At 38.6% G+C, this 144,179-nt stretch overlaps 1 protein-coding gene across 4 annotated transcripts; it reads left to right on the top strand.

Moving 5' to 3' along the window:
- Positions 1-69,674: 69,674 nt before the first annotated feature.
- LOC129730670 (ichor) lies at positions 69,675-124,447 on the top strand. Of its 4 annotated transcripts, none has more exons than XR_008728902.1 (2): positions 69,675-71,706; positions 71,982-72,296. XR_008728902.1 is itself a non-coding variant. In XM_055690191.1 (2 exons), exon 2 carries the CDS (start codon positions 122,869-122,871, stop codon positions 124,441-124,443), a length of 1,575 nt encoding a protein of 524 aa, XP_055546166.1. In that variant the 5' UTR covers positions 69,871-71,706; positions 122,735-122,868; the 3' UTR covers positions 124,444-124,447. The 4 variants fall into 4 exon arrangements, 1 of the variants encoding a protein (XP_055546166.1); XR_008728901.1 differs by having other exon boundaries at positions 71,881-72,296; XR_008728903.1 differs by having other exon boundaries at positions 69,675-71,720.
- Positions 124,448-144,179: the final 19,732 nt, after the last annotated feature.

Below are 144,179 nucleotides of genomic sequence, written 5' to 3'. Positions count from 1 at the left end.
CTGCCTAAAGGCACGACCTTCGTAAATCCGATTGCAAAGGCTAAGTCCATATTTAAGACTTTTACCAGGGACTTGTTGTACATAAGTCAGCAATGAAATATTACTGAATATTACAGCAATGTGAAATACCATTCTGTATAACGAAACTTTGCTGAATATTCGGCCATGTGCAGGAGCGGATTATGGTGAAACGGTATAGGAGCCAGATATGGGCGACTTCGAATTTTCAAAGGCGCAAGACTTGGAAAAAAGGTAATGCTCTCCTGTGAAACATATCTTCATGTTTACAAATACATTTTTTCGACTCTTGTACATTTGAATTTGAAGTCGACCATTTTTGGCTCCTATACCGTTTTAGCTTAACGCGAAGGCGAAGCAGGCGGTAAATTTGGATTTTCGCAATTTTAGTTGACTATCTTTTGTTAGACTCTCAGAGACTTGAATGAGTTTTTTGTAAACATTATGTTGAAGTGACGAACCCGGTAAGCAATTATTATGTGACACTTTGACGTATGTCAACGCATTTCTACACAGGATAGAGGCACCAAATTTTACAGGACTGGTTAAATAGCTATAATCTTTCTAGAGCAACGGTTTTGAACTTTAGGGCAGCATTTTTTCGCTTCTGTCGACCAGTGTTATCGAGTCAATAAAAATAAGACTTGGATTTGGAGGGAAAGAGACGAACTCAGACAAACATTAACGAACAAGAAACAGTTTATTGAAAAACGATCCTAATAATTGCACGTCTAACTGAAAATCTTCTTCATTAGCGCTTGTCAAATTCACAATACCTGCTAAGTAGTATCTACTACGTCACCACCTCTTGATTGTAGAGCCCAACTGATCGTCGTAGATCGTCGAATCATCCAGCAGCTAGTGCCTGAAGATATCTGCCAACTGCTTGTTGGTCCGGATCATCTTGAAGAAGTCTTCACTTCTACCGTATTGAGCTGTATTACCATGATCAACAGGTCGTCGACGTATATAACCATCCCTCTCGTCGATCTGGGTACATAAGCAATGGTCGTTTAACGATCCCTTGAACCCAAGTGTCACTTGGTTCAGCTTCTCGTTTTAATATTTGGTAGCCTGCTTAACCATGCAAAAACTTCTGTAACTGGTAAACTATATGAGGATCCGCTTCGATGCCATCAGGCTCAACCATGAAAATTGTCTCTTGAAGTTCACCATGCAATGTCTGTGTGTGTGTGTTTTTTTTTTTTTTTTTTTTTTTTTAAGGTGGCGGGGAAATCTGCAAACAGACACCTGAGAAGAGAACTCAGGGTGTGGGGATGAGACTAGGGGAGAGATGCTGGGGTAGTTGCACTCGCCCAGACACCTACTGATCCCTGTCCCGACCCACTAAAACCCCTCCAGTCTCCAGCCCTGGTCTTCCCGGAACGACGGTTAAGTATTACGTCGGGGAGTGGCTTTTGTGCGTGATGCACCCTCTTTACTCTTATAACCTCCTAGCTAACTACCTGGAGACTGGTAATTAGCTACCACTGGCGTGTTGGTGGTTGACCCGCCACACACGTTGCAGCTCCAGAACAATCTGAGAGGCGGCCGCACAGACCGCGTTCCAGATGTCCGGGTCGTCGCACATCCTCCGGACTAGATTGTCCGGAGTAGTGCCAGGCCCGCTCACAGCCATCATGTTGCTCCTCGCTCTTGCGAAACGGGGGCATACGAAGAAGACATGCTCAGCAGTCTCCTCCTCCTCCACGCACTCGGGACACATGGGGGACACCGCGTGTCCGAACCTGTGCAGATATTGCCTGAAACAACCATGGCCTGACAGGATTTGTGTCAGGTGGAAGTTCACTTCACCATGTCGTCTCCCAACCCAGCCGGATATCTCCGGTATGAGTCGGTGCGTCCATCTGCCCTTTGTGGAGTTGGACCATTCCCGCTGCCAGCGGAGCATCGAGAATGACCTTCTGGTACCTCGTAAGCCCCTTGTGTCACGTTGGTCGAAACACTCTCTGTCCTCCTTGATGGCGATGCTGATAGGCATCATGCCGGACAAGACACAGATTGCATCGTATGACACCGTACGATACGCACTCGCAACTCTCAGGCACATGAGCCTGTAGGTACTTTCCAGTTTACCACGGTAACTGTTAGTACCTAGCGCTCTGGACCACACTGGCCCACCATACCTAAGTATGGACGAAACCACGCTCGCAAGAAGTCTTCGCTTGCTGCCATAAACCGCTGAGCTATTGGACATCATACGAGATAGTGCTGCAATAGCCGATGAGGCCCTCTTACAGGCATAGTCGACGTGACTCCCGAACGTGAGCTTGTCGTCCACCATAACCCCCAAGAGCTTCAGGGATCGCTTCGAGGTGATGGTGCAGTCTCCGACTCTGACCACCGCCTGTTGCTCCGATTTACGGTTGTTCACAACCGTGACCTCCGTCTTATGATGCGCGAGCTCCAGTTTCCTGAAGCGCATCCAGTCCTCGACCTTGCGTATACAGTGCGCGGCCGTCAACTCGACCTCCTCGATAGACTCGCCGTAAACCTCCAGCGTTATGTCGTCTGCAAAGCCGACGATCACAACCCCTACAGGGAACTTGAGTTTCAACACTCCGTCATACATGACATTCCACAACACCGGGCCCAGGATAGAACCTTGCGGAACTCCTGCGGTAATTGGGACGCACTTCTGACCCTCCTCCGTGTCGTAAACAAGTACTCGATTCTGGAAATAATTTTCCAGAATCTTGTACAGCGACACCGGTACATGGATGCTCCTGAGCGCGAGCGCTATGGAGTCCCAACTGGCACTATTGAACGCATTCTTCACGTCGAGCGTGACGATTGCGCAGTAGCGTATTCCCCTTCTCTTGCGCTGGATTGCTACCTTCGCCGTCTTGATGACGGAAGAGATTGCGTCCAGCGTGGACCTGCCCTTCCGGAAGCCGAACTGGTTACTTGCCAGACCGTGTATACCCTCCGTGTACCTCACCAGTCTGTTGAGGATGATCCTCTCAAGCACCTTGCCCGCGGTGTCCAGCAGGCAGATAGGCCTATATGCCGATGGGTCCCCTGGCGGTTTCCCAGCCTTCGGTAATAAGACCAGTCTCTGCCGCTTCCACCTGTCCGGAAAGAGACAGTCATCCAGGCACCTCTGCATGACTGCCCTGAACAGCCCGGGGGCCGTTTTTATCGCCAGCCTGATCGCCAGGTTAGGGATACCATCCGGTCCCGGTGCCTTGCTCACCTTTAGGGATTTGCCTCCTCCCCTGCCTCGACACGGCTGTCGTCGCTCACGGATTGGATGCTCGGCAGGTTGGCCGACCATCTCTGGTCTATGTCTGAGATACTGGAACGTCGGACGTGAGACTCGACTGCCGGAGGCCAAGGACTTGGCTCGTGGCGTGGAAAGAGTCCCTCGATGATACGCTCCAGCATCGCCTGGTGATCGCTCTGCAGACGCCAGCGCGCCTTTAGTCTTGGCCATTACGATCCTGTAGGCGTCACCCCACGGATTTGTATTGGCACTCGCACATAGCCTATCGAAACAGGCCCTCTTGCTGGCCTTTATCGCACTCTTTAGCATCGATCTTGCCGAACTGAATGCTGCGCCGCGCTTTGTCCTCTCTTCTTCGTTTCGCGCACGCTGCATCCTCCGTCTTGCACGGAGGCACGCACTGCGAAGGTCGGCTATCGCGTCCGTCCACCAGTAAACCGGTGGCTTTCCATTCCTAGGTAGGCGAGTCCTAGGCATGGTGGCGTCGCACGCCCGCGATAGCATAGCAACTAGTTGGTCAGCAGTCGGGCGGAGCCAACTGCCCCCCTCGCGCTCCCTTCTCATTGCCTCTTCGAATACCTCGGCATCAAAGTGCGATGTCTTCCACCCGCGAACGGTCGGAGTGTTGGCTCTACCCGTCGCTTGCCGCCTCTCGTTGTTGTCTACACTATAACAGACCGCCTGGTGGTCGCTATTAGTGTAGCCATCGTCTACCCTCCAGTTCTTGATCAGTCCTGGGCTGGAGAACGTCACGTCGATGATCGACTCCGCACCATTTCTGCTAAATGTACTTTTGTTCCAACGTTGGCCAGATCTAGGTTGAGCTTTGCAAAAGCCCCCAACAGGATCTGGCCCCTCTGGTTCGTGAAGCGACTTCCCGACTCAACAGCCCAAGCGTTGAAGTCGCCCGCCACCACCAACGGCGTTAGGCCCGTTAGCTCCATGGATAGGAGGTCGACCATCTGGATGAACCTTTCGGTAGACCAACGTGGCGGAGCATAGCAACTGCAGTAGAACACTCCGTTTACCTTAGCAACTACGTACCCTTCTTCTGAGGTTGAGACAACCTCCTGAACCGGGAACTTGCTCGTCGTACATATGGCCGCCAAACTGGACTTATCCGCAACCCAATTACCGTTTCCGGGAGGGATGCGGTAGGGATCCGATATGACGGCGATGTCCGACAACGACTCAGTGGCTGCTTGGTGTAGCAGCTGCTGAGCCGCGAAGCAATGGTTCAGGTTCAGTTGCGTCACCCTTACGCCCGTGGTTTCGCAGCCGGCTTACCGGCTGGGCACCTGGGGCCTCCCATAAAGTGTTTGGCGTCCCGTTTCCCGGAACATACCATGCACTTGGGAGACTCCACACAGTCCTTTGCTTTATGGCCTGCACCTCCACATCGCCTGCACAGCTGGCTCCTATCGGGCCCCTTGCAGGTCCAGGACTTATGTCCGCCCTCAAAGCACCGGAAGCAAATGTCTGGTTGCTGTAGTATGCCCAGAGGACATACAGACCAGCCGACCTTCGACTTGCCCTCTTTCAGGGCCAGGTTAGCGTCCGCCGACGGTAGTCGGAAGGTAGCTATCTGGGTCCCCGCCGGACCTTTGCAGAGGCGGATTGACTCCTTAGCCACCTCCACCCCGCACTTCGCTTTTAGGGCTTGTGCAATGTCGCACCCCTCAGTGATTTCGTCCAGGTTTTTAAGCTGGAGAGTCACTTCTGAGGTGAGTGCCCGCACTTGCACCTCCTTCCCTAGGACCTTTTCAGCTACCGTTTTGTAGGTAGCCCCCTTGTTCTTGGCGTCCTTCCGGTGTGTGTGTGTGTGTGTGTGTGTGTGTGTGTGTGTGTGTGTGTGTGTCTGTGTGTTTTTGTGTATTTGTGTGTGTGTGTGTGTGTGTGGGTGTGTGTGTGTGTGTGTGTGTGTGTGTGTGTGTGTGTGTGTGTGTCTATGTGTGTGTTTGTGTGTTTGAGTGTGTGTGTTTGTGTGTGTGTGTTTGTGTGTGTGTGTGTTTGTGTGTGTGTTCGTGTGTGCGTGTGTTTGTGTGTGTGTATGTGCAATAATGTGAAATTAGGCTATGAAAAGAAACATATATCTAAGACTGCTTGCGCTCACCAACTTTTCTCAGAGATGGTTGGACCGATTTTCATGAAATTAGTTGCAAATAAAAGGTCTAGCTGCCTTATAATACCCTATCATATTTTATTGTAATCGCACTGTAACTTTGTCTGTTATGTATTAAAATGTAAAAATTATGAAACTGCATTATCTCAACAACTACACAACCGATTGGAACAAAATTGGTATCAAATCAACGAGCTGTCCTCCAAACCCCTAACAAACGTGGTTTATGATGATCGAACGCGTGGTTTAAAGGTTATGAAAAGAAGCGTGTTCAGAGAACTTTTTAAATTCACTCGTTTCGCCAAAGATTTCAACAATCTTAGTGTCAAATTTAAGTATTAGATGTCTAATTAAAGGATGTTTTCGAGAAACCGGAAGTCGCAAATTCGGATTTCAAAATGAAATATGGAGTTGATTCATGATCTCTGAGAATCATACCGGGTACTGACAAACTCACATTGTGTATAATGTTTGTCCCTTTTAGACTGGTTTCCGGAAACCGGAAGCTAATAAAAATGTGTTCTGTGTCTAGTGTTCAATATTTTTCTAAGAGCATTTCGTGACATCGTTAAATCAATTACTTCACAATATTTATTGAAAAGACTCATCACACTATCAACTGGCCCGCCCATGGCATATTCTTTCTGTTCTATAAGAATTTAATACAAATTTTTTTCGCGTTCTTAATGAGCGTGTAGGAGTATAAAAGTTGAGTTTTCCAAGCAAATTTTCCGAACTTATGCGTTGTGAAACTAAATCGTTGACAAGAGTTACCGTAGCAATTTCTCTTCTTTTTCAAACGTTTCTATATTAATTAGCATGCAACGCGATTCATAACAAGGGAGAGGAAATGAATTCCAACCTAGTTTTCTTAGTGCATATAACAAAAACTGTTTTTGTACGGACTCGATTCTATTGGAATGGACGTCTTGATAAGGTGACCAAACCACAATTAATAAGTAAAACGATTTCTCAGGTTTTGGTACACAAATATCTTGGTGTCTGGTTCGACTCTAAAGGCACCTGGGGTTGTCACGTTAGGTATCTGATGAAAAAATGTCAACAAAGAGTGAATTTTCTTCGTACAATAACCGGACAATGGTGGGGAGCCCACCCAGGAGACCTTATAAGGCTTTACCAAACAACGATATTGTCTGTCATTGAGTACGGGTGTTTCTGCTTCCGCTCCGCAGCAAACACACATTTGATCAAACTGGAGCGAATACAATATCGTTGTTTGCGTATCGCCTTGGGTTGCATGCAGTCGACCCATACGATGAGTTTGGAGGTCTTAGCTGGAGTACTACCATTGAAAAACCGCTTCTGGAGCCTGTCTTCTCGCATTCTTATCAAATGTGAGGTCTTGAACCGTCCTGTGATTGAAAATTTTGAAAGGTTAATCGAACTTAATTCTCAAACCCGTTTTATGACATTGTATTTCAATCACATGTCCCATAATATTAACCCTTCTTCGAATATTCCAAATCGTGTCGACTTATCAAATACTTCTGATTCTACTGTGTTTTTCGATACATCCATGATAGAAGAAACTCATGGAATCCCGGATCATTTACGCGTGCAGCAGATCCCCCAAATTTTTTCCAATAAATATCGAAACATCAACTGCGACAATATGTTCTACACTGACGGATCACTTCTTGATGGGTCCACTGGCTTCGGTATTTTCAATAACAATTTAACCGTCTCCCATAAGCTTGATAGTCCTGCTTCTGTTTACGTCGCAGAATTGGCTGCAATTCAGTACACCCTAGGGATTATCGAAAAAATGCTCACGGACCATTATTTCATCTTTACGGACAGTCTCAGTTCCATTGAGGCTCTCCGATCGATGAAAGATGTTAAGCACTCTCCGTATTTCCTGGGGAAAATACGGGAACATCTGAGTGCTTTATCCGAAAAATCTACTCAGATTACCTTAGCGTGGGTCCCTTCTCACTGCTCGATACCGGGCAATGAGAAAGCGGACTCTTTGGCTAAGGTGGGCGCAACAAACGGTGGAATTTATGACAGACCAATTGCCTTTAATGAATTTTTCTCATTTGTACGTCAGAATACGATCATCAGTTGGCAAAATGCTTGGACCAGAGGGGAACTGGGGAGGTGGTTACATTCCATAATCCCCAAGGTGTCGACGAACCCGTGGTTCAAGGGGTTGGATGTAGGTCGGGATTTCATTTGCGTGATGTCCCGGCTTATGTCCAATCACTATATATTTGACGCGCATCTCCGTCGTGTTGGGCTCGGGGAAAGTGGTATCTGTGCCTGTGGTGAAGGTTATCACGACATAGAGCACGTTGTTTGGTCATGCCTTGTACACCGTGACGCCAGGTCTAAATTAATAGCTTCCCTGCAGGCCGAAGGTAGGCAGTCGGCTGTTCCTGTTCGTGATGTCTTGGCGAGCCGTGACCTATCCTACATGTCCCTTATATACGTTTTCCTGAAATCCATCCACGCCCCAGTTTAGTCCTACCCCCTTCCGCCTGCATCCAGCCTAACGACAAGAACACGTTAAGACCCCGGATCCGGAAACAGCAATCAGACCCGCACGATACTCTCAAGGCCCGAGGGAGACAACCCAATATGCCAGTCCGTAATATCTTGGCCCAGCAGCGGAACATGTGCTTACCTATGGCAATGAAAACCATCAAACAGTAAACCAGAGCTTTTAATGCAAAATATTCTAGCTTTAAGTTACATTTAGTTTCAGCTCGTAGTCGGCAGCGAGGATAAAAAATTTGCTTTTAGTTATTAAGATACTTTAGAAAGTAAGCTACCAGATATAATTGGCGCCGTTAAACATTAAATTGTATTTGTGCCGTGTCAAATAAATTATAGATGAACAAAAAAAAAGGTGACCAAACAACACTACAGTAATCTAAAATAAATCTAACATATGTTACAAAGAAAGTTTTTATAGTGTATGGGTCTACGGAATGATAACTAAACCTTTTTATAAAACTTAGCATACTGGTGGCTTTATTGATGATCGTATCGTAGTGATCAATGAATGTTAACTTAGAATCCATAATTACTCCTAAATCTCTAATTTGATAACACCTTTCTACAACTTGATGTCCAAGAGTGCAACTGGCATGTTCAGGATTTCTTTTTCTTGTGTAGGATATAATACTACATTTTTTTACGTTGAGATCAAGAAGACTTTTTTTACACTAAATGTAGAAAATGTCAATCTCTTGTTGGAATTGTTGGATATCTGATTTGTGTTTTATTTCCATGTACAATTTCATGTCATTGGCATATATCAATACTTTGAGACGATTCAACACAAGGGTAACGTCATTAACAAATAAAATGAAGAGCAAAGGGCCTAAATGGGAGCCTTGTGGAACTCCAGATGTCACTTTTACTGGTACAGAAAGGTGTCCCTTAAACCTGACCGTTTGTATCCTATTTGTCAAATAAGATTCAATCCATCTAAGTAGGCCTGACTCAACTCCCAGTTTTTTAATTTGAACATAAGCATGGAAATATCTACTCTGTCAAAAGCTTTACTAAAATCCGTGTATAGAGTTTCCTCGAAGTTGCCTTTGTCCATAGACGCAAGAGAGAAATCATCAAATTCAAGTAAGTTGGTGGCCGTAGACCTTCCTTCGTAAAAACCATGTTGGTTAACCGTTATGCGGTTCTTTACCTGATTAAATATTTTTTGGTTTACAATAGCTTCAAAAAGTTTGGGGATACATGATATTATTGCAATGCCACGATAATTTTTGATGTCAGATCTCTTACCTGACTTGAAAATCGGTATAAGAAAAGATTTTTTCCAGACTGATGAAATTGTCCGGACGTAAGGGATAAGTTGAAAAGCCAAAACAAGGGTTTTACGAAGGCAGGAGCAAGATTTTTCATAAGTGAGGGTGGAATTCCATCTGGACCTGGACCTTTCGAAGCGTCCAGTTCTTTTAGTGTTGCGAGGATTTCTTAAACAATTATTTGCTTTATTTATTTGTTCATGCAAGTGCGAGAAATACTCAAAGTCCCTGACTTCGTCGCTATTTTTATAAACGGTTTGGAAAAAACTCGCAAACTTGTTGCAGATTTGCTTTGAGTCAGTACTGGCAAAGTCTTCATATTGCATGCCAGATTGGAAGTTATTAGACTTCATTTTATCGTTTGCAAATTTAAAAAACTGTTTTGGGTCTGATTTAATGTTATTTTCCACCCTTGTGTTGTAGTTTTCATACGCAATAGATATTTTAGTATTCAGTTCATCACATATGTTCAAATATTTGTCCAAATTTCCTTGGTCTTTAAGTTTTTGTAAGTTTTATGAGCTTTTTGTTTCCTATTCTTTAAATTTTTGATTTCTCTGGTGAACCAAATGGGATCTTCTGAGCTAACCGTTTTCTTTTTTTGATTTTGGTACATTTGAGTCTAAAACACCATACAGTGATGATAAAAAATTATCAACCGCTTTGTTCATATCTATTTCATTTTTTAGAAGTGATTGCCAGTCGATGTCAGTTAATTTACGATTGATTAGTTCAAAATTTGCTTTAGTGAAGTCATATTTATATTCAGGCTCATGATTAGATTCGTGATCTCTCGGTATCAATCATTAGCAGTATGAAATTGTTGTGTGTCTATGTGTGTGTGTGTGTGTGTGTGTCTATGTGTGTGTTTGTGTGTGTGTGTGTGTGTCTATGTGTGTGTTCGTGTGTGTGTATGTGTAATAATGTGAAATTAGGCTACGAAAAGAAACATATATCTAAGACTGCTTGCGCTCACCAACTTTTCTCAGAGATGGTTGGACCGATTTTCATGAAATTAGTTGCAAATAAAAGATCTAGCTGCCTTATAATACCCTATCATATTTTATTGTAATCGCACTGTAACTTTGTCTGTTATGTATTAAAATATAAAATTATGAGTCTGCATTATCTCAACAACTACACTACCGATTGGAACAAAATTGGTATCGAATCAACGAGCTGTCCTCCAAACCCCTAACAAACATAGTTTATGATGATCGAACGCGTGGTTTAACGGTTATGAAAAGAAGCGTGTTCAGAGAACTTTTTAAATTCACTCGTTTCGCCAAAGATTTCAACAATCTTAGTGTCAAATTTCAGTATTAGATGTCTATGATGTAGATGTCTGTTTCTGGCCTCAGGGTATCGCACCGATTCCGTAAATCCTTTTGGATGACATTTGGTCACTTTATGATGTTAATCGGAAATTTTCACCACCTTCGCCATCGAAATACCCAGATTAGGCAATATTTGACCATTTTATGATGTATCCCGGCAACCAGAAGTGGTCATCTGGATTTAAAATGGGGTTTGAGGCCGGATTCTGGCCTCTGGGTTTTATCCAAGTTTCAAAAACCATTATTGAATGGTATTTGGCCATTCATTGAATGCCCCTCAGAAACGACTGGAATAATATCAGTAATATCAACTGCTTCAAGAAATTTCATGTTCACTGATAAGATCATTCAAATTAATGTATAAGGAATAAAATTTAATGATACATTATTTGAAAGGTACTGACATGAACTGACATGAATTTGAAAGGTACTGACATGAACAATTGAAATATTTATATACGCAGTATATGAGTACAGTGATGTTTCGATTATACCACGATAAAATAAATCGCGTCATATATTTTTTTTATTCTCGCTTATTTTCCGTCGGTCTAGTTCCGCTACTGTTGTGGCCAATCACCGACGCCCAGGGAGGCGACTCCACACCCAGGACCCTAACTCACGACCCGTTTATTAACGGACCGGCGCCAACGGCTTTACTTCCTCATGCGATGGAAGGCGTGATCCCAGAGATTTTTCGCCTCAGAAAATCTCCCGGTGTCGGCTAGGATTGAATCTAGACCAGTTGGGTTGGTTGTGAGTGGATCACGCCACCTCACAACCATCGACACCTATGTCGGCGGTGGGATTCGAACCCAGGCGTCGAGCGTGGTTGGCGGAGACGTTACCAACCACACTAGGCCCCCGCTCGGTTATACCACGATAAAATAAATCGCGTCATATATTTGAAACATATTTATTTCATGTTATTTGCATGTGTATGTGTTAATGTATGTTCATATGTGTGTGAATGTTATGTTTTAAATGTTCAGTATAGTTGTGCTGTCGGCTACCAAAAATTTGTTATTCAGAATGAATAATAAATCCAGCAGAATTTATCAAAGTGTATTTTCTTAAGTGTTCGTGTGATTTTTTTAGCAAATAACAAGTTCGAATGAGAAAGTCTGGGCCTCACCGCTAGGTGGATTAATTCGGGTTCTTATTGTTAAATTTCGGTAAAGATTTGCTTCAGGATTTTGGTGTGAATTCTTCTTTTCAATTTTCTTGGTTTGTAATTGTACTCTTTTTGCCTACTCATATCACTGCCACGCGGCCGTCATTGTTTTTCCCGCGGGAAACAAGGTGTCAAGTATCAAGACTTTTTTGCGGTGAAAGAATGTCGAGAAAATAGACTATTTCACACTACGCAACGGAAGATTGCATTGGAGGTCTGTGGGAAATGGATTTAGAGACTATACCAGCTGCAGTGTTATGAAAATGACTGCAAGACAATGACAGCAAATTTTTAACTGATCCGGCTCTCATTGTATTGCACAGCTCTCTCTGTTCCCCACACGTTCGGTAAACAGTCCGACAGCAACTGACGACAGCACACATGCAACTCCATACGGGCTGTTAGTTTTCATCTCCTTATGTCTGTTGGTTATTCCAAGCTGTCGTAAATGACAGCCTATAATCATCCGACATCCTTCAGCAAGAGTCCGAGCGGGATGTCAGGTGATTATGATACACGACAGTAAGGCCGATGAAAGAATGAAAGAGAGATGGTGCGAAGCACGTTTTTTCTAACGTGGGGAATAATATCAACAATGGAAACGGTTTTCTTTGTATTCGATATGCCACCGGCCTGTGAAAAAGGAGAAACCAAAAAATGCGAGTCGATGACAGCCGCAGCCGATCAGCAGACTGTCACACTGAGCAAACTAGGCTGTCATTAGAGGTGGGCAATCCGCTCACGAACTGATCTAAAGAGCTGGTTCTTCAAAGATAGTGAGTGATCTATCGCTCTTTTTGTGAAAGAGCGGTAACTCACCCCTTACTTCAAGCAAAAAGCTGAAGCTGATTTTGTTGATTAGACACCGCAAGCGAGAGCCATATGAATGTTTTACACCCCAAGCGCAAAGCGGCGTGCGACACTGCAATAGAACTCCCAGAAAATAGCTGCCGCCATCTGCCTGCTCTCCTATGCATAACCATCCACCAGCCGCGGGAATAAAAAATAAAATCTACTTGCCACAGTTCACACACAGCACACGGGCTGGCTAATGCCGGGACGCACACGAAAAGTGGAACGAAAAGAGCGAAAGAACTGGTTCACTGATCTTTTGAATCTATGCATACAATCCGCTCGCGAGCTGATCAGAAAATCAGTTCTTTAAAAGATCGAAATCTTCTGATCGCGAGCGGATTGCCTGCGAGCCGAACAAAAGAGCCAGTGGACGAACCAGTTCTTCTGAGAGCGAAAGATTTCGCTCTTCCAAAGAACTGAGTCTTCTGATCGCAGGCTGAAAAGACTCAGTGAACGGATTGCCAGAATGAATTATGAAGCAATAAAAAGAAGATCAGTGAATCAGTTCTTTCGTTCTTTTCGTTCCACATCCATTCGTGTGCGTACTCGGCGTTAGCCAACCCGTGTACCTGTGTATGGACTGTTGCAAGTTATTTTTCTGCATGCTTTTGCGGCTGGCTGGTGGCTGGGTGATGGGAAATGCAGGTTATGCATATTAGGTTAGGACGTTTGGTGGCAGCTTGTTTCTGGGAGTTCTATTGTAGTTTTGCGCGCGACCTTGCGCTTGGCAAATCGGGTGTAAAGCATTCACATGGCTCTCGCTTGCGGTATCTGATAATTAGCTACACTGATAAAAACTAAAAATTATGTAGGAACGAAAAGAGCGAGTGAGCTGTTAAAAAGAACTAGTTCATTTTAGTGAGCGGAACCGCTCTGATCCGCTCACTATAGTGAACCATTTTTCCCAACTCTAGCTGTCATGTCCGAAAGAACAAAATACATGCGCAAGAATGAGCTGTCGTACGCAACACAAGACAGTTTCTTTGCCTTGTGTAAGCTGTAGCTGTATGTGAGCTCTCATGAACAGCTCATGCATGAGGCTGTTAGAGTGGAAAGAGAGAAAAGTCGTCAGTATAGTGTCGCTCTCCAGTCATTCTCCTAAGCTTGACCAGCTATTAGGAAAGAGGCTGCTGTACGATTAGGCTGGAGTTTTGCTTAAAGTTATGGGATGAAAAACAATTCGAAACAATCCGAATGTTGCTCTGAAACGGACCATTGACTGAACTACGTAATCGTTAATTTGAACAACACGTGCGTTACACCGTAAGCGGTATTGCTAATGATAGCAAGAAAACACTTAATCTTTTACGTTGCTCTCTCTCTCTCTCTTCAATATTGTTTCGCGCTCATATCCATGAAACATATAGAGGGGATCGCATTTCAATCCAATATTTGGAGAGAAGTTTTGGTAAAAATTGCAACTTTATTGTACTTTATTTACTGCTAGAAAATTGAAAAAACTCCTTCTCATTGGCTTTCAATGAATGAGCGATTTAATTCGAAACCTTGATTAAAATAATGCTGCTATAACTCGTAAAGACCCGAGACGGAACTTTTTTTTAAATGGTCGTTCTCAGCACTGGCGCAGTCGATTTGAGAAATTTAGAGTATTAAGGTACCACTTCTCTGGACCCCTCCCCGTTTCTGTAAGACGCGAATATGTCTGTGTTTTTTTCTTCTTTTTCAAACAGATTGAGCAAATGCTGGAAATTTTTATACGTATCAATTGTTTCATGTATCAAATCGTGTCAGATAGATGAAAATGGTATATAAAAATGAATTTTGAAGTTTCCTGAATATTTCAGTACAAAATCACAAAACTACGTATTTTCAAAAAAAAAAAATCAAAAAACATAGTCGTCCTTTAAGTTTTTAGTTCTACATGTTCAGAACAAGCACATATTTGCGTCTCACGGAAACGGGGAGGGGTCCAGAGTGGTGGTATCTTTACCAAAACTTAAAGCAACTATTCTATTTGAATAATATTCCAAGTTTTTTTTTCTTAAAAAGGTAACACAATCCAACTAAGTGACATTATGGAATGGTCTTATAACAACCTTATACCAGTTATTAAAGACGGAATTATAAATGTATTATTTTATTGAATAAACAACATTTCAAGTATGTACTCAATAATGAATGGTAGCCTTGATTCAAAATTTCGGTCCCTATTGCTTTCGGGGGAGATAACGTTGATGGTCTTATAGAAGTTGGACAGAGTGTAGTGCACATTTTCACCGCAATCATCGAAACAGGGTTTGCAGACCATGGAAATCCCGAGCGCATTGGGCCCACCCAACCGCCCGTAGTTCCAAGTCCGTTCGATGATTGTTTTTCTCCTCGTCAAATCAAAATCGATTCAGTTCACTCGACAAAATAGCAATTTCAAATTTCTGGGACACTTTCATGAGCTGTAATTGTTTCATCCGCTCACATCACACCATTATGATTGCGTGTAGTTTTCCCCTAGTTTCGTGGAGCGAAGAAAGAAAACAAAATAGAGCACATTTGAACCCAAACCGAATCTGACGATTGCCTAATGTCTTCCGATGACTCGGCAATGCGCACGGGCTTAATAAAATTACCAAAAAACTAGTTCATTCATAAATCACCCGCGTACAATCTTTTGCGGCAGGTTGAACGTGGATGCCAGGTTCAAACCGACCGACACACAGAGGTAATGTGTTAGTCGTTTTTAGCCTACTGTAAATTAACTCAACTTTGGTCTGCTTTACTTTCCTTCAACTGACAGTATATTGGAAACAGTGGAGAAATTTGCGAAACCATGGTTCGCCACATTATAACACCTCATGACACGGTACATCAATTTTGATTGGCTTCATAATGCATCCTTATGTTTAGATGCGCGAACAAACCCAGGTGGGATGGTATCGTGAGGAATCACCGCGTGCACTGGCAAATTGTTTGACGGAAGTGGAGCGGCCTGATTTGCCGCATTTCATCAATGTGGTGCAAGCTGCGGCTGCAGTGTAGGTTGAAAGCAGTTTTGTTACCTGAGAATTAGCTTTATTTTGCGTTTATTGAATTGTGGCACAAAATAAGGCCTACTAAATTGGTTTTCACTAAAGAACTAACGTTTCGATCATTAGAAACTAAAGCAACATGATAGGAACTGAGTTGAACTGAATGATAATCAGAAAAAGTGGAATAATGTGGATTTTAATGGTGGTTAATAGGGGCTAGTCCATAGCAGTTATCAATGCTGAAAAAACTCATTCATGTGAAAGATATTAGTTTTTAAGAGTTCCAGGTTTTAAATTTTAGAATTTTTGGGTGATTAGTGTCAGCTAAGAGTCTGATTTTGTGAATTTAAGTACTTGGAATTAAGGATTCAAGAACTTAGGATTTTAAGATTTGGAGTTTGTAAGATTTTAGGGTTTTAAGATTTTGTGATCTAAGGATTTTTTTCCATTTTGGAGATTTTGGGATTTCAGAATTTCTGGATTTATGGGTTTTGGAACTTGGGATTTTAGCTAAAATTTCAGGAATTCATGGTTTGAGGATTTAGGATTGAGATTTTACAACATTAGGATTTCAAATTTTTTGGACCTCGGCATTTTGAGATGTTAAGACTATGACATTTTGACAATCTAAGAGTAAGGAATTTTTTAGTTTCGCGTCTTGCGAATTTGGGATTTCCAAAATACAGGGTTCATTGTTGTTAATGTTTTGGGATTCTAAAATTTTATGATTCCTAGGGCCTTAGGATTTTAGTAATTCGATATGTAGGTGTTTTCTCGGGTTTTCGGGATTTGTAGATTTCCTAGATTTTAAGATGTTAGGGTACTATGAGTTTAGAGTGTCTAGATATAGGATCTAAATTTTTTTTATGAAATTTATGGATTATAACATTTTAGGATCTTGGAGTTCTGAGATTTTATAATTAATGATTTTCAACATTTTAGAATGTTACATTTTTATTCCGCTTAAAAAACATTAGCTGAAAATTAGCTCTCATTGTAACATTGCAATCTGCTCATGTACCTCATATAAATGTATTTGTATATATGCTTATTACACCCGATTATTGAAGCATTATACTTATACATCATTATATCGCAAAACTTTAAGCTAAATGTCACGCGATTGGTCAGCTACAGTTTGGAGCCAATTATCAATAATAAGCAGGTAAGCATATCCAGCCTGCTTACTTAAGTTGCTAGCGTGCATCCTTTTTCTCTATTTTTTCGATGCACCAAAACTAGTTGAAATGCCAACGCATACAATTTTTGGAATAGGCCTTCCACGTAACTTTGGCAGATGTATACGAAAAATATAAGTCAAACATTGACTTCGGGAGCTTACTTTGTCTGAATCATCTCAGTTTTTTTGTTGTTGCTCATCCTCGGTTGCGAATGGTAAGCACTCAGTTTCCGTCCTAAAGAGCACAGCAAAACCGGACTGCAACGCTGCCTGATAGCCCCAGGATGTCCCAAAAGCGGACTAACACGTACACGAACGATAACGGATTCGCGCATCCACCCGATTGGTCACTATACAAGAGGGTCCAGCAGGAAAAAAATGGACAATCTTGAAAAAGTGAAACATAATTATAGGTCGCCGCACGTCTTTTTTTTTGTTTTTGGCAGTCGTGTAAAATTCTCAGGGTTGAATTTAAGGCTTGCCTTTGGGGTTTACTAAGTTATTTCATCAAATTTACCAAAACCTTGATTTTAATTTTTACGCATGGATCCGAGACACGAGAAACCACATGTCGGAATGTGACCTCGGTGGAAAATTTGCTCCCGAAATATCCAGTGCAACACGGTTCTGCCTGCCTCGTTATCTTTACTCGCCGGACAACCGTTTTGATTTATTTCTTATTTGCATTTTAATTTCAGCTGTCGAACAAGTTTGACGAGGAACCGGCGTGTAGGACGCGATAATGCGTCCCCCTGGTTCGAAAATGTGGATCAATTGAGACTCCACAAGCCTCAGCACTGCTGGTCGGAATCTATCTTTGCGTGCTTCGTTCGTCCGACCGATCGATCGACCGACCGGCCGACCGTTTGCGATTTCGCCGTGCGTCGTCCGATTTCTGGGTGGGTTTGTCTGGCCCGCTTGAGGTTCAACGGTATTTTTTTCAAGTTTTTGTTTTATTTCTATTCTGTTGATTCATTTGGTGAGATTTCGTCAACGAGGCATCGATCCGTCCGCCCAGCCACACCGTCGCGGTTCCATTTCTCGAGTTGAGCCAACGGCTTTGACTGTGACTTTGAAACAGGTTTAATTGAATTGTGCCGATATTGTTGGTCATTATCATTTTATATTTTGAGAGCTGTAGGTTTTGTGGAAGTGACGAGATTTACAGGTTCGGCTCCAATAGGTTGCCGTTAATGCGCGGCAAAAGGATAAGGTTGATAAAAAGTAGAAGGTAGGTAGCGGAGGTCCCACAAATGAGAATAGTTAACCTGTTTCGCTCGCTAACCCGTTCAGTGGACTGAACTGATCCATCGATCATATTCGTGTGTTCTGGGGTGATGCGGCGATAGAAACATATGCACCCGTTATGTCAGTTCAAACATTAGAAATTAAACATCGTTACGGTTGCGGCGTACGGTCAGTGGTTGGCTAACTTTTGTCTTTTAGTTTACACGGCGTTAAATAATGCGGCACGTGTTGAAAGGATCACCAGATTTAACGGAAACTCATGCTGATTGGGTTATATAAAATCATTCTTTATTTCCTCCTAAGATTTATACTGCCTTGTCTATATTGCTTGTTTACTTCCTATTTCACTATCAGTTGTTGATTTTGGATTATTCTTTAATTCGCCTTTCTTCGATTAATCTACATAATAAATAGTCTTCAAATGTGAGTTAATGATTGTTTTTTATACACTCTCTAAAGGTTTCCACAATTTGTTTTTTTTTTTGTTCTGATCTCTATTTCTTTACTTCTTGTTCCAAAGCTTTAAAATCTTTTCTATCTTTTCTTGATCATGATTCTAGCAAGCAGCTATTTCTATCAAAACACTAACAAGACATTCGGAAATTCGGGTTAATTTTTTTTTACCAGGAATATCTTAAAAGCCAGGACGCGAGAGGCGAAACTATTTTTCTGAGAGACGTTGTTTTGATGTTCTTCGATTGGGCTGAAACTTTCAGCGCTTGTTCGTTTTAGCCGAATGACATCGCTAACCACAGGACCACAAAAATATTGTGATTTTAATGATTTTGACGGTTTTGGACTTTACATGCTCTTTTGAAATCAAAGTTCACGATATCCGGTTTGTAGAAAACAGCCTAAAGTGACCAAATACCAACCAATATGGGTATTTCCGTAAATGCGAAGCCAAAAATCGACTTCAGACACCATTTTTAATCCTAAGGTGACGCCTTTCGGTTTATAAAAATATAGTCAAACATGACCGAACACCACTCAATATGGGTATTTTCGAGTTCGGTATGATGCATAGAAGTCTGAAACCCCAGATATCATTTTGAATTTTAAGATGGTGACTTCCGGTTTCTGGGAAACCAGAACACCACTCAATTTTGATACTTTTGAATCAGAATGATGCATAGAAGCCAAAAATTGTCCCTGGACACAATTTTGAATTTAAAGAACACGACTTTCGGTTTCTGGAAAACAGCTGGACATGACCGAATACCACCCAATATGGGTATTTTCAGAATGGAGGTGATGTACACTACTATTCCAAGCATAACTGTCATAGCGTCCATATAGTTTGCGAAGAACATGGGACAGATATGATTAAAAAGGCAGTACAGAAGCCAAAAGGCGAGGATTTTCTCATTCCGATGAAACCAACCATTTCGAACGATTTGTCTTTTGAGTTTGATCGTATGCAATATGCGATTCGTCATGTATTTGCAGACTATAAGCCAATCGCAAGGAATCAAATAATTTGGAATGTTTGAAATTATTTAGATAAAGAAAAAAATGGGCGAGACAAAGTCTGCCAGGTCAGCCTAGTAGGATAGATAAAATTTCAACGCAACTTTAATATTTGTATGTACCGAATAAGCGGTTTTAAATTAAATTAAATGAACAACATTCATACACTCCCTTCCACTCCTCGTAATTATGCCACTGAGATATGATTAACCCTCAAATGACAGAGCGAGGTCGTAAAAAATCAACAATTTATCATATATGTCAATAAAATTGTATGTAGTCTACCCTGATTGACGAACTAAATAATAAATAAGCACACTGTCGTAAAACCACACTTCATCTTCGAGAATACCTGTAGGTATGCAAATTTTCATGATGAAGTTTTCAATAGTTTGCATCATTATTTGTTTAGCTAGTTGGCCCGTTGGCTGGCCACTTTCAAATGCTTTTCGGGCTTTTCAAAGTAGGTATTTAATCTAAAATGATAAATTATTTTTTTAAATATTGAGTTTGAGATCAAGATGTAACTATGATAATATCGACAATTGGATACAGATGGCCAACGCTAGTTAAAATCTTAATTAATTATCTGAACTGCGATGAATCCTCTGTTCAGTAGATCATGAAAATGCTTGGGTTGACTGCTTACTTGAAAACGAATTCACATCTCGCTTCTTATACGGATGCACTGCACAGATTTTTCTCTTTTTTTTTAATTTCATTTTTTTATATATATGAAGGATTTTTTTGATTATTTTCGAAAACAATTTCTAACGATTCAATTTTTTTTAAATTCATAACTTAAATAATCGTTGATTTTCCTCAATTGTTTGATGTTATACTTCAACTGAACTTACAAAATAATCAAAAGTAAATGTGATTGAAAAAAAAAAACAATTGCTTATGAAAAAATACTGGATTGCTCAAGAAAATATTTACACGTGCAAAAGTTTGTCTCTGAAATTTGTTAATAGTCATAGCAAAACTTGGAATAACTGACCTTTTATAATCATTGATGGGTAGTTCAAATCACTTTCTAATACTTCGATATAACTTCACACATGATAAATGATGGGCATAAAACATCTGTCATCTGCGTTCCATCGCAGAGATCTTTTCTAGTGTTGCGTAACAACATAACAATCCTCATCCCATCACAACTACCTCTGTCTACTTGTCGATATTCCAAAATATCTAAAATCAAAACACTTGATCACATTTCACATAATGTTTAAAAATAATGACCAATAGCTTAACCCAATCCCGGCGGAGAGAAATCAGTTTTACCTGAAAAAATGAACATCGAGCTCTTATTACTCATCAACCATATACACAATTGACACAAACTGTATTGTATATTAAAGATCAATCTGTTCTTTAACCATGAATAGTTTCATCGTCAAAATTTTCAAGTATAATTGTTGATCTTGAATCAAAGTTTTATATTACCCGCCGGGAATGGGTTAATCTTATGCTGTAGATTTTTTAATAACTGCTAAAATTTTCACGTATCGGTATAAGAATTATCGCTTTCTCCGTACAGTTTAAACGTCGTACCTATTTGCTCTATCTTGAAGTACAACTTCTTGAGAACATTTTTGCAAATTTTCATCGAGATTTGAGCCAAAGGAAGAAAGTGCTTAGGTGCGGCTCGTCACGGTGCCATAAGCTAAACTTGAAACTCGATATGGCGTTTTGCATAAAATGGTTTTGCCGAATTACAGCCGGTTTTCTTCAATCTTTTATAGATGTTCGTTATTGACGTCTTCGGTAGTAAATGATATTTTAATAAACAAATAACTGTACTATTAGAAAATCACAATTTCAATGCATAAAAAATTGCTACACACTTTAAAAAATTCAAACTACTTATTTTCTTAAGCAAAAAGGTTTATAATCTCCATCATGTTCTTGACTTTTTCATAGTCTATTCTCAATGAATTACAACGGGTACTGCCTTATATCCATCATTTGATAACCTAATTTTGACAGCAATGCCATGACGTCACAGAACTTATTCTTAATAAACTGACAGTGGTTTGGCTATTTTTAACTTTCATTTACTTGTCTGATATCTTAGATACTATGTTTTTCTTTCATCTCAAAATTGCCTTCCGCCCATTATTAAATTTTTGGCGGTTTTTGCCAATACACCTGCATCAGGACCTTTAGCCATGTGCTGATTGAACACGTGTGCCGATTATAAGTTAAGACGCAGTTAGCTTTGATTTCCTTACGACTGGTTGTATACCAGGCGAGAGGAGGTGAGTGGAGAACTAAAGTCAAAGGTAACTTGTAGTCAGGACGAGAGTGTTTGCGTTGCTACACACAAAAAAAAACAAACTTTAGTCCCACCTCAGGTTCAGAGTTTGTTTGGGAAAAAGACAATTTGAGTAACATTTGTTTGTCGTGCGCGTGACTGAAAGACAAGCAAACTGTTTATTTTGTTTAATATTTAATATACGCTACTAATACCTAACTACGCTACTGAGACACAAACATATTAATGTCATGCAAACATACATGAGAACCTAAGTATACAAATTGGCACGGTAATCCAATCCAATCAGGTGTTTAGGCGTTTACAAATAACAATACAATCTACCTCTCCTTGCCATGCTAATGAGATAGATAAAATTCATAGTCGTTCAGAATTATCAGCTAATACAGGTTCTAAATACCAAATTTGATAACAATCGGTTCGGTTGTTTTCAAATTATTAGAGGTTGATATAGCTCAGCCACCCCTTTCATCCTTGTAACATCATTGAGATACAGAAAAGTCTCAAATGACATGTAACATCAGAAAATACTTAAATACCTTTGTACACAAATTTGTACGGTTGTCGCGGAGGACGCGTCGTTTCAAATTGTTTTAGTATGTCCACCGCTTGTGATCATTGTGCTAAACTGGTAAAGGCGATAAAAAATCCATTAGGGGCCGTTCCTCAACCACGTGGTCATAAAGAGGGGGACTGGGGGGGGGGGGGGGGTTGTCAAAAGACTACGAAAGACCACGCACGGGGGTGGGAGGGTTAACCAAATGACCACGTGGTTTTTTTTCCTGATTTACAATTTATCGTTGCCACCAAGTAAAGAATGAAGCTTTTGCATTTTAGAAATATAGAATGTACTGAAAGTTTAATAATGAAAATGTAAAAAATTAAGCGAATTTTTGACACTTGACCAATGAAAAGACCACGTGGTTAAAGTCACAAGGGGTTGGGGGTGGGGGGCGTTGCCAAAACACCACGAAAGACCACGGGGGGTACGGGGGGTATAAAAAGTGATCAAAATATGACCATGTGGTTTAGAAACAGCCCCTTACATGCATGGCTTTTTGCGGTAGTATGATCTATTTTAAATGCACTAGCACGATGTTTAATAAGTCATTTGAATATGGTTCATGCTAGCTCGAATTTGTTATGAATGTGCAATGACTGTGATAAACTGATATAACGTGGTCAATTCAACATTTCAGCGATAGGAAATCGCACCAACCGAGCGAGTTAGACAAACAAGGTCAGCAGATTGTGCAGCTATCGAAACGAATCACATCATTCCCGGTAAACTTTTGATCTGGAGATTCCAGTCGTCCCCCCCCTCAGAAACCACCTTCTATCAATGTGTCACCTGTTCCGGAGTCTCAAATGTTGTCTACCTCCTTATCCGGAATGTGTTAATGTAGCAAGAATGCACAGCCTGTCGTAGCATGGGACAGCCATGGGATATTCATCAACGAAATAATTTAGTTTCCTGCTATCAGAGTCGTTCCTGCGTTCGAGTTTTAGGAACGAATATTATCCTCAGGCAAGTATACAATTCTTAGCACTCACGTACCTGATCAGCTTCCGTGTTCTAGTCCACCTACCGAATTTTCATCTGATGCTGCACAACCTACCAGCAGGACACTGAGAAACACTAACCCCCCCCTCACCTCGCAGTAGTCGAGCCTTTCCTGTCTGCGTTCGTCCCGGTCTTTCATGCGGAAGTGGGAAATGAGGCTTCCGAAGTGTTATTCACAGCAAGTACATTTTTTTACATCTGTCCCCACCGCTCTGGTCCGTACTGCACTTCTAATCTTCGGCAATCTGACGTCCCGTCGCCAGTGTTTACAAAACAAATCTTTTCGGCTGATCACGACTCACCTGGATTTCAGATATACTACCCAAAATGTACGTGGACTTAGTACCAGAATTGACGACTTTTTCTCGACGGCTACCGAATGTGACTTAGACAATTTTGTAATCCGAGACCAGGCTCGACGATCGTATCGATCCCGCACAACTTTTTAGTAGTTTATTAACTGTCCATTGATGCGATCGCAATCATCGGAACAGATGTAAGACACATGGTAGTGGTTGATTATTTATTTATTTACAAACTACCAACAGGCAGAAATAGCCCTAGTGGTTACTAAAGCATTAATAAACTAATACATCAATACAATGAACTACGGAACATTGAAACAAATTTAGACCTGATGACGCGAGCAGACAGATGAAAATCGAACACTTGTGAAACACGATTGAACGCTTTTTGAAGGCCAATAATGGCACTGTTTGCGCTGTAGTTGGTGCGGCGGGATAGAATGTGAAGCAATGAAACTCTGGGTAATACTCTTGAGGGTGCGTTTAAATTGATCTGACGGAGAATTGTAGGGCAATCAATCCTAGCGGTAAGGGCGTCGGAAACCACCATGGCGCGTGCTGTTTCTCGGCGCAGTTGAAGTGTGTCAATATGAAGGAGCTGACAACGGTCTTCGTACCGAGTATTCCGCATAGGTTGTCTCCAAGAGAGCAAACGGAGGGCATAGCGAATAAACCGATGCTGGATGCTTTCGATGCGATGAATTGCGTTGTTGTAATGAGGGACCCAAACTGGACAGCAGTATTCCAGACAGGACCGAACCAGTGAAATGTAAAGAGAAACCAAGCAGTGAATGTTCCTGAAGTCGCGTGTCATTCGAATAATCAGTCCCAACTGCCTGGAAGCTTTCGCAACGATGAAGGAGACATGTTGCTTAAATGTGATTCTAGCGTCGAGAATAACTCCAAGATCTTTAACATGGTCTACACGCTGTAATGGTGCGCCGTTCAGATTATACTCGAAACTCAGTGGGTTGTTTTTCCTCGTGAAAGTGATTAGTTGGCACTTGGTGGGATTAAGAACCATGCGATTCAGTTCACACCAGTGTGAAGATTCGTTTAACTGTTGTTGCAGAAATAGAGCGTCGCTGTTATTATTGATTTTGAGAAATAACTTCAGATCGTCCGCAAATGCCAGTCGGGGACATTTTAATGATTTTATAATGTCGTTGAAGAAAAGCAGGAACATTAACGGGCCCAAGTGACTTCCTTGTGCAATCCCTGAAGTTGCAGAGAATGATTCAGATAAATCGTCGCCAATTTTCACACTTATCGTCCGTCCTGAGAGATAAGAATCCAGCCAGCTCAACAGGTTGCCAGTGAAACCAAATCGGTCCAGTTTTGCAATGGCAATACGGTGGTTAATCTTGTCTAATGCAGCAGTCGGATCAGTGTAGATCGCGTCGGTTTGAGACCTCTCAACGAAGCTATCGATTACATAACCGGTGAAACAGATAAGGTTCGTCGCACAAGAACGATTAGGGAGGAATCCATGTTGCTCCTCCGCGATGGCGTTCTGACAATGAGCAAATATTGGTTCCATAACGACTAACTCGAACAATTTGGATGTAGCACACAACGCCGATATTCCTCTGTAGTTGTCAATATTGCTACGATCACCTTTTTTATGTACCGGAAACATGTACGCCTCCAAGCATGTACGCCTCCAAGCTAACATGTACGCCTCCAAGCTAAGGGGAATCTTCCAGAGGACATTGATAGGCGATACAAATGCGTAAGGGCAGTTACTAGACCAGGAATGCATTTTTTCAGTAATGTGGCAGGGATCCCATCAGGGCAAGGGCAGTTAGAGTTTTTCAACTTAGTCACAGCGGCAAGAATTGCGCGATCGTCGATATCGATCGAGGCTATGGAGCTACTTGAAAGGGCGACTTTGCTGGCGGCTGCGGATATCTGGGTAGTGGTAAGAGATTCGTCGACAAAAACACTTGCAAATTTAGCAGCAAATAGTCGGCAAATATCGGACGAATTGTCAGCTTTTTCAGTAGCAAGTTCCATGACAGACGGAAGTCCCGTTTCTTTCCGCTGAGCATTCACAAAATTCCAGAACTGTTTTGGGTCGGTTTTTAATTTTCTCTCAATTTTCCGCCTATAATTGGCGTAGCACCGTCTTCTTAGAGTTTTATATTCTTGGTTAACTGACCGGTAGTGATTTCGCAATGATAACGTACCACTTGCAGAATATCTCTTGAATGTGGCATTCTCAATTCGTTTCAAGCGTCTTAGTTCTGTTGACTGCCAGGGAAGATATTTGCGGGGTCGTTCTCTCATTCGTGGGACGAAACGGGCAATCATTCCGGTAACAATGGAAAGAAAATCATCTACAGCCATATCGACATCAGTGGGATTAAGATTATTAGCCCAGTCGAAAATTAGCAGTGCTTCTAGCAATCCGTCGTAATCAGTACGCTTGAAGTCATAACGAGGCTGTTGGACAGGCTCCTGATAGTCTAGGCTATTCTGCTCATCAAAATTAAGAAGAAGAGCCGGATGGTGGGAAACTGTTTTAACCAATGGTGCCGGAGCATAGGTTAGCCTGGGTGCGATGTCTCTAGTGGAGACAAAACAAAGATCAAGGCAGCGTCCGTTCTCGTTCACATTGTTATTAATTTGCTCGAGCATTGCGGCGTTGTATCCATCGAGAAGATTAAGTGCACAAGCATGATAGTTGGAGCGATCCGGATCGGGATAAAGGAACCCGCTTCGTTTAGGGGCCCAGTATGAATTAGGCAAGTTATAATCTCCAATGACTACGATCTCGTCACACCTTTTTACTCTATCGTGGATAGCTAAAACGGACTGGATGTGAGTGTCGATTAGCTGCTTATCGCGTGTTCTGTCCGGTGGAAAGTAAACAACGCAAATGTATAACTTTCGACCGGATAACTGGACCGATACCAAAACTTGTTCGAGGGTGTTCCAGGCCGCGTCGACGATTTTCCGGGGCTTCAAGCTGCAACGGACAGCGATGAGTACACCTCCACCGGTCTTCTTTTGGCTGTTTTGAGGGCCGCGATCGCAACGGAAACCCTCATACTCGGCTCCAAACAGGTGGGAAGATAAGGTGCGATCGTCAATGCCATGTTTCCGTTAATGCGATGAAGTCGTAGTGACTGTCAGAAAAGGCGAGCAGGTAATCATCGATGTTCGAGTTCATGCCGCAAGCGTTTTGGTAGTACAGGTGCAGAGGTGAGTTTGTGGCGTGTGAATACGAAATACTCGGTCCAATAATCGGCTGGGACGACGAGTTGTCAAGTGTTCTAAAATGTAAACACGGATTTTGGGGGTTGTCAGGAGCGTAAAGTGTACGGTATTTATCTTGTGCGAGAGTCGGTTGACTCTCGCTGTCCATAATAAAAGCATTTGTCGGGGCCAATACACTATTGGCGAAATCGGTCAACTCGTGTTTGATCAAAATCAAATTCGCGCACCAAAACTCCGATCGGCCACGTAGACGCACTTAAAGCAGCTTTTTTGAGATCTCTTGGAATTTCCACTCTGAATGAAACGAAATTCAGCTTAGTGAGATCCGCATCTTTTTTCACAAGCAAAATTGTCTTAGGCGTTTCATTGATTCCTAGACACTCCTGGGTCATAGCGGCGATATCATTCACTGTGTGGCATGGATCGAGACGGCTCAGATAGATCCAAAATTGCTGTCGCTCGTCTGCTACAGTTTTGATTTCGCGTTGTATAGTTCTGGTGCCACAAACAGCAGCGGCAGTAGCACGAAATTTGGCATTGTTTTCTCGACTACGTTTAGGCGTTGGTTGTTCGCCCGGCAGACGTTGAGAAAAAAACATCTTTTGGGCTGGAACAGCAGGTCCGCACGGGAAGTGTTTTTCGATGCGAGACGAGAGATCGGTGACGACAGAATTTAATTTTTCGACTGCTTGAAACAGCTGTAATGAATCAGCAGCGGGGGCGGTGGTAACGGGTAGTTGCAGCCAATTGTTGAAGCTGCTGGCACAATCATCGCATAGCCAAAATAGATTGCTGCTGTGTGTTGCAATCACCTCCAAAGTCGATCGTTGCAATTGGGGAATGCATGTACGATGGAACAGTGATCGGCAGTTACCACGACAGACGACTTTGTCAATTCCATTGACGGCGGAGCTGCAAGTTTTGCACGTAGAAGCCATTGTTCTATCACAGATGAGCGAAGCACCACGAAACAGCAGATTTATCGGCGAACAGATTGATCCAGAGATTAGATCCAATATCACTCGTGTAGAATGCAGTTCGAGAAAGCAGACAGGTCGAAAGAAATATCAAAATTGAGAGCTTTTTAACGAAATAAAATCGAAAAATAGAACAGCGCACTAACAACGTAAACAAGCAATAGCAAGGTGCCCTAATAACTGTTTCCGAACGCCTGAATAGCTGCGTAGACCCTGCGATAAATGTGTCCCCGAACGATCTCTCAGATTCAGAACACTATTGAACCTTCCCCTACGCAGTGTACAATATGGTTCATTCGACCCAATACGCTTCATATCGGCCAGCTTTAATACAGTTGCAGTTTTTTTCGATTTTAATAATACTAGTACAATAGGTTGCTTTTCTTCATTACTCAAAAACGGTACAAGATATCGACCTCATTTCAATCACGTTTTCCGTTTTAGGCCACGAGTGATCATATATAAGTTTTCAAAAAAAAATCACAATTTTTGGTGTAAATACTCAAAATTCAAAATATTGCATTTTGGTCTCTAGATTGGCCAGTATCATATTCAAACGAGGTTTAATCTTTTTAGGGCTGTTTTCTTTGTTATATTTGCAACTCAAAAAGTCGTTTTTTACGTGGGCCCATACAAATTTAGAACGCATCCCCCGCGTAAAAAACGACCTTAGTGTACAACGTTTGAAAATAGACTTAGTGTTAGGTAGCCTGTTTGTGATAGTTCTTTGTGTTAGTATCAAGTAGTCCATTGAGACAAGTACCCTGTCAGATGGGTTTTGATAAATTATAACAACCATACCAAAATAATAGTGAAATGTGCTGGTCTCGAGGTACGATGCTGGCCTAACAAGCCAGTCGTCGTATGTTCGAGTTCCGGCTCGGGAGAGACTGTTAGTGTCAGTAGGATCGTAGCGCTAGCTTCGCAATTGTCCTGTACACTTAACAGTTGGCTGCAAAGTCTGTGTATAGTAAAACAGAAGGTCGAATTCCGATACGGAATGTAGCATCAAGGCTTTAAAATAAATTATTCATCACTTTGGTCTTCTGGTTTTGATTATTATTTACTTACTTTGTTGGCTAACGGACCGTTCTCCGGTCTAGAGCCGAACGAATTAGAGATGTCCATCTTCTTCTGTCTTGGGCAGCCGTGCTCCAGTCTACTCGTACACCAGCAGATCGTGCATCTTCTTCCACCGCGCACATCCACCGCATGCGAGGCCTACCACGGAGTCGACGGCCTCTTCCTGGTTCTCTACTGAAGATAGTTTTGGCGGCTCTCTCGTCAGGCATTCTTGCTACATGTCCAGCCCACTGAAGGCTGCCCCGCTGTATTACCTTCACTATATCAGCATGGTTGTATACCTGGTATACTGCCGTTCCAATCATAGTAGTCCCATGTTCTACACAAACCTTATGCACGCTGGGACAACTATGCTTGGAAGGGCAGTATAACTCGTGATTCATGCGTCTGCGCCACACTCCATCTTCCAGTTTACCGCCATGTATCGATCGCAGAACGCTCAAAAACTCCGAGCACTCGTCGATCAGCTTCCTTTAGCGTCCATGCTTTATGTCCGTAAAGGGCCACCGGGAGTATCAGCGTCCTATACAGCGCTAGTTTTTTGCAGTTTAGTTTTGTAAACTACGGAACCCTAGCTGGTTACGTGGTCCTTAGAAGGTCCTGTTCGCAGCTGCAGCTCGTCGTTTCACTTCACGGCTCATAGCGTTGTCACATATCACAAGCGTACTAAGATAAACGAATTTGTCAACCACTTCAAATCGTTCCCCATCTATCTCCACCTCAGCACCAACACCACGGGAACTCCCACGCTCCCTGCCAGCTACCATGTACTTCATTTTGGCAAAGTTAATGACCCATCCCAATATCGCTGCTTCCCTCTTAAAAGGTACGAAGGCCTCCTCCATGGCCCTACGGTTGATACCGATGATATCGATGTCGTCCGCAAAACCAAAAAGCATGTGAGGTTTCGTGATATATATAAATTATAATTATAAATTATACATCACTTTGTTTTCCTTGATTTAATAATTAATGTTGTTAATTGTTTGATCGAAATGTGTTGTTATGGAGTTTTGTTTTTTGTCAATAAAGACTTTTTTCCCTGTGTCGTTTCGAAAAGTTGCTTCCGAAGAATTAATAATTGATCAACGAAACGTTCAATTTTTTATGGCTCTCTGCCATAACCCTTTACTGTTTTTTATTTGATTTATTTGTTTGTGAGACAAATCGCGCGAAATGACCGATGGTCGAATATCGACCATTTTTGATTTGAATGAAACTTTGCACACGGATTTGGCTTAGTAAACTGAGCATTTTTCACAGGTGGAGAGATTTTTTACACCCATGAGTTACATTCTAAAAGAGCGTATGCCTTTTTTTTATTAGAGACGTTTTAACTACTAAGCAGTTATTCACGTCTAAACTCAAATTTACATTTTCAATATTTCAATTTATGTATTACTAACCTATTACCACTGATACCCTGATATTTACTCTTATACTATATTTCATACAAAATATTTATGTCTCTAAGGTAGTCCAACAGTTTAGCTATTTTATATTCATCATCACCTAGTATGTCCTCTATTAAAGGGATCACAAAGTGTTTCTCTCTTTTTTCTTTATGCGTGATACAGTCGATAAGTATGTGTTGTACCGATAATGGAACATTGCATTCCTCACACATTGGGTTGCTAGTACCTCCCATTAAATGACCATGTGTTAACCGTGTATGACCTATTCGGAGACGGGTAACTACAACCTCTTCAAAGCGCTTCAATCGATTGGATGAAATCCATCTGGTTGCGGATGTTTTTATTCTACGTAATTTCTGTTCACTATTCTGCCACTCTGTTGTATGCCTTTTGGCACAGGTTTTATTCGAAGCATTGTAGCCCAGAAACCGTTGGTTGTATAGAAAAACTGTCTGAGAATGAGTTGTAGGGAATTAAAAATGCACCATAAAAAAAATATACACTGTACAAAAAAAAATTTTTTTTACCAAAAAAAATTAAAAATAAACATTAAATTTCAATTTAAAAAAAAAGGGTTGATTTTTTTTAATTTTTTTTTAAAGAAACTTGACGTTAATACGCAACTTTTTAAAAAAAGTCCAGGATGGAGAAATAAAAAATATTTTTTTATGGTAGATACATTTTTTTATAAAAATTCTAATTTAATCATTTTTCAAAATATTTCTATTCTGATGATTTTAAAAGATGCAGAGAGTCATTTTAAATCAAAAAGCTCTTGGTAGTAAACATTCTAAAGGCATCGGTTTTCGAGTTATTTTGAATTTAAGCTCGAAAAATTATTAATATTTCGGAAAAAAATACGTTTTACTCAATTTGTCCATGGTTCTCCAGCAAAAACCATGCGTTCATTGGAATGCTTGATCAAAAATATACAATTCATTCTTTGACAACAAAACGATTGGATAAATAACTCAAGCGCTAAACCTTAGCCTACCTACACGTTCCCCCTTGCCGAATGTTTTATTGTCGTGCAACACTACCTACTTGTTTACTAATAATAACTGTTTGTAAAGTACGCAACCAATAACTACTGGGTTACCTATAATATCTGTTTTCGTATATAAATACGATTGCACTACTCCAGATGTGTTAGTAACAGTTTGCATTTTGTGAAGATGAATAAAGTGAAAATGGAATAAACCAAGCCCAAATGCTGTAAACCCTTTCCTAATCATCGGTGCTCATCAAGCTTACGCAAATTAAACGAAAACGTTATTGCAAAATTAAAAATATTGAACAGTCAAGCTCATTTTAATACGTCTGTATCAATTTGTGATTCGTGTAGTTATTGGAACGATAGTCAAGCCACCGGGTTGAATGGTTCGTTGTTTACTATTCAGAATCTGGAACACTTAAGAATATCAGCTTCATCATAATATCGGATCATGTTGCGGCTCAGGTGTTCATTGCCAAATTAATGAGTTTTTTGAAAACAACAATAGAGTTGAAGAAAGCGATATTAATGTCTGATGGAGCTGCCTCACAATATAAAAATAGAAAAAAACTTTGCAAGTCTTTGCAAGTTCAAAACAAAATATAACGTCGATGCAGAGTGGCATTTTTTTGCGACTTCTCATGGTAAAGGCCCATGCGATGCAATTGGTTGCATATTAAAACGAATGGCAGGAAATGCAAGTTTAGCTAAAGAACATGAACATCCCATTACAAGCGCAAAAGAATTGTATGTGGTCTAATCAGCAAAATAATAAAAATTCATCAAAAATGTCATTTAGTTGGGTACAACTAAACACAGTTGGGTACAACTGAACAAGGAGTAACAGAATGGAGCAATATTTTCAAAAAATCTATAATAATAGCTGCCACACAAAAGTATTACTCTTTTGTTCCGATTTCAGAAAATAAGATACAAACGAAGCTGTTTTCAAAAGATGACGAATCATTTACTTATGATGTATATAAAATATAAGGTGAAACTAGTTCTGTAAAGTACCTATGTCATGAAAAAATATGTTCCTAAGATAATAAAACTCGAAAATAAATATTTGATTCTTATATATATTTATATCACTTAGAACATTTTACTCTTTTCTTGAGAACCGTTCGCCCAATCGTTTTGTTGTCAAAGAATGAATTGTATATTTTTGATCAAGCATTCCAATGAACGTATGGTTTTCGCTGGAGAACCATGGACAAATTAAGAAAAACGTGTATTTTCCTAAATAATTATAATTTTTCGAGCTTAAATTAGAAATAACTCGAAAACCAATGCCTTTAGAATGTTTACTACCAAGAGCTTTTTGATTTAAAATGACTCTCTGCATCTTTTAAAATCATCAGAATAGAAATATTTTGAAAAATGTTTAAATTAGAATTTTTATACAAAAATTTATCTACCATAAAAAAATATTTTTCATTTCTCCATCCTGGACTTTTTTTAAAAAGTTGCGTATTAACGTCAAGTTGCTTTAAAAAAAATTAAAAAAAAATTCAACTCTTATTTTTTTAAATTGAAATTTAATGTTTATTTTTAATTTTTTTTTGGTCAAAAAAAATTTTTTTTGTACAGTGTATATTTTTTTATGGTGCATTTTTAATTCCCTACAACTCATTCTCAGACAGTTTTTCTATACAACCAACGGTTTCTGGGCTACAATGCTTTGAATAAAACCTGTGCCAACAGGCATACGCCCTTTTAGAATGTAACTCATGGGTGTAAAAAATCTCTCCACCTGTGAAAAATTCTTAGTTTGCTAAGCCAAATACGTGTGCAAAGTTTCATTCAAATCAAAAATGGTCGATTAAATTTTCGCGTATTTCCAGGCGATTTGAAATGATTTTGCTCTTGTACCGTTTACAATAATACAGCGTACCGTGTTGGATCGAAATCCGTACACCTAAGCACATGATATTCTCCGACGGTCAATATAAAATCAAGAAATCACATATTGCTTTAAACTTACATGTTTGCTTATAGGTCTACTTATATTTTATCACTATTTTCAAACAAAATGATTCAAGTCACTCAGAAACTCGAAAAAATTATGTTTGAATAGAACTTGTTTTGAATCGAAATCCGTACGCAGTTTTTCGTCTGAATCGAAATCCGTACGCTTTTGAATCGAAATCCGCACGCACGCTATATAGACTGAAAGTTTCCGAAAGTTTCACACGGTTTTATAATTTTTGATATCAGCTGAAATAGTGAAGTTTTCTATGCAAAACATGATTTACATGGGCGAACTGCCATCTAAGACATTTCGATCAGTTTTTTACTCTTTGTTTAAGAATCAAAGAAAAACGATAAAATTTTTGAAAACTACGTTTTGCTCAGAAAATGCGGCTTTTTAAAATGATATATAAAAACTGGTATAGCTTCAGATCCCAAGTGAATGATTTGACCAAAGAAAACATACGATTTTTCTCAACAACCAGCTACATGGCGCCTTCTTCCAGGCCAAGATTTAAGGGGGGGGGGTTAAATATCCCGGGCCCCCGATTGCTATGCCTATGCGTAGTACCCACTTTATGATCCTATCTTCCTCTCCAGGAGTGAAGGTTGGTGGAGCTTTCTTTGATTGAGATTCGTAGCGATTCGTTACGGCATCCCTTATCGTAGTCACCAGAACGCCGGAACCTCTCGAAGCTTCCCGATACGACTTCCCGCACCTTAGTCACAGCTCTTCGAAATTGTTTGTTGTATATTTATGATGGTTTTCTTCCATAATATGCTGAAAACAAGAGTAAAAGTTCAACTATATTATGATACACACACTGTACGGATTTTGATTCAAGCGATTAACAATAATCAAAATCCGTACGGCACAGTTTTTGATGAATGAATACAATTTACACTATACACCAGACAATATGCAACTGGAAAATGACAAAGACTTACCTTTTCAATCGAATTCAAAAAGATTTATGGAGTAAAACAGTTATATCCCACTTGAAAAAGGTTTTATCTGAAGAATGTTTCCTTAGTAAATTCTCTAACAATGCGACGAAATGACAACTGAAACCGATACACGATAGATTTTTTATTTTTAATATTTTTATTTCATGGCCTACTGGCGCATAGTTTAATTTAACAGAAGGCCAACAGTTCAACGGACATGTACATGTAACTATCATATGAATTTTCATTTTTATAATGCCTAAAATTGAAGAAAAACATCAAGGTGTACGGATTTCGATACTGTACGAGTTTCGATCCTGCACGGTACATCATAGCCTCTGAATAAACTTTTTTTCTGGTGATCCAATGCACCTAACGGTTTACATTTTGTGGGTCGCTGTAACTATCATATGAATTTTCATTTTTATAATGCCTAAAATTGAAGAAAAACATCAAGGTGTACGGATTTCGATACTGTACGGGTTTCGATCCAGCACGGTACATCATAGCCTCTGAATAAACTTTTTTTCTGGCGATCCAATGCACCTAACGGTTTACATTTTGTGGGTCGCTGCAAAAAAAAATCTGGATTCTCTATGCTCCAAATATTTATGTTCTTAACACTGCCTTTTGGTTGAATAACATAACATTGAATTTGAAATGATGAATTTGCAACGACCAAGAGTCATAGAAAAATATATATTTCAATTCTTCTACCAACACCGTTATTATAAGTTTTTCTTTCCATTTACTCACTACGGTTATTTACGTGATAATATAAAAAAATCGGTCACAACACAAACTTGAACTCTTTTCAGAACGTTAAAACAAAAAAAAAAACAAAACATAAAAATCCTGAATGACTAAATCAGCCATTTCAAGTGAAAATTAAACAAATCATACTTTTCCCACAGCTGCATATTGTCAGTGTGTATCGTAATATCTGTTTGAGTTATTCACGACAGGAAAAGCTCTTTTTTTATTATTTTCAATACTTTGCCATTCGAACTTCAACGCATTTGCATCAAACGCCAGCCGGCTTGCCAGTGTGTCGTAAAATTGCACTTTTATTGGCTTTCACAACAAACACCTTGCCACCGATCAGCTTTAGAAGTCGTCCGAACGTTGCGTTCTTCTTCAAATGTATAAATGTTTAAGACAAACATTAATGGTTCGATTATTTTTTTTATTATTTGCAGCAATCAACTGTTTGACAGGTTGGGCATAGAACAAGCGAAGATAAAATTAGATACATAGTGGCATATTATAGTGAAGCCATGTTTTCCAAACGTACTGCACGAGTACACTCTGATTAGAAAAGCTGACTATAAAAAATTGAATAAATTATGAACTAGGTATCACTGTAATTCACTATAGTTTCGGTAGCAGTATGAATAATAGTAAATTATGAAAAAAAGGTGCTAGTGAACAGGTAAAAGCAATTAAATCTATATAAAATGTTTTATGTCTACACAGCAGTTAGGTGAATTAAGTTATAAAAGTCGTCGATAGTTGAAAAATCGAAAGTATGGAGTAAACTGAAGTAAGTACGCCGTAAAGTAAATCAAATATCAAAAAGCCACCCGGCCACCGTCTGCACTGCTTCAACCAGTCCGATTCCGAACCGAATGGTCTGGTTGTACAGCCGGAGGTTGAAGCTGATCCGGCCCGCTCACGGCAAATGGAAACAAAACCAGCCCTCTACCAGCCACCGGAAGTAGGTCACTAACGAACCGGATCTGCTCTGATTTGCTCTGTCGCCCGTACGCACAGTGTCTGTGTCCGAATCTGCGTCGTCCGTTGCAATTGCGACCGGTATCAACCCGCGGACAGTTGGGCTTATTTTTATGGCACACACGGTTTATGGCTTTCCGAGCAACCTGGGCTAGCGGGCCGTGCTTTCGGACACACGCAAAAAGGGTCTGCCAGAGCTGGTTGAACTGGCCAAACAGGCTGCGTGCGGCGATTCCAAATGCGATTGTCAACGCACTTTGAGCATTGAAGAAATGAAGATTGGAATTTTTATGAACCTGTCCAATAAACATGGAAATTGGAGCAGAGCTCCTTAAATCGTTCTGTCATTTAATGATCGAATTGTGCTTCGTTTGCGACGACGGCAACAACCGTTTTGAATTTGTCATTTATTTTCCTGAGGGCAATCTACTGAATAATCTTTTTTAATTACTTTTTAATTTTTTGTATCCTTTGGGATAATTAGTTTCAGTTATGTGTATAATAAACTGAAGGTCAAATTCCGATAGCGGAATGTGGCACCACTATAAAAAAGAAGAATGTCATGTAATTATCAACAACTGTGTAGTTCATTCACTTTAACTCTCTTTTTTTCCATTTTTTCTAATGTTATTGAAATTAAGTATACTTTATTTTTTTACCTATGTATGATTAGCGAAGTTTGGAGCAATTTTGGTTAACTTTGTTTGCTAACGCATTATTTTATTATATTTATTTATTTGGTTTTAGATGTTCAATCGTACCGAAATGTTACATTTAGTAAAAATCCTGCAGATATGTCCATCACTTCAGCCTTTTCGACTCGATTACAGATATCTGGATATGCCGAAAAAGAGATATCACAATCCGTAACGCCCGATGGAAACCCCCCCCCCCCAACGAGCGTTACGTAATTTATGGATGCCGCCTTATTTGTCATCATTTATAATTACTTAAGGACAAAAAAAGAATGGATTTTGGTTGCACTTTCCACACTCTAGATGGATTTCTAAGTCTACTAAGCAATTTCTCGTTATTCCAATATTTCCCATCATTGCATTCAACAAGCTACCGTAATTTAAAATAGTTAGTCACGACAAAAATTCACCTCAATTCAGTTCAACTGACAAATCACACGCAACTGTGCGATTTTTTTTGTTTCGTGCAGAACGTGCTCGCACAGACATCTCACATGCGTTGGAAAATAGCACCGGAAAACGAAGCCCCGCCTGCCAGCCAGCAAGCCAGGTAATTCTCGTGCAACTTTGTTCCACCCGAAGTCCGAAAGTCACAGCCGCAAGATCGTGGGAAGCGAAAGCATTTCTTTATTTCTTTTCTACGCAGTTTTGCTTGTTTTTGTATTGGTTCACGATGGCAGCGACGGCGGCATTGGTCCAACTTTTTAGCACTTTGGCCAGTCCGCGCCGTCGTGGTTTTTTTTTTCTACCTCTTGTATACTACGGATTTAGGTCAGGCTCTGAGGTAAGTTTTGTGCGATTTTATTGCCGAGATTCGTTTTTCTGGGTCTCGCGGGATGTGACTGCGCAAGATGATGAAATCGAAAATGATTCAGTGAAACTGATGTGCTGGTTCCAGGCAACAGAAGAAATTGGCCTTGAAACAGATTTAGAATGACAGTCAGAAAGGGCCAAATAAATGAGGACGTGATTTCGATGTGCATTCTGTTACCATCGAATGGAAAACGAAATGCATTGAATAATAAGTGTTTGATACAGTTATCCACAAGTATCAACGCCAAGCTGCCAGATATGCTTTCATAGGTGCCTCCTTATTAGTTAAAAATTACTATTAAACACCCTCATTATTTATAGAACGCAAAAACTGCGTAATCTCAGCGGCAGTAGCAATTATTGCCCACTCTTTTCCCGCCTCTTCCCACTCTGTGACATCATCTGTCCAGTGGGGTTTGTCGCTTACCGAACAGCGATTGATGTCATCCAGTCAGCCTCGTTGTCGTTTTCGTCAGCTTTTTTTTACATATTAACCGTTATAATACTTTGCATACCTTCCACCTTCTGTCCGAATTCTTGGTGACTTGCAGACGTTGTTCATTCAGCAAGGCAGACTTTGTGTTAATTGTTTTTGTGCACAGGCCCGTGCGTTCCGCTGGTTGCTTGGTTGCTTGACGCGTTCGGTTGTTGTCTGTCAATGGATTCGTCTCATGTTTGATATTACAAAACTGCGAAACCCGTGGCTGCTGCAATTGAAAAATTACGCCTGTCAAAGGGGTAATTTTCGGAACGATGACAAATGCCGATAAGAAGCGCTGCAACGGTAAGTACCTTTTCTCGCGGTTCTTCGGTCTGGCGTCTTACCTGTTCAAGACCCGGTCTGCGTTACGTACTTCTTACACATCGCATCAATGCTACAGCTTTCGCAGCAGCGGATCTGCATGGGTTTTTAACTTCCAAATGCGGCTTCTTAGGTTCGGCATAATGGCGTAAAGCTTGAGTAAGAGTGACAGTGAAATGAATGAAAAAGTGGCAAAAAAAATTAAACCATCGCCGCTTGTCCAAACCACTGCTGCCGCTCACTGGCTTGCATGCTTTGACAGTCGTCTTTATAGCCGTGGTCGAATTGAGCTTGATGCTTCTTGGCTCATTGGAGAACGACGTACCTTCAAGAGCTAGAAGAGTACGAAACGAACAGGTTCATTGTCGAGAATTGCGAAGCAATGCGGGAAATCTGCGGGATGGCAAATTACTTCCATCATCGACTTTCTTCCTCCACACGTACGGGGTTTGTGTTGTGTTGAAACCTCACTGATGTCACTGTGGCCTGAACTGTCTTGGTCCACCCCTTTGTTAGTATGGAAGCGGCAGCACACTTACGAAAATTAGGTTAATGATAGTTTTTGTATTGGCGTTATATGCCGCGGCACTGTCATTTCGCGGTTGGTTCCTGGTCTCTGAGATACAGCAGAGTGTCTGTTTTTTGCGTCATTGATTTTCCATTAGTCCCTGCAGTAGCAATCCAAACGATTGGCATATAATTTGAACCCTCTATTTTCCGATTATTGTTGTGGTTTTATACGCCATCTTACTCTGCTGCTGATCTCATTATTTAGGTAATTTCAAAGCTCAAGCAGGGTCAAACTTTATCGTCGGTGATATGATAAGCTAATTAAAATGTCCATATAAGATGTTTTAATCTCGTAATTGAAAATAATTAACTTTCAACCAAAACTGATATCAAATTGCCGGCTTTGTTATGAAAACCTAATCGATACTGATAGAAGAAACAAAATCAGCATAGAAAACTTATATGACTAAATGAAAACGTGAAAATATGCACAGACAGCTATGCACATTTTTTTAGAGAAACAATTTAGGTAAATAAAACAAAACAAACGATAAAATATTAAATACATAAAAAATGTTACTTTTCTAGAGAGTATTTGAAAAATACAATCAAAATTTCGCCAATATTCATCCATCAAATCTGTTCACGCAAATTGGCAACACAATTGGATTAATTGTTTATGTTTGAATAAACAGCAAATACGACATTCCTTTATGCACCATCGACAAGGCGTATGTCAAACAAAACACCATCATCGTCGCATGCCTCAGGTGGAGTGAAAAAAATGAATTATTTATATTTTCCTTTGCGTTAGTGCAGGGTATACACATCAACTCTTCCACCCCACTTACCATGTTCTGCAAACCTATTGTTTATCTTTTGATGCAGCACATTTAAACAAAAAATTCTCCATGGAACGCTTTTCTGAATGTCCATTCCTCCTCCGCTGTTTTATTTCGTTTTGTGTTTCTTCGTTCGTTTACTGACGTACGGGAAACTTGAGTTGAACCATTCAATGCGAGGGATCCAAAGCCAAAGTCAAGTTCAAGCGATTTCGCCGGGCACTACATCAAACAGTAAGTGAAGAAGGGGGACTTGAACCACTGCATTATTAGCCTGAACGAACTGTCACTAGAGGCTCGTGTCCGCCCAGGCTACGAATTCATTCCGCACGCATATTCCGTTGACATTAATCATGGTACGAAAGGCACGCTGACCTACTAAGCAGTTTATTTGAGCGTTTGGTTGTTGAATGTATTTACATATTGGGAATACATCGCGGTACGACGTTCAACACTGTACACAAACGATCGGGGTTGGAATGGACCGAGCCGGTCGTTTGATCTTTGATTGATTTTTTAATTTTAAGCGATATGTTTATCATTCGGTTTTTTTTTCGTGCAATTACAATCTAGATTTTTGTTCCATTTAAAAAAAGCTCTTAAACAAATCAATAACTTAGAATCAATATGTAATATTGAATAGATCATAACAAAATAAAAACCAAGCATTGAAGAACTTGAACAACGTGTTCCATTTTTCCTTCAAATTTTTTTGCGTAAAATCTAAAAGTTAGAAAATAAATTTTGGTAAAAATCTTAACTGTTTTTATTCTAATATCTATGAGCGTCTACCCAATCCCACCACGGACTTCTTGCCATCTACATCAAGTGTAGAAATAGAGAAGCCAGTATCTAATCTGCTATAACAATCGCATTATCTTACTCTCATAAAGGCATTCAACAAAAAGACAGCTGAAATCAACATTTGTATTTTTAAATAACTTCAAGTTTGCACAAGAAAAGTTTTTTTTCTAAAAGTTTTTCTTCAAGAATCTCATTTTATTATGTAATTCAACACAAACAAATCTTAATCGTCGTTCAAGTGTTTAAGATTCTAAATTTTTACAGAGAAAAAATATCAGAGGGCTGTAACTGTTACTGTAACTGAAGTATGTAATGTTGAGATGAGAGATGGAATGAATTGTTTATCAAACCTCAAAAGGTTAGTCATCCGTATCCACCTCGGAACAAATTCATCAACTTCTTCGAAAGAATCCTCGTCCATTACACCGCAGACCGACACTCGTAGCACTACCATGGTTTCTGCCAGCCTCCAAAGAATTTCAAATGTGGAACTGAGGACACCTCGAAAGCTTCTACAGTCGTGAGAGATTAGAAAAACATGGTATGGGGCATTCACGCATTCAATGTGATAGAAGGTAGCAATGATATATTACTTGATTGATTGATTTCTTTTTAAAGGGACTTTAACCCCTAACGGTCATTCGTCCCTGAGATATTATATATCATACTAGCTGACCCAGCAAACTTCGTCCCACCCATTTTTGTGTTTAGTTAAATGATTTTAAACATTCTAAATTTATTGATTCCTTGCGATTTGTTTATAGTCTACAAATGCACAACAAATCGGCCATAGGATATGATCAAAGTCAATAGACAAATTGTTTGGAATGATTAGTTCTATCGGAATTACAACATCCTCGACTTTTGGCTTTTATTCATCACCTTTATTCTGAAAATATTCACATTGGGTGGTATTTGGTCATTTTCAGCTGTTTTTCTGGCATCAATCTGATTCCGGAAATACCCATATTGGGTGGTATTCAGTTATTTCGTTTGTTTTCCAGAAAATGAAAGTGGTCATCCTTGAATTTAAATGGTGTCCAGGGTCAATGCATGGCTGCTACGCATCATATCGATAAAGGATGTATCCATATTAAGTGTTTCCCAGAAGTTGCCGTTTTACGATTCAAAATGGTGTCTAAGGTAAATTTTTAGCTTCTTGCATCATCCTGGCTCCGGAGATACTCATATTGGGTGGTATTTGGTCACTTCAGGCTGTTTTTCAGAAACCGGAAGTTGACATATTGAATTTCAAAATGGCTTTTGGAGACAATTTCTGGCCCCTGAGCGTCGTTCTGGTTTACGAATTGGGTGTTATTTGCTCATTTTCGGTTGTTTTCCAGAAACCGGAAGTCGCCATCTTAGAATTCAAAATGGTGTCTGTGGTCGATCATTCTGGTTCCGGAGATACTCATATTGGATGGAAATCGGCCATTTTTGGAAATTCTGTCGTTGTCATTGTCTGAGGTCGATCTGTGGCTTCAGTGCATCATTACGATTTCGGCGATACCCATATGGGGTGGTATTTGGTCACTTTCTGCTGTATTCAGAAACATTTACTGGCCTCTGGGTGTTATTCTGGTTCCGGAAACACCCATATTAAAAACCGGAAGTTTCCATCTTAAATATAAAGTGGCGTCTGGAGTCAAGTTTTGGCTCTTGTGCATCGACCCGATCATTTAAGGCAGCGCTTCTCAACCTTTTTTTCTCCGCGTACCCCTTGGCGATATTTTTCATATCGATTGTACCCCCTGGTTTGAAATGTTCTCGCAGAGTGGGAGAGAGTAGTGGTAAATCATGTTGTGGTAGTCTAGTTAAGGTTGCAAATTGAACTATGGTTCATTTGATTGCTACAGTCATGTTTTAAGAGCAAGATTGAACAACAAATTAAGTTTTATACAGAAAAATTGCCTGAAGGCTTTCGAGTACCCCCAGAGGTACGCGTACCCCAGGTTGAGAACCGCTGATTTAAGGCATAAAAACATTCACCGGCCAAATTTGTTTCCATTTATTTGGTTAGTTCTCGAGATGTGCAAAAATTTGTGTTGTGTTCGTCCTGTACACTAACAGTTGGCTGCGAGTCTGTGTATAATAAACAGAAGGTCGGTGCACCAACGCTGATACTGATTTACTCGCATACTGATGACACTAGAGGGGATTTTTTGCCAATGCTGTTTGGCATGCACATTTCATCCTTACTTCTTACCCTGAAAGTTCACAAGCCTACTCCACAACCGCAGATGCCAATGTTCGAGTTTACACTGTACTTTTGTGCCTATGGCCTTGTCATATCTGTAGTATTTAACCTTCATGTGTAAAATTGACACTCCATTTAATGAAATTTATAGAAAACCTAGCCAGTGTTGAGAAGTCACCATTTGTGATTGGACACACATACTCATTATTTACTAATATTTATCATAAATACTTAAGCTACTAACAAATCCCCCCTTAAAAAAAAAATATAGAAAACCTATCTCAGCAAAATTTTAAGCGCAAAAATAAGCTAAATTCTCACATGGTAGTTTTGTTTCTCTCATATTAAAAATCCAGTTTTCAACATTCATAAATGTTATTGGCTACCCTGTCCACAACTACCAATTTGGCTTTATCCGCATTCCTTATTTCAATACCTTCGTCAGTGTTAGCATATGTAAGCATAACAAATCTACAGAAACGGCCCAGGTTCACCATATGCCACTACACAACTATAAACAAAATTAGAACAAACAAGAAAAAATACCAAATTCAAGCAATAAAAACTATTTCAAACTCAATGCAAAATGCATAAAACATTTCGAAAGGCTTTAAAGAATGAAAAGATCGAATACCACGTTCAGCTCAAAATGGTTGAAAAACATCTTTGAAGGCTTAAAAAAAGGCAATGATGATTTTTTTCCCTTGTAGAATACTGAACCACTGCGACCATTTTTTGATCTGTTGTGGTATGCTTCAACTTATAATACTTACACGGACAGTGCCCTGTAATTAGACCTGTGAGTGTACTCAGGACTTATTATTATCTTATTCAACCTGATCAGCACGAGGCTCTTCTCGCGATTTGGCTCTATGAATCTTTTCGATTGTCGTAATCCGCTTATGATATCCCCGTTTGCTTTGATGGCCGCTTTCTCCCATTTACCGAGTTCAGCTTTTAGAGCGCTCGGGCGCTATGAGATCCTTTAAGCCTTTCAAATCTGCAAGTGTAGATGGAATATTTCCAGCATTGCTTCAAAAAGGTGAAGCAAAAACAATTCCTTCTCTTATTGAGATTTTCAAGGCCAGTTTAAGGTTGAATCATATTCAATCAAAATGGAGGGTAGTAAAAGTAATCTTCATACCTACAACTTGGAAGCGTGATAGGACGCATCCTAAATCATTCAGACCCATTACTCTTTCTTCGGTTTTGTTGAAGACAATGGAAAAAGTGCTGAATGATTTCATTCGTACATCTTACATGCAAACAAAACCACTTTCAAAGTTCCAGTTTGCCTATCAAACTGGAAAATCCACTATCACAGCGCTTCATACGCTGGTTATGGAAATTCAAGTCACTTTCAGCTGAAGAAATTGCTCTGTGCTCTTTCTTGAATATTCAAGGTGCTTTTGATAACGCGTCCTATTCTTCAACGTCCAGTGCAATGAGGAAAAAAGGATTTCACACGAGTATTGTTAACTGGATTCATGACATGCTTGCAAAAAGAGAAATCACTTCTGAGTTGGGAGGTTCGTCTATTACGGTAAGGGCAACGTGCCTTTTATGTGGTCCATGGTGGTGGACGATCTTCTAAAAAGCTTAGAAGCAAAAGGTTTCGAAGTTGCGGGCTTTGCAGATGACATAGTCATCTTGGTAAGAGGAAAGTTCGACAACATAGTTTCGGAAAGAATGCAGGAGGCTCTGAAGTATACCCAGTCTTGGTGTATAAAGGAGGGTCTCAGCAATAATGCGACAAAAGCTGTAATCGTACCTTTCACTAGAAAGAGGAAATTCAATCTAAAAACTCTTAAGCTTGGAGAAGTAGAAATTCCTTTCAGTGAACAGGTTAAATACTTAGGAGTAATCCTTTATACCAAGCTAAACTGGAATGCACATCTTGACTATGCAATCAACGAGGCGGTCAGTATATTAAAGTTGTGCTTCAAAACCGTTGGGAGAATATGGGGGTTTAGGTCGAAAATGTTGATGTGGATATTCACATCTATTATACATCTAAAACTGACCTATGCTGCGTTAGTGTGGTGGCCAAAAACCAAAGAGTCCACCGCTAGAACAAAGCTAGATAAAGTTTAACGACTTGCGTGCATTGTTATAACAGGAGCAATGAAAAGCACCCCGTCAAAAGCTCTTGATGCAATTCTTCATCTGCTGCCGTTGTACGAATACCTGCAACTAGAAGCAGAAAAGAGTGCCTTGAGGCTCAAAAGAACAAAAACTATCTTGTCAGGTGATCTTGTGAGTCACCTGACTATACTGAACTTTTTTTGAAGAGGGCCAGTGATGAGTATGAATGGAGACTGAATAGCACCTCAGGACAATCATGATATTCCCTACAAGGTATGCGAAACGTCGCGTACAGACTGGGAAGTCGGAGTTCCTAATGTCCGTTCCGGTTCAACGATGTTTTTCACAGATGGCTCAAAAATAGTTACAAATTACATACAAATAGGTACAAATTGATGTTTCAGTGGCAATGAGACACTGGCCAACAGCGTTTCAAGCAGAGATTTTTGCAATCCTTGAATGTGCGAATGTGTCATTCGCTTCTCTGCTTTCGTTGCAATAGGAAGCAAACAAACATCGCTCCGTACAGATCTATCGTACGATTCAGAACAATACGCATTGTTCGACGACGCGTGTGTTGCTTGTGTTTTCGGTGAAGGTGTTGCGATAGTTTGTACATCCAGCAGCCGGAGTGAATTCCCTGCGCTATCGCCTTCCGTTTACAGCAGTGTCGCAAACTGTGTATTGTGCACAGACGGCCACGGGATTTATTTTGATTTCAGTGTCACATCATCCATATCATACAGCAGCCGAAAAAAGTTCCCCGCGCCACCGGGCGCTAGTTAGCCCCTAGCGCCGGTTTAGCCTGCCGTTCATCATCGGATTGATCCAACGCGCAACCAGGAGGGCGCGTAGATAAATAATTTAGGAAGTCTGGTGAAGTATTCGCTTTTATTATTAGTATTTTTTTTTTATTTCAAATACCATCGTCTTTTTTTTCTATTTGATCTCTTTTGTTTTGAAAAATTGTTTTAAAATTTGTTATACATTATTTGATTCCCCCATATACGTAATTTATCGCTTGCGCGCGGTAGAGCGAAACGCTCCCGCGATATATGGACAACATGCAGGTGGGATTATTCCTGGATGTAGGTCCAAATGGGGAAGAGATTGATATCTCCCCCCTCAGTTCTCCTCTACCTTCCTCTGTATCTTCCCCTGTACCTAGTCCAGTACCGAAGGTCCCGGTACGGGTTAAATCTTACCCAGATGCCGCTGGCGGTCCTTACGTTGTTTTTTTCAGGCCTATTAAAAAGCCATTGAATATTTTGCAAATCGGCAAGGACCTGGCAAAAGATTTTTCGGACGTCACTGAAATTACGAAAGTGAGACCGAACAAACTGCGAGTTTTCGTGAATAGCTTGAAGCAAGCAAATGCAATTGCTTGCCACGAGCTTTTCACGAGAGAGTATCGCGTGTACATCCCTGCCAAGGATGTATAAATCGACGGTGTGGTTACCGAAGGGAACCTCACTGTCGAAGACATTTTGCGTTACGGGGTTGGCTGTTTCAAGTACCCCCTGATGCAAAGTGTAAAGGTACTGGATTGCAAGCAATTGCATTCAGTATCCATCGAAGAAGGGAAGAAGAAATTCTTTCCTTCGGATTCCTTTCGTGTGACATTTGCCGGATCCGCACTGCCGAACTACATCCGTTTGGAAAGGGTTCGTCTACCTGTACGCCTGTTTGTGCCGCGGGTTATGCACTGCCAAAATTGCAAGCAGTTGGGTCATACAGCCACCTACTGCTGCAACAAGGCACGCTGCAGCAAATGCGGAGGGAATCACGCCGAGACCGCTTGCAGTGAGGACACTGAAAAGTGCCTTTATTGCGGTGGCCCCCGGCATGAACTTTCGGCATGTCCCGCGTATAAACAGCGCGAGGAGAAAATTAAGCGTTCCCTCAAGGAACGATCAAAGCGCTCTTTTGCAGAAATGCTTAAGAGAGCTGAGCCACCCTCATCAGGAAACATATTTTCCTTTCTGCCAACCGATGAGGGGACATCCGACGATCCCGGCGAAGGGTGTTCTTATGCTTTGCCAGAAGGATCTAGGAAGAGGAGAATGCTCAACTCTCCTAATCTTTCACGCAAAGGTCGTAAGATAACCCCTAACGGAATGACCAATAAATCAACATACAAAGGAAGCGGTGAAGAAAAGCCGAAGCAAGTACCTCCCGGTTTTAATTTTAAATCAAACCAGGAGTATCCACCGCTTCCCGGGGCACCAAAAACCCCTCGTGCACCCATTTTTCGATCAGAGGATAAAAAAGAAACAGGGTTCATAAATTTCTCTGATATTGTGGACTGGATATTCAAAACATTCAACATAACAGATCCCCTTAAAAACATTCTTCTTGCCCTTCTCCCTACAGTGAAAACCTTTTTAAAGCAACTAGCAGCAACTTGGCCCCTCATTTTGGCTATCATATCTTTCGATGACTAATACATCGAAAGAGGCAAGGAATTCTATCACTGTATTACAGTGGAATTGCAGAAGTATCATTCCCAAATTCGATCTATTTTCACATTTGATAAGCACATGCAATTGTGATGCGTTTGCGCTCTGTGAAACTTTTCTTAATTCAAATGACCAACCCAATTTCCACGATTTTAACATTATTCGTCGAGACCGAAACTCACACGGTGGAGGGGTACTTTTAGAGATCAAAAAATGCTATTCCTTTTTCAGAATCGACCTCCCCTCGCTCTCGAATATTGAAGTCGTTGCCATTCAAACGAATATGAATGGAAAAGACATTTGCCTTGCTTCGATTTATATTCCTCCATCCGTGCGGATTGAACAGAGGCAACTTTTTGATATAGCAGAATTGCTTCCCGCACCTTTCTTGATATTGGGAGATTTTAACTCCCACTGTTTGCAATGGGGGTCGCATTACGACGACGTCCGATCTTCTTTAATCTGTAACTTGATCGACGACTTCAATATGACACTTTTATATACTGGGGAAGCGACACGTGTACCTAATCCTCCAGCTCGTGAAAGCGTGCTTGACCTATCCCTTTCCTCGACATCACTAGCGTTAGATTGCCAGTGGAAAGTAATCAATGATCCCCACGGTAGTGATCACCTACCAATCGTTATCTCAATTGCTAATGGTTCAACTCCCCCGGACCCAATCAATATTTCATACGACCTTACTCGTAATATTGATTGGAAGTCATATGAGACGATCATAGTGGAATCCATCGAGCCTCACGAGGAACTTCCTCCGGAGGAAGATTACGCGTTCCTTTCTGGCTTGATCATCGACGCCGCGACTCAAGCTCAGACGAAACCGATACCCGGGGTAACGATTAGACAGCGTCCTCCCAACAAGTGGTGGGACAAAGAGTGCTCTGAACTGTACGCGCAAAGGTCCTCGGTGTATTAGGCCTTCCGAAAACACGGTACTCTTGATCTGCTCCGAAAGTACGATGTACTGGATAGGCAGATGACGAGTTTAATTAAAGCGAAAAAACGCGGATACTGCGCGGATACGTTGTCGAGGGAAACAGCAATGAGCACTCTTTGGGATACCGCCAGACGCATGCGGAATCGTAATGTTTCGAACGAGAGCGAGGAATATTCAGGCCGCTGGATACTCGATTTTGCCAAAAAGGTCTGCCCGGACTCTGTACCGGAACAGAAAACCTTTCGCGACGCGTTTTTAGTAGCTACGGAAGAGCCTCCATTTTCGATGTTGGAATTTCCGATGGCTCTCCTGTCGTGCAACAATAAAGCTCCAGGGTTGGATAGAATTAAATTCAACTTGTTAAAGGATCTACCCGATTCTGCAAAAAGACGCTTGTTGAACTTGTTCAACAAGTTTCTTGAGTTAAACATTGTTGCGCACGAGTGGAGGGAGGTCAAAGTGATTGCTATTCGAAAACCCGGAAAACCTGCCTCTGATCACAATTCATATAGGCCGATTGCGATGCTCTCTTGCCTCCGGAAATTGATGGAGGAAAGGATCCTCTTACGGCTAGACAAATGGGTCGAAACAAACAGTTTACTTTCAGATACTCAATTTGGCTTTCACCGGGGCAAAGGAACGAACGATTGCCTAGCGTTGCTTCTACTGAAATTCAACTCGCCTTTGCTCGAAAAGAGCAAATGGCTTCTGCATTCCTGGACATTAAGGGGGCTTTCGACTCTGTCTTTGTAGAAGTTTTAACCGAGAAACTCCATTCGCAGGGACTTTCACCAAAGTCCAAAGGCCTCATGCACGCTAAGGCAACTTGCAGACGATGGCGTCGTTTCCAGTACTGGAAGCGAGGCTAACGACCTGCAAGGACCATTGCAAGATACCTTAGACAATTTGTCTGAATGGGCTCTTAAGCTGGGTAACGAATTCTCTCCGGAGAAAACTGAGCTGGTCGTTTTTTCTAGGAAGCATAACCCAGCTCAGCTGCAGCTCCTACTAACGGGTAAAACAATCACTCAGGTTTTAGTCGCTAAATATCTCGGGGTCTGGTTCGACTCTAAATGCACCTGGGCTTGCCATATTAGGTATTTGACACGAAAATGCCAACAGAGGATTAATTTTCTTCGTACGATTACCGGAACCTGGTGGGGAGCCCACCCAGGAGACCTTCTAAGGCTTTACCAAACAACGATATTGTCTGTAATTGAGTACGGGTGTTTCTGCTTCCGCTCCGCAGCAAACACACATTTGATCAAACTGGAACGAATACAATATCGTTGTTTGCGTATTGCCTTAGGTTGCATGCAGTCGACCCATACGATGAGTCTTGAAGTGCTAGCGGGTATTCTTCCGTTGAAACATCGTTTTTGAATCTCTCTTACCGGTTGCTAGTTCGATGCACAGTTATGAACCCATTAGTAATTGAAAATTTCGAGAGGTTGGTCGACCTTCAATCTCAATCCAGATTTATGACTTTATATTTTGACTATATGGCTCAAGATATTAATCCTTCTTCATACGCTCCTTTCAATGTCGCACTTTTAGATACTTCTGATAATGCTATATTCTTCGACACCACCATGAAACAAGACAATTCTGGTATTCCGGATCAATTGCGACCCCAAGAGATCCCTAAAATTTTTTCCAATAAGTTTAAACATGTTAGTTATGATGAAAGGTTTTACACTGACGGATCTAATCTAGATGAGTCCACTGGCTTCGGTGTTTTCCACGAAAATTTTACCGCCTCCTATAAACTCGATGCTCCTGCTTCCGTGTACGTCGCAGAACTTGCTGCCATTCAGTACTCTCTTGGGATCATCAAACCCTGCCCATAGACCACTACTTCATCTTCACAGACAGTCTCAGTGCCATTGAGGCTCTGCGATCGATGAAGCCTGTGAAGCACACCCCGTTTATCCTGGGGAAAATACGGCGGTTTTTAAGTGCTTTAACAGATAAAAAATACCGGGTTACCTTAGCATGGGTCCCTTCTCATTGTTCCATTCCGGGCAATGAAAAGGCTGACTCTTTAGCTAAGGTGGGTGCTATTGATGGCGATATTTATAGTAGACCAATTGCTTATGATGAATTTTATAGTATTTTGCGTCAGAGAACACTCAATAGTTGGCAATTATCATGGGATACAGATGAACTGGGACGGTGGCTACATTCCATTTCTCCTAAGGTATCGACGAAAGCATGGTTCAAGGGGTTGGATGTAGGTCGGGACTTCATTCGCGTGATGTCCAGACTTATGTCCAATCACTACACGTTAAACGCGCATCTCTTTCGTATAGGGCTTGTGGAAAGTAATCACTGCATTTGTGGCGATGGCTTTCACGACATTGAGCATGTTGTTTGGTCGTGTACCGAATTCTCTGGTGCTAGGTCCAAGCTGAAAGATTCCCTTCGGGCCCGAGGAAAACAACCGAACGTTCCCGTCAGAGACATTCTGGGAAGCGGGGATCTCCAGTACATGACACAGTTATACTGTTTTTTGAAAAATGCTGACAATAAAATTTAAAATTATTTTGTCTATTTGTCAGAATACCACTATGCTGGAGACACGAAAACGAAGAGCCAACATCTATGTAAATACTTCAGACCAAAACTGCGCCACATCACTGTTACTGTTATACCAGTTGAAAAACAAAGTGCTAAATAGTTTTAATTCAAAATTGTACCTCCCCTCCTCTAACCTTTAATCCCCAATAGCTCGTAGTCGGCCGCGAGAAATGAAAAAATGGCCTCCCTCTTTCTCCTGCTAACTTAAACATAATAAGAATTGTATCTGGCTCAGAAAAACATAAGATGTATCGTGCCGTGACTAGAAAATACAAACATGCAAATATTTGTATTTTCTCTGACAGTCCAGCAGCGCTGACAGCACTTGATGCTTATAAATGTATATCCAAGATTGTCTGGGAATGTATTCTCAAATTGCGACAGCTATGTCAAACAAACTCAGTAAATTTGTATTGGTATGAACATATGGGAGGAACAAAAGGTGATAACCAATTGGTTGGATGTCAAAAAGTGTTCCCAATCTAAAAGATTTATAACACCAAACGATAATCATTCGAAAAAGCTCCTAGAGCTCAACAAAAGAGCTCTTTGCACATACGTCGGCCTAGTAAGGGGCACTGTCCGAGTAGATATCTTTTAAAGAACATTGGCCGAGTGCAGGATGACATATGTCGCTTTTGTAATATGGAAAGCGAGACATCGGAACATCTGCTGTGCAACTGTGGCGCATTATTTAAACGCAGATCAAGGTATCTTGGCAGTGGCTGTTTACAGCCCAAAGAGATTTGGTCTTTGAATCCTGGGAAGGTGATTGGCTTCATAAACCATATTTCACCTGACTGGGAGCGTGTCGGTGAAGGTACCTGATCACTCAACAATAGTTGTCATTGTATTTTGCAAGGGGACACGTATAGCAATTGACTGAGATATATTACAACAGTTCACATCAATGGACAACGTAATTCTCATTCCCCAACAAAAAATGAGACTCCACAGAAAGGTTCTGGGCCAACAAAGTTAGTGGATGACCTTTGTCTGGCTAGAAAGTCTGCCTTCTCGTTTCCTTCGATTCCACAATGACCAGGAACCCAGTATAAGTTAACCTGGTTATTTATAGCTAACTGTCGAAGCGACAGGATGCATTCTCACACTAGTTTAAAGTGGCAGAAGGGAGAATTCAGGGCTATGAGTGCTTCCTGACTATCACAGAAAATGCAAATAGGGGAACTGCTCCATTGTTCATCTCAGCCCGTGTATTCATCTCATTCAACATGAAAACACAATTGAAAACAGGAAAAAAACACATATCTTCTTCTTAAACCAATCTGCTAATCCATGAAATGGATTCTTCTTAGTTCACTTTAGATTCCTCATAAAGTATAATCCTCAAAAACTCACTTAAAAGCACTAAATTTGATATTAAAGCCGGGCATCTGCACTCGAAAACTCGTTTAATTCAATCACCTACCTCAGAAAACAAAATCCGCGCATCGTTCTATATGGGTACAACGGGACTCGTTCAGCAGCCAACCAAAGTTTTTTTCATCACTAGCGGTCCACTTTTTATTTCAATCACTAAACAAAATCACTCACTACACTAAGAATACTTCAATCTTTGAAATGTTCACCTCAAATTTCCTAAAAAAAGCTCGAATTAGCAGAAATATATGAGATGAATTTCTACAATTCCTAAATTTCAACTGTATGTATTTTCATCTGTTTTCACTGCGTTGAGGAAAATCAAGAGTTGCCAAATCAGTTCCTGTTAATACGAAAAAATCATACTGAAAATGTTGAATTATTCCGACATAATTGACATAAATCTACAGCACTGTGGTGGTTACCTAGGTTACCAGTTTTGCTCGTAAACAACTGCAGCGGATATCTAGGTAACCTACTACGACGGGCTGCGGCTACGTTTATTCACGATAGTGTGTTTCATTCATGATTAACAGTGTGATGAATATGGGAGCGTCGTGAGATGAATAATTAAGCAGTGATTCAAGTTTTGAGATGGATATGGAAGCGTTGTGAAAAATGATTTTGTTTTACAAAATTCAGGATAAATCTAGCTAATTTTACTAAATATACAATGCTAAACGATTCCATAAGAGTACGTTAGCATATTTAGTTTATTTGTTCCATGATTTCGTGAAAATTTGGTGTTTAATCCGTGCATTCTTCGTGAATATCGGCTTAATGAGATGAATAATGGAGCAGTTCCCCTATTTGCGTGTCGATAATTTCTTTTCAGACACGCATTCGTGCATTCTATTAACGCGTATATTTTCGCCTGGAATACTGTTGGCCAGTGTCCCATGGGAAAAAATTAATTAATTCTTGGTCCTGTGAATCCCGCACTCGCGAAACCATACATTTTAGAACCGTCTGTCTGTTGTTGCCAACTTTCTCGTTCTATCTCTAATATTCTGTGGGATATTTCGAAATTTGGTTTCATCTCCACCCAATCCTCCTTATTGATGGGTTTGAAACACTTTATTTATACAAAACGGGAAGAAAGGATAAAGTAAAATAGTATCCCGAATCAACTAAAAATACATGATTACTCTCCTGGTATCCAGAAAAAAATAAAAAAAAAATATTTGGTTCAAATAAATAAGATAAAGTAAACAAGAGGAACAGGCCTCAAAGGAAAACGATTCAAACTTAGCCTAATGGTGCAAGAAACGAAAAAAGTGCAAAGCAGAAATCGATTCCAGTTTAGCCAAAAGATTTTTTTTTTCATCAGAGGCCAAAATTTTTTTTGCAGATTTCCATTTTTCAGAAAAAAAAACTATTGTGTCACGTGGACATCATCATGACCATCTCCCCCTCCCGTGGACAAGCGTAAACATTTGCGTGTTCAGAATGTGAGTGGCTCCTGAAGCGCAAAAGAATCTTCTCCAACGGCACTTTGTAATAATAACACTGTTAAACACAAGTTTTGCTGTAGAGCTCAAACTTAAATAGAAGGAAAGATTATAGTTTTCTACCATTTTTGTGAATTTTAGGACCTAACATTTTCAGAGACTTGGATGAGTTTTCCCGTAAGCCATCTTAAAAGCGGCGAAACCGATGAGCAATCATTCTGCGTCCAGCTGACGCACTTCTAACCACACTAGGGGCACCAAAATTCACAATAAAAATCATTAAATTTCATCGGATATATGTGTTCGTTCTTGAAAAAACATGACGGGGTTTATTTGTCGATTCAATTGTGGCTGACTGCATCTCACGACTGCCAACACGAAAAAGGGTTTTCACTAATTCTTTTCATATAAAGAAGATGCAAGCTGCTGAAAATGACATAGTGGAAGCGAGTTCGTGATTGATTACATTTTGTCAACTTGTTGTATTTTCACTCAACTTTAGTTTACTAATAAAAAGATATGCAAATTAATATACCACGAATTTTGGGCACAATTCCACTATCGGTCATGATACTGATGAAAAATTATTGTAATTGTAATGTTAAATTAAAAAAAACACAGCTCAATTACGACTTTCACAATGGTATTTTGTTGGTATTGCGACTTAGTCAATTTCATCCAATTTACCCGATTGTTCACTCTTTCTTTAGCGACGGTTCGGTCGTTCTGCAAAGAAATATATGACCAACCAGTGAAAAACAATGACGTGAAATCTTTTGACTGTTTTTCCCCGGGGTAGGAATTGAATCACGCAACGGGGCTCTGGATTGCGATGCTCCAGAACAACGAAAAATATCTCTCTGTCATGATGATTCGTCCCAAACTAGAAACCCGCCTAGAGGGAAAAAGCAGTGGAAGCGAACTCCCGTCTTGGCCACATCGGGAGATCTTGCCCGTACATGGTATGTTGTGTGGATCAAAGGCACAAATCAACATAATTATGACAAGTTGTGAAACATGACGAAGGTGCGGTTGATAATTTAGATGAACAAATCGGTCACCACTCGCGGCCGCCGCTTGAAGAAAACGGAACATACATACACACACGGCGGCGGTATGCCAGCCAAAGTCATGCAGAGGTCCCGCAAAGTAACCGTGCTGCTGTGCGTCAGCTCTTTTTTTTTTGTTTTGCCCTCCGGGGGGACAGCTACTTAAAATGGGCCAAAAGTTTATTGGCTGTGTTTCTTCATGCGAAGCCAAGATCGTTCTCTCTGTTTCATCGGAATCAACTCAAATGCCAGCCGGTTAAAGGCAAACGAAGCGGATGTCTTCTTGGCCCGTTAGTGTTTTCAAGGTGCCAAAATACGGCTTGTGCTGGGACTGGATGCTGTTTGGCTGTAGTGACCTAATTTGTTTAGGTTTGATATGATCTGCAGTGATTTGACATAGGTTTTGAGATCGCGAGATTTTTTTTCCTCCTGAGATTTTATTTTGCAAAGTTTGAGAAAACTGGTGTGATACTTTGATTTATTAAATTTCTTTGAGGAGCACGGACACGATTTTCGACAGTTATGCCTCTATTTCTTTACATTCTCAGAAAAGGCATGATCAAAATTGCCAAAGATGTTTTGTGATTATTCTTTCGTTTTTTTTCTTCCAAAATTTTAGATTTTGAACAACTTTAATAATTGTACATATTTCTCTTATGATTGCTAGCAGCTGACAAAACTAATTCAAAAAAATGTTGTTTTTTTTTAAATCGTGTCATAAGGTTATTTAATTTCTTATTTGACTTCAAATAGTGACTGCTGGATACTAAAAATCAAAAACTACGATAAATTTCTCAAATGTTTGACCGTCATAACTTCATTTTGAACTGTTCAGTTATTTCACAACACTCTAATCGCAAGATTTTTCTTTTATTGAATAGTGACACGAAAATTTCCTTGCAATTTTACCGAACATAAACAATTTTCTGATGGGTAACTGGGTCGTCCCTAGTTCCCAGCAACTAATTCAAGCCGAGATCAGGAACTAGAACAATTTTCTGCACTTCAATTGCTCTCCGAAACCCGATCCATCTGTCCGTCATGTTTACGATAGGAGGATTAACATTGAGGCGAGGCAAATAAACCTAGAACAATTGCAGCAAGTCACATAAAAAGAACCCACCAATCGGTCAACCAATTAGTCGATCGTAAGAAACCGTTTCTAGAGGCCTTTGCTTTGAAACCGCTCATTATCTTGTAGAGACCTTTGTGCTATTCTTACCGATGGGGCATTATTTTCGGATTGAACATTTCGCGCAGTTTAATGTAAATAATTGAAGCGCGCATTCGAGGTGTGTTTCTATTGCTTTGCATCCTTCTATGCCTGCAAAAATTAGTACGCCATTGAACTAATTCATGAACTTAACTCTTCAGATCGACTTCGCGGGGAAGGTGTCTATTTTGGAGTTCTGCAATTACTCACAAATGGGTTCCCCAGTCGGGTCTTAGCTGCATACGACGGTTTCGTGGTCGGTTGTTCGACTGTCTATTTGTCTGTCTGTCCGTCTGTCTGTTTGTCGGTCTGCCTGTGTGCCGGGTCGAGTAGTGCTGCAGTAATCTGGAGCTAGGTTTCGAGTGAATGAGAGCGAGGCCGATCGATGGATGGATGCTTCTCGACCTGGCAATAATGGAAGGCAGGAAGGAAGGAAGCGCACTCAAGCCAACCCGGAGATCGGACCGATGAGGCTGCGCTTGGAGTTCGGAATTCGATCAAATGGAGTGGTTGCTGAGTACCTAACACAAAAGCGAGCTGGATGCGCAAAGGAGGAAATTGCATCGCGGTGGCTGTGTGATGTAGGTCAAATTCACCACGAGCAAGCAGCAATTGTTCAAAGAGCTTACCCACCAAATGAACAAGTGATGCTTGAGGATTAGGGATGATCAATTAATGTTTCAAGCTAACACTACTTATCAAGCAACTGGCTGATTTATTTTACTGTTGTAATTAGTCGTATTGATACCTGAGGCTGTCATATAAGTATAGAAAGAAATTTCGCTAGAATCGATATGAACATCCTTGCTTCTACTAGGTCTCCAATAGATTTTGCAAGATCATAAGAGCAACGCATATGCTAGGCTTCAATGTTGAGTTTTCCTTTTCTCCACCAAACGACGTCGTTGTTCTCCGTGTGTTTGACTAATGTGTGATGCAGGCCGACACTGGCTGTAAGTGAATATAGTGAAATAGACGTGCAGGCGAGGTAACGAGGCAGGTAGTATTCATTTACTGGAGGACTTTCTCTTTATGATTTAATTGCACTTATGAGCGGCGGCGGCGTTGAGTGCCTACCAACATTGTCACACTCGAGATGCTTTATTGACGACAACGGAGACCGAGTGTTGCTAATATGCTATTAGCGTTACCTTCCAACCCGCATGTGGCGACCCCGCACTCTGAACGATTCGCCTCGGATTGTTAGGCTTGGGGTTCGGGGATATCTCGGGGCTGAAGAACTTTAGCATTGTTGTTTACTCACCGCGAAAGCGGGTCAAAATGAGTCTTGTTTGGCCTATGTTACATGGAGCTCCAATATCTATTCTCTGTGCATGCATCGATGTTGCTGTTTTACGATGGGATATTACTTTAAACTGGCAACGAACGTGCGTTTTTTTGGTTTTGGCATATTCACCAGTCATGTTTGACGATCTATCGATCGAATTGGCATTATAACAAACAATAAACTCTGTAATATCCCAAAAACAATGACAACATATTTTAGGTATCCAATTCTAAATAAGAGAACAGTTATAGCATGAATTTATTTTGAAATAATTATTTTTTTATTATACAGACATACGCTGAAAATGCAGGCTACCAGGTTTTCCTGTAAATTGCCGGAAAAGGTAAACGGAAGATCACCTCGTCAACTGTAGATATGAAACATTTTTCGTGCATCAAACTCTGTTAATTTTAATACTGACAAGATTGCAATATTTTCGGTTTAGTAAACTAGAAGAAATTAAAAGATTATAGCTTTGCACCCATTTCTGTGAATTTTGGTGCTCCTAGCCAGTTCGGGCGTGTGCTTTCCCGGCATAGCGGAATTCATGGGGTCCTGGCCCTATGGTCCCACTTTGGGTGCCTCCATAAAAGTTTACTTCTCATGACTCAAAACTAAAAACAAAAAATTGAAAATCCAAAATATTTCGTGATACTTTAAAATAATTTTATTTTAATAAAACTAGCACCATTCCTCAAACTTATATTTTTGTATGACATATTCCTTTATTGAAATTCAGACAATTAAAGAAGAAGCCCTTACAGGGTACTCGGCCCCCGGGGCCCATAATGCTAAATATGGCCCTACCTGTAGGCGAACATAGAAACGACGAACCCGACTAGCAATCACTCTGCGGCCTTTTGACGCCCTTCTAACCAAACTAAGGGTACCAAAATTCTCGGTAGTAGTAATTCCATGCAAAATGAATGGTGTCCCTCATCAAATTGCACGATTTCGAATTGTTTTCCTAAGTCCCGATGAAAGCGTTGACAGTTTTCCAGGTGCTTGCGCAAAATCTATTACGACGAAGCTTTTCGGGAACATTTTCATCCAATTTTCGAAAAACTTACAGCGATAAAAATGTAGTGTAAACAATACGGTCTAAACTACTTTTATCCAAATTTTTTAGATAAAATACTCAATGGGTAATTTTCTACAGCGTTTTTCCCGTGATGCAATTTGATGTGGGACAATCTTTTTTTAGTCCTATCCCAATTGTTTTGTTCCGATCATACTCAAAAACGCTATAATTATTCTTTATCGGAAATTTTTGACCCGAATTGTTTGTGTTCGATCATAAGGGTGGTATTTTCTGTTATAGAGTTGCCCATAAATAACATTTGTTTTTCGAAATTTTGAATTTTCTTTTAGGGAAAAATATATAAATGTTTGGAGGATTCGAGGGCCAGAAAACCCTATCGTTTGATTTTTATTGGATTCCTCAGTAAATTTCACATAAAATATGTAGGTATATTTCTTTGATTTAGAAGATAAAACTTGTTTAATTTTTAATATCCACCAAGACCATCATGCGTCTCCATTGAAAAAGCTACTGCAATGCAATATCATGATACGAATCATGATAAGTAGAACATAGTGTAACGGTTTGATAAAAAAGTAGACACGAGAAGGGGCAGTTTTTTTTTGCTTAGCAAGGTTGAAGACGAGGTATCACTATACAACAGGAAGAAATTTTTCCTTGTTTCTTTATGCTTCCTTGGTCACTTGAAAAGAAATGTCCCAAATTTCAGTATTTAACTCATGATTCAACTTTTGACAAGCATAAATAGTGATAGTAAGGTGTGTAGCATTGTTATATTTACATTTTAAATGGATCTAAATAATATATTTAGCGATGCGATTTTTTCTCAGAGGCTGTTTATAAACAAACTTCTTCGCAATTAGGTCTGTTTTCAATATGACCGATTCTGAGAATTAGAATTACGACGTGTCTTACTCCAATGTATTTTTGCAATAGCTTGAGGAATACGCACGATTGGGGTTAATCAAGTTGATGGTTGAACGCTACGTTAACAATAGACTATTTTGTATCAACAAGCTTTTGTTAATAAAATACCTCTTTAAAAAAATGTGTGTGCCCTAAAGAGATACAATGGTAACTGGAGTCAATTCACCACGGCCTCTGGATATCATCCCAGTTGCGAAATACTAATATTAGGTAGTATTCAGCGATTTTAGGCTGTTTTCGGAAGTTAACATCTCGGATTTCGAAATGGCATATAAGGTCGATTTCTAGATTCTGTACATCCCGATTACGGAAATACTCCTATTGGGCAGTATTTATTAATATTGGGACACCATGGACTAAAATTTATCGTCTGGGATTTCCAGGCATCATCCAGATTCCGTAAGTACTCATATCAAATAATTTTCGACTGTTTTCCAGGAAACGAAAGCCACCATCTTGAACCCCAAAATAGCATCTGAAGTAAATTTCCGATTTCTGGGTATCGTCTTGGTTCCGAAAATATCCACGTTGGGTGATATTCGGCCATTATTGCCGTTTTCCGAAAACCGCCGGAATTCACCATCTTGAGACTAGGGTCAAGTTCTAGCCTCTGAATATCATCCCGGATCCGAAAATACCTATATGTACTGTCAAAACATAATTCGAAAAATTCGCGAAACCATGAATTGGCCAAAACAAAAAATAATTTCTAATAAAGTTGTAAACCGTTGTAAAACAAACAGGATTCAACAGTTAGTTTAATATGGCTGAAAGCTTCTGTAGAAGCTTGAAAGATATAAGTTTTTCTGCAAATATGAAAAAAAAAACAAATACACCAAATTTAACACAAAATACATGAAAACGTGTCAACAAGCCCAATGACTGGAACCATCATAAACAGAAAGTTAAAAAATATTCAGTTTTAGTTGAACAAGTTCTCAGGAAAACAGGAAAATCCAAAAAATAATAAGTATCAACCAAAAACTACTATCCAAAATTTATCCCAAATTAACCTCAAAAATCTTTAAAACGTCCCTGAAAGGTAGGAAAATTGATGACGAAAAATTTTCCCTGAAGAATCCGGCAGAAGTCGAAAAGACAAAAAATTGAAAATAACTTTAAGCGACACGTGAAGAAAAAAAAATTTAAAAATAAAAATTTGCTCGACGGGGTACTCGGATATCTTTATAGGTTTCATATTCATCCGTGTTATTAACTAACCATTAACCCTCTAGTGCCCAGTGCCGCCTCTAGACGGTCTTTAGTTGAACTTCAAAAAAGCTTCAATGAGAAATTAAAAAATGTTTATAAAGCTTCATAGTGATTTTTCCGAAGTCCGTTTTAAAATTAATTCGGGCACTACAGGGTTAAGTGGAGGTCGCGGCGAAATCCTCGAAAATTTTATATAAGGGAACTGCTCCATTATTTATCCCAGCCCTTATATTCATCTCATACAACATGAAAACACAATTGAAAACAGGAAAAAACGCATTTTTTTTTCTTAGACCAATCTGCTAATCCATGGAATGGATTCTTCTTAGTTCACTTTAAATTCCTCATAAAGTATAATCCTCAAAAACTCACTTAAAAGCACTAAATTTACTCACTCTACTCATTTAATTCAATCACCTACCTCAGAAAACAAAATCCGTGCATCGTTCTATACGGCTGCAACGGGACTCATTCAGCTGCCAACCAAAGATTTTTTTCATCACTAGCGGACCACTTTTTATTTTTATCACTAAACAAAATCACTCACTACACTAAGAATACTTTAATCTTTGAATTGTTCACCTCAAATTTCCTAAAACAAGCTTGAATTAGCAAAAATATATGAGATGAATTTCTACAATTCCTAAATTTCAACTGTATGTATTTTCATCTGTTTCCACTGCGTTGAAGAAAATCAAAAGTTGCCAAACCAGTTTCTGTTGATACAAAAAAATCATACTGAAAATGTTGAATTATTCCGACAGAATTGACATAAATCGACAGCACTGCAGTGGTTACCTAAGTAACCAATTTTGCACGTAAACAACTACAGCGGATATCTAGGTAACCTACCACGACAGGGTGCGGTTACGTTCATTCATGATAATGTGATTCATTCATGATTAACAGTGTGATGAATATGGGAGCGTCGTGAGATGAAAAATTTGAGCAGTGATTCAAGTTTTGAGATGGATATGGAAGCGTTGTGACAAATGGTTTGTTTTACAAAATTTAGGATAAATCTAGCTAAGTTTACTAAATATACAATGCTGAACGATTCCATAAGAGCACGTAAGCGTATTATGTTTATCTGTTCAATGATTTCGTGAAAATTTGGTGTTTAATCCGCACATTCTTCGTGAATATCGGCTTAATGGGATGAATAATGGAGCAGTTCCCAGTGGATTTTTTTACCCCTAAATGCCCAATGAAGAACCCGAGTACTCACAAATTGCAATTCTTGTAACTTTGACAATTTTCCTCCGATTTCGATACTTTTAGCAGCAAAAGATTCAGTAACTTCTTTGCCTTTGAATCAGAGTAAACGGTGTTTCGAAAAATTTTCTCATTGCTGGATATCCGGTTTTTCAGGGATATGTTTCGAAACTGAGGAATTTCATGAATATTTCAACAGAATTTTACAACTATTGGTCCAATGTTCATAAAATTACTTTCACGGGCCATTTTTATGGTTTTGGGTGTTATGGTAATATGCCTTCAAAATGGTCCTTCCGGAACATACTCCACCGGGGCTTCTAGTAGCCATAGATAAAATTAAATAATACAACGTCACGTACCATCCCATATGGGTATTATCAGAACCTTGACGGTATTTGAAGCAAAGCAAAGCCTTGGTGCTACATTCTGATTCGGAACTTGACCTTCTGTTTTGATTTTACACAGACTTCGCAGCCAACTGTTTAGTGTACAGGACAATTGCGGGGCTAGCGCTACGATCCTACTGACATTAACAGTCTCTTCCGAACCGAGACTCGAACCCACGACGACTGGCTTGTAAAACCAGCATCGTACCTCGAGACCATCTGGGAAACGGTATCTAGCGAACGTAAACCGACCTCCCATGCCATTATTGATTCCGGTATATGAAAGTGAATCAAAATTGACCGAATATCATCGAATATGGATATTTACGGACTCGAGATGATTCTCAGAAACCGGAAATCAATTCCAGATGCCATTTTGAAATTTGAGATGGTGACTTCCAGTTTCCAGAAAATAGCTAATATTGACCTAAAGAAATGCTTTCGAAATCGGGACGATGTCCAGAGACCTGCAAATGACCCCCGATACCATTTTGGATTTCAAAATGCCAACTTCCGGTACCTGAAAAAAAAAAACAAAATTGACCAGATATTACCAGAATCGGAATGATGCCCAGAGACCGCAAATCAACTGCAGACGCCATTTTGAAACTCGAGATGGTGACTTCCAGTTTTTGGAAAACAGCTAAAATTGACCAAATACCACTTTATATGCGTACTTTCGGATCTGAAATGATGTCCAGAGACCTTAAAACGACCCTAGCGGCCGTTTCGACTATCGAAGTGGCGACTTCCGATTTCTGGAAAGGATTAAAAAATGACTGAATACCACCCAAGATAGGTATTTTCGTAATCGGGATGCTACCCAGAGACCTCAAAACGACAGCAGACAAACCGAAAATCACCTTGAGTTTCAGAATTGCGTGTGAAATTGATTTACAATCTCTAGGAATCATTATTACCCTTCCCCCCCCCCTCCTTTTCCATGGATAAGCGTGGACATTTGCGTACTCCAAACCCTCCCATAAGTTGTCCACGTGAAATGTGGACAGCCCCTGAAGCTGTTATTGAGCGTTTGCGGCCAAAATGATCTGAAAATACGTAAAATTTAAATCGAACCTTCCCGGTTCGAATAAAAGGTGATTTAAAAAACAAAGTGTTTTCCACAGGTGGAGAAATTGATTGAACTTAAGAGTGATTTCTCAATAGGTGGAATGTACTTTATCATATGCGTTATTTAAAGCACAACACTATTATTTTATATCTTCCATGAAAAAAATGTTATTTGACATATTTGTAAAAATGCTTAGTTTTACATCATATATAAATATGGCAATCTCAGCCCCCTGATAAAATATCAAGGATCTTTTTTTATATAAATTTTCGTCTTGAATCCCGCTTTCCAGTGAAAATTTCAGTACCCGTATGATTTTTTTGGTATGTGTTTCGAAGGGTTACATTTAAAAATTATTAGAGAAAATTAGAGAAAAACCTAAATTAATCCACCTAGCGGTCAGACCCAGCCTTTCTCATTCAAACTTTTATTTGTAAAAATAGATTTACATGAACGCTTCAATCCAATAAATGTATAGTCACTCGTTAGGCTCTAAAATATTGATGTTGTAATCTTTACATATAAAAATGCAGTCCGGTCTGTCTGATTCATATAGGCTCGAAATCTACCGAACCGATCGACATAAAAAATTGTATGTAGGGGTTTTTGTTGCCGACAAAGGTTCCTATGATAGTTTGAGACCCCTCCCTCTCCTGGAAGGGAGGGGTCCTATATAAATGGAACATAAATTTCTGCACACCTTAAGAACAAATCAAGCAAATGAAACCGAATTTGGCATGTAGATGTTTTGAGGGGTAACAAATATGCCCATAATAGTAATAGCAAAAAGCCGAAAATGACCAAATACCATTCGATATGAATGTTTTCGTAACCCAGATGCCCAGAAGCCCAGATGACAGAAAGTGACCAAATACCACTCAATATGAGTATTCCCGGAGCCATAATGTTGCAAGAAGCTAAAAATTGACCTCAGACACCATTATGTATTGTAGGATGGCAACTTCTGGATTCTAGAAAACAACCAAAAATGGCCGATTTCCGTCCAACATGAGTATCTCCGGATCTCTGAAATGATACACAGCAGCTGAAATCGATCACAAACCACATCTTGGATTCTAGGTTGGCGACTTTCAGCATTTCAGACACATCGCTAGGAATCAATAAATTTGGAACGTTCAAATAGTACGATACCACATTTAAATTTTGTTGAGGCCACATATATTGATCAAAGCAGGTATAGTTTTAAATAGTCTTTGAATTTCTTTTCTTTCCATAACTTTTGAGCCACATATAAAATTGCTATGAAATTTGTTATTTGTAAGTTTGAGAGATGACTCGTTCGTATGACACTAGTTATGTTCAAATAAGTCATGTAATCTTTGAGATAACAGACTTTCGTTGTTTTATTAATTTTATACATAACATATTAATTTTATACATATACATATTAATTTTATACATAACGGTTGCTTAAGTTCGATTATAATCAAATGTAATGGGAACGTATAGGGCAGCCAAATCATAATTCATCAATTAACCCTTAAATAGCCCGCTCATCTAATAATAATATTGATCAAATGGGCTGTGTAGTTTCTGAGGTAATGAAGTTTCGCCATTTTCACATTTCGGTACATTACAGACGAAGTTACATTCCGATTACAGTTAAACTCAATAGGATGTTATGAGGCAGCTAGACTTAATAATTGACACTAATTTCGGGGAAATCGGGTTAGCCATCTCTGAGAAAAGTGAGTGAGTTCAAGTAGTCCTCGGAATATGTTCCTTTTCATAGCTGGATTTCACATTTTCAAACATAACAGAGAAAGTAATAGTCCTATTGCAAAACAAATCAATAGAGTCTTATGGGGCAACTAGACCTTCCATTTGACACTGGTTTTATGAAAATCGGTTCAGCCATCTCTGAGAAACATGAGTGAGATTAAACAGCCTTCAGAACACGTTTCTTTTCATAACTTTTGAACCACGAGTTCGATCTTTATAAAATTCAAAAGTTAAGGGTTTTTTAGGTAGCCCGTTCATTTGGAACCAATTTTGTTCAAATCGGTTGTGTAGTTTTTGAGATAATGATGTTTCATGATTTTTACATTTTGATACATAACCTCTAAACTAAAAATCCGATTACAATAAAATTCAATAGGGTCTCATGGGACATCAAGACCTTTCATTTGCAATTAATTTCATGAAAATCGGTCCAGCCATCTCTGAGAAAAGTGAGTGAGAAAAAAATTCTGCACATACACACACACACATACAGAAAATGCTCAGCTCGTCGAGCTGAGTCGAGTGATATATGCCATTCGGCCCTTCGGAGCACTTTTATACTTTCGGTTTTGCAAGTGATTGCTAAGGCAAAAATTAGATTTTTTGTGATGTTTAATGAGCTCTGTAAGTCAAATAACTGAATACGATGCTGAACCAAACCATGTAAAATATTTAAAATTAACCCGACAAAAATTTTAAAAAAATATGTGGAAAAAAATATGTGGAAAAATGTGGGAATGTGGGTTTCGTAGTTTAAAAAGTCATTTTTTATAAATCACGTTTGGGCAACCTGAAAACCATTTTTTAGAAAGTCGCAAAATCGTTTTTTTTGCAACATCGTTTTTTTGCAACATCGTTGTTTTTTTTGGAACAGCTTATTGAATAGCTATATTCTTTCATTTTACCGATTTGAGCCTTTGGAGTGCACCTGTGTTGGCCAGTATTCGCGCCACGTTAGTCGATTCAATTCATAAAGCTGATAATACTGCTCAACACAGGGACAAAAATAATTAGGGAATTTAACTTTTTAACCATTCGTGTCGTGTGAATTTTGGTGCTCCTAGCCACCAACACCTTTTCAGATGCATAAATAAGTTTTCTCGAAAACATGCATTGAAGCGACGAACCCGGCGAGCAATTACTATGCGGTACTTTGACGTAAGTTGACGCGTTTTGACAATGGCTAGAGGCAACAAATTTCACAGTAATGGTTAAAAGCAAAGCCTTGGTGCTACATCCCGATTCGGAACTTGACCTTCTGTTTATTTATACACAGACTTCGCAGCCGACTGTTTAGTGTACAGGACAATTGCGGGGCTAGCGCTACAATCCTACTGACACTAACAGTCTCTCCCGAGCCGAGACTCGAACCCACGACGACTGGCTTGTTGGGCCAGCATCGTACCTCGAGACCATCTGGGAGATACAAATGGTAAAAAAGCTCTAATCTTTCTAGGACAACTGTATTGAGCTTTAGGGTTAGCATTTTTTCGCCTTTGTCGACCAGTGTAATAATCAAATTTGAATTAATTTTGATTCTTCAGCAAGAATGATCCAATTTTTGACACGAAAACATAGAGCAAACAGTTCACACGAAAAATGTTTTTTTCTTTTGATAAAGGTTATTTAAACTTGTTCTAGAGGATGAGAAAATAAGGTAAAACTAAACTAATAAATTAAAAATTAAGAAATTGATTCTTACGCTACTTGATGGTTGTTTGGCCAGTTTTATACTTGTGACCAAACCCATTTTGTCAGGTACCAGAAATAGGTTAAACATGAAATAAACGTTGTTAAAACAATCCAATTAGGCTTGAAATTATTCTGTTCGCTCATATCGCGTGCAGATATTTTACAGCAAGCAAGCCGTTCGCCGTTCGTTGGTCGAAACCATAATTTGTATTTGGTGACATGCGCCACCTGATCTACTGATTCGTTTGCCGGACCGACGTTTTCGAAAATAAAACCAGCACCCCAGCAGAAGCGGATTGAATAACAAATTCGCGAGCCACACATGCTCCCTCCCTGCACTCCTATCCGATGAAGCGCAACGAGCACGAACTTCACCTTAACTTTGACATAGAGAGAAAATACACTGAAAACGCAGAGGAAAACTCCCAACCAGCAGACGAGACGAGAAGTGATGCGAAAACAAAACGTGTAATGCTCATTTCTATGCGTATTGTCTGTGCGGTTTTTTTATTTCCATGAGCCCCTCACTATGCTTAAGCACCAACCGCTTCCATCGCCATGCAGCCACCCAGCAGCAACAACAGCACCAGCAAGCAAACCACACAGACGACGAGGCCCACATCACGATCCATCAGCATCGGCTTGTATCAACGCAGTTCGTGCTTTCTTCTTTCTCTCACACGCTCGATCCACTCCGCGCGCACGCTGCCATGATCCAGCCATCCTCTCCAAAATTGGTCGCGATCATAACAAGTTCTCTCTTCGCACACTGCTGCACTACCGACCGGACCCACCAAACGAGGAGGAGCAGCACAGCTTTTCAGCATGCGTGACTGACTTTTTCGCGCCACGTTCGTCCTACTGACGGCGCTTGTAGCCTGAAATACCTGAACAGCACAACAGTGTGCGTGTGTATGTCAGTGGAGCATGATTGACCAACGTCAGGTTGCGGCGGGAGCAGGAGTCTTGGAGGGAACAAGTTGGAGTTCCCAAACTGGTTGTGTTTGCTCGCGCTGACTGGCTAGCTAGTTGGGGCTACACCATCGGAGCAACAACAGCACACGGAGCTCTGGATGGTAGCTTGGATGACTCGTCTTTCGTCGGTCGGCTGAAATAGATACACCAGCGAATAGTTGACCTCTTTCTCCGCCAGACTGGTGTTGGTAATGAGTCAGCAGACTAAACGCTCAACTCAACCCAACAACACATGTACGAGTGTACATTGAGACACGGGGTATTGGTGCTCTTTGCTGTTGTTGCTGATCGTGTGATCGAGAGCAGCGTGTCGATGGGAATGTGGGTTGTAGAAGAAATGGGAAGTATTGGATTTCGCCGGTGATGTATTACTGCCCAAAACGAAAGCTAGAGAAACATTTCAAAACGTCCAATCTGCTTTGATCGACTTTTTTGACAATCGTTTTCCCTCAACCGTCACGGCTTATTGAACACTCTTCGTGATATGTTCTTTGCTCAATTTGATAGCGGAGGGACCAATTCAGCCTTCTGAATGAGAACCACTCTGACAGGTTGCTAAAGCTGAACAATTCTAGAGAAACATTCCAAAAGGTCCTATCTGCTCGATCTGGTCGATTTTTTGATCGATCATTTTAATTCAATCACCAAAACTTATTAAACACCTTTTATGACACATTATTTGCACAAGTTGATAGCGGAACGATCACTCTAGCCTTCTGACCGAAAACCACGGTTCGGGGAGTTATTGAAGGCAAACCATTACCAAAATGAAAAGACGCTCCGGAAAAACGATGAAAGCAGATAGGACCTTTTGAAATGTTTATCTAGAATTGACAAAATACAAAGCCGATTTAAAAAATCGATCAAAGCAGATCGGATCTTTTGAAATGTTTTTCTAGAAATATTACTTCCGAGATTTCAAAGATTGCTTTTGAGATTTCAAGTTAGTATGGTCAGGGGTACACTATAAATGTCTGAAATTTAAAAAAATGCACAGACAGTTTAGTGTACAGGACAACTGCGGGGCTAGCGCTACGATCCTACTAACACTAACAGTCTCTCCCCCCATTGTTTTGTCAATGGTTCAGCTTTAGCAACCTTCCTGAGAGCGATTTTCGTTCAGAAGACTGAATTGGACCTTCCGCTATCAAATTGAGCAATTGAGCCGTGGAGGTTGAAGGAAAACGGTTGTCAAAAAAGTCGATCAAAGCAGATTGGACCTTTTGGAATGTTTCTCTAGATTTAACACTTTTACGCTTTTCGATCGTATGAATGCACTGAAAGAAATAAATATCTGAAAGTGTTGGATATGGCACTTACTTCCTCACTAATTAAAACTATTTTAACCCTCTCCCGCTCATTATGCTGGTTTATCATTAAAATTTATAGCTTCACGAGAAAATTCAAGCTGAACACTTTGTAGACTAACTAAAATTACTGTCAACTGTAGTATTTTGAAGAAAATTCCCAGTGATGCTCTGAGGCAGCATATAAAAGTTTATGGAACAATCGTAAGCACAATAAACTATTTTATGTCAATATATGATGATTATAACCCTTGGTGCTTTAGAGTCACCATGAGCGGGAAAGGGTTAACTTTATTTATACCCTAATAAAATGTATTTAAACAAAAATCAATTGATTTCATTTGGATAGATCCTGAACTTGCCTAATATTCAACTTAAGTTGTTCATATAACGTAACATTTCATATAATTTCGAGAAAAAGCTTTTAGCGGACTTTAACACAAGCAATATAATAAATATAACTTATTCCAAAAACAAACTTCAAGTATTTCCGAATCCATTGAAATAAACTTAAAAAAAATATTATACAGTATAATATTTTTTATCAGAAAGAAGCGACAAAATAACTAAGTATCAAAAATATGGTTTAAGCAAAAAAAAATTAACATTGGTCAGTTTTTTTTTTGTCTCGAAGCAACAAAAAAAACTTCAGGGGTATATATTTTAAGGAAAGCTTCCAAAAAATGCCTTTATTCTCATACATTTTTTAAAATATAATATTGAACTTCAAAGGACTGTAAAACTGGTGCTCTTCGATAGTTTTATGATTTTTAATAACTTTAAAATTTATTTTTCAACAATAACTGACCTAAGTGCAGAATGTAAAGAATAAGTCATGCAAGTTCAGCACCGTCCAAACTTGTTGCGCATGCTATACATGAATTTTCTGTGCCTCGTATGATCCTACCAACACAGATGCGAAAAGAAATTTCTTTCACTCACTCTTCCGCCACGATCCGGACACCACTTCTCGGTTTTCATTCAGGTACGTTCTCGTTCTTCTCGGGTTGCTCGCGCTCCCCAGTAGCATAATTCTCTCGTCGTCTATCGGTGGGCCGATTGGGCACGGCCTGCTGCTTCTTGCTACAGCCACAGAGCGCAGCGCAAGAGAGCCTACTTTTGGTTGCTTTTACGCTTCGCACCACTTCACACGGGTGCGAATCAGAGGAACACGGATGAAGAGCGAGAGAAAGAGTAAACATACCACACCGAAGGAGTCAGTCTCCGAGCCAGTCGCAGCAACACCGAGACCCCCTGTGAGGTGGTAAGGCCGGGCGGAGTTGTTGTTGTTGCCGTATGCAAGAGAGAGTACCACCGGAGCAGCAAGGAGGAATGAGGTTGATGATCATAGTTTTGTAGGACCGCCAGCCAGTTTGTTTTCGATCGTTGCTATATGCGTTTGCTGCGCCCTGACGTCCCCGCACTCTCTGGCGTGTCCGGTCTGGCTGCTTCCGCGTAACGTGTGCTCAGTGTGTGCGGTGTTCTGACCTCTAGAACCAACCGGAGAGATTCTTACGATCAATTAGGACTCCCCCTAACCGGTCGATTACGAATAGTGACAGCACAGGGAATAGCGTGAGTGAATGCAATCCCGGATGGAGCGATTCCAAGTTATTCGTTGACCTACTTCAAGATCGTACCGCGAGTGAAGCATTTGAGTGCCAGAAGCATAACTTCCCCAACTGGAGGGATCATCCACTAAGGCATGACTCGGTGAAGTGATTAATTAAGTTGATAAGGATACAGCGATCGAGGTTAATGACCCGTTCATCAAAAGGATACTGAACTCAGATGTCAGGATGACGTATAGTAGTGAAGTTGCAACAGGTGGTTAAGTAGTGATTCAGACCAAAATATTATCACTTGTGATAACTGAAGACGCAATTTGCTCGAACAACTAGAGGCTGTTTTAGTGTGCTTTGGGAAGAATAGAAGAAGAGAAAAAGCTGGTTAAAAGGTGTCAAAACGATGGAAGAAAACTTGAAAACTATCTCGCTGTAGTAGGCTGACCTACATTTTGCAGCCGCACGAGCAGATCGAGAGTCTCTCAGCCTGCGGCGACGTCATCAACTAGCAAGCGGATTATTAGCAGCAATACTGGTTGCCTTGATCGTGATTTTCATTCATGAGAGCGACTAATCGTGTGGAGAAAAATTTGAGCGAGGTGGAAGAAAGTTTCCACGGAGCATAGTGTATGAGTGAATGATTGCGCCAATGGCGTTGAAACGTTGCGTGTGAAATATTTTGAATTAACCACTTATTCGCAACGATCGTAGTGACATATTGGAGTGCAACAACAACAACAACAACAACAATAAAAACACCACTGGCGGTAATACATTTATTAATGCAGATGACCCGGATATTATAAATACTGAGACTCTACATGCTATTGTTGCGATTTGCATTTAATTGTGTCAAAGCTGCCCGATGTGCTGCGCTTCCGTGGATATGTGTTAATTAGATTTGCGCACCACACAGGAGAAAGAGATAACAAAGAGGAAACGCGGATAGCGACCGAGTGAAGAAAGAAAAAAAATTGTACACGACCAGTGATCTGATTAAGCCCCGCACCTCAAGCCTCGTGCCGATCTCGTTCCGCTCGAGGCATCTGTGACACCGTCAGCGAGTTTAGTGTGAACGGCGTGTGAAGAAAGGGGTGTGAAAACGGAAGAAAGGAGAATGAGATAAATTAAATATGTATTGAGGTGAACCTAATGAGAGCAAACCACAGTCTACTGAGATTTAGGTACTGCTCGGTTTAAACCCGATTATTGTTGCATGTCAAAAGTGATGCAAATCGACTTAACTAGTGTTTACGGTTCGGAATTACCGGATCCCATCGTAAGCGAAAGTGACAAGTGTTAGGCCCAGGAGGAAACTGAATCATCGCTGGAAACGACTAAGTGTTCTAATGTTCTTAATCGATAGAAAGCCATTTTTTTGTACATAAGCAACGAAGAAGGCTGTCTATCCCCGAAAAATACTTCTCGGCTTCTCAACCCTTCATCGCCTGTCTGTTTCAGTTGGACCCAACCTTCCGGCTTGTACAGTCTAAAAAAAATCTATCTCAGAATAGTTCTGTGAGTATAAGATGGTGCGTTCTGGTAGCTTTCTGTTAATCCAGTTAACCGCTTTCCAACGTTCTTACTATTGCTTGCAAAAAACTGTTTTTTTTTTCTTCTTCTAATTCTTACTTTCTATTTAAACTAACTCAACTCCCTCAAAATTTTACTAATTTATCCACCCTCCTCTAGTCTGTCTAACATCAGCTAACCAGCCCCTAGAATTCACAATTTTTCGGGGATTCAAATCCTGTTTTCGTTGCAAACAATCACTGTTCCGGACCCGACAAAAGATCTAGCGAAAATCGTTTAAATTGCAATTTACGAACAACAAGTGCCGAGACGGACACTGTGTTTTGCGCGACGGAGCCCACTAGCGGGAGACACGAGCAACTCAAGCAGAGGGAACTGATAGAAACCGGAAATTTCGACCTGCACCCTAATCGGTAGTCCTAGTGCACCTGTTGAACTGGACCTGCCGCGGCTCACCGACACCGAGTGTAACGCGCGGGTCGAACGCGAGCAGACACAGCAAAAGGTCGGTGAACTGCGCAACGAGGAAAGCAGTGCAGTGCAACGGGTTCTGGAATTTACGTGCAGCAACATTTGTTATGCAAGTATTTCCGTTCTTGGATGACCTTTTGTCACAATAGGTGTAAGACTTGCGACGTTTGTCATTTGGCAGCGTTCTAATGGGAGCGTGGTGGTGGTGGTGGGAACCGATCACGGTGAAGGTGATTAACAGGGTTGATTCGAGCAGTTAATCCGACTTGTACCGTTCTATGGCTTCTAGGTTACTATATATTTTGTTGCATTTCAATCTGGTTTCAGTCTATCGTTGTAACCTGGCTTGCTTAATACTTCCGGAAAGGAAAGATACTCACCGATTTGGCTGAAAATTTACACAGTGATGACTTTTAGCACTATTTTGGTAACGATAAACGCAATATACTGTCTGCTGCACTTAGCAATCAGTACAAATAGCGACAGTTGGATAGAGGTATCAACGCATACTTCATTAACGGTTTTTGTCGATTGCAAAAATCGAAAAGGAGAGAAAAAAAGATTAAATTGAGGACATGGTGTAACGATTTGACCAAAAAGTAGGCGCGGGGTGTGAGGCGTTATTTCACTCTGAAGGGTTGGAGACGAAGCATCACTAAAGCAAAGCAAAACCTTGGTGCTACGTTCCGATTCGAAACATGACCTTCTGTTTTTATGCACAGACTTCGCAGCCGACTGTTAAGTGTACAGGACAACTGCTACGATCCTGCTGACACTAACAGTCTCTCCCGAGCCGAGATTCGAACCTACGATGACTGGCTTGTTAGGCCAGCATCGTACCTCGAGACTATCTGAGATCACTCTGCAACAGCAAATAACTTTTTCGTGTTTGTTGATATATCATTTCTAACTAGGCAAGTGAATACCGCAAATTCAGGTGCTTTGAGTTGAAGATTATTTCTTAAATGCATGAATATTGGTAGCAAGGTATGTAGCTTTGCCATATCTATAATTTAATTTTTTTCGAAGTCTGTATTCGGAATTTGAAACTCGATTATCCGTAATAACTTTTTTGCAGCTTGTTTTTATTATTAATAAAGATATTAAATTTTATCTTTAATGTCCCTTCCGGCATACTTGTAACCGTTTCTGTCCCTTCCGGCATGCTTGGGACATGTACGAGTTTAAAAAAGCTAATCAGTGTCTAATAAATTCTTTTTGCTTCTCAACACTTTTGACCTTTTCCCACAAAAATAATTTTTGGCAGCGCCACTCCATCACCCAAGTAACATAACGAAAAGAAGTAATTATTTTACGTTCGTTGATTGCAAATCTGAACAATTGTTTGTGATTTGATTATACGGAAAATTTGATTATCAGTAGTGCAAAAAAAAATTCGGTAGTCCGGATAATCGAGTCCGACCAATACCTACGTTTGTTTAACTAATCATGATCATTAAAACCGAACGTTTTTCACCATCCCAGTACTCTTAGATATAGAGAGTCAATATTACTAAAATTAATACAAACTTCCAACTGCTCTGGTTGAAGTCTGTCTCTTTTTAAAAGATCTTTGGTAGAAAAATAGAAAGATATCAGGGTTTTTTTTCAAATTCTCAACAAACGATATTGTTGTAAAACAGCTTGTTAAACTTAAGTTCAGCCGAAATCCGCCTAATAGCAGCTTAACAAGATTTATATCAACAAAATTGTTTGTTGGCTTGTATAAAACCTAATATTTGCTTTTGACTACAAAACACATGACAATTTCGCAAGTGTTCTGATCTTTTTAACTCAAACGTTATTTTTCAAAAGAGCGTATATATTTCAAGTAGCTGAGATTCTTGGAATATTGTTTGATTTTTTTTACCTACATGTTATTTCTGGACGAGTTGTGAAAACTAGACATAAAAAACTATACACTATACAATATAACTTTTTTATTTCAATACAACAATTTTTCAAACTCAATTCGCAAGAAAACTGCATTTCTTAAATTTTGATTATGAAAAATTGAAACCATTTTAAAACCTTTAATACTGCTGATTGCAAGACAGTGAAAAATAAGTTTCAACACAAATGTGTGTATATTTTTATATTCATAACTTTGTATGGTAACTACACATCCCAACTGCATAATAATTTTTAATTTTGTCCCTAAAAAATATAGACCGCGAAAAAAGTTTTTTTTGAGAAAATTTTTTTTGTTATAAATTTTATTTTTTAAAAATCTTATATTTCAAAGAAACTTCAAAAAGTTAGGTTAGAGAAATCAGAAAAAAAAATTCTCAAAAAAATGTTTTTTTCTCTGATCCAATATGGTTTGTTTGATTTATGATGTCTTGCAGGGTAAGGAACGGCTTGTGCAGTGGCACCTATTTCAATCAATTGTAGGAAACGGTGCTTAAACTCCTGAATTTCGATCCATAATGACATTGCTTAAAACAAGTTCGAAGTGATTGAAATAGTGTCCCCGATTGGGAATTTTAAATTATTATTCTTTAAGTTTGCCGAATAAGTTTTAAAATCTGCAAATAGGCGCTGGCACCTGAAAGTTAGTAAACAAATTGACATACTTATGTTTGTATTTCACCTTACACAATTGGTTTAGTTCGTCTCAATACATAGGAAATTGCATAAGCTGCATAATATAGGTTCCTTATCCTAGATAGTTTTGTTGTCTGTACAGAAAAAAAAAGATCTACACATAGTTAGCATAGATGCTTGTTCGAACTTGGAGAAATAGAATCTAAAAATTATTTTTTTTTTTTGCTAAAACAAATATGTTTTATATTTTTTCACAGTGTACTTCTTTGCGCTGAACTGATCACCGTTAGGATACTAAAAATATTTTTTATCACTATCAGACACTCGGTGTTGGAGATAACCCCGAAACTTGATGTTCCGGATTTAGTGCTGACTTGATTCAAACTTTGCGATTATCTTCTGTGCCGAGTGTTTACTAATAATAAAAAATATTCTAGCAACAAAACGGTTTGTTTGATTGGTATAGTATCTACGGCAAAGTTGTCGATGGTAATTTTGTTCTTTAATAAAAAGTTCTAAAGTTAAAAAAAGTAAAGCTATGAAAAGTAAAATATTTACAAGACTACTTAAACTCACTCACTTTTCTCAGAGATGGCTGAACCGATTCTCACTAAATTAGTATCAAATTAGAGGTCCAGCTGCCTCATAACACCCTATTGAATTTTGCTGTAATCGGACTGTAACTTCGTCTGTAATGTATCGAAATGTGAAAATCACGAAACTTCATTATCTCAGAAACTACACAACCGATTTGACCAATATTGATATCAGATGAACAGGCTGGTTAAGGGTTAACTGGTGAATTATGATTGAACAAGTGGTTTCATAATTTGGCTGCTCTATACGTTCCCATTGATTTCGATTATAATCGAACTTAAGCAACCGTTATATATAAAATTGTTAAAACAACGAGTCTATTATCTCAAAGATTACACGACTTATTCAACATAACTAGCGTCATACGAATGAGTTATCTCTTAAACTTACAAAAAACTAACTTCATAACAACTCGATATGTGGTTTAAAAGTTATGGAACGAAAAGAAATTCAAAGACTAGTTAAAACTATACCTGCTTTGATCAATATACGTGGACTCAACATGATTTAAATGCGGTTTAGTACTATTTGAACGTTCCCGGTATCGCTCGTGATGAAATTGTTCGAAATTAAGTCATTTCTTTTATTTCGCTATTTCTAAAGCACTAACATTACGTCAAATTCCAGATTTTATACTTCAATTACAACATCAATATTTTAGAACCCAAAGAGTGAATATACTTTTATTGGATTGAAGCGTCCATGTAAATCTATTTTTACAAATAATAAGTTTGAATGAAAAAGGCTGAGTCTGACCGCTAGGTGGATTAATTTAGGTTTTCTAGAACGATACAATAACTATCTACAACTTTGCTAGAGACATCACAAACAAACCATTTAGTAGTTTTCAAAGAAAATAGTTTTCTAAAAATTATTTTTTTTTTCAGATAAACAGTTCTCTATTCAACCAATAAATCATTTTAGAAAAAAAATTTCATGGTGTATATTTTTTCAATTACAACTTTGCCAAAGACGTCACACCGATCAAACGAACCGTTCTGACTCTAAAAATATTTGTATTCATCCATACTTGTTTCACATAAGCTCTTTTTAAAATTGAGCTGTAATTAAAAAAAAAACTGATAGCACAAAATGACATCCCTAGCTCATAGGAACATTTGTTCAAAGCTTTAGCCAAATCAATAATGATAATTAAAAAAGTATAATTAAATTTTTCTGTGTTGTGTGAAATTGCTCATTTTTCGAGATATTCCTAAAATTGCAATGATACTAGTTAAACCAATTTCAATTTTTTGACTCTCAAAAAGAGAATTACAATACTTATAATTGTAATTATTATTTTATGATTAGACTGTTACAAATTTTATTTTCATTTTATGTCACCCCCCCCCCCCCCCCCCTTCAAAAATCTTGTATATTGGAAGGGGAAGAAAAAAAAGCTCATACCGTTTTATTCATTTTATTGGTTTTCCGACAGCATAAATGCATAATTTAGCAATGAACAAGCCCAGTAACAGCGAGAGTGTCGTCAAATGGCAAGCAAAGCTATGGGTTTCCGAGTGTGCATTTGTTGCAATTTCCCGAAAAGGATATATTTTTTTACTTTACCAAAAATCATAAAATCGATTGATCTAATTCTCTACAAAAATGCCATCTGAGGGACGTAACCACATCGGTTGATCAGGCATGTAGATTATTTTTTTAAATAATTCATACAAAGCGAAAGTTATTCTTTTTTTGTTTTTTTTTTTTTCAATATGTAAAAGTTTAGGTCAAATATTTTTGGGTACACAATATTTGGTACACTCAGTGTGTCGAACAGTTGACATTGTTGCATGACACCGTATCGAAAAATACTGTTGCCTCTCTTGCAAACTGCGACAGCAGCGTTCAACTGTACGCTTCTCTTTTTGAGAGAATCGTGTGACTTAAAGCCAACACGGATGGTCAACGATTCTCTTTTGTGCCGATCTTCAGCCGCTTCGATATCTTGACTGTCGCATTGTGCGAATGACAATAATTGGCAATCATGCGACAGTTTAGCACAGTAATAAGATGGAAAATCTATAATTACAATGTATGTACTGCCGAAAAATATCATCAATCGTGTACACCAGAAAATTTGAATCCCAACTTATAAACTTTTTCATTCGAAAATAGTTCGCTGTAGCGAAAGACTCATCCAAATTTAGCATATTTAATCAAAAACAGGACAATAAAAGTATTAATCTTACAAATTCAATTACGTACTCGTGCCCAAAATAAATTGACGCTAAGTGAATTGATTCCACTTCAATTCGTAATAAATGCAATAAATACCACAGACAACTACAGTCAATAACACACGAGCCAGAGATTGTCTATACAATGACAACAATATAAAAAGAAGTGAGCGAGAGAATTGTTATTCATATTGAATTCGTGACAAAAAGCAAGAGATAAAGCAGATCGTATGAAACTTCGGTAGCGGCTACTGTCGCGTAGTGTTTCATTCCACAGAGGTAATCACAAAAATCTTGCTACTGTCGTGTGAATACTGTAGCGTACCAGTACATTTCCCTACCCTGGGTACACTAACAGTAAATTTTTGAAAGAAATTATAAAAAACTCTTTGTATTTTTTCATGCACTATATATGTCCTGTTCATCACTACGTTATGTTTTAATCTACTGTATTTTTACTGTAAATCAAAGTTTAGCTTCCATTTCGAGCTGTGACGTGCATAGATAGCATCAACGGGTTTTTTATAGCTCCAATTTTTTTCGCATTGGAGTTGATCAATTTTCTCGGCTGATTCAGCCCAATTGTGAAGTGAACGTACACCAAAATCGTCAACAATCTCCTTTGCGATTCCCATACCAGCTACATTTTTTAACAATTAGTCACTGCATGACTGATACGGATCTATAAGCTTTAGTCACTGTGTTTGCTGCCGGTACCCGGATAACTGTCCCATAATTAAAAACAACATGTTGAGAAAACGGCGATTTAATATTTTCCGTGAATTTTCTGATTTCCAGCTGTTTTAAGCAATTGCATCCAAAACCAATGACCAGAACAGTTGCATGGCACCATAAGTTTAACGTTGAGAACAAAAAACCATGGATGGAATTGGTTTTACGTTTCATAATTCGAAAAAAAAACACATTTCAACATACATACATTTCATTCATACGTACATTTCAAAAGTATTCGCATATTTTGTCCCATCACGTATAAATTCAACCAGCAACCGGCAGTATCACTGGCAACATAGATTGTACTACACAAAAATAACATTAGTATAGTTAATTGAATGACATACTTCTATATACCTAAAATTATCCGATATACAATAATCTGGAGCAAAATTATATGTTCGCAGTTTGTACCACTATGCAGTGGGACTGTAATGCGAGTACTTTCAATATGGGACAAACACAACTTGGTGTTTTTTCCATGTTCTTCCATACAAAAGTATCAATTTCAGATTTTTTTCGGAAAATATGATAACAATTAAATCAATTCCCGATGATAACTCAAAAGTGACAAAATCATTATAGGACATTTAGGCGGGTACCGGCAGTTGTGTGGCAGATACTAGATGAATAAAGATCTATTTACTAGAATGTTTATTATTTTTTTCAAATTGCATGTGTGTTTTTCGCAACAAGAAACAATCAGAAAAATGCGGAAAGACGTTTTATCCAGAAACCCATTCCGCATATTTTTGCATTTTTTCTGATTTATTGTCAAAACTTTCTCATTCTTTGTTTGCAACTAATAACAAAACATAATTTTGGGTTTTTTAAAAATTGAACTGAGTAATAGACTGAACTCTTTAAAAATAATGTTAAATACACGAATCATTGATTGAATTTCTTTAACATCCGGAGTAGGGATAAAATTTGTTGCCTGCACCAGCCTCATTGTACAAATCTAAAATTATTATTTTATATGAGATATGAGATATGAGAAAAAATCAACAAGCGTCAAAAAGTGCATAACTTTAAAACAGTTAGTCTACAATTGCAGTATTTGAGTGGAACAGAATAACATTTGTGTACAATTCCCTAAGGCACAACGTTTTTCAGCGGATATCTTATCCGCTGAGTGATGCAAATGTGTAATGTTAAATTCACTCAGCGCTTGGGCACGGTGTATCGATGTACTTATCCTACAACATGCAAAATGTGTCAAAACAAATATCGATAACGAATCCTCTAAACAAATCCGCTATTAGTCCTCCAGGCGATATCGTTGTTGTTACATGCATTTTGGTGAATATTTTAGGATTAATATTAGAAACGAAATTTCCTTAAAGGCAAACGTTTTGAGGCAATTTTCAAAGCTCACCTTTTTCCTAGAATAATTGTTTTCCCGTGATTTAAAATGATTCTTATAGTATTTTCAAATCCTAAAGCATATAGTCAGCAACTTTCTCAAAGCATACGTTTCCGAGATATTTGAAATTTAGGTTGAGAATATTGTAATTATTTACATAAATATGCCTATTCTTCAAATTATTCAAATAAAAAAGAAATAAATAAAAAAAATAAAAAGAAATCGATGAGTATTTTCGGATCGTTTTGACTACTATATACTTTTCAGAAATCACAACTTCAAAACATTTTCTATTTCAATCAAAAATATTCAAATATTTGGTCACGATTTTACCTGGAATTTCTCTGTTTCATAATCTTTCCTTCAGTTTAGTTTACATAAATTGGTAACTTGGAGTGACCTGCAAAAATTTTTCTTCCAAGTAGAAAAATATGTATTCCAAATAACATGTTTACCAAAATATTTTATAAGATTTACTAGTATATTTTTGTATAGAGCAACACCACGTCAAGTAATCTGAAAATACGCAAAATTTCTTTGCAAATTTACTATGTGACAGCAAGAAACTGAATGAATTATACAGTAATAATGGTTATGTTCAATTTCATAACGATATTTTCATGGGTTGAATAATTCAAACGACCGATATAAGTTTTGAATTATTTAATCTAGTCTAGTCTACACTAACACAGCCAGTTCTTGAAAGGATCCTGGAAAATGATATCCACCTCTTTTCAAAAATGATATCCCCCATTTTTTAAAATGATTTCAATACATTTTTCTTGTCAACGGCCAGGTCTACTGTGTAGCGCAATACCCCAGAAATAATTTCGGTTTTATCATAGTTTTAAAGCGCTCAATACAGCCAAAACATCGCTATAAAACTTTGATAATGTCAGTTTTGTTACTTGGGTATAATACAATATAGGGGGATTAGGGGCATGATGAGCACACGGGGCGAAATAGGCACTCCTCTTTTATGCGAAACTACGCATTTTTCAATACAATATGGTATGTGGAACTCTTCCGTAGTTACTACAGCATCTCTGTATGTAGAACAAAAGTGATTTGTCTGTTTAAAATATGGAAATATATTGAAAAAATCAACTTGGTTCCCGGATGTTGGAAGAATTATTATTATTGCGCACAACAAAATAAGCTTCTACGGTCGTTTCAATGACTCAATCAAGTATTTCGACACATCAATATGACGTATGGGTTGTACCCCAAATTTCACCATCATTGAAGTTTTGATTTTAAGCTATAATTAGTGTTAAAATCTCATGTTAACTTTAACTAATTCGATAGGGGCGAAATGGTCACCTTCAGGTGGGGTGAAATGAGCACACCTTGTCAAATAAACTTACCTGAAATTCATCTCAGTAGACCTGTGAGTTTGTCTGTTTCCATAGTCAGTGTTTGTTTATAGTGATGGTGCGAACATATATTAGAAAATATTTGAGACCGAATCGGCTAGAAAAAGAGACTGCAGGCAGAATTGGCCACCATAAGACGCGACGGGACATTCACGAAACAAGCCGCCAAGTATCACGGCATCCCGCGACAAACGTTGGCTCATTAGTTGTACTTCTACACAGTTTCAAGATATGTTCTATAAGAGTGCTCATTATACCCTAGTTAGCCTATACACCAGAGAGACGCCGAGACACTCACCGTTAAGGCAACTGTCAACATCAAAACGGGCGAGTTGTATCATTTTGCATTGCCGTTATCCGTTTTGATGTTGACAGTTGCCTTAACGGTGAGTGTCTTGTCATTTCTCTAATGTATAGGTTCGCTATTATACCCCGTGGGTGCTCATTATGCCCCAGTGGGGTGCTCATTGTGCCCCACACATCGACTGATAGCTAGTTTTTGATGGATGAATCTAATTTGTGTTTTTCACCATTATACGATAAACTTTTCAATTTGTGAATAGTGTACTTTTAATTATAGATAGTTATTTCAAGTGTTGCACTGAAGACAGCTTACAATTTTTGTCGTTTTCCATGCTTAAATCAGCAACCAAGTTAGGGTGCTCATTATGCCCCTATTCCCCCTAATCTAAGAACGGGGATAATCCGTTCCAACCGATCCGTATGTAAAAAGTCATATGATTCGTTAGGAGTGACAAAGCTAACAAAGTTCACTCTTTTGTTGACCAATCCCCTGGGATGGAACATAGGTATTTCCTCCCTTCGAAACCAAGGATATAGCGCCTTTACTCACTTCAACTGTTACGGTTGGAACTTGAGTACTAACTTCTAGTCCTAGCATTTTTAGCTCAAGGTTATAGCGCCTCTACTCGCACTCTAAAAATAGGGGAAAAATGTCACAGCAACCTTCAAAGCGCTGCTGAAAATTGGAAAGGGTGTTAAGAGTGTAAAAAATCTTGGATCATAAAAAATATTGACATGAGAAATTCTAAGTTTTTTTTCAGTCTCCGACTACTGAGCGGCTGGGTATTTCATACACAACAACATTCCTAATCCATTTGCAAAATGCCAAAACAATCATTATTATTTTATCGTTTCGAACCTGTAATGCAATGACAAATAATTGACGTGAAACCTTCAAGAATCGATGTTTAATGTTTAAGAAACGAAAAACGGCAGACTAGTGTGTGAGTTTAAGGTTTTGTGTTGTTAGTTAGTACATTTAATTATGTTAATTGATTATTTTAATCCGTAGTACCCTTTGATAAAGGCCGAAACAAAGGTCGAAACGTCAGGTTGAACATCAAATTAAGTCGTTTTGATTCCTCAAGACCGAGAAAGCCAACCCACCTCTGTTACGTTAATTCCGGTCGACCTCCGCTACTTAAAAATAAAAATAAAAATGAGCAAAATTATGTGTATTTAAATTAAATTTTCAGTTAGTGTAACGCGTGTTTGGAATCGATGAATTCGGACTAACAACATTTTTTCATCCAAAACTGTCTGGCAAAAGTTTCGGAATAATGTCAAATATCAATGAAACTTTAGGTTCAAGGGAAATTTGAATTTTTCTTTGTATTAACAAATAAAAATAATTCTAAAGAATTTAAAACCTAAATTCAAATAACTTGAAATATTTAGGAAGTCGATTATTATAGGCCTATTAATTTGAAATCATTATCGTAATCGTTAAAAAACGTTGGAATATAATTATTTATGAAATATTTTTTCAAAAACTCAACCTTTATTCAAAATGTGTCATTCTTTTTTCTCTCCTTGACCAACACTTTTTTCATCAGCTCTAGTTTCAACTTTTTTTGTAAATCAAAATTAAGTATTTATTGAAAATTCACAGTCAAAAACAAATTTTACGTTGTATATTTTTTCTTCAAGGCAACTCCATACAATGAATTCTCAGACACTTTAGGGTTTCTGAGCTACAGTACTTTGACTAAAACATGCATGGCATACCAAAATGCATACGGATTTTCACCAAACATGTCCACCAGTGAACAAAAATCAGTTTGCTAAGTCAAATACGTGTGCGAAGCTTCATTCAACTTAAAAATGTTCGATATTGAACGATAGGTAAATTTACCTATTACTATTATCCACATATTTTGATGATTGGATAAAACAAGTGTAGTTTGTTTTGCCCTATGGACTGCCAAACAAATTTTATTCCAATTGGATCAACAGACGCCATGTAGACGCAAAACCTCCAGCCTGAGCAATTAGTGCGTTCTTCCAATTTACACAAGTATTGATCTAATTTCACACAAACATTGAGCGAAAAGCATATAGTTTTCCAGCGAATACAGTAACTGGCTCGAAGATTTGACAATTGACATGTTTCTTTAATCTTTTACCAATATATGTACAAACACGTAAGACGAAACTAGTGCTTGTAAACAATATTTGTTATTTATGTGATTTATGTCGACCAAAAATGTGCCAAGTTTGATTATAGGTACAAAACCGCGTCATAGCTATTTATTATCCAGATTTAAAATCAATACAAAAGCTGCAACTCACTACGAATTGGTTTATATAAGAGAGAAACATGTTTTGTGCATTTAATTTTTCTCAATGTTGTGTCTTATCGCTAGGAATATTCTAGTTTTAGCCGTGAATATTGTTTGTACGATACTCATGTAAACGGTTTCCGCCTAAAGGTTATTTATACATTTTTCCAATAAAACATTGTAATGATTTACATCATAGGAGACTTAGCAACTATTCAAAATAACGTTATGTCAAAAAGATTAATAATGATTCTCATTTGGAATAAATTCGTAAAAACTTGAATATGAACATTCCATTAAAATCGCAATGACAGTCGTACCTGTTGGCAAGATCAAACACTCTTTGATAGAGAAAAAATCACAAGAAGGTTGTATGCAAAGCCACGACCGCAAGGTTGAAGTAGAATACTTTTACAAGAAAGATAACCAGGCTGCTTGCGTGTTAGTCACACACGCAACGATTTTAACCCGTATCTTATTGCGGTTTGTAACATCAAGCGATTTCGTTTGCTCGCTGTTGCTTGTTGCATCATGTTGCAACTTGGCAGCTGGGAGACGACGAAATTCTGTTTATACTGATTGATTGAATCGACTTCATATTAGCTCTGCATAGTCGAACTAACTGCTTTTGTGAATGCGTACTAACAGGGCAGTTAATTATTCAATGTCGGTTATGCTGATCGCGCCTTTGCGCTGCCCCTACAGTGGGGGGTTTACTAAATAAAGTGAAAATTAGACAACTACATTAGAATTTGATTGCATCCCGCACAGAATGTCTGCTTGTGTTGATGCCAGAAAATTATTAACCTTCAATTATTTTTTTATTTGCCTTCAAAAAAGCATTTTGCGGTTCAAAATCGGTTGCTAATTACAACCTTTGAGCTGCCCTAACATTGGTGGAATTAAGATACACGGACAACATGCACTGTGGAAGCTATTTCACATTCAGTAAATTAGACGGGTGCGACAAATTTGAATTGCTAGGATGCAACACAGAATGCTTGCTTGCGTTGACAAAAATTATTAACTTTCAATGATTTGTTTATTTGCCTTAAAAAAGGCATTTTGATTTCCGAAATTGGATTTCCTGATGGCAATTATCATGCTGCCCCAACACGGGGGGAATAATGGCTGTCTGGCGACACACGCTGAGAAAAACCGCGCTGCTCCTGAGACGTGGTGACCAACCACAGGGCTAGTGCTGCTGCTAAGGAAGGACGACTGCTGTTGTCGCTGTCTAGAACTATTATGAGCGGCTCCGGCTGAAACAGGCTCTTATATAGGCCAAATGGCATGTTTTCAATTGCAAGGTATATGATTCTGTCGACCGTGCTTGGGAAGCAAGCATATAACGACCAATCAGAGGTCGAATTTTTCGTTTTGACATGGCTTGACTATTTTCAATAGTACAATAGTGTGAATAATAAAATTACAATTATATTATTTTGGGAAGAATCTTAGAAGATTTTCCAATCTATTGCTGCAAGAACGAAGGAAATCCATCGAATACTAACCGATTTATTAGCATTTGAAATTGGACATATTTTTCACTTTTTTCGGTTTTAGATTTTCATTTCACATCCCTATGTAGCCGAACTTCCTGAGAGAAGAATTCTACTTCAAAAATCAACGTACGTACACGTACGAAAAACACTTCCACATGCGCTCGAACGTTGCAGCACTTCAACACATAGCGGCAGCCGGCCTGAAGAGAAATTGCGATCCGATGTCTGCCTAGCTAGCTTTATACCTGCCCGTCTGCCCACTTCAGCCGGGAATGGGGTCAACTAGAAATGCCAACCCCAACTCAGACGGGAAGCTGCGTGGCTGTGGGATAAAAGGGCAACAAAACGAATCTCTCAACGATAAGATCATGAATGGCGATGATATATGAAAATTTGATTTTAATTATGCTTTGCACTGTTATTCTGTTTGCTTTTTTGTCTTTGCGAAGAACTGACAGCAAAACAATTGGTGGACAAATGTCTTTTGCAAACGATTGTGCGGTTATTGTTGTTTTTGAACAAGTTATTAATGCGGAAAGAACGAATTAACTTTGAAACGTCAGCTGAGTTGTTTTGTTCTATTATTTTCAAAGTTGTGTGTGCTCGTTTGCGTCATAATCATATTAAAATATTTTAAATTTTTTGCTAAAGTCTAGGTGCCATCCATCAGAAACTTTAATCGGTAAACGACTTCTAGGAAGTTGATAATTTATCGATTAAAAATTGACCGAACGTAAATAATATAAATTTTCGATTCTTCATGTATATTCATTAGCAGGTGAGAACACAAATAGATTTCAGATTAGGCTCACCTTATAACACTTCCCAGCCCTTCTAAAGTTAATCACTCCAACCTGATACCCTGGCATTTCTTTAGTCTATTTGGTTGCCGCCATAACAATCCATCTTCACCTGATTATCATTTTTATAATCGCACGTCTTGTACGTCCAGTTCGCGGGACACAGTAGTACAGTAGGAGTAGAGAAGGTAAGAAGGAAGTAACGTACGCCCCAACCGTATGCGCATATTTTTAGTGCTGGCCGGACTGGACCACTTAAACAGTTGACCATGAGCGACGGCGACGACGAATCACGACCGAACATGAACAACGACTGTGAAGCGGCTAACGGCAAAATGTGTTTGGCCTCCCCTGCTCGCGGTCTCTGCTACAGTGGTCAAGCGGCCATCGATTGGTCGGCTCACCCTCGGCCCGTTACATCTCGTGTTGTTGCTCTTTGGCGAAGCGAAAAGAAAAACAACACCAGCGTGCACATTGGATTTAGTATGGACAATAAAAATTACCTTGTGTTTTAGTTTTAATCGATTAGATCGCATGAATTATAGAGAAAATTTCTTACGCTTTTGCAAAACTCGCAAAAATGTCCTCAACTACAACTTGGTGGTATCAAACCATAATTTTATTTATGCCAAATTATTCCATCACCGGCTGTCGTACGCACTGTGCCATACGGAAAGCCCCCGCACGTGAGTTTACTCACCGAAAACTCACACCCATCGTCGACCGCGACGGGTGTGGTGACGGTGATGGTGATGGTGGAGGCCCCACACCCGCTTCCGATTTCAAACGCGTTCTGCGGTACACGCGGATGATCAACACTGGAACCTCATCACAACTGTTTGGAGATTTTTCCTTCTGTGCGGTCAGGCTCGCCGACTTCAAGGCTTACCCCTTGGCTTGGCCCGCAGATATTGCTGTGGTGATGTGGTGAGGTGATTGATACGGACTGAAGGAAAGGAGGGTCTGTTGAGTGTGTATGAATTTATGTATGACGAGCGCCCATCCGAACAGAGATCCATTTAATATGCAGTTATATTGCTTCTCGAGAGCATGAGCATGAGGAGCAGCAGGCCGCGAACGGATCAAACTTTGGCAATGGGGAGCCGGCAAAGCACTGCTCACCAGATGTGCCATTCGAAGGATGGCTGACCTTAAACTTACACGCAAGGTTCGGCAATTAAAAAACCATCTCGCTCTTACTCGAACCGCTTGCTCCAAACCGCAGTTGCATCAGCTCGAAACTTACTGTGGCTGTGACATTGACTCTGAAATGATTTGTGCTCGGGGTTTCGCTTCGATGGATGCAGCGTTAGGATCGTGTTTCGATTGCGAAAACCGGTGATCATCGAGCGGCTTAGGCCATCGGAAGCCATAAGTGTTGGGTGTATTTTTGGAGGAAAGCGTGTGGGTCATAACTGTCAATGCTGGCAGAGGCATGGAAAGATAAACTGAATTTGAAGTACAAAATTAGATTTTTGCTACTTGAAGATAAATGGAACACCCGAAACAATGTTCAATTATAAGAGATGGCGCTGTAGTGGTAGTGGTAGTAAAATCGAAATTTCTACGAGCATTTTGCTTAATGAAACATTCAACACATCTTGAAATAGAATTTTTTTCATTTTTGATGTTCATTATAAACACCATGCGTCTCCATTTAAAAAAGCTACTGTAATGCAGTAACATGATAAAAATATTACAAAAGTTCACATCGTTGGACAACGTAAGTGTATTCCCCAAAACAAAACAAAAAAAAATTATGATACAAATCGTACTTTACTGGTTTGAAAGGGCATTACAGTTTGCCTTTTTTTTAGTGGAGACGCCTGGTGGACAAAGATTGAAAATGATTATCTCCAAATCAAAAATATATATATACAATTCAGTGAAAATTAAACAGTTTATATCAAATTTACTGAGGAATCCAAAAAAATCAAATAGGGTCGCCATGTCTTGAACCCTTCAAAACAGCAAAAATTCATTTGTATCATATTTTTTTCTTAATTATTGTTGTTTGAAGTACAGTTTGTTACTTTTCTTTGAAAGACTCATTAGTTACTTAAAATTTAATTTCAAAAGATTGAACATCAGTTAAACGGCAGCAGTAACAAATTTTTGAAAATCGAAAGTTTTGAAAAAAAGTTGATTTTTTGGGTAACTCCATGACAGAAACAGTCGTCCTAAGGGCCAAACAAAAAAGACTGGTTTAAAATTTATTGACAAAGAACAACCATAGCAAATTTGAGTATGATCGGGGCAAAAAAAATATTGGTTTATCGAAGTTTGATAGTGCTTAATACAGCAAAAAAGCACTATAAAACTTTGATACTATATAAAAGTCTGAAGAAATAGCTAAACTGGAATTTATACCTTCGTAAAATTTCAGTATCAGTATAAGTTATTGGACACAAAAATAACTAAATAAAAAAGAAAAAGTCACAAAATAGTCATCCCCAATTTTACTAATTGGGCAGAATTTGTATGTTCCATAGTGTCAAAAAAACACTGGTCGACAAAAATGTTGCCCTAAAACTCAAAATAGTTGACATAGATTATAGCTTTTAACTTATTCCTGCGAATTTTGCAACCCGGTGGCATCGGTCTCGTTTCCTGAAGCCGTCGTGAAAGCCAGTGACGCTAATCTCAGTTATGTTTTGAACACAGCAGTGTGAACATGATGAACGAAGCATAATATGTGTTGTACAGAGTTATGCGCTTGATTCAATTTATTTGAATGAGAAATAACTAAATTATTTCATGTGATTCAGGGTAAAGTCAGGACTATTTTACTAAAATGTTTGATACATAGAGTAAAAACCCAAAAGTAAAAAGCAAAAATAAATTTTACTCACCAGTGAATAAGATAAGCTTTGTAAGTTTTTAAATGTGGTCTGAGCCCCGGGTAGGAATTTAAGAGCCCCTAGTGAATGCACCAATGTGCCGTACAGTTTGTGCTCACCAGGTTTGTAGCTACTACATTAGCTTACGGAAAAAGTCATTTAAGTCTCTGGAAAAGTTATCTCTGCTAGGTGCTCCAAAATTCACAGAAATAGTTCAAAAGCCATAATCTTTTATTTTTTTTTTTTCGGTTTGAGCTCTAGAGCAAAACCTGTGTTTACCAGTGTAAAAAAACCTTCTTAAATTATGTGAAATTCGTAAGTTATGCTTAACTTTAGTTATCCATGTAATATAAAAGTATATAAAATTGGAGATTCCAAAGAAACCAAAATAACTTCACATTTAGTTTCAATTACTAAAAAACAAATCCAAAAATTAAAAGAAGCATAAAAAGCAAAGCCTTGGTGCTACATTCTGTTAAGTGACTGTTAAGTGAACAGGACAATTGCGGGGCTAGCGCTACGATCCTACTGACACTAACAGTCTCTCCCGAGCTGAGACTCGAACCTACGACGACTGGCTTGTTAAGCGAGCATCGTACTTCGAGACCATCTGAGAGACATAAAAAAGAAGCATAAATAAATCAAAATTTGACTTAAAATCGCCGGAAACGAAAACCGGAAGTTATTGCCGATTACATTGAAATCACAATACACCTAAAATTTGAATGGTTCGAAACCACACCACTATTGTGCGGAATTAGTGCATTTATTGATAAAGATAGAAAATAAGTAATTTTCGTTGGACATGATACATTTGATGCTCTAGCGTTTTTTAAGTGTATTACTCTACTCCAAACCGCTACACTTCTAAAGTGTTACCTAGGCTGGTATCGTTGAAGTAATGCAACCAGCGATCAATACTAATAAGTTTGATACTGACTAAATGAAAAAAGTAATAAATATATTTCATGAAGCATGAATCCGGTTTTATTTTATTAACCCAAAGTTTACTGAAACATCCCGATTTTTTTTTTCTGTATTGGTTGACTAAAGCTTGAACTTTTGCGTGTAGAAAAATCATTAAAATGCTAGATACAGTCAATGATTTTTACACGGAAGATACATACCTCGTAAAAAACCACGTAAAAAAACGAGTAAGACCGCATTATTTTGAAACTCTGCTTCGGAAACGCGTTATTCCAAAACCCGCGTAAAAAACGTGTTAGCTTAAAAATCTGCATAAAGTAAATTACCAAGAAAGGAAGGTCACTCCGGATTTTTTGGAGGGAGGAGGTTTTTTCAATTTAGTCTTTTATTCATTAAGCGCTTTTGGTCATTCCATACGAAGTGACCACGAAAAAGTACAAATTTGGCATCGAGCATTACGGATTTGTCTTAAAACTGGGGGAATTCTTTATCTTGGTTAACTTTGAATAATCCATATTTTGATGTAGATTGGATTACCCCCTGCTCTGTGAGATCCCCCCAAAGAATGCAGAAAAAATATTATTTTGTACCAAAAGTGTTGCCAGATACATTATTTTTGTATTTGAAAAGTAAATTTGCCTGTTTCGTCAAGTGTAGCCACCTTTATTTTAAATTTGATAATTTCATCGTGTTCCTCGAAAAATTTTACGCAAGAAACACTTATCATCCCGGGGTAATATGAGCCAATCTTAAGTTATGACATTTTTACCAAAATAGTTTAAAATTTTTAAATTATTTTTCTTACAATTTATAGACATAAGATGTTCGAAAAAATTCTGGTAGTTGACTTTTGAAAAAAATTAACCAAAAAATCCAGAAAATTAATTGTTTCTGATCAGAAGTGTTGCCAGATAGCCTTTTTTTTTCTTTTAAAACTAAACTTGCATTTTTTGGCAAATGTAGCTGATTTAATTTAAATTTTGATAGTTTCATCATGTTTCTCGGAAAGTTCTACGTAAGAAACACTTATCACCCCGAGGTAATATGGGCCAATCTCGAGTTATAACATGTTTACGAAAAACCTTCTCAATTACTTAATAAATAAAATAAACCACGGAATCCAAAAAAAATGTTTTGACCGAAAGTGTTGCCAGATAGATAATTTTTTCATTTAAAAACTCAATACTCATTTTCCGGCAAATTCAGCTAACTTTATTTTAAATTTGATAGTTTCATCGTGTTCCTAGGAAATTTTTACGTGAGAATCACATCACCCCGAAAAAATATAATATAACATTTTTATGAAAATAGTTTTTAATTTTTTAGTTTTCATTACTACCCAGCCCGAGGTAAGTGTTTCTCATGTAAAATTTTCCGAGAAATGCGTTGAAACTTTTAAATTTGAAGTAAAATTAGCTGGATTGGACAAAAATGCCAATTTTGTTTTTAAAAACAAACATAATCCATCCGGCAACACTTCCTGTCAAAAATAATATTTTTACTGTATTCCTTGCTTCATTTACTTCAAAAATCACATGCCAGTATTTTTAGGACGTCTTGCGTCTATAAATTGAAAGAAAAAATAATTGAGAAATGTTAAACTATTTCCATAAAAATGTTATAACTCGAGATCGGCTCATTATACCTCAGAGCAAAGGGTGTTTCTTAGGTGAAATTTTCCAAGGAACACGATGAAATAATCTAATTTAGAATAAAAAGGGCTAGATTTGCTGAAAGATGTAAATTCAGTTTTTAAATACAAAAATAATCTGCCTGGCAACACTTTCGATCAACTCATATATTTTTTTCTGGATTCCTTGGTTTATTTTCTTTAAAAATCATCTATCAGTATTTTTCGGACATCTTACGTGTATGAATTAATGACCGCAAAATAGGATAATTTTAAATACTGGTCGTATAGCGTCTCGGTTTATTTTTATGAATCCTTCCTTGATGTTTGGGATTTCTGGATCAACGTGGTTTTTTACGAGGTCCGTATCCCTCGTATAAAAAAACCTGACTGTAGTAAAAAGGCTTGGTTTGATAAAGGATACTTCTAAAAATAAAACATTACATGTAAAAGAATAAAAACGGTTTTGTAGGACATTTAATCAATATTTGAATGAATGCTTGAAAAGCTGTAATGTTTTTAGTGTAACTTTCTTGAGTTTAAGGACAACAAAAATAGCAAATGAATATTTTTGAAAGCAATGGTGGTCAGAGCCCAAATTTTCAAATTAAGCCTTAAAAAATTGATAATTACCAGTAAACACTTCCTAAGCTGAAAAAATATCTCCGAATCAAGTTTAAAATCACTAGAAAACCGATTATAAAGACTAAAAAAAAACTAGACTTGGGTTCGAAATCCTTGCAAAAACGGTTTCGAAAATTAAAGTAAAAATTAAACTAAACTATAAATATGCATAATCAAGCATGAAAAAATTCACGCATATAATCAAAATCAAGCACTGAAATTTTCACTCACTCACACTATTTGTTGCTGTCAATCGCTCTAACTCGCGTGCGAGTTCTCCATAGAAACTTTTATCTTTGATTGTAGTGAAACCATCATTCAATTTCACCTGCATTCAATAGAATCGCAAGATTAACAAAGAATGCCCAGTGCACAATGGTCCAGAAACCAAATTTAGGGGAAAATTTGGGTCTAGAGCTCTATAGACCATAAAAACGACTGTGTTCGATGTATTTAATTTTAAAAAATTCATAACTTTTGAACCAGTTGATCGATTTCCGATCTTTTCGGGTCAAATTAAAGGTAATTACGTCTAGTTATAAGAAAAAATATCAAAAAATAAATCTGGGAGCTTTTATATGCATAATGTATAAAATTATTGAAATTTTCGTCTTGTTTTTAAATTGAATTTACTCACATTTAAAAAATAACATATTTCTAAAAGTTCCTCCATTTATAGAGTCAAGTTTGCCCTTCAAAATGAGACCAAGAGATATTGATAGAGACCAAATGGAAAACGCATATTTTTTGATGAAAAATATTAATAACTTTAAGTGAAATTGAGATATTTACGATGTCAGCATTGTAAATTATTTCTCTTAAAAAGCTCTAAAAGTCGTTCAAAGACAGTTTTGAGATGAAACTTGAAATAAAAAGGTTAGAGCGTAAAATGTGTTTTTTTCAATATAAATCGGTTGTTTTCAAAGATAGAGAAAAACTTTTTTTACAAAGTTACTTAAAATTAATTGAGCTATAACATTGTAGAACAAATTTTTCTCTTATCGATAATTTATTTTCGATAATTTTTCAATAAGCGTTTTATCATATGTAACAACTTTGTAGAAGAAAGTTTTTCTCTGAAATAATGCGATGGAGCTCTAGACCCAAATTTCCCCATAAACTTGGTTTCTGGACCATTGTGCAGTGATACAAAATTATTAGGAACAGTGAAAAATCGTGATTTCGCAAAAGCCGTAAATTCCGCAAAATTTAAAAAAATTCGCTATTTATCGTGAGAATAAAAAACAGTAACATTCTATGTTAATCATTTGATTTTGCCAGCTAATATTTTTTGTTAACTGAGAGCGTCTAGGAGAAATTTCAAAGTTTCCGCAAATGCTAACAAAAAAATCAAATATGTGGGTGTTACCTCTAATTGTTCATCATTTTCGGATGTTCAACGCACATAGGAGTATCCAGTAAAAGACTTGACCAAAATAAATAAAACTCCCACTGGTTTTGTAGCTTCAAAGTGATTCTTGTGTGTGAATTTGATATGGGCGGTAACATAAAGTTAGGTGAGGTGATTTTATGCCAGTAATGTGTATTTTTTCTGTTCACACAACATTCATTTGACACGGCACAATACCAGTAATGTGTTGTATAGCTTGGAATAACTGCATCAAAACAAGACCTCACCAGACACTTATTGTTTAGTTTTATTGATTCACAAAGTTTTCAAAGGACAGATTTTTGTTTGGGTTTCCAGCAAATTCCAGCAAAAATAAAATAAACCCACCATTCGAAAGGTTATGTTTTCCTGAATAAGTACACCCAACGCAAACGGGGAACATTTTATTACTTTAGGGCAATTTTTTATTACTTATTGTGTCTTATGACTGCGCATTATACACAAATAGTAATTACCGAAAAGTAACAAAAATTATGACGGGCACACGCTTGTATGTGTTTCTGCAGGAGAACATACAGCCAAGCACCGCGATGCATGTGCTAGCAAGACTTCACTCGCTGCATTTGTATTGATGCAATGATCAGATTCATTTTTGTCCCCTTCATCCACACATAATGAGAATCTCACCCGTCAATCTCAAATGTCTAATTAGAAACACTTTCGTTTCGTCCCCCAGTGTTTACTTGAAATGAAAATATTTTATACTGTCTGAACAGAGTTGCCGAAGTTGCGAATATTGTTCTGGATGGGCACGAGTTTTGTATTTTCAAACAGGTGCAAATGAGTTTCCATGAACCAATGAGTATGTGTTTTGGATAGCTTGCAAGAAAGCGAATGTTTTTGTTTTTCTCTGACGCAGTTTACAGATCGTGATGTCATTTATAGACGCATTTCAAGTCTTTGAAATCATCAACGTTTGCATACTCTATGACGGGAAAAATGCTGCTTGGCAGCTCTTGTCATATTCTTCCTCTACTCCGTATGCATACAACGAGCGAACTAATACACGCTCACCGGGTGAATTGGAGATTGAAGAAACTTGTAACATGTGCAATATATGCGACAGTGTGTGATTTTTTTTACTTGAGATGGAAAGGGAGCAGTTTTTGACAGAAAAAAATCTTGCATGTGGTTGAAACGACCATTATTAGATAGTCGTACTCTCGTAACACGTGCTAAATATATGACAGTATGAGTTGTTACTTGACTGGGGAAGAATTTTATTGCCTTTTAAGTAATAGGTTTGTTACCTAAAAGGCAGTTTTACGCTATTGCTTCTAAAGTAATAAGGAAAAGTTTTGCGTGTACCACAAAGAAAATCTGCTCAATTCTCATCCATTCGTATTTGCGATCAATGTGAATTTTGGACATTCGGATTTTCTGAATATCTTTTACATTGAATGAGCGCCTTGCCTTTTAATTACATAAATGGTTGAAAATTATTTTGTTTTTTCTAGATTGTGTAATGACTTTCCGAACATTTTCCAGAAATACCCTATTCGGGTTGATAGAGCAGTGCTCTGAACATTCGATGCCAACTGAGTCGATCCAAAAATCAGTTTGAACAAAGAAGGACAGCATCAAAAATCGCCCACCATAACATTTTCTAGTTGGTCAGGAGCTTCGTATTGAGTTCGTCAAAGCAAAGGATTTGCTAAATGCCACAATCGAAGCTAGAGCCGCAAAACGCGAATGCCAAGAGAAAAGTACCATTGGATGAGTTGAGTTAAGTATTACAGATGACTCTGACTTCAAAAACGAATGATTGGTAAAAAAACCCAAATTAATCCACCTAGCGGCCTTTCTCTATCGAAATTTTTACTTGTTCAAATATAATTACACAAACACTCCCATTTTTAGATAAAAATACACCTTGAAATACTTCCCAGATAGTCCCGTGGTACGATGCTGGCCTATCAAGCCAATCGTCGTAGGTTCGAGTCTCGGCTCGGGGGAGGCTATTAGTGTCAGTAGGAACATAGCGCTAACTCCGCAATTGTCCTGTACACTAAACAGTCGGCTGCGAAGTCTGTGTATAAATAAACAGGTCAAGGTCAAGTTCCGAATCGGAATGTAGCTCCAAGGCTTTGCTTTGCTTTTTTACACCTTGATAATTTCTGCTGGAGTTATTTTTCACTCTAAATCACAAATTTTTGGTAACCAACAGCACAATTATACCAAAAACTTAAAACTTAACATTCACACACATATGACATATATGACGCGATTTTTTTTTTCGATCGTGGTCTAATCGAAACGTCACTGTACTTATATATAGATCGGACTTGATTATAGATCATTTTAAGTTCTTCTAGAATTCGTTTTGTTTCAAATATGACATATCCAAAGCTGGAACGTCCATAAAATACACTTGAGAAGAAGAGAGGAAGGGCTATCTGATAAAGTGTTGCCATTCATGCGAAAAATTTTTAGAATCTGTACAAAAGAAGAGGGTTTCAAAAATATTCAGTTTTTGTTTTGCGTAATCAATTGACGTTCCATAATCAATTCATAAAACGGAAGAAAGGAACCTAAAAAACATTTTCATATAAATTAAGAAAAAATAAAATATATCAAAAAATAGATAAAAATAAGAGAATAAAATGTATGAAATATTTAAAAAAAAAAATTCAAAATTGAATAAAAATGAAATAAAAACAAGAAAAAGTAAATCAAAGTTATATAAACTACATAAACAAACTTTGAAAAATTTAAAAAAAACTATTTTACGACTAGAATTAAAGGTAAACAAATAAATATACACACGACTAGAATTAAAGGTAAACAAATAAATATACACATTTTTCTCCACGTTTGACTACATAAATAACTACACGACATATTTTTTTTTTTTTGCAAGGAATTTGTTTTCCGACTTTCCTTATAAATTTATTTAAATGATGTTGTATTTAAATTTAAAAATTACTCAACGTAGTTGCTCTTGGTAATTGTATTCCCCTCGTTTCTGAGGTGCATTCGTGCACCATTCAATATGGGTTTTTAAAACCGGAATGTAACACAGAAACCAGAATCTGACCTCAAACACCATTCTAAATCCAGATTACTACTTTTGGCTAGTACAATACCAAATTTGAATTATTCGAGGCCACATATTTTTATCGATCAATTTCCTTTTTTTTTGAGTTTGAGAGACAGCCGTAATTATGTTCAAATAAGTCGTGTGATCTTTGAGAAAATAGACTTTCGTTGTTTCTTCAATTTAATACACGACCGTTGCAATAAAATTTGATTATAATCAAATGAAATAAGTACCCACAGGGCAGCCAAACCTTTTATTTGACAACAAGATTGTTGAAATTAGTCCAGCAATCTTTGGGAAAACGAATGAATTTGAAATGTCATCGGCCCACGTTTCTTTTCACAATTTTTGAACCACAATCATTATATTCATCAGTCAACCCTTAACTAGCCCGTTCATTTGATATCAACATTGTTCAATTCGGTTGTGTAGTTTCTGAGATAATGAAGTTTCGTAATTTTCACATTTTGACACATTATAGACACATTTACAGTCTGACCTTAATCAGATTCAATAGGGTATTTTGAGGCAAGTACCTATACCTTTGATTTGACGCTAATTTGGTGGAAATCGATTCAGCCATCTTTTCAATAATTGAGTGAGTTTAAGTAGTCTTCGGAATATGTATATATTCCTATATCTTTTTCAAAGGTGGATTTCACATTTTTAAACATAACAGGCAAAGTAATAGTCCGTTTGCAAAAAAATCAATAGGGGGCCATCCACATAGCACGTGGCAGCTTTGGGGGGGGGGGTGGTTAATGCCCACGGTCCATACATTTTTTTTTAGAATTTATATGGGCAGTTGTCCACGGAGGGGGAGGAAGGAGTGTCAAAATCGTTAAAAATCTGTTCACGTGGTATGTCGATGGCCCCTAGGCGAAAGGCAAGACCACCAGAAAAATCTATTGCTATATTTATTGAAACTTTTTTGTCAATAATAAATTTTTGTGTCTAAATATAAAGTGTAATAGTGATAAAACCACTTCAAGACACATTTGCTATCTGAAAACCCATTTCAGTAATTATGGCCAGATTTTTCTTCTACGTACTGCTATGTGCAGCGGTTTGATAAATATTCGAATTCTTACTCGCGTTTTAAGACATTGATTTTTTATTATAATTTGATAGGCGCCTATTGTAAATTTCTACTATTTTTAGTTGTGTAATGAGAACAATAAATTAAGACGAATTGACACCAATAAATTATACCTATCGTACAAAACCTAACTGTTTTCTAATCAATTAATTTTGACGTGCCGCATATAATTAACAATAATATTTCTTCACCCCTCTGTCGTGTGGTCCAATGGGTTATCCGCTACCCAGCTGTCGATTACAATTAACAGACTCATCTAATTCATTTCATTTCACCGAAAGCATTCCCATTTCCACGAGATATTATCCATACACCATTGTTATGCTCTACTAACTGATCCGCTTATACGACCCGGAGTTCCACGGCAGCGCTGACATTTAGCCAGTAAAGCCCCTCTCTAATCACGGCTACCTGCAATAACAGTTAATTGACCATACGTTCGCTTCGGGTGTAATCATTACCTCTCTCTCTATCTGGGTCTCTTTCTTGCGCCCGGAATAACGCACTTAATTCATTAAAACCATTATCCATAACCCCTGACGGGGACACAAAACATCCGCAGGGCCACATGTGAGTTCCCCTTAACTTATTTCAAGAATAAAGCGCACTCGCTATGCCCACTACGAAGGTACGTGTATGCCAAACCCGTAACGAAATAAAACGAATTAATTACGAAAAATTGCATAAAACTGGAAACCTGTGCGAAGTGGCAGACATTAATCACCCTTAGTTGAGTGACAGAAGAAAAGTGGATACTAAAGAAAGCCCAATAAAAGATAAGCAGCAGACGAATCTGTGTCGCGGAAATGAACCAGACCCCGAGATACACCCCCTGCCAACGGTTGTGGGCTCTGCTTTGTGGTCGTCTTGCCGGATTTTGGACACCCGAATCAGGCCGGTTCATTATCAGTTCCATTTTTCAGGCTTGTTCTTCGCCGCACGTCACCCCGTTCAACACCAAGTGAGATGAAAATTTATGAGTAGTATTAATTTTTATAGGTACGGTACGTTGTTTAAAACATTAATGTTAACAATCTGCCGGTACAAATCGGGTTAGAAACAACAATGTGGCCCCATTTGGGGCCGCACGGTTTCCCTCACAATCGACGGTTAGCAAGATGATTGTCACGAGCTTCACCACGCGACGGATTTGTCAGTAGTGGATGAGAGCTGCAACCGTTTGTACGCGTTACGGGAAGGCACCGGATGCGGGTGTGAAGTTTGAATTCGTAGTAATAGCCGGAAATATTAGCAAAAAATGACATAAAACCGTCACTTTAATAGGTACTTTAATACGACGCATCTAACATCGTTAGCAAAAACTATCAAATGCTTTTTGTCGTTATTAATTTAACCACTATGAGTTTTTGATGCTATCCATTATTCACATCTACTGCACGAAACTTTTGGTTGCTTGTTGAATGGTGTTACTAAGCCCATTTTGAATGCAACTTGCGAGAATGCGAATGTTAAGTGTAATTATAACTATAATTATTTTTTATTCATCGAAAATAAGGTTGAAGTAACTCGGCATAGCAACAGACAAAGTATTGCATTGAATAATTTTATAAGGGGCTGATCAACCAAACATTATTCTTCCAATAAACGAAAACGATTAATCTGCCATTGATTGATGGATCGGTTGGCGAGAAGCACGCAGTGCTTCGTTTTCCCGACAGATTCAACCTACCGTGGCTAAACGATCTCTCGTGTGAGGACCGATCAATCGATTGGGACGATGCGATGGACCCCTCCTTTCTTTCATCATCATTTATCATTACCATTAGTAGTGCTAAGTGTATGACAGGTAGTTAGTGCCGTCCGGCGAAAGAGAAATATGAAGAAGCTAAAATATAAAATAATAATCAAACGCTAGCTTCACATCGTGTGCATCCGATTTAAAGTTCTTCAGCTGGAAAACGCTTTCTGCTCCAAACAAAAGGAAGTCGATAGGAGGAATAAAATCATACTAACCCACCGAACAGTTTCGAAAGCCTAGCCACCACACCGCCGCCGCCGCTTGGTGATCGTCAGGCGGCTTCATGCTCTGTTTACGCAAAGCCGTGCAGAAGGCTAGTTATAGTAGTAATAAGGTGGAAAATTTCTTAACTTCCACCGAAACGGCAAAGTGCCGCTCGCAGTTCGGTTCGTTGTTATAATTTTGCCATTAAATATGCCGGTGCCAATCTACGAATGCAATGGTGATTTGCGGATAATCTAACTTACCTCCGTAGAGATAATATCTGCATGTAAGGAAATCATACGAGTTAATTGAAATTCAAGTTTGCAGGAAGCGCGCAGATTCATGACCGTTTACCGGGTTCATTGATTGAAACGGCATCGATAGGTACAGTCCTTTATTTGCAAACGAGAGCAGGAACGAATAGAATTTGAGTGCTAATTCTTTGCTTTAGGACTATTGAAATTTCAGACAAAAGCTAACATTAAATTTTTATTGGCTGGTTCCAATAATAATGAACTCTTGCAGCTTCTAATTGCTTGCGAAAATGATTTTTTGTGTTGGTGCAGCAAAAACTGATTTCTTACAGCTTTGTTACTGTGGTTTTAGAAAAATGTAAAACGAATGAGGTGCGCAAGTTTCAAACCCAAATTGGTGGTGGGAGTTATTGAACAAAATTATCATATAAACCAAGGTTTTTAAATAGAAAGAGAACTGTAATTCAGAGACAGTTGCGGCTACATGACATTTTGCATTCAATACATACACGTGAGGTTTTTGTGATACTCTTGGTCGTGTAGCTCATAACCTTAGATAAGATGTCAAAAAATTGTCAGAAATATTAAAACAGTCAGGAATACCAAAAAAGTTGAAAAATCGAAAATTTTGAAAGAGTCAAAGATATCCAAATACCGTCATAAATGTCACACGTGTTATAAATGTCAAAAATGAAAAATATTTTGAAATTTTGAAAATGCTGAAAATGTCAAAAATGTCGCAAATAGGTATCTTTAATCTCACAAATGATCAATTTTTATCTTCCACAGTACTTGATTATTTCAAATTTTTTTGATTCACACTCAGAAGTACATACTCTTTTCGAAATCTCTAAATATTTGACGCTGCAAAATTCACAGGAACGGTTTTAAAGCTACGATATTCATTTTTCACGATTTAAGTTCTAAGGCAAAACCTGTATAGCGCACTGAACGACAGAAGCGCAAAAACCCCAATTAAAGACTATAACTTTTTGATTCCGGTGATCTGCCCTTGGCAACCGGGAAACTGTGTAAAGTCTTCAAAGACTTTCGTTAAGTTTTCTTGTAAGCGACGAACCCTATGAGCCAGCTCTCTACTGCCTTTTGACGCACTTCCGGTCACCAAAATTCACAAGAACGATAAAAATGCTATAATCTTTCATTTCGTCCAGTTTGAGCACTAAGGTCTTTAAATTTAACTGACATTATGACTTAATAATAATCGCATCGCCTGGCTTAAACCAAATCTTCGCTCGAAAAGTAGTCTTTATGACCCAGAAAAATCTGAGAAAAATACTTCTATGGAACTAGTTTAGCAATAAACGAAATTAACTATGTTATCATAATCACATTTTCACTAGAAAAAGTTCATTATCAACACCGCAAAGCGTGGAAAATATCGGAATAAACTAAAAGAAATCAATGATAAATCTTGAGTTTAAGTTTTAAGATACACTTTTAGGCCATTTTTGAAAACATTCACATGAAATTAAACCTTACACTAAGACAATGATCCTAAATATGCCCCAAAGGTTAAAGAATAAAGTAAATGATGGTTTCGTAGATATTTCTATTTTTGTCAATTTTGCTTTCGGAATATTGATACTTTTGAAGTAGAATACTTCTCTCAGTAAGTTCGGCTACATAGGGATGTGAAATGAAAATCTAAAACCGGAAAAAGTGAAAAATATGTCCAATTTCAAATGGTAATAAATCGGTTAGTATTCGATGGATTTCCTTCGTTCTTGCAGCAATAGATTGGAAAATCTTCTAAGATTCTTCCCGAATGCAGATAATTGTAATTTTATTATTCAAACTATTGTACTATTAAAAATAGTCAAGCCTTATCAAAACGAAAAATTCGGCCTCTGATTGGTCGTTATATGATGCTTCCCAAGCACGGTCGACAGAATCATAGACCTTGCCATTTGAAATGTGCAATTTGGCCTATATAAGAGCCTGTTTCACCCGAAGCCGCTCATAATAATTCTACACTGTGACAACAGCAGTCCTCCCTTAGCAGCAGCAGTAGCAGTGCAGTGGATACAGCAGCAGTATCAGGCACACTAGTAAATGCATCCAATGAAAAGAACGCTCTGGAAACCTAGCGAAATTTGGAGCAGAACGTTCTGGATACCTGGCGAAATTTGGAGCAGATATCCAGCTTTTTACGTACCATAATGGCAGTCGCTATAATGCGTGTTCGTAATATGCAAACCTCTCTGCTTACGTCAGATTTGCGATTTCTGAAAAATTGGCAACACAAATGTTGCCAGATATTTTTTTCTTTTGATAAATTGTATGAAGACTTCAAACTGACGTAAGCAGAGTTGTCAAAAGGGTGGGTAATTTATTACGAACTTTGCATTATCATTATCAGCATAAAAATTAATTTTTCGCATAATCAAAATTCAAAAATTGTCAAGTCCAAATCATAACAAGCAACTTACTATGTTATTGAAAATGGTCAATCCTTATTGAAGTGCAAAATTCGATTGATCTGATTGGTCGTTAGTATGATTGCTTCCCAAGCACAGTCGACAGAAACACAGACCTTGCAATTTGAATGTGCTGTTTGTCTGTATAAGAGTAAGGATGGGAAATATCGACTGAAATGGCTATCGATAGTTATCAAGATAGATAGATTTCCTACCACTATCGATAACTATCAATAGCTTTTTATCCCTATATAAGAGCCTGTTTCAGTCGAAGCCGCTCATAACAGTTCTAGACAGCGACAACAGCAGTCCTCCCTTAGCAACAGCAGTAGCAGTGTAGTGGAAACCAGGCGGATAGCGACCACAGCTGTGGCATAGCAATGGATTGCGCACTAGTTGCAGCGAATCTTAACATCGCTAGCAGCTGGGCCAGCTGTTGCAGGGACAGCGGATACCAATAGCAGCGTTTAGCGGCCAAAACATTGGCATGGCTGCGGATAGCGTAGCAGTTGCAGCGGGTATCAGCATCGATAGCAGCTGATTCAGTGAGGCACTTTAGTGAAATGCAGTATCTGCGCGATAGCGGGCGTAAATGCATTCAATGAAAAGTTGACTCATTTCGACAACACATGAGCCGTCTAGTTTTGAGTGTTAAATCAGTTTTTCACTGTTTATTTTATCACAAGGAATACTTTATTCACACTGTCAGTAATAACGCCAAGATGTGATCAGTATCTTATTCGATATTGAACAACAAATGAAAAAATGACTGATTCGCAAGCAGCCGGGTTATCTTTCTTGTAAAAGTATTCTACTTTATTCTTGCGGTCGTGGCTTTGCACACAACTCTCCTGTTATTTTCCTTTGAAAGCATAGTAAGTGGCACGACACTACAAGCAAATGTACGAATTAAAAAATGATTGATCTTTGAACCATTTCAGATGCCAAAATCCGTCCAATTGGTAAATCGAAATTGTTCATCGTCTGCTGGAATGACAGACAGGTGTAATTCGATGTACCTATTTTTTTCGATTTTTTTTATTTTCGAACTGAAATCTGTACTATGATTAAGAAGACTATTAAAAGTTATTTTAGTTATTTCCTCTACAAATTTGAAATAAAAATCAATACCTATAAGAAAACTGCTGCGAAGTGCACGAATTTGTTTTTAGCAGTGTGACAAGAATCATCGTCATGACAACAAGACTACAACCATTTCCACAGCACCCAGGTTAGTAACCTTTCCGAAAAAGCCGCATGAACTTGTTCAATGGCAAACAAATGTCTTAGGTCGCGTACCCAAATGAGCATCCCAGCATTTTTTTTTTCTCTTATTCACGATATTGTTGTTGGCCTCCATTTAACCCAAACTGGAAACAACAATACCGCGGAGCCGCGCTAACCAAAGCACTGTACAACAACGAAAACGCCAACAATCCGCATCCACACGAAATCATGTTGACCCAGAAATGGAGCAAGACCGGTCGCACGTCGGAAACGCGACCGAGTCGGAATTTCTCTACGGCGGCTGTTTTATGCGCTGCCTCTGCCGATGATGGCGGAGAAAATCCATACATTTTATGCTTTAGCTGAAAGCGAAATGCGAAGAAAGCGCACAAAAAAGATTCGCTGAAAAACACGAGAGCTCGAGCGCGACGCGGGCGGAAAATTCGAGCCCTCTTTTCTCACTGGAAGCCCTACCGGTGGAAGAAGCAACGGAAAAGAGACAATCGAAACCAAAATACACTCGAGCGGCTCTCCCGCTCTTGGCTGCGGAATAGACACAGCATGCGCGCTCGATCGCCGATCGCCGACGATGATCAGGCGTGTTTGCAGGTGCCAGTCGCTTATATTGTCTATCTGGCTGTCTGAGCACACACCCGAGACCAGAGACCCAGCGGGAATGAAAGAGACAGTAATACTTTCGCTCTCGCGATCCACTATCTCGCACCTTTTCTCACCATACCACATACCTTAGCCGAAGTGGGCATGTATGGGTAAGCCCACCGAGAGTGCCCCCAGCGTGTCGCACTTTCGGCTCACAGCATCAGTCCTTTGCTTACGGAAGTGTGTTAGCAGGTCTCGCGAATAACGGTAGATTTTTTTTATCGGCTTCATTTTGGATGTTTGGTCGGTGTTGTTGCTGCTGCTGTTGTTGTGCCGGTTAGACGGCTAAGCTCGTTCCTGTTGTGACTTCTACGTACTGTTTTCGCTTCAACGGTTGGAGTTCGCTGAGCTGCCAGGCGTCTCCATCGAACAGATTGATGGCTACTTCGACGCGCCAGTAGGAAACTTTCCGTTGCTGGTGGTGTAGGTACCTACTCTGGAGATGTATTGTTCGGTTTTGGATTGGATTTTAAATTAATGTTAAAAAAAAGAGTTTTAGATTTCAAATAAAAATGATAATCATGTACAGAACTTTAATCTCTCATTACAATTAATATAAAAATTTACTCAAACGTTTTTTCATTTATTTATTTTATGTAGGCAAGCAAAGGACACAAAATATTGTAACAATTTTTCCACAATTTCAATCAATTAGATTCATTGTGTTAAAATAGTAAAGGGTAGTACCCAAGACACGACAGCATGGTTTACGTAGGACTACATAAAGTACACTGATCCACAAAATCGAAAAAAGACCCCCTGAAGGATTATAGCTTTTAAACCATTCCTTGAATTGGTAAATGCAGAAGTGCGTCAAAAGACCGCAAAATAATTGCTCGCCGGGTTCGTCGCTTCTGCATTTGCTAACGGGAACTTATTCTAACTAGTCTCTAAAAAAGCTATCTTTGCTAGGGGCACCAAAATTCGAAAGGCTCTAGGGTAAAAACTGCGTTGATGTGTGTTATTATCCGTTTGTGGTGTTTCTGATAAAACCGTTTTAGTTGTTCTCGTGTACAAAAACGCTAATGGCTGCTTCCAGGCGATGGACACTCACTATAAAAAATGCTGGCTTCGTTTTTAAACTACACTGTATATTGAAACGTTTCAGGAAAGAAGGTTATAGTTCGTCTTCACCCTAGCATTTCGAACTCAGAACAGAGTTTTGTTATCTGCCAAACGCGGCCGAAGGATACAATACGCAACAGTGGAATATACTATTGCGTGGTTCAGAGTATTACAGGCTTCCTCTCTGTCGTCTTTCCAGGCTATAACACGAATCACGTGCTATTTTGTTACATGACTCTCGGTTCGGTTTCACCATTTGCCAACACAAAATGAGATTCATGTTTCGTATATTCATATTACATACGGAATATAATCTTTTCACGTGTTGCAGAACTGGGAAAATAACTTAACATGGAAAGAAGGTGGAGCCAAATATAACATGGATCTAAACTCCGCGAAGCGGGATAATATTATGGTTAAAATCTCTTTGAAACAAAAAAAAGACTTATGGCACTTTTATGCAATACTAAATGAAATTTGCAGTTGCAGTAATCAGCCTTTTTCATGGTTACTACACTTATTTTTGTAAGACGAAACTTTGACCGAATGCGCAGAAGCATGATGTTATCAATGTCGCGATAATACTGTAGACAAAAGGCGGTATATACGAAACTAATGTGTGTACTGCTGAAAAATTTATTTAAATATTGGGACTAGACTTTCCAAGAAAGACGGTTGATTCAACTTTACAGCAGAGTTCGAATTTCATTCTCATGTTTGCCACCAGTCAACCGCAGCACGAACAGAATTTTGTTGTCTCTCAGCCGCACAGCTGCAATATACAACACGCAACAGTGTAATGAACTGTTGCGTGGCTGAAAGTGTTGCACTCTTCCTATCTGCTTGCATCCGAAACAAAAAAAGAATGTGATTGTTTTTCTTCCAACGTGTTATTTGCTGCATGACCGAGCCTTCTATCGGTCCAGTTCCACTGTTCGTTAACACGAGAAGAAATTTACGTTTTTTAAATTTGAATTAGATACGAAATAAAATATCCTTATGTCTTGCGAAACTGGGAAAATGACAAAACTTGTGAAAGGTTGAGCACCCTACAACTAAGATTTTGGTATTTAGCGTTATATGATGATATTTTATCTGGCCAAAACACATACCTTCGGCATGGTGTTTTTAGAAAATGGAAAAAAAATTCTACAAACATTCGTTCTGGTACCTATCAATTTTAATTGATAGCCAACACACTGGGCTTAAACCATGATTTAGGCAAAAAGAACGAAGTTTGCCATGCCAGAAGCAAGAAGATTGCGGGTTAATGTCCCTTCTGGTTGTGGTTCCTATATCTTACCAAGTCATCTTTACACACGCCCAAATGCAGAAAATCAAAATTTGGTTATTCGAACTAGTACTAGTAAATGCAAGAAATTCTACCAGAAATAACGAGAGAATTTGAATCACCGGCGAATAGCAATCCGAAATGACAATGAATTGAATAAACTCACCGGTGTTGTTACTATTGTGAAAAACAGTGACATCTGTTGGTTCCCTAAAAATTATGTAATTAAAGTAGTTTTGAGAATTTAATACAACTCGCCAAAACGTTGCTGATAAAAATATCCAGCTTTCCACGAGCGGTAATGGCGGACAGTGCACGCAGCCCGTTTTGACGTTTTCTGCTGCACTTCTGCTGTCTGGTTCGACACGGGAATTTTATGGTACTTTATCCATGCAGCAACACGATACAATGTGTAATTTTTGTAAAATAATACGTAATACCTCTTTTAGTTTCAAGAAACTGATAGAATGAGTCAACGTAAAAAAGGGTGTAGCCTTTCAAACCATCACAAACTTACGAGCTTTTGGAAATCCTGCATCCTGCATAATGCGGCTTCGGCTGGAGGAAAACAACTGGTGCCGGTAGAGGTACAAGACTTCGGGCCAGAGAGCTGATCCTTAGACATCCAGTCCAATTCTAAGCTAACGAGGGAATATTATAATGCTATCGATGGACAATCAATATTACTGAAAATTCTTCAGGTCATAATACAGGTACTTTAGAGTACCGTAATTTGTAAAGAAAAGAGTTAAATTTAATTTACGTTATTGTTTCTTGGTGGTCATATAAAAAACTTAGCTGTTTTAACGTAGAATTAAGACTTACGGCAACTTATATAGGGCTACAATTTAAAAAACGGAAAAAAGTGTCTACTTTCGAATGCTTGGATATTTGGAATTTTTTTTGCCCTCCTACCCCACAACAAATACGCTCAGATAAAAATGAGAGTAAGTATATGTAAGCACTTTCTCTCCTCTTTATATGACAGTATTTTGTTGTTGTGTTAATGCATGCGCAGTTCTGTTCAAAATGATTCCGTAACAAGGAGCATTCTGCAAGCGCGTTGTACAGTTCGCTATGAACTGCACTACAATTTTGGCAAAAAGTTCATGGTAAACTATTTTGAGACCGAAAATCTTCCGGTTTCTAATCCGAAAGAAGGAAGACTGGCCAAAGTAGTGGAGAGGAAAAGACTTTTTCCTTCTTATCTAGATTATGGTTCACGCCTAGTGGTCTGACTATCGAAATTTCAATTCCATTTCTTTTAAAACATCATACCAATGAAAGGTATGTGTTTTGGCCAGATACAGATAAAATCCCATCACTTTATGTCAATAAAAATAACGTTTCTGAACAACCTAGAATCCATTTGTACCTCAAATACGCAACCCAACGAATCTACCTCAATGTCGTCCAATCGAAGATTTCCTTGGGATTAGTTACTTCGGTGCAAAAATAACTGGAGATCAACCAACGGCAGACAGTTGGTTGGTAGAATGAAGAGACGGATTCGAAAAGCCGTCGTAAAGGCCGTACGACGCTCTTGCTCCGCCATCATGAGTAAGCTTCGTCAGAAAACCAGTGACAGACCTTTCTCAAATGTTCAATATTGTATCTTCACGAGAAATAGATCAGTTTTTCTTTGAGTTCATCCACCTTTATTTGACAGCAGTTGAAATAATTTTGAATTTTTTGCCTTCACCTGTTATAATCATCCCGTGTCATTGGTAAATGGCAATCCAACATCAACGCTTCTCTTTAATGTTACCAGGTCATTATTTAATTATTGAATAGAAGAGTTGAAAGAGAACTATCACTGAAATTTATCGCGTAACACCGTTAAATTGAATAACATTTTGACATTAGACAGGCTGTCGTAGCCTTGTGGCAATTTCATGTAAACAACCTCTTCATCTTTTTTCAGTTCGCTTATAACTGTCTGTTTCAATTACCTTGTATGTTAACGGGTAAAAAATTGTTATATAAATATAAATAGCTCAATCATTTCGCTCAACATTGATCATTAGATGTCGCTTTAGGTGGATGAACAATTGATTTATAATTAAAAAACTAAAGTTTTTTACGCTGCTTTCGGAATTTACGCGATTTTTTACACAAATTTCCCAGAAAAGTCGTTTTCTACACGGCATGTTTTCAATGGTTTTTTTTTTATTTTCAAATCGACACTCTAAGTGTCCTATGAGTTTTCTTAATCCAATTACTGAATGTTCACTGACATCGCCTAACCTTCTTATATTATTCTTGATTTTCAGCTCAATTTGCATGTGGAAATAACACTGCTATTGTTTATTTTTCGAAAATATTTTGCAAAATTTATTGAAAACCTTTAGCAAAGAAAGTTTTTTACGCAGATTTCTGAATTTGCGCCTTTTTTACGTGGATTTTGGAATTTACGCGGAGAATTACGCTGAATTTTTTAAGTAGTTATTCACTCGCTACGTATCTCCCACCTAAAAAGGATTGCAGTGTATTTATTTTGGTGTTTTCAAATGTATTTAAAATTTTATAGGCACTGAACTGTATACTTGTATTTTCATTTGTATTCTGCTAATTTCTGGTAGTCTAACAAAAAGACTAGGAAATATTTTAGTTGTTTATAGTACAATGGTTCGGATTATGTTCTACATAGCTTCCACTGTATTTCTGCATCGACTTTAACGAACCTTCGAAAATTACTCCCATGGTAAGATGATGAATAGTCAATCCGTTTCCGAGGTAAATACTAAATTCTACGTAAATCAGCTGCAAAATTTCTACTTTTATAGCATAAAAGTGAACAACCAACTATCGAATAGTTAGACAATTCTTCGCTCAAAAAACCCAAAAAAATATTATTCCCCGCTTCTGCAGCCGTTTAAATCTTTTGATTTTTTCATCCGCCTTCCTCGCAATCAAGCATCATGCAATAAGCTGAGCCAACCATCCTGCTTGAGTCGAACACGGCGACGCAATGGTAAAGAAGGAGAGATAATTACTTGTCGGCACAAAAAATAACTCCTGCTCCAAGTACCTAATCCCCCTTACGAACCCCTTCCACGGCAAGTGATTTAAGAATTTCCTTTTGTTTCACCCAGCCGTTCCGTCGGGTTCGATTATCTCATGCTTTCCCCTTCATTCCAGCTCGATATTCCCAGCGGCACAGAGTGGAGTCCCCCTATGTATGAACACGGGATTGAGTTGAAAGCGAATTTTTCCCTGTTTTGTTTTGCTTCTCCAATCTCCGCGCAAACGACTTCATGCAACGAATCGTAGCGTCGGTAATTTTTGTAGCGTTCGTTAGGGTCCGCTGCCAACTTTGGATCCGTTCGACTTGTTTCCGCCATTAATGCGAACGACTACGTGAGTATTGTACCAGTTAAGCTTAGAATGGTTGGCCCCAAATACTTCCCATTACCCTTCTGCGGCTGTCGCAAAAGAAGAGCGAGAAAGAGACCAGCAAAGTGGGTCAATGGTTTTTATATGACTCTACTCTCGACTGCTGGGAAAAGCCATCGCCGCTTGCCTGCTCGCACGAGCGAAAATATGTAGGTATGTTTGTGGTGAAAAGCGTAATGAGCACACAGTAAGGAGCAGCGAGGTGGAGTGCCTATATCTAATCGGCCTTTTCCCCGCGGGTACCGTGGGTCGTTTCGCTTGCTGTGCGATTCCGACAGCCCGATGATAGACAAGAGTGTGTCTGATTTGCGCGTAATGTTTTCGCTCGCGCTAGCACTGCAATAGATGGAGCATTTTGAAGAGTTATTTTTTTTACGCGGGATAGGGGGAAACCACCAGCGGAGGCTCGTCAGTAAATATACCCCTGTGTGTGTACTCCACTCCCGGATGCCTGTTAGAATGAAAGCGCAATCATGAATATGATGATTACATTTCGCCGGCAGATTTTTCCTTCATTTCCGCCCCGCGAGTTTAGTCTGTACGCGCCCGCTGCGGTAGAGAATTCACTTTCATGTCTGCGGGTATGACGATAATTGATTGGTGTTATGATTTCGTTTCCGGGACCACTTTTCTGGAGGAAAGGAAAAGTTGTTCTCATAAAAGTTATTGACGAGCAGGATTTATATAGACTTTAAATTACTTGTATTATAGCAATCATAAGTCACATTTTTAAATCACAAAAATAGCTATAAAAATTAAAACTGTGAGTTGCAATTAAAGTCTTAAAAGTTATCAGTTTTTCACTTCAAATGAAATTGGGGAAACTGGTTATCATGAAATGTGGAGAAATGATATATTAATGAAAAAACTTATCAGTTTTGATTACAAAATTGGTATTGATAAAAAAAAGTTTTGAAAACGCTTATTATATAATTTATTATATAAAATTGCTTTGTAATTTTACTTGACGTACTGTTAGAGACTCTCCGCGCAATTGTGTGGAATTTATCAATCAATCTAGGACGTTTTTGAACAACTCTGAATATCTACAAGATTTCACGTTTCATCACATCTTGCGTGTTACTTGCAATAACAAACTAGAAAATCATTCAACTACATTGATAGAACTAAAAATGAATTTTTGCCAATATTTCCATTTATAACTTCTGAACTAGTCGCTCAATGATGACTTTTGTTCGATTTATAATCAACCGGTTTTGAAAAAAAACACACACAGGTTACTCATTCCGATGAACTGAATCGAATCGTCTATGTGACTCCGTTGTTTTCACTTTTCACAATCTTAGGTTAAAATCCCACGCTTATACATATTTTCGAAGCGCCATCGTCTCCCAAGCCCATTACTTTTGATTTGAATAAAAACTAATTAATGGACTTCTTTTCCCCAAATTCAAAGTAGATACGCTTTGCAACACTCTAACCACAGCTCGAGAAAGACGATAGGTCCAACTAACGAGCCGAAATCCGACCATTCCAACTTCAACCAGTAAGCAAGCATCCGCTCTTTTTTTCGGTAGGACAGGAATAACGACGGAAAAGCAATAAATATTGACGGTTTGTGCGGTAATTGCCGGGCTGTCTTTACAAAACGGGAATTATTTTCCGTAATCGCTCCCTGTTATTAACGTTACACCGCAGCTAGCCGTAATACCACGAAAGCCCATTTATAAACCAAACAAATGGATCATCACATCAGCGTGGTCGTCACTTAACGGGGCTATCCGTGTCATACAGTTGACCTGGCCGAAACTGCTAAATGAACGACAGGTATGCTTGCTTCTAGCGCTTGCACGGTCGTTCTAACTGAATCGATATATTCATATATTTATTTAGGTTTTAGGTCGTTCGCCGGTTTGTCTGGCCCCATTCTTTCGTTCGTTAGACCCATCCCCGTGGCTACTTGCCCGTATGCTTACTACCGGCCAGACGATTGTTTACGCTAGTCATTAGAATTCCCTAAATATTTTGTGTGCCATTTCAGATTCCTCTCTCTTTCTCCGAAAATATTTCATCGCCTGTCTCCGTGGTCATCATCTCGTGGAATCGGTGTCACTTGATCGGTGCGATAACGGCTTTTGCGTGTCGTTGAGATTCAGGAATGCTGCGTTGGAAGAAGTAATCATCTTGCGTTGCGTCATAAGTTTTTGCCCGAAAATATTTCCTAACAAGATGTCTTATTGTGTTTTTCTCATGATTGAGGTTGGGGCTGAACGAAAATTTCTTACTTCCAACCATTACGTTTTTTTAATTGATTGCCAGAGAATGCGCTTATCATCACCTTCGATATCTTTTTTACGCCGTGTATTTGAAGAAATACCTCACTCACAGTAAAAACGGAACGGGCTATAAAAATGGTTTCAATTCAATTACCATCCAATTTATAAATACTTCTCTTGAAGTCATAAATTTTTTGAAATTTTCAATCTCAGTGCTTTTTTATAAAAAGCCAACAGGAGAACAATGCAACCATTATTTTTGGTTTGGTTTTGGTTTGGCTGGTATTGCTAAGAATGATTGTTGAAAAGGTTGAGAAGGTGCATTTTATAGTTGCATTTTGCTTCGCCGTTGCAGAAGAATTCGACTAGATAACTCGAAAATTGTCGGTTTTGAGTTAGGTATGGCATCATGTTTATCGCGTCGAGCTCTATGATATATCCAAAACTCGTTGAAATACGATTACAAAAAAAGTGTTATTCGTCAATTATGAAACTAGATATCTCAACGTAAAACAAGTGTGTTTTGTGCTAAAACTGAATAACTCAGTTTTTTGTTGATTCTTTTGTTGCTTTAACAGACGTGAAATGGTACGGATGCGTTTCAGGAAATCTGAGCCATTTAAAATGGCATTTGAATCGTCATCACCAAAATAGGTCAAATTTTCAAACTCGTTTTTCTCGAAACGTCAATTTTCGAGTTATCTAGTTTAAGCATTGAGAGGACGAATTATGGCTGAAATATTCGATTTTGCGAATAAATCGTCTTCCGAAGAATCCCGACGGTTTCCCATTAGAATTATTCGAATAAATGCATAAATTTTATCGAACGTTTTTCATTTGAGTGAAGCTTTTCAAAATGAATTTTAAAAAAAATTCGAAAATTTTTTAAACAAGAAATTCAAAATAAATACTTATTTTCGAATTGATAATAAATGATTTAAGAATTAAAACAAAGTTTTTCTTATCCCTGGAAAGATAGTCTGCGTCAATTTGGCTCCTCGTTGTTAGCTTTCTGTCAGTGCGTCGTTTTTTCTTTATCATTCAGAAATATTAAAACTCAAATTTTGGGTTTTATTTTTTATTAGTTAACACCGTAATGAACCTACCTACCTTTTAACATTCAGCAGCTTTGCCACAAACAACACCTGTTGGATCTTGCGGCGACGTTCCAAAGTAGGGTAAGGAATGGCTTAAGGGGGGGTAGGGTTTTGAAGGCAGAAAAAAACAGGTTTTTACAGATTTTTTCTGGGCGTACGGTGAAAGTAAATTTATTTCTGATTATTCTAAATTAAAGAGTAGTAATTGAACTATATTCTGTAAAATATTGGTTAAAAAATATTGAAAATTGACCGAATGGTAGCAATTCTTCGCAGGCGCCTCAGAAAAAATACTTTTTGCGGTGCACGTCATACCTCAGCACTGGATCATCTGATATGAAATAACCAAAGTTTTTCCTTTAATTTTTATGTCCCTCTAGGTATCTCTGCCGAGTTTTTCAATTTTTTTAACTTGAAAGTGAAAATACCGATTTTTGGTCTAAATTCATGACTATTGTTGTTAATAATAAAAAAATAAAATCAAAAACGAAAAAATCTCAACAGGGTTACCTCATAAATTATGTAAGGAAATACTGTAAAAAATTTGAGAACGGTCGGTTGAATGGATTTTGAGATACAGAGTGCACCGACTCAAAAAACATCGATTTGAGAAAAACGCGTTTAAAGTTTTTCGTAGCGAAAAGACCCCGATAAAACTTAGTAAGCTATTTATTTTTTATTTTACTCACATAGAATCATCAATGCCGGGACCATAGAGTATAGAACTTCATAATAATATGCGATAAAAAAAAATCACTTTTTTTGAACCCTCAAAACCCTACCTCCCCCCCCCCCCCCCCTTAAGCAGTAGCGCCTATTTTAATCAGTCGCAGAAAACAGGCCTCAAACTCCTGCTTTTTGATCAATATCGACAATTTCAATGATGGAAACGAAAACTTTGATTGTCTAGCTGTCTTACGAATATAAAACATGCCGTTAATCACAAAGAAATCTGTGAACAAACAGCATTTGAAACCAATCGACCAATGTTGCAGCCATTCAGGAGCCACTTCGGGTGCTGCAAAAAAAACGCCTGCAAAACAGATGTAAACTGCTTAAAATAGGTTCGGGGTGATTGGATTGGATCCCTCGATTGGTAACTTTAATTGATTATTGTTAAAGTTTGCTAACTTAGTTTTACTAAACAAGTTCTAACAGAGAAAACGATAAAGAACAGTTTGATATACTACTGTTTGAATTTCACCCAACACATTTCGAGTATTTCGTCTGAATACACAGGCGGTTCCTAAAGCTGCTTAGAATATGTTCCCTACCCTATCTAGATTGAGCAAACAGCAGAACAAATGAATCTTCGCTGCACACGTTCTATGCGCAGATTCCAATGGAGCTGATGGGGCATCCAAACAAAGTTTGCGTTTTCGAGGACAGGACTTTCGAAGTAGCTATCGCGCAGTGACGAAGTTAGTGTAGGACCGAGAGTACCAAGGTATACCAAGATCCTTCACGTATTCAACTCTGTTCAGTGTTGGCCATCTATTTGGTAGCTGAATATTAAAGCCGATTCTATGCGATGAAAAGTAATTAGGGGCCATCCACATACCTCGTGGACAGATTTTTAACGATTTTGCCCCCCCCCCCTCCGTGGACAACTGCCCATATAAATTCTACAAAAATTTTATGAACCGTGGACATTAGCCAAACCTATCACCCCCCCGTCCCCAAGCCTGTCCACGTGGCCCCTTACGTCGCATTAAACAATGCTGATTGTCAAACAATTTAATTTACACCAATACAGGAATGAATTTAACACATCCTTTAGACGTCATCAATCCTCACAGGCTACAGCTAACGCCAAAGGCAGCAGCAGCGTCATTGAAAAATAAAATAAACAACTGTGATCTCAAATTACTGCCTTGAGGTACACCCGATTTATTGATGGAATGAGGCGATAATTATGATCCCAATTTTACTCGCATAACCTTATCAAACAAATAAGAGCATAGCCATTTTAATAACGGTTGCGAAGCACCCAGATCTTGCCCAGCAGTATTCGGTGATCAATACGGTCGAAAGCAGCCTTCAGACCAGTGTATATCATGTCCACCTATCCTTTATATTCCAGTTCATTAACCCATTCCCAGCGGGTGATGCTATATGCCGTATATACTTGCAGTTTTGAACAACGAAACTGTTCAATGCGATTAGAGAAAAGATCGATCTACAATATGCAATACAATTGTGTCAATTGAGCATGTAGTTGCTGAGTAATACGAGTTTCAAAGTAATTTTTCGAGGTAAAAGCTGATTGCTCTCCGCCGGGAATGGATTAATGCAACTTAAAGTGAAGTCCGTAACCATCGAGCGGCCAGTCATGAAACCATGTTGATCAGGGGAAATGTAGTCTAGTAGTATAGCTTCACTTACTACTAATTCAAATAGTTTCGAGTCAGCAAATAAACTAGTGATGCCACGGTAATTGCTGAAAAGTATTTCTCATTTTTTTGTTACACTTCGCTCGTATTGTGCATTTCCACACGAAATAAGTAATTGTTAAACATGAGTATATTTAATTTGAATGAAACTTTGAGAATACCTGACTTTTCTACAGGTTTTTGGACCATTTTAACTCATGGGTTATTTTTCAAGAGACGTATCAGTTTCAGTACGAAAATCTTTAAAAAATTGTATCGCAAAAACTAACCTCCAACCTTTACTGAAATGTTGTCTAAAATTCTAGACATGTGCAAAATATACACTAAAAAATTAATTACTGATTTTGTCAATAAAACAACTGACGCTGGTGCCAGTAACGTAGAACCGAATGCGTGTGAATAAAAGCAGAATCATCAATCAGTTCAATAAAACCAGTGCATCGATCAATTAATATTTTTATTCATCTAGTGCAGCGGTTTTCAACCTGGGGTACGCGTAAGCCTTCAACTTGACTCAAAACATGACTGTAGCAATCAAACAAACTATAGTTCAATTTGAAACCTTTACTAGACTACCACAACCTGATCATCTAATACTCTCTTCCACTCTGCGAGAACAATCCGAGCCAGGGGGTACAATTAATTTGGAAAATATCGCCAAGAAGTACGCGGACAAAAAAAATTGAGAACCGCTGCTCTAGTCAGTACCCAACCTATCGGTATTGATTGCTGGTTGCACTGCTTTAATGATACCAGCCTACTGAACAGTGAACACTATAGACATTATATATAGACCTGCGGACTGAATCACAGCGAGCCAAAATAACTGTGAAGCAAGCGATCCAAAATGAACATAATGATTAATTTGTATCAAACAAATAACAAAAATATGAAAAACCTGCGATGCCAGTTTTTCTGCCATTCACTCTGCAGGTCCATATATAGTGTCTATTCTGAACACCAGTGAATACTTTATAAGTGTACGTGGCTTTCCTTACCTTACCAAGCAGTGAAAAGCCGTGGTGTGGCCTTTGCTGTATGTAAGAGTCGGCTCCATTCCACTTGGTCCATGGTTGCGGTTCGCCTTACGCAGACTGCGGCCTCTTTATAATTTTAGCGACCTCTGTAGGACTACCGGTCTGATGTCCTGTAGATGGTCAACTTCGTGCGGCAGCGAATCCTACTCGATCGGAACGTCCTCCAGAGACCAAAGTATGCGCGATTTCCTGCCATAATGTACCGATGAATTTCTCTGCTGGTATCGTTGTCGGCAGTTACCAGCGAACTCGTCGACCACCTCGACTTCATCACTACCAACTTGAACTCGTGGTGCGAGGCAGTGTTGCCACATTTTCATCTGTACTGGAAGCTGCAAAAATCTTTTTCATCTGTACGATTTCGGGAAAAATCTTTACCACTGGCCCAAAGTTTTTATTTTCTATGTTTGTACAGCTTCAACGTGAATTGTTTAGAGAAAACTTCGGATAATTTGTGCCAACATTTTGGAACATTTTTGGTTAAATCGAGATTTACAAAAAGATGTAACAGCTGCTGTTTTTAACCGAGTGGTGCCATTCTTGGCAGCCGAGATTTTGAAGTAAATTCTAACTGCGTGGATTACAAGATAGCATTCATTGTATCGTTGCAGAGTCGGTCAAAAAGTTTTGTCAAATCTTTTCTAACCATCTGAAAAATTTGTACTTATCTGTACTTTTTCTCGAAATCTGTAATCTGTACGGTACACAATCTGTACCAAAAAAAAAACGAGAAAATCTGTACATTTCCAGATAAATCTGTACAGTTGGCAACAGTGATGGGAGGTTAGCACTGTCTTCTCGTAAACCCCATCCTTTCATGTAGTTCGTCTTCGGGGCATTCATGACCAGTTCAATCCTTTCGGCTTTGGTCTTTAGTCCGATGTACGTATCCACCATCTTCAAAAAGTTCTGAGCCACAATGTCGATATCGTCGGCGAAACCAAACAGTTGAAACGACTTTTGGTATATCGTGCCACTCGTGTTAATCCCCGCTGCTCTTATGACACCTTCCAGGGCAATATTAAATAGTAGGCACGAGAGACCATCACTTTGTCGTAAACCTCTTCGAGTTTCGAAGGAGCTCGAGAATGCCCCCGGTACTCGAACTACACACATCACTCCATCCATCGTTGCTCAATTTGCCATAGCTGGTCTCAATCGTGTGTGTCGTATTTCAATTTGTAATTGATGAACTGCCGCTATTCGCATGATAGTCCTATTTTAAAGTCCTATGTTTTTTTGTTTCTTTCGAAAATGCGTCCATTTAGGCATGCTCTTCACGAGTAGCCATTAAAATCGAGGTTGTGGTAATCAAACCTTACTTTTTAATGGCTATTCTTGCAAAGCATGCCAAACTGGACCCATTATCGCAAAAAATGAGAAAATACTCAAATTTTACATGGGACTATTTTGCGTATAGCGACAATGAACAGATAATGTGTGGGCACGTTGTTTTCGCGGCATTTCTGCATAACCTGGGCACCCGGGCACCCATGAATCCCCATGAATCCTGATAGTACCCAACGAACTGCTTCGCAAATGGTGATAGTCGATGGCAGAGTATTCGGGAGAGTACCTTGTAAGTGGCGTACAGCGGAGTGATTACCTGGTAATTGTAGAACTCCAGCTTGTCGCCCTTTTTGTAGATGGGACACACAAACCTTTCCATCTACTCTTCCGGTACCGTCATCCGGGGTGAGATTGTGCCAAAAAATGATGCTTTTTTGATCTCAAGCTTCTAACGCACACATTTAAGCAAAGAATTCGATCCAAAATACACCAATGCATTCTAGAATGATTTGTTATCAACCACAACAAATATGGTTGAGTTACAATAAACTATAATTTTGCTAAAAATACATAAACTTTGGCTCAATCTCACCCCTTCTATGGGGTGAGATTGTGCCAAAAACAAAAAGTTGAATTTAATACCTGTTAAATGAACAGCAGTGTGTCTACGAATAATCCACATGACTAACATGATAAAACAGTAGGTATAGGGACGACCATAAACAACGTGAACTATTAAGGGGCTTTAAGGGGTTGATCAGAAACTATGTATCATATGAATTATATTAAAATGTATGGCTGGATCAAATTGAAGCATAGAGTAATTAGTTATGAGAACGTGGCTTATAGACAGTCTCTATACACATAGTGGCGTCTCCAGGTAGCCTAAAAAGGGGAAACGTTAGGACATAAAGTTTGAGAAGACTTTTTGTTTCAATTATTATGTGTCATTGACAACTGTATATTCCATTCCTTCTCCTCTTTAAAAGTCATCAGTTTATATAGAATTGGTGTACAAAATTTTGTTACATTCCATTCGTAATATAAATAATTGAAAATTTCTATCTAACAATTGAGAACAGTAAGCTTCTCAAGCTTCTAGTCATTATTTCAAAGAATACCATAGCTTGACAACATACCTTATGCTGTGGGGACAAAAAACATACCCTATGTAAACAATGCAAGTGTTTTGATGTATACTGATATAATTTTGTCGTGAATGTGAATTCCGCCCAAAAAGGGCCTCACCCCAAAAGGGCTCGAAAAGTGAACAGTTTGGAAAAACATTATTTTCTGAGCCGGCACAGGTTCAATGCATAATATTTCCTCAACACATTGGAGACGACATCCTAACGTACCAACTGAGCAGTAAGTTTTTGTGATTTCTTGATCGGGTTGGTTTTCCTGGGACATTTTTGAATAACGTTATTTGCGCATGTTTTTCACCCTGTGCATGGAAACATTCTTTAAGCGAAACAGTTCACTGATATTATCTATATTCCATTTTAAGTTGTGAATAAATATGTCATGTTTCATGAAGTATTGAATTTGAGGAATTAGGTTTTGTAAATCTCAAGTCATTTAACATACAAACATTTCCCGTTTTGGCTCAATCTCACCCCCGTGGCTTAATCTCACCCCGGCAGACGGTACTCGTTTTTTCTGCCCAATCTTGACAATGACCCAACTGGGAAGTTTGTCCACTCCAGCAGCCTTATTGTTTTTCGACCAGCCAATCTCCTCCTCCACCTCCAGGAGATCAGGAGCTGGAATCATGTTGTTTTCTGCCTGTGCATCAAGATAAGTTGCCGTCCTCGCGCTCTACTGCATCGCCGTTCAAATGCTCATCGAAGGGCTGCTTCCACCTTTCGATCACCTCACACTCGTCCGTAATGTTACCGTCCAGGCTCCTGCACATATCGACACACGTAGCATTTACGGGAGTTGTTCAGCTTCTCGTAGAGCTTCCGAGTGCCGTTAGCTTGGTAGAGCTACACGATCTTGGTCCTCTTACTTGCGCTTCTTCCTTCGGAGGACTGAGTTATGGCTGTTCCGTGCCTGTCGGTATTGTTTCTACGTTCGCTCTCGTACAATGTTGCAGTGTTCTCGCCCGTGCTGCGTTCTTTTCCGCGACTAACTGTTTGCATTCGCCGTCAAACCATATCATTTCTATAATTCGGATCCCGGGAACCCAGTACAAATTGACAGAGTTCATACGACACAGCCTCCGCAGTGAGAGAACGCACTCCCACACTATTTTTGACGTACACTTGTGAGCACAAAGAGCCTTTAGTGCCGCTTGACTATCAGAGAAAATGCAAATATTCGCATGTTTGTAGTTTCTCTTTAGACAAACGTTGACACATTCGATTATAGCGTAAATATCCGCTTGTAATACAGTAGGCCAGTTGCCCATTGCCACTGATATCTGTACACCAGGACCGAAGATTCCCGCTCCAGTTTTCGAACCGATTTTTGAGCCGTCCGTGAAGAATATCGTCGACCCCTGACGAACCATATTAACTCCGCACTCCCAGTCGGAGCGCGATGTTTCACGCACCTTGTAAGGAATGTCGTAGTTGTCCAAAGGTTTCATCCAGTCTCCGCACATACTCAACAAAGGCCCGACTTCGAAGTTGCGTGGATTTAGCACGTCGTTGATTATCCTGTCGCATCTTGGAAAGCAGAGCGATTTGCAGTTCCTTGTCCCAGGTTCTCAATCATAGTCCGTATTTCGTTGCCTAGGTCCAGGCCGATTGTTCCTATTCGTACTATCTCTCACGTTGTTGTAACATATTATTTTCTAGGGTTGCTCGTTGGACCGTCCTCAACCCCCTGCCTCGTGAGGAAACCATCGTGTTAGCTCTGTTTAGAGTTCCATGCTGACACCAGGACGTTGATCAGCCACCCCTAACATGGAGGTCAGACGCTGTTTTGAGCCGCTGGGACGCTCGGCTTGAAGAATCATCTAAAGTACCGCCGAGACGTGGCAACCTTACACATTTAAAATACGCTAGAGCATCAAATGTGTCATGTGTTAAGACTACAAACTCAATATGTAAAAAACACCATTTTTAATTCTAACCATGTTGAATAAGAATTGCTCAGAGACTTGTGAAACTTATCACAAGATGAAGCTAATACTATTTTTGAGCTTCTGGCAGGACATATTTTTCTAAATTTTTAAAATTGATGGATGGATTTTTTCAAGTAGAATAATCGGTTTCCATCCTTTCGATCGTTTTCAAGATTTTCTAAAAAAATGCAATGAAATGCCATTTCCCGAATGAGATCAACAGAACTTTGATCTCAACTTAATTTTTATTGGCAAGAATAGTTTGTGAATAGTTTGTTGTTATATATCAAAATCTAAATTATTTTCATGTTTTCAGCGTTGTTCTTGATTATGTTATCAACATTTGGCATCTCTGGTATGACTTCTTTTTGCTAGCATCTTTGTACAATCTTCGTGTGACTATTTTATCAGGAAAAAAAAGGAAAACGAACCGTGCTGTTCGATCAATTTTGTTTTTTTGAGCTCGACGTTGCAGAGGATTCGCTCTCGTATGCTAACGAACTTTTCCTTCTTCCGCATCTTCATATTTTTCATTGAGTATCGTTGTCATAACTTTCCTGCATTTTATAGTGAATCATATTTTCAGTTAAAAAACTCCGCTTTTCTCTTTTTTCCAATCACGCCACTGAAATATAACTATATTTTGCACGGTTCTACATAGTTAGAAGTAAGTGCCTCTTTTACTACATATACATATATGAGATAGAGTTGAACCAAAATGGTGTGTACTCGAAAACTCCCGCGTACAATTTTTTTATTATTGAAATAGAGCAAAGCGGGTACCAAGGATATTGCTAGAAATCCCCTTTTTCAATGAATGGTTCATTGGTTCTAAAATTAAGGAGAACGACTCCTTGCCCAATAGCTGGAAACATTTCCATACAATAATCAAATTCATCTCTTCCTTACCAAGTTGGAACTGATATTATAGGACCACCGCATTCAAAACCTTTAAGAAAAAACTGCATAGAAGATAGGTTTGAGAATGATGAGTTACCTCATATTTTTAATTTTTGACTTTTTTCAAGTATTTATAACAGTAGAACAAGCTTTTTAATTTAGAACTGGTGAATCAGAATTAGGTAGGTTTCTCCATTTTTGATTTTTAACAAAATTTTTATTATTTGCTATAAGATTTTATACCAAAGGCAAAATCAATCTAAATTTTAAATATCTTAACTGATAACTGTGAAATGCACAAAAAATATTGTTTTCAGTGAGCTTATAGCAGCTTATATATCGCGTGCAACAAAACAATAAATATATCTGTTTTGAAGAGTGTGACTTTCGAAAAACTAGTCATATTCAACATCAGACAGTTTCTCGAGCTGCAAGACATTCGAACCCCTGCGGTGTAAATGGTCAAAAAAAATTTTTATACTACCGAACAAAGTTGAGTTCCCTTTTCACCTATTCTGGCAAGCTTGGCTGGAGAGGCCGCATACTCAATAAGATGCATTTATTATCAGCTTCTATTATCAGCCAATGACTAAAAAATCTAATTTATTTCTTTAAAAAAACACTGCGACACCTGTCATCTAACCCAAATCTGTTTCGATATTAGAAACAGCTACATCCTGTATTCCGCAGTCGGGAAATTTGCATTCGTTTTAGTTGGAACGCCTCACACATTGGTGACCGGTTTGTGAATGAAAACGGGAACAATGACGTAAATCCCCTGATAAAGTAACTAGCGAAACCACTTAATCACCGATGCATGAAACATTAGTTATTCAGTTGCACACAGACACACACGTGTTCATCTAACCTAATTTAGTTAAGCTCTTCTCGCAGCATGTTGAATGGCTTTAGTACTAATTTATGTATTTTTCTTATTCACTGTCGTCTTCCAGGATCGACCATGCATTGCCAGATAGCTCCCCTGACATCGGACTTCTTCTTTAGTGCTTCTTAGTGTTGCAGTGGCTAACTGGAATCATAGCGACGTGTCTCGGGGTTTCGACTTTTTTCCCTCCCAGACACACCGATGGTGAACTGCACCATGAGCGCTCAGAACGATTCCGAGGTGGAAAGCCTACTGATGAGTCCATGCTGGAACCAATCAACGAGTGTTCAAGACCAATATATACTAGATGGCCACAAGCTACTGCTGGATGCTGATTTGGAGTCCCTACCGAGCGATTCCGAGACGCAGAAAAGTTCGATGGACGTGCTGGAGAACCTGCTGCTTAATTCGACGTCGATAAACAGCAGTAATTCGAGCAACGATGGGGATGTTAAACCTTTACCCTCTTTTACGTCCTTCAATACAGGACATTTATCAATTAACGGAATATCCGGGTATCATTATACGGCGATTGCGCAGCGGTTGCCGGAAGAGAACAACAATTACCCGCAGAATTCGTTCCAGAACGGCACGAGCAACGGCAGCAATGGGGATAACAACATCGTTTCCTCGTCGACTTGCCTGCCAGACTCGGTGCTCAACCCGGACGGCAATGGAGGTGACAGTTGCCTACAGGACGTGAAACTTTTTTCCGATAGCTCGATCGACGGAAAAATCTACTCTGCTAGTGCTGACAGTTGCGTGATAGGTGGGCCCGATTCTGTCTCCGGAGCAAGAATCTTTGTAGACTCCAAGGAATTGTCCGAGTATGATATGAGTTCGATCGAAGATATTGCGGCAATAATTGGATCGGCTATAGCGGACACAACAGTTCCAAACAACAAGGTCGAAAAAGAAGACGGAAACGATACGAGAGATTCCTGGATGGATTTGGATGCGTGGATTGAAGGGACTTGCACGACTCCGGAAAGCAAACTTATCGTATCACAGCAGGACTCACTCAGTGAGCTGATCCTACCTCATTCTCCGGTGCATACTGCCGGTTCAACGCTACAGAGTCTACTAACGCACGGGTATATGCCACTGCTGCAGAATCGACTACAGAATGGGCCCCCGATCAAAATTGAGACCCCCACCTCGACGTCCTACTGCGGCGAACTGATATCGACTTCAACTAGTCCTCCAGGCTCGGTGGTTTCCACAACCGACAATTTAATACTGAACGGAAGGTACCTGCAGAATCATCAAAACTTTGCCCTCAGTATGGGCATCAAACCGGATGGACTGTGCAGTCCGGAACTCATGGGTAACTACCCGCATACCACTAGCACAACTCCAACGACACCAAAAAACAAACGACGGCCTCACAAGCAGTCTAAAACCAACGGTCATGGGCATCCTCATGTGCAGCAGGCTCAATCCCAGCAATCACAATGTTCCGTACAGCAATCCGCGGCCCAGCAATCCCACCAGCAGCAGTTGTCCGCTGCAGCGGCGGCGGTAGCAGCACAGACCCAAGCAGCGCTCAGCTTTCAGGCGGCTAGTGAACTCAGTGGACTCCTCGGTAAGGATAAACCTGTGCACCGGTGTAACATCTGCAACCGGGGGTTCCTCAACAAAAGCAACATCAAGGTCCACCTGCGAACACACACCGGCGAAAAGCCGTTCCGCTGTGAAGTCTGCGCCAAAGCATTCCGCCAAAAGGCCCATCTCATCAAGCATCAGCAGATACACAAACGAATCGGGAGAGATTGACCATTAGCAGCAGTAGTGGTATCGACGACCTCCTCCTCGTCCGGATCCGGCCCAGGACGGAAGCGGTCGTCCGCCAGCTACTGCGCCCAGAGCAACAACTCCCTCAATGGACATCTCACCAACCATCAGCATTCCTCCCAACATCATCACCACCAACAGCAGCAGCAGCAACAACAACAACAACAACAGCAACACAATCTTCACCAGTCACACCATCACCAGCAACTGTCCGCGTTGGTTGGTTCCGGTGCTGCGGTCACCAATGGAGCTGCTGCTGTTGGCCTATCGGAGGATGATTCCATTAGCAAAAAGTTCCGCTTCGCATCGTTTACGTGACAAACTGAGCGAAGATGGACCGAAAGCTACCACTGGCTACTCGCCACAGTGGTTGAAAAGTACCTCACATCTAGCGTTCGCACTGTGTACTCCTTACTCATCCTGTCGTCTATCCAGGTGTAAACTTGGAGTAACTCTACAGTTATGCATCTTTTTTTGGTTGAATTTAATGGTATTTTCGGATAAAATAAACTAAAATTCCCCTTAAATTACAAATAACACTTGCTAAGTTCTGATTCAGAAATAACTTTTTTTTCTTTTTTGGTGAGAATATTTTTGAAAATTTATTACTTCTGCTTGAATTAATCCCAAAACTATGTTTTGGTCAATTATCTCACCACAGAACAACAAGCCAACCCAAGTAATCATCGATTGTCGCTATAGTTACTAGATATGTAATGCTTGGGCGCATATAATTACAAGAGTGTATTTGAAGCGTCAAACATAAAGCCAATAAAAATACCGCTCCGACAATTTACAACTCACGCCGTTGTTGTATTCTCCTGACTATTCATAAGTCTACAGACAGCCCTGATTTCCCAAACTAAACTAAATGTAAATATCAGTAATTTATTCGCGAAAAAAACTCCCGACAACCAACCCAAAAAGGAGTACGCAGTGGGAACGACATCGAATCAAAAAGAAAATACAGTGCTTAGTTTATAGGTAATTTATTGAAAAACGAAATAACAATACTTCTAATCACCGGATCCGTTCCGTCCCAAAATTAGCGAATTCTGTGTAACTCCACGCGTGTGTCTCTGTGCGTATGTATATGTATCCTACTTTCCGTCGGGGGAAGTAACTTCCACATATAAAAATTAAAAAAAAAAACAGAAGAAAACAACAGAGCAAATTGGGAAATCTTCGACGGTGAAGAAAAAAAGTAAGAAGAAAAAGGAAGAATCATAACCTTGTGCGCCATAAAAAATTCTCACGTAGGAAGCAAAATGAATCGTGTATGTACAGAAAAAACAAGAATTAAAAGCAAAATCAACTCACTAATTACAATCAAATGGAAACAAGTAAAACACAAGTGCAATTTTTAACATTAATGTCGTTTAATTCGTAGGATCGATTTGCTGTAGGCTCTTAGGTGTACGTATCTCTACTTTTCCGCACAATATGAGACAAGAGTGTTGGTATAGTTTATTAGAACTAAATGAGTATTTTGTAAATAGTGAAATTTTTAGTTCCGTAAGCATTAAAATTCTATACATTCTTTATGTGTCTACGTATTTTTTTTTGTTCTTAATTATCTGAAAAATTACTCACTTAGCATATTTTGTAAGTAAAAAAAAGTAATTATCATCTTGGCTCATCTTGCTGCCGAACTCAACAGTTTTCGTACCGATCTGATCGTCCCTGTTTCCCTATATGTGTAGTGTTTATATCTTCACAACTCGCGCGTGTAACATTCGAACGGAAACCAACCGCAAACTTAGCTTACTTAACTAGGTAACAGTGTAAATGTACTCCTGTACTCTCCATTGACTGGTCTCAGCAAATATTGATTTTAATTTATTTACAACGCGGCCTTTTGGGAACGTGAAACAAAAACGGTTTAACGAAAAAACACGAAAACAGTCTATCAATGTTAGCAAATAAAGTTTACCCTAAAATGTTGAAAAATAACCATGTCTCTCATAGTTCGAAGCCTGTTTGAAGAATCACATCTGCGCTTAGTTCAGTTCTCTCCTAAGGTAAGTACCCGTCTGCTAAATATTTCCGTTACGATCTATTTAGTTGTGGAGTGAATTAAGATTACTCTGGTAAACACAGGTTTTGCCCAAGAGCTCAAACTGGAATAAAATGAAAGATTATAGCATTTCAACAATACCTGTGTGCCACTAGCAAATATAACTTTTTCAGAGACTTACAGGAGTGTTACCGCAAACTAACAAAAAAGCGATGAGCCCGGACATTAAAATGTCCTATAGCGTTGCTTATATTTCAACACGGACATCAATGAAATAGCCAAAACTATTGATAGCATTTGTATTGATGAACACCAACTTGGTTGTGTGCAACAAATAATTAAAAAGCAAAGACTTGCTACATTCCGGTATCGGAACTTGCCTTTCTTGAGTTTGAGGAGATTTATTCATTAAGCTATTTGACTTTTTTTGGAAGCGTGAGGGAAAGGTCAAAAGCAGGAGGATTGAGGGAGCCTGAAAATAAACCCATGCGTAAAAGTCCCCTGATACCGAGCGATCTGATACTAATTAAGATTCGAACTCTGATACTAACGAATTCAAAGACAGGAAGCCGGCCTATACGAACCATTCTTGCTAAGCTCCGCTGCGTTGCCATCCTGTCCCACTGATTTGTTGTTCTTGATAGCATCCTTAACTTCGCTTATCGTGGGGGCGGTGTATCTCGAACTGACGAAGTCGTTCCTCCTACTGTCTTGGTCCTCTGCTTCTTCGTCATTCAGGTGTTCATTTAAGTGTTGCTTCTACCTGTCAATCACCTTACGTTCATCCGTCGAGACTCCTTCATCTTCATCCCGACACATTTCAGCTCGCGGCACAAAGCACGCGCGGGATACGTTTAGTTACTTGTAGAATCTACGTGTTTCTTGAGAACGATACAGTGCTTTTTGTCTCGAACAAGTTGGATCTGCTGTCTTCATTTCTATTTGTATCGACTCACGTTATGACGGGTCCTTTGCTACAGGCTTAGAATCGTTCGACACTCCTCGTTGAATCAGCCGTTACGTCAATTACTTTCGACGAATCCAACAGCACCTTCCCACAGTAGTTCAGTAAGGCAAAAAGTGGAACTCAATTCCATAGCGCCTTTCACCTTCATCCTAGCTTAATAGTGTCTTCGAAACAATTATTTGTATGAATAATCCGCATAATCGCAAATTGTCAAAAATTATGAAAAATTTACTATAGGTCATTCCATACGATGTGACCACGAAAAAGCCAAACTTGGACACGACCATCACAGATTTTGCTCAAAGTTGAGAGAATTATTCATCTACTGTCACTTTGGAAAAATCCCAAATTTGGTGTCGATTGGAATACCCTCCGCTCTGTAGGACCCCTTTCTTTATTGCAAAGTCACGCAATTTTTGTTAAAAACTATTTTTTCTTTTTCTTACAATTCATAGACGTAAGGTGGTTGAAAACTACTGATAGATGATTTTTGAAGAAAATAAACCAAAGAATCTAGAAAAAATATAGCTTTTGACCGGAAGTGTTGCCACATAAATTATTTTTGTATTTGAAAAGTAAATTTACATTTTTCTGCAAATGCAGCCATTTTTATTTTGAATTTGATAATTTCATCGTGTTCCTTGGAAAATTTCACATAAGAAACAACTATCATCCCTATTAACTCGGCCGATTTCGAGAAATAACATTTTTACGAAAAAAGTTGGAAATTTCTTAATTAATTTTTTCACAATTTATAGACGTTAGACACCCGAATAATAGTAATGTGTGAATTTTGAAAAAAATATACCAAGGAATCCAGAAAAAATATTGTTTTTGGCCGGAAGTGTTGCCAGATAGATAATTTTTGTATTTTGAAATTAAATTTGCATTTTTCGGCAAATGCAGCTAATTTTATTTTAAATTTGATGGTTCCATCGTATTTCTCGGAAAATTTTACGTAAGAAACACTTATCACCCCGGGGTGATATGAGCCAATCTCAAGATATAGCATTTTTACGAAAATAATTTTAAATTTCGTATTAAATTTTTCGTAAAAATGTTGATCATGACGTCAATACTTTTTCTCAGAGCTTAGCTGGAGTACTCAAAACTGTTATAAGTTACATCCGTTCCAATACTTTGTCAAACTTATCGAAAAAATGAACTAAAATATGCTATTCCAAAATATGCTAAAATGGAAAAATCCTCGAGATGTGTGGTCCCTAACTAAAACGTGTGTTTTGTATGCCCAAATGATTCTTCAAAATAACTAACAAAAGTTAAGTACAAAAAACTAACTTTTATATAGAATACCCTGCAACTCTGTACTCGATGAAGATAAGAGTTTTGTTTGTTCAACAGATTTTCATATTTTTGCATGTGTGTTTTATTTGCCGGTGTGTTTTATTATCGTGAACAATATTGTAGAACATTGTAAAATTTTTAGAAAATTACAATAAAAAGTTATGTTAAAAAATGATTTTGGGGAGCATTTTACAGGAAACTTCGCAATAGTTTATTTAAATTGGCTTCTATTTGCCATCTGTATGGTGTCTTCGACAAAGTTGTTTCTTATGAAATGTACTGAAACTACTCAGCAAAGTGAATTTTATATGCAAAACTAAGGAAAATAAATTCGTTTCTCACTTTTAGGTACACTAATCACGAAATTCTAACTTGATAAAATGTAGAAAAATTAACAAAACAACTTTGCTGAAGCTTAGTGTCTCCATGATCCTTTATAAACCTTTTTTAATATGTGAGATGAATATAAACTTCCCTTGAAGAAATTGTTTGTTTTGTTATACCAAACAATACTGTAGAACATTCTAAAATTGTAAAAAATCACTATAAAAGAACCCGTAAAGACCCGGGACGGAACTTGTTCTTTGAAAATGCTCGTTCTCAGCACTGGAACGGCCGATTTGGGAAAACTTGGACTTTTAATCAAGGGGAATAGTTGCTCTAAGTTTTGATAAAGATTTCACCCCTCTGGACCCCTCCCCGTTCTCGTGAGACTCAAATATGTCTGTGTTTTTTTCTAATTTTTCAAACAGATTGAGCAAACACTGGGAATATTCATACGTATCAATTGCTCCATGTATCAAATCATGTCAGGTGGATAAAATATGGTATGTAAGAGTGAATTTTTGAGTTTGCAAATTATTTCAGTACAAAACCACAAAACTACGTATTTTTATTAAAAATCAAATAAGAAAATCGTTCTTCAAAATTTATGCTTTACATTTTTGAAGTAAGGTTTCTTGAATCAATACGCGATGAAATATTTATTTGAGCATGCAAATATTTTGTGAAAAACGACTTTAAATTCACTGAAGTACGTATTTTCAAGGAAACCTGATTTTCTCAGTCTCCCACAGTTGGTTTCAACTTGGCTCTTTAATTTTCAAGCTCTATATTTCTAAAGTAACATCTTCTGAATCCAAATATGCTGAAAGATATATTCTAGCATGCACAAATTTGGAAAAAAACGAGTTTGAATTCACTAAAGTACGAGTTCTTATGAAAACTTGATTTTCTCCAAATCTGTGCATGCTAGAATATATCTTTCAGCATCTTCGGATTCAGAAGACGATACTCTAAAAATATAGAGCTTGAAAATTGAAGAGCTAAGTTGAAACCTACCGTGGGAGACTGAGAAAATAAGGTTTTCATGAAAATACGTACTTCAGTGAATTTAAACTCGTTTTTCTCAAAGTATTTGCATGCTAAAATGAATATTTCATCACGTATGGATTCAGGAGACATTACCGCAAAAATGTAGAGCTTAAAATTTGAAGAACGGTTCTGTTGTTTGAATTTTTATAAAAATACGTAGTTTTGTGATTTTGTACTGAAATAACTTAAAAACTCCAAAATTCATTCTTACATACCATATTTCATCCACCTGGCATGATTTGATACATGGAGCAATTGATACGTATGAAAATTCCCAGTGTTTGCTCAATCTATTTTAAAAATTAGAAAAAAACACAGACATATTTGCGTCTCACAAAAACGGGGAGGGGTCCAGAGGGGTGGCACCTTTACCAAAACTTAGAGCAACTATTCCCCTTGAATAAAAGTCCAAGTTTTCCCAAATCAGCCATTCCAGTGCTGAGAACGAGCATTTTCAAAAAACAAGTTCCGTCCCGAGTCTTTACGGGTTAAATTGAAAACAACTGATTTTTAGGGATGATTTATAGAAAACTGAGCAATTCCACAAAAAACGGGAAACCAATTTAATCGACCATTTTTGATTCGGCTGAAACTTTGCATAGACGTTTCTATAGGTAAAAGATGCCATTTTGTGTTATTGGTTTCATTTTTTGGAACACGACTCATTTTGAGATGCTATTGAAAAATCCTATTTTGGGAAGGTATTGAAGATTACAAATATTTTTAAACCCAAAACGGTTTGTTTGATGTTAAAGATGTTGAAGTTGTAGATAATAATTTTGTCTTTCCAAAAAAATGTACACTCTAAAAATTAATTATTAATTTTTTTAAAAACAGTTAAAAGAAAAATTAAAAATAACTATTCAAAAAACATAATTTAAAAAAAAAATCTATTTTTTATAAAAACTACAAAAAATTACCTAAACAATGCGATCATAATAATAATAATAAATACTAATAATCAAGGAAAACAAAGTTAATTTTTTGGAAAAAAAAAGTTCTAAATTTTTTTTTGCCAATTATTCAAACCGTTTTGGTTGCAAAAATATTTTAAATTTTCAGTATGTTTACAGTCAAGAACGGCTTGTTTGATTGGCTTAGTCTCTTTGGCAGCATTTTTCACAGGTGGAGAGATTTTTTACACCCAAAAGTTACATTCTAAAAGGGCGTATGCCTTTTGACATAGGTTTTATTCGAAGCATTGTAGCCCAGAAACCGTTGGTTGTATAGAAAAACTGTCCGAGAATGAGTTGTAGCGAATCGAAAATGCATCATAAAAAAATATCCACTGTACAAAAAAAATTTTTTGACCAAAAAAATTAAAAATAAACATTAATTTTCAAATAAAAAAAAAGAGTTGAATTTTTTTTTATTATTCTTTTCAAGAAACTTGACGTTAATACGCAACTTTTAAAAAAAGTCCAGGATGGAGAAATGAAAAATATTTTTTTATGGTAGATAAATTTTCTATGAAAATTCTAATTCAAACATTTTTCAAAATATTTGTATTCTGATGATTTTAAACGATGCAGAGAGTCATTTTGAATCAAAAGGCTCTTGGTAGTATACATTCTAAAGGCATTGATTTTCGAGTTATTTCTAATATAAGCTCGAAAAATTATAATTATTTAGGAAAATACACGTTTTTCTCCAGCAAAAACCCGTTCATCCAGCAAAAACGTACGTTCATTGGAATGCTTGAGTTTCTTAAAAAAAAACAGAAAAAAAATTTAACTCTTTTTTTTATTGAAAATTTATGTTTATTTTGGTCAAAAAAAATTTTTTTTGTACAGTGTATATTTTTTTATGGTGCATTTTTAATTCCCTACAACTCATTCTCAGACAGTTTTTCTATACAACCAACGGTTTCTGAGCTACACGCTTCGAATAAAACCTATGCCAAAAGACATACGCCCTTTTAGAATGTAACTCATGGGTGTAAAAAATCTCTCCATCTGTGAAAAATTCTTAGTTTGCTAAGCCAAATACGTGTGCAAAGTTTCATTTAAATCAAAAATGGTCGATATTCGACTATAGGTCATTTGGCGCGATCTCGCTCATAATAGTCTTATCCTTCCGTGAAAAATGTACCTTGCGAAAAAAAATTTTTTTTTGTTTCAGCCAAATCAAAAATGACAATTTTAAAAAAATATTAAAACTGGGACATTATTTGTGGAACTGCTCAACTCAAAAAATGTTCATGTAAATAAGTGGATAAAAGTAGACATCATTCTTTCATACACCTCTTAAATGGACATTTTTTGAGTTGAGCAAAGTTGATTTGAGCAAAGTTGTTACTTTTAAGATGTGCTATGACTTTGCTGAACAAAAAGGAATTTTATATTCCAAAATGAGAAAAATAAAATTCGTTTCTCGCAGTTCAGTGGATTAATCACAAAATTGCAACCTTTATAACATGAACAATAATTCATGGAACAACTTTACTGAAGACACATGGCTCTAAAATCAATTTATTTGGATCAAAATAATTTCGATCTTGTTTTTGCAGCTTTGGAAACAGTGTGCTATGGTGTAACCATCTCTATGCGTATGTATCGATACTTTCTTCCAGCATACCTCCTGCAGCGCTACAATGTCGAACTTGCGGACCCTCAATAAGTGCGGGTACTTCCCAGAGAATCAAGATACTGTCAGTTCCATTATCCGAGTTTCGAATCGTTAGTCCGTTTTTGCTGCCTAGCAGAACTGCAGTATCTTGGTGAACAGACGCTTGGATTGGTGAGGCATTTCCTCTACCGCCATTGATGTTTATTTTTTATTTGGAACGCCATCTTTGCTACAGTCCAAACACTTTTCGGTTCATTAAGTACATTGTGGAACCGATGACATAAGGGAGCATACTTAAATTACGTAGCATTTGGTCACAAAATGTTAATCCCCCCTGAAAAAAGTATTAGATAGAACATCCCTCCTCGCTCTAAGAGAAAACATACAAAAAAAAAACAAGCTGTAACATTTAAAAGAGAAATTAAAAAAAAATTATTGTGTCAAATTTAATTTATTCTACACTCATATATTTGTGCAGGCCCGTATTTGAGGGGGGGGGGCTAAGGGGGCAGATGCCCCGGGCCTCCCGATTCAAGCCCCCCCCCCCTAGTCCTGGGGGCGACCTTTTTTTTCGCTCGTCACCTTCCAGAACGTTACCTCGAAATGTTTTAAGAAAGAGGGCCTCACAAACAAATTTGCCCCGGGCTCCCCAGCGCCTAAATCCGGCGCTGTATTTGTGACAGCATTTCATATGATGATGACTGCGCTCTATAGAATTGTTTTGAAGTAGAATACTTCTCTCAGTAAGTTCGGCCACATAGGGATGTGAAATGAAAATCTAAAACCGAAAAAAGTGGAAAATATGTCCAATTTCAAATGGTAATAAATCGGTTAGTATTCGATGGATTTCCTTCATTCTTGCAGCAATAGATTGGAAAATCTTCTAAGATTCTTCCCGAATGCAGATAATTGTAATTTTATTATTCAAACTATTGTACTATTGAAAATAGTCAAGCCTTGTCAAAACGAAAAATTCGGCCTCTGATTGGTCGTTATATGATGCTTCCCAAGCACGGTCGACAGAATCATAGACATTGCCATTTGAAATGTGCAATTTGGCCTATATAAGAGCCTGTTTCACCCGAAGCCGCTCATAATAATTCTAGACTGTGACAACAGCAGTCCCCCTTAGCAGCAGCAGTAGCAGTGCAGTGGATACAGCAGCAGTATCAGGCACACTAGTAAATGCATCCAATGAAAAGAACTCTCTGGAAACCTAGCGAAATTTGGAGCAGAACGTTCTCGATACCTGGCGAAATTTGGAGCAGATATCCAGCTTTTTACGTACCATAATGGCAGTCGCTATAATGCGTGTTCGTAATATGCAAACCTCTCTGCTTACGTCAGATTTGCCATTTTTAGAAAAATTGGCAACACAAATGTTGCCAGATATATTTTTCTTTTGATAAATTGTATGAAGACTTCAAACTGACGTAAGCAGAGTTGTCAAAAGGGTGGGTAATTTATTACGAACTTTGCATTATCATTATCAGCATAAAAATTAATTTTTCGCATAATCAAAATTCAAAAATTGTCAAGTCCAAACCATAACAAGCAACTTACTATGTTATTGAAAATGGTCAATCCTTATTGAAGTGCGAAATTCGATTGATCTGATTGGTCGTTAGTATGATTGCTTCCCAAGCACAGTCGACAAAAACACAGACCTTGCAATTTGAATGTGCTGTTTGTCTGTATAAGAGTAAGGATGGGAAATATCGACTGAAATGGCTATCGATAGTTATCAAGATAGATAGATTTCCTACCACTATCGATAACTATCAATAGCTTTTTATCCCTATATAAGAGCCTGTTTCAGTCGAAGCCGCTCATAACAGTTCTAGACAGCGACAACAGCAGTCCTCCCTTAGCAACAGCAGTAGCAGTGTAGTGAATACCAGGCGGATAGCGGCCACAGCTGTGGCATAGCAATGGATAGCGCACTAGTTGCAGCGAATCTTAACATCGCTAGCAGCTGGGCCAGCTGTTGCAGGGACAGCGGATATCAATTGCAGCGTTTAGCGGCCAAAACATTGGCATGGCTGCGGAAAGCGTAGCAGTTGCAGCGGGTATCAGCATCGATAGCAGCTGATTCAGTGAGGCACTTTAGTGAAATGCAGTATCTGCGCGATAGCGGGCGTAAATGCATTCAATGAAAAGTTGACTCATTTCGACAACACATGAGCCGTCTAGTTTTGAGTGTTAAATCAGTTTTTCACTGTTTATTTTATCACAAGGAATACTTTATTCACACTGTCAGTGATAACGCCAAGATGTGATCGGTATCTTATTCGATATTGAACAACAAATGAAAAAATGACTGATTCGCAAGCAGCCGGGTTATCTTTCTTGTAAAAGTATTCTACTTTAATCTTGCGGTCGTGGCTTTGCACACAACTCTCCTGTTATTTTTTTTTCTTTGTAAAATTTGTGTTTTGGTCCGAGGAGAAAAGTTGTTTATGGGTCATTCCATGTCAAGTGTCCGAGGAAATGCATCGACCATCGATTTCGACCAAAATTTGTGTGCCGATGTATTTTGGGCCGAAACTTATAAATACAAAGTGTTGTACTGATTGGTGGACCCCTCGGCCAATGGGACTGCCTTACATTACATTTTACATAGGAATCACTCATTAGCAGAAAAAAAACAAAATGTAGCGTTCCAGAGATACAGCATTTTTAAAATTGCAAGATTTTGGAATTTGTCTACGCACGAAAGCGCTTCTACATACATTGCTGCTATCTTAATGGTATCCTAGCAGGCGTTTGTTTAATCTCAAAATCAAAAATCTCGTTTTAGAATCATCTTCGCGAAAGGTTTTTTTTCCTGTAGGAGCCTATGACCACTGCTACCATTAGTTAGATATATTGTGGTGTACTCCGCGTTACGAAAGGTTACAATGGCATGTTGGTTACACTTTTCATATGATTCTTGCTTTTATTGTTTTATCACATTGTAAAAAAAACGAGTATGCCAAATAAAAGCTCTGTAGTTGTTTTATAAAATGCTAACTTCGGGTTCTGGACCTTTTCTGTAGAGAAAATAGCACCCCGAAAATCGCCAAGTTTTTTTTTCCGTTATGTAAATCTATTTGTCACTTTTGTCATCTTGCCCTTAAGTTCGTATTTAACTAGAGTGATAATATAAATCTTCAGTAAATCTAACAAGTCTAACCCGAGTTCTTGCAGTTTTGGTGATTTTGACGGTATTTTCGAAAAAAAAATCTTCAAGGAACGTTTTACCCCAAATTGCGTATCTTCTGGTAAAGTAGGTAGCTCTGATAAGGTACAGTGATTATCTAAATTTTCAGTAATATGGGTTAAGTCTAGCAGGAACTATAGTGATTTCAGTGATTCTGACGGTATTTTGAAAAAAAAACCTAGGGCCGTTTTACCCCATTTGGCACACTTGGCTTTACATGACATTAAAGCTCTTGAGTTGCTCTACAAAACGCCATATTCAGATATTTTTTCTAGCGATGTTGAAAAGAGTAGGATGACCCTGAAAATTGACAATTTTTGAAAGAAAAATGCGTTTTTTCATCAATTTACTTCTTTGCCATATATTGTGACCATGCGTTTTGAAGAATAATACCACCAATTTTTATGAAAATCCATTGAGTCCAGCAGGAGTTATTGCACTTTTTAGTATTTGGACGTTTTTGGACATATCATTTTCAAGGGCCGTTTTACCCCACTCAACCTCAATGAAAAAAAAAATGAAATTTTGCAAAACTTCCTACCTTGAATAGACAAACAAACGCTAAAAATTTCAGCCGAATCGGAAAACATCAAAACAACATGCGGTTGCGCCTCTCGCGAACTGGCTCTTAAAGTTCATTTTTTGAGGCAAAAACTGATTTTTCTCCGCCGGGGAAGGGTTAGAACAAAAGCATATAAATAATCATCAAAAATATATCATTCATTTTTATCCTTTTATTTTTTTAAAATAAACTTCAATGGAATGTTGAGTAACAAATTAAAGCTTGATTTAAATTTCTCAACCCTTTTTTTATTGATATTGTACTATCAAAAATAAAAACAGTTTCTCTTGACCTAAAGAATGTAAATTATCAAAAGCAAATGAAATTTAATAACTGGAAAGCCCACAACCAACTACAGCAGCAAGCGTTTACTGGTCCCAGATTGTCATTGCCATGACATGCAGCCTCCAACTGTCTCCTGATGTGTGGCATAAAAATAACCGCTACATTCGGTTCCATTGTCGTGAGGAATTTTCTCCAGCTGTAACTGCTAAATACTGAACCGTAAAGTGAGCAACACTAGCCAACGTCACACTTGCCGTCGGATCTTACATCCACCAGCATTGCACCTGCTGCAAATCAGTTCTGTCCGGCAAAGTGTGTCATTCTTGCTGGAAATCAGACTCAATTTCATAAGCATTCGACCGCAAAGCAGGCGACAAACGGCCGCACAACTTGGCAAAGCAAAGCTAGCAAAACTTCGTCGCTCATTAAAGTCTTTGCGAGACAAATTATTAGCATTAGCATTTCAAAAGAAAATTTCACTTTTTTCCACTACTTTAGTCAGCAGGTATGAAATTTCCGTGTATAGATAGTACAGAGCAAAATTTAATGAATCCATAGGGTATAGCTTGGATTACTGTTGTAAAGTTACAAGCTATATTAGCATTCAAATTTACTCTCATACTAATTCATATTTCCTTCTCCGAGCCGCCTTCGAATGATTCTATAAATAGTAAAAACTTTAAGCCTATAATTGGTGCTTGACCCTAATTATCCAACCCGTTATTTATTCTGGCGCTTTTCTATCTCTGTGGATTCCGCGCTTGATCAGCCGTTTCGTTTGATGTTTGTATGTGTGAATGTGCATGTATGTGTGCCCGCGCTCGCTAATCAATATCTATTATGCGGATGGACGATCGTTGATGTCGAAAGTGATTGACAAATTAACGACATGTTCCTATCGAGCAGCGGGGTAGAAGCCAAGCCAAAATCAATCCGAACTGACAATGATAGCGGTAACAACCAGGCCAAAGTTGCAAGCCACCGATCGATGAAGAAGAAAAAAAATACGTGCGGAGAGGCTAACAAAAGGGAAGAAAGTCAAACAGCGCCGAAACTGGGTCAATTTCTAAATTTGTGTTCAGCTCCAGTGGATACGCGGAGGGGCAAGAGAAACTAATCGTGTGGTGTTTCAAAACGTGCCTTTGGTTTTGGCATTTGCATTTTTCTGACCTTCCCGAGGGTTAGAACCGTCATCCGTTGCTGTCAAAGCATTTCGCAGATTTTACTTGATGTGGGTATAAGCACAGCTGTCCGATAGCATTAAAGTTTTGATTTTGATTTTGTCATGCACTGCTGACGTATCGGTGATTTAGCATTTCCAAAAAAAGGGAATAAAACTGTTTGGTTCTATAATTCGCTTTTCCAAACTCTGTAAAAACAGAAGCTGAATTTTAACGGTAATGCTACGCCGTTTCTGCAGTTGAAAAATAAATTTTTGCCACGATTATTATACGGTTGAATTCCTTTGCGAAAAACATAACCAGTAGGAAGAATGTTGGGGTATTGAGAGATGTATATTAGAGCAATAATGAATATGAGGGCGTTGTGTAAAATAGTTTATTTCACAAAATATCAGATTTATTTCACCATATTTTAATTGCTGTATGATTCCTCAAGAGCAGGTAAGCGATTTTGTTCAATTTTTCAATGATTTTGTGGACATTTGGTGATTAATCCGTACATTCCTTGCGAACATCGGCTTAGTGAGACAAAAAAATAGAACCAATAGTCTGCTTTCAAAATATTCCCACGTTCTAATGTAAGCTTCCTGGTATTTGAGCGTGGTTCTTTTTTTTAAAAACGGCATGATTTTGAAATCGGAATTTTTTCTACCTAGAAAATATATCTAATTAACTTTCTGCAAATGCATATCCTTGCTTACGTCACCAAATTTTGTAAAATCTACTTAAAATTAAACAGATCAACGTTATTACTATCGAAAACTTTAATGCGCGCAACCAAAAGAATAACAAACTTTTTTACACAACCATGAAGGCCGCGAATAGACCTCATCGTCCGGTAAGCGACAAACCTTACCCAAGAGCGTCGCCTTCAGATCAGCCTTCGCCATTCACCACAATAATAAACAGATTAACCACCCCTTATTTTCCACCCAAATGGAATTCAATTTCCCAAGTATGTGTCCGCTTGGAGCAACCCCCTTAGTCCTCCGCCGTGTGCCTCTGGGCATTGCACCACCTAATCGGCTGCGTCCAATTTGACCGCACACCGCGGTTTCATGCTGTGGCGTCATTTGACGACAGGTGAATATGGCTGTATGTGTATGTGTACTATTTAGTAAAACCCAATAATTTCCCGTTTCTCTCATAAATGCCTTTATGGCACGAGCGATTTGGGCCTCCGTCTCGATGAAACAGATTTTGGCCTTACCAGGCCAAAGTCGAAACCACCTCCGAAGCCGGTCGACGAACAGTGGACAAACGCTACGGGCGAAACGATAGCTGTTTTTTGACGAACCAATAAAAATATCGTTCGAGACCACAGCTAAGTACCCACTGTGCGATGGGAGGGAAAAGATCAGGCGGAAAAAATGTTTCCATTTCGATAAGCTTGGTTTCGATTTGGTACGTTTGAGGCTGTGTTGCGAGCGCACCACTTTAGCAGCCACTGGAGCGCTGCCAGATTGCGATTATTATGATTGCTGCTCGGTTTTTATGAATTTTATTGTATCCGAAGCCTTCCCTTTCCGCACGCACGCGGTTGCCCGATACCTGCTCGAGCGCCCGAGCGAATAGAAATCAGAAAGGATTGGGGCAATAAAATTTTCTTTTTCTTGATTTAATAAAAAAAGCTAATGATTACCAAATTTTCATCAATTTGAAATAATTACCATTTCCTGCCGGCTCATCGGCATTGAGGCTTCTGTTTGAGATCACAATATCGCATCTGACAAAGTGATCAATAAAACTAAATAGTAGTACAATATGTTTTGTAGAAATTGTCAATAGTAGTTCAGTTGATCGGTGATCTAGTACAAGCTGCAGGGGCTGGAGCTTTGAGCAGGTGATTGAAACTTCCGGGTCATAATATACGCCCATTTCACACTTAGGTGTAAAATGTGCAGACGAACTTCAATATCTGACAAGAAATAACAGACATACATAGCGCCAATTGGGTCAACCGAACTGGTGTATTTCAATGCTAATTAGGGAATCGTGCCGATAAATACTATGATGAAACTATACTATGATGAAACTATAAGTACTTTGTTGCAATCTTCAGTTCAGTTCGGATACTGAAACCAGAAATCTAAAAAACGCTATGGATGTAAAACCTTCTCAAGATAGTGATAATAAAATTACATTTTTTCAATTCAAATTTTTTCGCTATAACAACAGACGAATTCATGCATACATTGTACGAAAGAAGGCACTTCTGCGTTATAAAGCTCACCATATCTTTAGATAGACATACACATTGAGGGAAAAGCTCTCGAGTGGATGGATGTGTTGAGGCCTACATGTTTTTGGTGGGCTTACAAGAGAAGAGATGTGTAACAATCCAACGGACAATAATGGAATTGGCCGTGATAATGAATTTGCCTGAATTGAACCAACAGCCGCATTGAATTTCTCTGCATACATTTGTAATACCTGCCCGAAGCAGACTGTGTGTCGTGCCGTGGTTGCCAATCGACTATGCCTATAAGGGAATAGCAAAAAGTTTGTCTAGCGCTAATACCAACACGCAATACACTTCAAAATTGAATTGATCCATGTATCCAATCAATGCTAACATGTAGTAAAGATACTTTTATTGGCTTTTTACTAATGTTTCTGCTATTATAGCCAAAAGCTCTGAATAGATAATGATGCTGTCTCGATCGGACCGATAAATAACCTTCCCGAGCAAAAATAACGCTGGTCGATTAAACCGAAAATACTCTAGAGCTCAATCCGGAAAAATATGAAAGATTATTGCTTTTTAAACGTTTTTTATACCCGTACCCGACCCGAACCCGAAAAAATATTGCTTCCAACTACCCGTACCCGACCCGAACCCGAAAGAAAAAAACGCAAATGCCGGTACTCAACTCGTACCCGACCCATCCTGTTTAATTTTTGTTTTTTTTTCATACACTAAGGTCGCTTTTTACACGGTTTTTTATGCGGGCTTTTTACGCGGCTTTTTTACGCGGATTCCGGAATTTAAGCGGTTTTTGCTACGCGGTTTTTTCACGCCGCACGTATCCCCCGCGTAAAACGACTTTAGTGTACCCGTATCTCGAATACTTCATGCACTGCACACTGGGCCAGAAATGGAATCTAGCGGAACGAAATTAATAGCGCTCTTAGGGTTTGACCAATCGGTTCCCGTCTTCTACAAAGTTTCTTGGTATAGATAGGGCGTCATTTTGGATGTTTGAATTGGTTCGGAATTAAGCCGCAAAGGTAGCGTTGCGATGCCAACTTCTTTCCCTTACACGCCAGAGCTTTGCGGTATTCGACAAAGTTGTAGATCTCTAAATTACATGAAACTTTACAGAATATACAAAATTTCTTTCTCTTCAAGTTTCAGAGATCTACGAGTTTTTATAAATTTTTTTTGAGAGTATCAGAGTATTGGACCGTCTATTCCATACAATAAATACAAAGCAATTGTATTTATATGAAACCTATGATTATATTCAAACTGAAATATCACAAAAACACCAAAAAACACTTCTTTCAAATTTTCAGAAAATAAAGATTTTTTGATGGACAATTTTTGGAAAAAAATCATGGTTTGCTAATACTTGCTACCCGCTGGGACATCTACTTCAAAAAATTATGTATTTTTTTTAAACTTTGTGTATTATTTTCACTTTAGTACTTCAGAAACTTCTGTACTCGGGAGAAAACGACGTAATTATTCAATTTTTGTCGAGAAAAAAATTGTAAGAAATTATTTCGAGTGAATTCATAAAATTATCATATTAAAAAGTGAAATTCAGACAAAATTTATAAACACTCGTAGATCTCTAAAACTTGAAGAGTTAGAAATTTCGTATATTCCGTAAAGTTTCATGGAATTCAGAGATCTACAACTTTGTAGAATACCAAAAAGCTCTAGCATGTAAGGGAAAGAAGTTGGCATCGCAACGCCACCTTTGCGGCTAAATTCTAAACCAATTCAAACATCCAAAATGACGCCCCAACTATACCAAGAAACTTTGTAGAAGATCGGAAACCGATTGGTCAAACCCTAAGAGCGCTATTAATTTCGTTCCGCTAGATTCCATTTCTGGCCCAGTGTGCACTGATTGTCATATGTGGTTTCTCGAGATGATGGCCGGAATTCGGCAAGAATCGAGTGTTCATTGGTTTTCCTAGAATCCAGCGTAGCACCTGCCACTGAGAACATCCGCTCGTCTGATGTTGAAAAATTTGACCATCTCTATCGCACTACAAAATATCTATTCAAGAATGTGTACGAAGCATTTGGGTTCCATTTTTCGTGTTAGTAACCTTTTATTAAATTGATCAGGGATTTCAATTATTAATTTTGTGTGCATATGTCTGTGTCAAATAAATCGCTGAAAATTTTTATCTTGTTTTTGAAAGTTTAATTAAAATTTAATAGATTTTTTTCGAAGGGCTTATTTGAATAATACAAGAATAACACAAAGAATGGTGAAAAGTATAGGTATGTTTAGTAGAGTTTGAAATAAACGACGAGTTTTATGTGAACATCGCTGCAACCCGAAAGCTAAATAATATAATAGGAACAAAGTTGATATTGTTTAAAATTTTGCTAATTCGTCATATTTGCCAAACATCTGTAATTAGTGAGTACAAATTCGGTGTCATCGGTATAACACAAATATTTCTGTACATGCGGCATCGCTGGCCACGGTGCGGTGTGGCTGTCAAACAGCTTACATTTGTTATCTAATCATTGATTCTGGTACCCAGTTTTTAGTTAGTTTTCGTTACAATGTGCACTTTCAATGAATAAGATATTGTGAATAAGCATTTTAGTGGTCCCCGTGGCTCTGTGGTTAGCGATGTCGGTCGGCTAGCTCTTTCACACGGTTGTGATATCTGGTTCGATTCCCGATCGAGTCGAGCATCTTTTCGAGCTGGAAATTTTCTCGACTCAGCACCGGGGCACGGTGTATCGTTGTACTTATCCTACAAATGTGCCGAAAACAATATCGATAACGAATTCTCTCAACTAATCTAGTTGATCGAGACCGTTATTAGCCCCAAGGCTAAGCATGCGATATTGTTGTTTGAGTAAGCAATTCTGAATAGATATTGGGCGATTTCTCGTTGAGTGAAAATGGGCGATTTCTTCTTCGATCATTCCAATTATCAACCCTGAGAAAACAATTTGGATTAAAAGGTTAAAAATTGAATTCTCATAATGCACGAACGTGTACCCGACTCGAACTCGAAGCCCTGGTTTTTGAAATACACTGAATTCTGTTTTTACGCGACTTTTTTTTACGTGATTTTATTTTACGCAATTTTTTTCATACGCGGTTTTCTCGAAATTACGCGATTGTTTTTAAGCGATTTTCTTGAAATTACGCGGTGTGTGACATGGGAAATGTTGTTTATGAGCCAATATGTAACACACATACAAACATACACACACATACACATACATAGACATACATACACACATACACACACACATTCACCACCTAGCGAAAGGTTTTGTAACGACGCGATTTTTTTTACGCGATTTGCTCCAAATTACGCGATTTTTTTTACGCGATTTGTTCGAAATTACGCGATTTTTTTTACGCGATTCTTTTTTTGCGCGCACGTATCAATCGCGTAAAAAGAGAGTTCAGTGTACCCGTACCCGACCCCAACCCGTTAAATTTTTTTGACCTTACCCGAACCCATCGGGTACGGGTCGGGTATGGGTTTCGGATAAAAATACCCCCACTTCGCAGTTCTAGCATTCCCTGCAGAAATTTTCTCAAAACAAATGTTAGCGTGGAGAAGTACCGTTTGAGGTTTTCACTAGACTTCATTCTCGCAAAATTTGAGGGCACGTGCAATCATGGCACCGAAAAACATGGATGTCGACAATTTGAATTTTATATTGAGAACGAAATACCTGATTGTATGAATAAATCGATAGGTTGTAGAAATACTCAAGAAAAAAAAACCAACTATCCCCGAAGCCCCTGAGTCATAAGATCTTTCAGGAACCACATAAATTATGGCCAGAATTTGAAAATTTTGTCATCATGCGCTGAGACCTGAACCAACCAGAAATAGTCGTAAAGTATCTGAAAACCTATTACAAGTACCGATACTCAAAGGCAAATGGGCGAGAATGATATCATTCTAGGATTAACAGTAATTTCAAACGATTTGCCTTTTGAGTTCAAACGTATGCATCATCCGATTCGTTTTGCATTTGCAATAACTTAAAACAGATCGTAAGGTTAATCATCGAAAGCGGACGTATCAAT

This window comes from Wyeomyia smithii, chromosome 3 (genome assembly GCF_029784165.1).
Source record: "Wyeomyia smithii strain HCP4-BCI-WySm-NY-G18 chromosome 3, ASM2978416v1, whole genome shotgun sequence".
Classification (NCBI taxonomy): Eukaryota; Metazoa; Arthropoda; class Insecta; order Diptera; family Culicidae; genus Wyeomyia; species Wyeomyia smithii.
The sequence above is the reverse complement of the archived record's forward strand: the minus strand, read 5'-3'. Positions and strand labels throughout refer to the sequence as shown.

Bases quoted from the DNA above. Each gene is read 5' to 3' on its own strand.
- LOC129730670 (XM_055690191.1), top strand. From the start codon at position 122,869: ATGGTGAACTGCACCATGAGCGCTCAGAACGATTCCGAGGTGGAAAGC.